This window comes from Spermophilus citellus (assembly GCF_964194105.1).
Source record: "Spermophilus citellus genome assembly, chromosome: 11".
In the NCBI taxonomy this organism is placed as follows: domain Eukaryota; kingdom Metazoa; phylum Chordata; class Mammalia; order Rodentia; family Sciuridae; genus Spermophilus; species Spermophilus citellus.
Genome location: NC_138192.1, coordinates 106,943,474 through 107,083,465, shown reverse-complemented (window position 1 = coordinate 107,083,465; position 139,992 = coordinate 106,943,474). Strand labels below are relative to the sequence as shown.

General features: G+C 39.1%; 5 protein-coding genes and 1 pseudogene across 10 annotated transcripts in view; 4 read left to right on the top strand and 2 right to left on the bottom strand.

The window, feature by feature from the left end:
• Nucleotides 1-20,349: 20,349 nt before the first annotated feature.
• Nucleotides 20,350-60,841, top strand: CMKLR2 (chemerin chemokine-like receptor 2). Of its 3 annotated transcripts, none has more exons than XM_081261044.1 (5): nt 20,350-20,556; nt 22,366-22,444; nt 23,761-23,911; nt 58,784-58,934; nt 59,260-60,841. In XM_081261044.1, the coding sequence occupies exon 5, from the start codon at nt 59,289-59,291 to the stop codon at nt 60,354-60,356; it is 1,068 nt and encodes a 355-aa protein (XP_081117170.1). In that variant the 5' UTR covers nt 20,350-20,556; nt 22,366-22,444; nt 23,761-23,911; nt 58,784-58,934; nt 59,260-59,288; the 3' UTR covers nt 60,357-60,841. The 3 variants fall into 3 exon arrangements, with proteins under 3 accessions (XP_081117170.1, XP_081117168.1, XP_081117169.1); XM_081261042.1 differs by having other exon boundaries at nt 58,784-58,939; XM_081261043.1 differs by lacking the exon at nt 22,366-22,444 and having other exon boundaries at nt 58,784-58,939.
• A 2,534-nt stretch (nt 60,842-63,375) lies between these two features.
• EEF1B2 (eukaryotic translation elongation factor 1 beta 2) lies at nt 63,376-66,298 on the bottom strand. Its single transcript, XM_081262502.1, has 6 exons — nt 66,122-66,298; nt 65,527-65,649; nt 64,552-64,678; nt 64,202-64,268; nt 63,706-63,831; nt 63,376-63,575 (listed from the first exon to the last, which is right to left on the bottom strand). Exons 1-6 carry the CDS (start codon nt 66,199-66,201, stop codon nt 63,421-63,423), a joined length of 678 nt encoding a protein of 225 aa, XP_081118628.1. The 5' UTR covers nt 66,202-66,298; the 3' UTR covers nt 63,376-63,420.
• A 388-nt stretch (nt 66,299-66,686) lies between these two features.
• Nucleotides 66,687-103,599, top strand: NDUFS1 (NADH:ubiquinone oxidoreductase core subunit S1). 3 transcript variants are annotated; one of them, XM_081262499.1, is made up of 19 exons: nt 66,687-66,843; nt 70,990-71,054; nt 71,736-71,827; nt 74,381-74,488; nt 75,687-75,763; nt 76,412-76,493; nt 76,582-76,712; nt 77,595-77,780; nt 81,092-81,226; nt 82,212-82,326; nt 84,234-84,379; nt 84,704-84,832; nt 86,561-86,690; nt 90,199-90,359; nt 95,829-95,983; nt 99,324-99,499; nt 100,551-100,685; nt 100,803-100,875; nt 103,249-103,599. In XM_081262499.1, exons 2-19 carry the CDS (start codon nt 70,994-70,996, stop codon nt 103,338-103,340), a joined length of 2,184 nt encoding a protein of 727 aa, XP_081118625.1. In that variant the 5' UTR covers nt 66,687-66,843; nt 70,990-70,993; the 3' UTR covers nt 103,341-103,599. The 3 variants fall into 3 exon arrangements, with proteins under 3 accessions (XP_081118625.1, XP_081118626.1, XP_081118627.1); XM_081262500.1 differs by having other exon boundaries at nt 66,725-66,859; XM_081262501.1 differs by lacking the exon at nt 66,687-66,843 and adding an exon at nt 66,866-67,000.
• Nucleotides 103,600-120,939: 17,340 nt separating this feature from the next.
• On the top strand, nt 120,940-124,204 carry LOC308630535 (3-hydroxyacyl-CoA dehydrogenase type-2-like; annotated as a pseudogene). Its single transcript has one exon. The product of its transcript is annotated as a 3-hydroxyacyl-CoA dehydrogenase type-2-like (transcript).
• A 766-nt stretch (nt 124,205-124,970) lies between these two features.
• On the bottom strand, nt 124,971-128,323 carry LOC308631211 (signal peptidase complex subunit 2). Its single transcript, XM_081262196.1, has 2 exons — nt 126,415-128,323; nt 124,971-125,944 (listed from the first exon to the last, which is right to left on the bottom strand). The coding sequence occupies exons 1-2, from the start codon at nt 126,770-126,772 to the stop codon at nt 125,610-125,612; spliced, it is 693 nt and encodes a 230-aa protein (XP_081118322.1). The 5' UTR covers nt 126,773-128,323; the 3' UTR covers nt 124,971-125,609.
• A 6,844-nt stretch (nt 128,324-135,167) lies between these two features.
• The window catches only part of INO80D (INO80 complex subunit D), a 77,212-nt gene continuing 72,387 nt past the window's right edge, over nt 135,168-139,992 (top strand). The window contains exon 1 of the mRNA XM_081262099.1: nt 135,168-135,505. The gene's annotated coding sequence lies outside the window, so the exon portion shown is untranslated. The remainder of the gene's footprint in view (nt 135,506-139,992) is intronic.

Below are 139,992 nucleotides of genomic sequence, written 5' to 3'. Positions count from 1 at the left end.
AATTGTGATATATCCATACCATGGAATACTATCCAGTATTATTAGATCAAAGGTCAGCAAATTATGGTCCATAGGCTAAATCTGGCCTACAGCCTGGATTGTAAGACCCACAACTAAGAATATTTTTCACACTTTTAAATTATATATATGTATATAATATATATTATATATATATATATATAATTTTTTACAGCAAGCTTCCTGACTGTATTTTTGTTTTTTGTTTTTTTGTAAAATTATCTTTTGCCTTGCTCAGTTGCACTTTATTTGGTCTTACTGGGAGCAAATGTAAGCTGCAGCATTGCATTTATCCCAGTAACTTTCATTCTCACCACCTCTTTCATATGTACTCTTTTAAAGTAATTTTTTTTTAAAGAGGGAGGGAGAGAGAGAGAGAGAGAGAGAGGAGAGAGAGAGAGAGAGAGAGAGAGAGAGAATTTTAATATTTATTTTTTAGTATTTGGTGGACACAACATCTTTGTTGGTATGTGGTGCTGATGATCGAACCCGGGCCACACGCATGCCAGGCGAGCGCGCTACCGCTGAGCCACATCTCCAGCCCCTCATATGTACTCTTTTAGACTCAACTAATGTCTTACTACTTTTATTTTAGTATAAAATATTTTATCAACTTCATCGAAGAATATTTTATATATAATACCTACAGTAATTTATAAAGAATTTTGTGGCTCAGTGGCAGAATGCTTGCCTAGCATGTGTGAGGCCCTGGGTTTGATTCTCAGCACCACATAAAAATAAATAAATAAAATAAAGATATTATGTTCAACTAAGAAATAAATATTTTTTTTAAAAAAGAATTTTATATACAGATAAGTTTTGACACCAGGAATACCATTGTTAAATTATAGAACATTCCCACCACCCTGAAATGTTTCCCTCATGCCTTTCTGCAGTCCAGTTGTTGATGTGCCTTGGCTCCAAGTACCTGCTGATCTGTTTTTTTTTTGACACTGTAGATCAGTTTGCATTTTCTAGGGTTCTATATAAATAGAATCACCATGTGTACCCTTTGTGTGTACCTTTGCTCAATCACTGTTTGATCTTTATGTTCTAAGATGGAAAGATTTCTAAGCAAAGTTATATATTGGTATTGTTGTATTTATTTATTTTTAAAAATTCTTAGATGTGTGTGTGCGTGTATTCCTACACATGCACATTAGAAAGACTGGACAAATAGTAAAATAGTTGGTGATTTCCTCTGGGAAATAATGTGAGAACTGAGAGGGTTTAGGGGAACATTCTCTTTTTACTCTACAGACTTGTTTTGTTCTTATCTTCCACTGATGTATTACTTTTATAATTTAAAAAATCATAAAAACCAATAATAAGGGCCAGGTTGTAGCTCAGTGGTAGAGAGCTTGCCTAGCATGCATGAGGCACTGGGTTCAATCCCCATCACCACATACAAATAAACAAATAAAATAAAGGTATTGTGTCCCACTACAAATAAACAAACAAAAAATAATAACAATAATACTTAAGCAAGGTACTATAGTGCACATGGCAGATTAACCCTCAATACCATTGGAATCCTCTCTTTTCTCTTTTTCCAGTACTTGGGATTGCATCCAGGGCCACTTTTACCACTGAGCTACATCTGAGCCCTTTTTGTTTTATTCTTGAGACAGGGTCTTGCTAAATTGTCAAAAATTGCCTCGAACTTACATTTCTGTGTCAGTCTCCCCAATCACTGGGATTATGGGCATGTACCCTAGCCATTTTAATTTCTTTCTAGTGTGCTTTCTACTATTGGAGGGAGTGAAAGATTAAACACACACACACACACACACACACACACACACACACACACTTATATCAGACTACTTTGTAGCTAGAGTTCTAGATGTAATGTGGGTTCCTCAAATCAGATGATTAAGTGGGAGCCTCTCCCGCTCCCTCTCCCTCTCTCTTTCTCTCTCTCCCCTCCCTTTCCTCCTTCCCTCCTTCTCTCTCTCTCTCCTATTTCTATTTTTAAAAAGGTCAATAGAAAGAAGAGTCTTCCCCATGCAGGAGTGAGCAGCTCTTGGCACTCACTCCGCCACCTAGAGCGGGGTAGACTGCAGCAGCTGTGGCAGATTCTGAAGTGGTGGTGGAGGAGGCCAGTTTCTACTCGTGATGGCTCTTGACTGGATCAGTAGTGGGATGACCATGACCAACAACTGTTGTGGCAACTTCCCAACTCAACAAATGGCTTCCTGAAAATAGAATATGCAGCAGTGCCCTTGGTGGCTTGACTGCAGCGTAAGCACTCAGCCTAAGAATGTTTCTTTAGCCCTCCAAATTGTGACTCCTTTCCTTTCTAAACCAGCTTGAGTAGATTCAGTTCTTTAAAAATGAACCCCAGTCAAAACAGTAACCTACATAAGTCCTAAATCAGAGGGTCACAAGAATAAAGAGGGAATTCCAAAGAGGCCAGATACATTCTTTCTAATACAGCAACATATGAAGCAGGATTCTTATTTTAGAGAAGAGAAAATAGGCTGAACCAGGTGAAGTTCCTAGGTCATACAATGATTAAATAGTAGACCTGGAACTTGAACCCAAATCCTTCTGGGTGCAAAACCCATGTTTCCCACACATGTGAAAGCATGAATGTGAGTTTGGTGATCATGTTCCTCTGGTGAAATATGGAAGCAGTGGTGGCTGTGGTCTTTCTAATCATTGCTCTTCTCTCTGTCTCTCTCCCTCTCTCTCTCTCTCTCATCTTTTTAAGTAAAAATCCACACACAAATAATAACAAGACAGAGGTTACATGTTGGTAGCTTTACTTGACTCAGGGGCATTTCTCTTCTTAAAGTACACCATAGTCTTTAATTTAGGGGAGAAGTCCAAACCCTATTGAGAATTTGATAGAACTACAAATATATTCTCCAGAAAAAGTGCACATTCACTTTTAGGGAATTTATGTACCTAAGTTAAGAACATACTCATTAAGGAACTGGGGATATAGCTCAGTGGTATAGCACTTGCATCACATGTGCAGGGCCCTGTGATAACCATTATTTCTTTGAACTTCACTGTATCCTAAGGTTCTAAGAATCTATATGATCATAAAGCAGCTATCTCTGAACTCCATTCTGCCAAAGAACTGAGTCACATAATCTCTCTAGTGAACTGCTCTTAGTTAAGATTCATCTCTTCAGATTCTAGTCTTCCATCAATGTGTCAAGAAGCCCTTACTGGGCGCTGAGGTTGTATCTCAGTGGTAGAACATTTGCCTAACATGCATAAGGTCCTTGGTTCTGGGCTGGGGATGTGGCTCAAGCAGTAGCGCGCTCGCCTGGCATGCGTGCGGCCCGGGTTCGATCCTCAGCACCACATACCATCAAAGATGTTGTGTCCGCCGAGAACTGAAAATAAATATTAAAAATTCTCTCTCTCTCTCTCTCTCTCTCTCTCTCTCTCTCCTCTCTCACTCTCTCTTAAAAAAATAAAAAAGGTCCTTGGTTCTATCCTCAGTACTGGGGGAAAAAAAAGAAAGAAATAATATCCTTCACTCTACCCAAATTAAAAAAAAATAAATAAATAACAGACTCTCCAGTCTCACACAGTGTCCACCACCAGGCTTTCCCTTTATGGGCAAATATCCCTTTGTGCCTGGCTTATCTATGAAGATATTAATATGCCTCTACTTGGTTAAATCCAGCTTTAATGTAATCTTAATATAATGCACATTCTCCAGGCCACATTAAGCCTGGAGGTTACAAATCATCAAAATAGAAATCACCTAAAAGGAGAGCCTAGGGACTGAGGATGTAGCTCAGAGGTACAGTGCTTGCTTAGCATGCATGAGGCCCTGGGTTCCCTGCACTGCAAAAAATATATTAAAAAAAATTAAAGGAGAGCCTAGATTTATTCTCATGCTGTGGGACACCCAATCCTCCCTCAAATTTCTCCCAAATGGTGCTGCTTATCTCTGGCAGATACCTCGAATGCATCATTGAAGCATCTTCCATTTGCCACACTCCATGGCATCCAGTGCCAGAGCCTGCTAAGCAACCACACCGTCTCAAGGCCTCATGTCCTTTCTGCTTTATTCTATGAGTAAATTCATCGCATCACTGTGCCCACTTCCTGCTCAACAGCAGAGGAAAATATCCTTCTGGATGGAAGCAAATGTACTTAGAACCAGTCACTTCTGCCTTCCAGGGGGCCATAGCATATGTTCAATTCACATGAAGGGGCAATAAATTTCTTCACTCTCTCCATCTGTAAACAGACGCTGGTGGTGAAGAGAGGAAAAGGAAGATTGAAATCTCAAAGATACAGCTCTTTTGTATTGCTAAACCGTATGATATAGAGTAGGTGGTTCATTGTTTTTGCAATGACATTAATGAGACTTCACCTATAAGAAGAAAGACCTGACAAACTAAGAGAAGTAAATCAGTAGCAACGCAGGAAAAAAAGAGGGTAGGTATCTTAGTTTTCTCAAAAAGCAGCCCCCGAGGAAGGGCTTCAGTGTAGGCAGTTTGTTTGGGAGGCGTTGCTAGGAAACAGAAGCGAGGGGGTGGGGAAAGTGAAAGGTGGGGAAGGATATTAGTGAAGGATTACTGCTGTGAGCAACCATGGCTCCGTCTTGCTGGGGGACCCTCTGAGAAGCAGTGTCGCATGTTATAGAATTGTCCCACTAGGAGCCTGGGAGGTAGATTATTTAGCTACCTATTTGTGACCCTTCTCAGTAAGGCCTGGTATTGAGGCACTAAAACTCCCTGCCCTTGGCCTGGAGTTTCAGAAAACCCTTAATGAAGCACTTAGGGCCTTGAGGTAAGATATGGTCAGCGTGCCTGATAACTAGTCACCAAACTGGTAGGTGACCTTAAAGTGGACAGGTGGTTCTGTAGTGAGACAAAAAGACTCTTCAGTGGAGGCTGAGCAATATTGGTGCTATGATACAATTTCTGGGCTCTTTAATATTCACTCAAATCTGCCACATGTATAAACACCTTACATCGGGGGCATCACTGAAAGAAGGCAGAAAGCCCGGCATGGTGGTGCAACCCTGTAATCCAGCGACTCAGGAGCCTGAGGCAGTAGGACTGCAAGTTCAAGGCCAGCCTCTGCAACTTAGTGAGGCATGCAACTCAGTGAGATCCTGTCTCAAACTAAATAATAAAATGGATGGGGATGTAGCTCAGTGGCAAGAGGGAAAAAGGGGAAAAATCATTGTGCAAAAGTGAGTTCCCAAATGTAAGTCACTGAAAAAGAGAATAGCCAAGAAAGCTAAGAGAGATAAACAAGGGTCAGTGGGAACAGAACACAGTGGTGACAAGCTACTGAAAGATCAGGGTGCTTTCAGACGAGGCATCCAAGTAACGTCTTTTGGCCCTTTTCTTGACTCACAGAGGTTAATAGTGAACAACTCTTGCCATTTTTAGTTGATGTTTACTGCAGCTCATTCTCCTAGGACTCAGGAGTACAACCAGGAAACTGGCACAGAGGGCAGGCTGAATAACATACACTATGATTCTGTCCTCAAAATTTTGCCTCTCTTGTCTCCAATACTTGCTCACTCAATGTCTTTGAATCAAACCTATGAACTTCAATTCTTCCTCTCTTAAAATGATTTCTTGACAGCACAGTGGCTCACACCTGTAATCTCAGCAGCTCCAGAGGCTGAGGCAGGAGGACTGTGAGTTCAAAGCCAGCCTCGGCAACTTAGCGAAGCTAAGGTTCTCAGTGAGAGCCTCTCTCTGAATAAAATATAATAAAGGAGTTGGGGATGTGGCTCAGTAGTTTAAACGCCCCCCGGGTTCAAGTCCCAGTACAAAAAAAAAAATTATTTTCCATGAGGCTTCTAATGCAAAAAGATCAACCTCCTCATACACATCAGCCCTCCAGATCATGCCCAAGTAAGTCTGAATCATGGGATAAGCCAAGTTTAGGGCATGGAGCAGAGATGCCTACTATAAACTTGCTGGAAGAGTGGATGGCATCAGCCCTCAGGTGACTGACTGGCTAATTGCTGCCTCAGTGAAATACACCACTGTGTTAGCAGTTCCACCAGCACTCAGACACTACAGTGAGCCCGAAGAGCTGCTTTTCTGTGCAGTGGAAAACAGTTGTAAGACAAAGCCCAGTCCTCTATAGCACTGGCCAGGATTTTAGGCCATAGGCAAATTAATCACATTCCCACACAGTGAGGCTCCACAGAGGGAAATCTGGAGAACTGCTAAGTGGGAAACAAGAGAACAAACTCATCAAGGTTAAGGCAGGGAACAAATTCCCTGTCCCGCCTGAAGATGGGGAAGGAGTCCTTAGTATTCTATCATGCAAGCTTCTCAAGAGTTCCCAGGCTTGGGCTGAGTCAAAGTTTCCAGCCACTTAACTTTCCTTCATAGTATTCTTTGAGTGCTTAATCCTCTACAGACTTAGCCCTAAGTTTGGAGCATCTCATCATGCAGTTGTCACACTGGCCCCAGCCTTTCCTGCTCTAATTTTAGGGATGGAACCTGGACTACCTACTGCTAGGAAAATCATGTTGACTGGGAAGGAAGGGCCAGGCATCATGATCCTGCCTAAAGGGGAGCTATTTTTAACTTTCATTCCTATGAAAAGATAAGTAAAAACCTTTTTCTGGAAACCCAGAACAGAGGCCTAACCAGAAAGAACAGATGCAGGTACTCAAAGAACAAACACAGCCATTCCTGGTAAAAGCCCACTTTTCTGCATAGGAGGCACAAAGAACTGTGAGACACAGAAATGAACACACACACACACACACACTGGATGGCATTAACTTGGCCACATCGGTTATCACCAGTGTCTTGCTGATTGAAAGCTACTGTCAGAATCCATTACATATATATCTTTTACATTTTCTTATATTAAAAAGTATCCCTAGTAGAACATGGTGGTGCTTGCCTGTAATCTCAGCAACTCAGGGAACCAAGACAGAAGGATTGCTGATTTGAGGCCAGACTACACAATTTAACAAGACCCTGTTTAAAAAAAAAAAAAAAAAAAAAAAAAAAAGGTGGGGCTGGGGAGGCTGGGGATATAGTTTGGTGATCTATTGCCCCTAGTTTCAATCCCCAGTACAAAAATAAAATTTAAAAAGTAAAAATAAATGGGTATGGTGGTGCATGCCTATAATCCCAGTGACCAGGGAGGCTGAGGCAGGCAGATTGCAAGTTCAAGGTCAACCTCAGCAACTTAATGAGGCCCTCAGCAACTTAGTGAGATCCTTTCTCAAAAAATAAAAATAAAAAAGGACTGCAGGGCTGGGGCTGTAGCTCAGTGGCAGAGTGCTCACCTAGCATGTGTGAGGCACTGGGCTTGATCCTTAGCACCATATAAAAGTAAACAAATAAAATAATAACTAAAAAATAAATGACTAGGGCTATGGCTCAGTGGTTAAGCGGCACTGGGTTCAATCCTTGGCACCAAAAATAAATGAATAAATATTAAAAAGTCTCCCTAAATCAGATGGGTCAAGCTATGTTGCAATAACAATCCCAAAATGTCAGTTGCTGAAAACAACCAAGGGCTATTCTCACTTCCTTTTTTTTTAAATATTTGTTTATTTATTTTTTCATTGTAGATGGACACAATACCTTTACTTTATTTATTTATTTTTATGTGTTGCTGAGGATCGAACCCAGGGCCTCGCTCGTGCTAGGCGAATGCTCTATTGCCGATCCACAATCCCAGCCCGTATTCTCAATTTCACTCCACATTAATCTTACCTTGGATAGGGGATGTGCTCCCCCGTTTACTCACTTCAGGAGTCAGGGAGAGGGAACAGACACTCTCAGAATATTGCCTGTCTCTCTGACAAGGAGAAATGGCAAGGAGAAAGAATACAGTGTTATTGACTGAATTCTGAAAATTTAATAAAAGGAACAGGCATCTTCCTTCCCCATGGGATCTCTTTCCATTGGGTGGGGGGGGGGGAGTCAGCAAGCCAACCTCTTCCAAATCACTCTAGTTCCTATTACTATTTCTATTAGTATCTCTCTAGCTCTCTAAACATATTCAGTGTCTCCATTCGTCCACCGCTTTCCTCTAATGACTGCTCAAACCGTTTGTTCTGACTTCCTTCTTAACAATTCAACTGTAGATGCCCTTACTAAGGTCACCAATGACTTCCTTGTTGCTTAAACCAAGAAATACTTTTCCCTTTCTACCCTACTGGTCATCTCTGAAGGACTTCAGTCTGACAGCTGTACCATTCTTTAATACTTTTTTGTTTAGCATTAGGACACTCGATTATTTTTAAAACCAGGTATCATTATGATTAAAGCCATAAATACTTCTGTGTTTGTTAACAAGAATGTTTTTAAAAAACATAACCATCTTTCCATTATTACATCTGACAAAATGAATAAGGACTCCTTTATTTATGTCATTTAATATCCAGTACTAAAATCTCCCTGGGAGCTGAGGGTCAATGGTAGACATTTGCTCAGCATGAACAAGGTCCTGGGTTGGATCCCTGGCAACACACTTTCACAGGTTTAACCCACCTCCCTTTCTGCTGGCTCTGCTGCCACCATGGCACCTATGAAAAAGCTGTCGCAAAGGAGGACCAAAAAAAAAAAAAAAAAGTGCCAGGCACAGTGGCCCATACCTGTAATCCAGCATCTCAGGGGGCAGAGGCAGGAGGCAAGTTCAAAGCCAGCCTCAGCAATTTAGCAAGGTGCTAAGCAACTCAGTGAGACCCTGTCTCTAATAAAATACAAAATAGGGCTGGGGATGTGGCTCAGTGGTTGAGTGCCCCTGAGTTGAATCCCTGGTACCACCCCTTCCCCACAAAAAAGTGGGATCTGAAGTTCCACCTTGATTGGTACCACCCCATACAACAAGATATTGTGGATGCTGCCAATTTTGAGGAGTTTCTCCAAGAGAGAATCAAACAGAACAGAAAAGCTGGGAATCTTGGTGGAGGGGTTGTGACCATCCAAAGGAGAAAAAGCAAGATCACTATAACATCTGAGGTCATTTTTTCTAAAATATATTTGAAATATCTCAGCAAAAAAATATTTGAAGAATAATCTACGTGACTAGTTGCATGTAGTTGCCAGCAACAAAGAGAGTTACACATTATGTTACCTCCAGATTAACCAGGATGAAGAGGAGAAAGAGGAGGAAGATGAGGACTCAAACTCTTATCTGGAATATTTTGTATAAGTTCTTGAATAAAACTTGGGAACCAACCAAACAAACAAAGACAAAACAAAAAATCCTCCCCAAAATTTTCTTGGATTATCTCAAAGGCATTCAAGATTCAAACAAAATCTATACATCAGGGCTGGGGATATACTTCAGTTGGTAGAGTGCTTGCCTCACATGCACAAGGCCCTGGGTTCCAACCCCAGTACCACTACCAAACAACCAACAACAATACAACAAAATCTATACATTGTATCCAGTTATAATGTCCCTTAAATTTCTGTTATTTTATAACAGTCCCTCCCCTCTCCTTTCATTACCAGGGATCTTTTGAAGAAGGACTGATCATTTAGAATGTTCACATTTTGGACATGACTGGCCACTTTCTCTAAAATGTCATTTAACTTTTCCTCCATCCCCTGCATTTCTTGTAAAAGTGATAGTTAGATTTAGAGACTTGGTTAGGTTGGTTCAACTTATTTTAGGCAAAAATATTTTGCAGGCAATGCTGTACACTGTCTATTATATCAAATCAAAGAGGCATAGAATCTCTGGTCATCCACTTTCAATGATACTAAGATTGATCAGGGGGTTCAGGTAGTAACAACCTAATTCCTCAATGTCAAGTTCCCCCATCAACCTTTAATCTAATTATTTTTGCACCTACTGAACATCCATTATTATGTCCTAAAGGATTGCAATATGCTGATTTTCTAAGTTCATCATTTTCCCTATGATTATTAGGCAGACTTTTTATATAATAAAGAACTCTCCTTTCTAAATTATTTGGTTGTCCTGTAATACAGTGGTTCAGAAAATTCAGGGAAGATACTTAATTCTTTCCTTATTACCAGGGTAATGAGACTAAGTGAGCAATGATGCCCTAACAACTTCCAAATCGTGACCAATGAGTTTTTTCCTTAAACATCATTAGGAACTCAGAGCTTTTAAATATCTGATGGGTTACAGTAATTATTTATCTTGGTCTCTGTCCAAAATGTTCTTTTCAGACCAGAGGAAGACCCTTGGGGATAGCTCTTTTGCCCTTTTGATTAAACCTATAGCAGAAGAGTACTGACCTCATATAATAACTGGATACAATTGTATATTTGCTGTCATTTTCCCAAGGAGCTATGACAGCTTCTTGAAAAATATGGATATCTAGAGACTATAATATAGCCACTGTTGGTGTTCACTGATATTGGCTTTTTGTTTCTCCTTAGTGCCTTGAAGAACAGAGCTAGAATGTACTTTTTTTTTTCAGTTATAGATATTGAACCCAGGGGTGGGTCTACCTCTGAGCTACACTCCCAGCCCTTTTTAATTTTTTATTTTGAGACAGTGTTTCAGTAGGTTGCTGAGGCTGGCCTTAAATTTGTGATCCTCCTGCCTCAGTCTCCCAAGTCACTGGGATTACAGGCTGGAATGTTCATTTTAAAAAGAGAGGGCTGGGGATGTGGCTCAAGCGGTAGCGCGCTCGCCTGGCATGCGTGCGGCCTGGGTTCGATCCTCAGCACCACATACAAACAAAGATGTTGTGTCCGCCGAGAACTAAAATAAATAAATAAATAAATAAATAAAAAGAGAAAAATAATTTTGAACTCATTCTTATATTTCCAGTTCAAATTTAAAATTACAATGTGTTAGCTTAACCTCTTTGATTTTCATACATTATGCCTTTATTGTTACACTGAATATCTTCATTCTGAATGATTTTTAACATGAGCTTTAATTTCACTGTATTTTTCAATAAATCTGTTTCAAAATAATAATACCAATATTTCTACTAAAAACAACTACTAATTGAAGTTTTCAATTTCTTTGCCATTCTTTTGTTCCACAAGGATATATAGGATAAATTCTCTATTTTAAAGTCACTTGAAGCTGGGGATGTGGCTCAAGCGGTAGCGCGCTCGCCTGGCATGCGTGCAGCCCAGGTTCAATCCTCAGCACCACATACAAACAAAGATGTTGTGTCTGCCGAAAACTAATAAATAAATACATATTTAAAAAAAAAAAATAAAATAAAGTCACTTGAAGTAATTTTTTTCTCTCTATGGATCTGCTTCACACTTGATATGTATTTAGGTTCATTAGTTTCAGTTTATTTTCAATTTTTAAGGAATGTCATCTTCATTTGATGTTTGTTCTTTTAATTATATAGAACAAGTATAGCTATAAGGATAAAAATTATTTACCAGGACATAGTCACAAAGCCCGGCCTAGCCTCAAATTTCTGATCCTCCTGCCTCAGACTTGCAAGTAACTAAAAATACAGGAGTACAGTGCCATGCCCAGCTTTTAACTTATTTTTATATAAATACACACACATACATACATTCTATCTTACTAAAAAGTAACACATGTAACAATTCTGAACCCATCTCTTTTTTTGCTACAATATATCTTATTGAAAAGTGTACATAAATAGTATATAAAGATATTCTTTATTCCTTTTCATCTGCAAAGACTTCATTGCATAGATGTACCATAACCTCTTTGATTTAGGTGTGTCTCTTATATACAACATAGAGTTGATTGCCTCATTTTTTACTGTAACAAACATTTATAATTTCTGAATGTAGTTACCAAAAATATTTCCATTTCAAATTTAAATCATTGTTGGATAAGTGGGGTGGAATTACAGGAAAGTAGTAATTTTACCCTTTGTTGTTTTACACATCAGATAGGACAGTGTGGCTGTACAACAGGATGTCTGTGACACCAGCACATCCAGGACACTGCTAGCAATGTTCAGAGAAGCTTCTCCTAAATCCAGGGAGAATAAATGTTAGAAGAGACACATATACCTTATCTGGGAGCTGTTGACCATTTTATTGCTCTTTAACAGTTTAACTAAAACCAGTATGAGGCTAAAACAGATTAGACCAATAAAAGACCCTTCTTGGCATGTGAACAGTGACCTCACTCAGATGTCATGCTGGCAGTGATGCCCACCTGAAAGTTTCAAAGTGTTCTATTAATCACTAGTCACCTTCATATTACAAGTTGAGGGCAAGGTCCTTGCCATTGTTTTCACCATTCAAAAACTTCAGGTGGAGCTACTGAGCTCATTCCTGCTCTGCACTCTGATACACTGATTGTATCAATAGCAAATAGGGACAGAAAATCAGGAGATGGTGAGTCAAGCTGTGGGCACCAGTCACAGCCGCTTTGCCCTGTTCTACATTCTGCCAGAGCATTGGATGAGAACATATGCAGTTCAGAACTTGAGCACAGTGTACAAGTAACTTCTCTCAATTGCAGAAACATAATAACAAAAGATTACAAAGTACTACCTGGCACTGTCTTCACGTAGAAGCCTACGTCTTTTGTGCTTCCCAGTCCCAAAAAAGCGACGGATTTTCCCTTAGGCTTTGCTTTCTCCATCACTTTTTTTTTTAATGTCTTTAGATGTTGATGGACCTTTATTTTATTCATTTATTTATATACAGTGCTGAGAATCAAACCCAATGCCTCACACATGCTAGGCAAGTGCTCTACCACTGAGCCACACCCAGCCCCTCTCCGTTACTCTTGAGCTGAAATCCTCTTGAACACTGAATCTGTCAAACAAGTTCATTTTGATGAACTATAAAAATGACTGTCCCTGTTCTCTACTCCCTGCTTCCCTTGGCGGTAGACCTAAATTAACAGCTACGAAGTGAGTGATCACTTGTGTAAGGGCATGATTTAGGCAAACTGATTTATGTGCTTTCTTTTCATTCATTCATTACAGCACCTCTGTAAGGTAGAGGTTTCACTCAGTTAAGTTTCCATTGTTTAAAAAAAAAATACCCAGGTTACCTCACCCAACAAGACTTTTTTTTTTTTTTTTTTTTGGTAATAAAATCTTATATGATGAAGTTGTAATTATTTTTCAAGGGATTTAATATATTGTGGTGTAAATAAATTGTATTTTGGTTTTATGAGAAAGAATAAGGACATATATATCTCTCCAGAAACCAGATGGTTGGAATTAGAAGGTTGATGGCATTACACTTCAATGCCTCAAGAATTTCAAGGTTGAAATCTTTAGGATTATAGACTCCCCTCCCCCACCCCCACCCCCCCCCCCGCAACTATTCTGGGTATTGAGCCCAAGTGTGCCCTATCACTAAGCTACCTCCTCAGCCCTTTTTATTTCATTTTTTAAAATTTTGAGACAAGGTCATGCTAAATTGCAGTCTGGCCTCAAACTTGCAATTCTCCTGTCTCAGACTTCCAAGTAGCTGGATTACAGGTGTGCACCATCACACTCTACCCTAAGGAGAGGAGCTTTAAAAGCCCAAAGACAATCAATCGTAACCCATCCCCCAAAAAATATATATATGTGTGTGTGTGTGTATGTGTGTGTGTGTATGTGTGTGTGTGTGTGTGTGTGTGTGTATATATATTTCACTAACAGTCTTTTAAAACATCTTTTAAACTAATACACAAAAACATAAAAACAGTACATATTTATGTAGTATCATATGACATTTCAATACATATATATATTTTGAATTAAAAATATTTTTTGTAGTTGTAGAGGGACAGAATGCCTTTTCTTTTATTTGTTTATTTTTATGTGGTGCTAAGAATCAAACCCTGTGCCTCAATACATGCTAGGCAAGGCCTCTGTCACTGAGCTGCAGCCTCAGCCCTATTTGACAGTGTTTAAATCAGGTTAAATACATATCTTCTCAAACATTTATCATTTATGTTAAAAAAAATTCAAAATCCTTTCTTCTAGCTTTTTGAAACAGACGTATATTATCATTATCTATAATCATGTTAATAATTGGCACTAGCTCACCAGTGCTAGTCTATCTAACTATACCTTAGTATAAGCTGATAATTTGTCCCCCTCCCTCCCTCCTACTCTCCCCAACCTCTGTTAACCACCATCTGTTCTCAACTGCTATGAGATCTACTTTTTAGATTCTGCATAGAAGTGAGATCATGTAGTCAGTACTTGTCTTTCTGTGCCTGGTTTATTTCACCGTACATGATGATCTCCAGTTCCATCTATGTTGTCACAAATGAAAGAATTTCATCCTTTTTTAATGGCTGAATGGTATTCCACTGTGTATTGTACCTCATTTTCTTTATCCATTCATCAGTTGACGGCCACTCAGGTTGTTTCCATTTCTTGGCTATAGTGAACAGTGCTGCAGTAAACATGGGAGTGCAGATGTCTCTCTGACATACTGATTTCATTACCTTTGGATACATGCCTAAGAGTAGGACTGCTGGATCATATGGTAGTTCTATTTCAAATTTTTTGAGGAATCTCCACACCGTTTTCCATAATGGCTGTACTAATTTACATTCCCAACAGTGTGCAAGGGTTTCCTTTTCTTCACATCCTCATAGCTCATGTCCCCCCCAACCCTTTGTCTTTTTGAAAATAGCCATTTTTATCAGTTAAGATGATATCCCATTGTGGTTTTGATTTGCATTTCCCTGATGATTATTATTGCCACTTTTTGATAGCTAGGATGACAGGAAAGGAAATAAAATATCATGTATGCTCTTTTTATTATCCTGTAAGGTGTCATATATTTGTGTTCATTGGTGAGGACTTGTGGACTTCAACTGAAGCTATACACTTACAATTCTGCTGCTCACCTTCTCTAGAGGATACAAGAGAAGCTTTCATTTTTCCATTTCCATATGTCTTATAATTCAACAAAAATTCCTTCTCATCTTCCTTCCTGAATCTCATAAAACTTAAATGGAAAATATTAAATAACTCAGTAACAGGGCAAAACCAAGTAGCATGCTGACATGACAACATTTTTAAAAAATAGAGTCTTATTATATTAAATATGTCTCATTATTGTAATTACACTGCTACAAGTACACTGGATAACACACATCACGTCATTATTTAATTTTATGGAAAATCTTGCTAAATTGTTTGTTGACAGAAAATACCAGATTCTGTTTCTACTTTGCCTAAATCGCAGCCTGTGCTAGAATTTTGTATTTGACTTTAACATTTCTTAAAATGTGTTTATCCTTTAGGATACAACTTGATAGTACTTTATTTCAGTATAAGATGGATCAGTAATTGCTTAGAAGCCTAGTTTGATAGCACCAAACTTTTGTGTTCTTGGGGAGCAATAAATGTGCCTCTTTTTAAAATGCCTTGAAGAAAATCTGTTGAGAGTAATATTATGCAGTCATTAAAAGCATATTTTTGAGTATACTGACATGAAAAATACTCTAGGTGTAAGTAAAATTGGTAGGTTATAAAATTCCATGTTCAGGGGCTGGGGTTGTAGCTCAATGGTAGTGCGCTTACCTAGTATGCGTGAGGCACTGGGTTCGATTCTCAGCACAGCATATAAATAAATAAATAAATAAATAAATAAATAAAGGTTCATCAACATCTGAAAAATATATTAAAAATAAATAAATAAAATTCCATGTTCAGCTTAATCTCACTTAAATTTTTTTTTTTTCTTTTTGGCAGGGAAGGGGGGAGTACTGGGAATTGAATTCAGGGGCACTGGACCACTGAGCCACACCCACAGTCCTATTTTGTATTTTATTTAGAGAAAGGGTATAACTAACTGAGTTGCTTAGGGCCTTGCTAAATTGCTGAAGCTGATTTTGAATTCACAATCCTCCTGCCTCAGCCTTTCCAGATGCTGGGGTTACAGGTTACACCACCATGCTCAGCTAAATATTTTTAAAGTATAGAAATATACCAAAATGTCAAGACTGGTTTCTCTAAATGGTGGAGTTTAGAATGATTTTAACTGTTATTTTATGTTTGTTTTGAGATAGTGTCTCACTGTGTTGCTCAGGCTGATCTCAAATTCATGAGCTCAAGTGATCCTCCCACCTCAGTCTCCCAAGCAGCTCAGATAATAGACACACATCACCAGTCCTCCTGAAATCCATCCCTTTTTTGTTTCCTAAATGTTCTATGATAAATATGCAACTGTTATAATTAAAAAGGGTTATGATTTTCTTTTCTGTTTTTTTTTCCAGTGCTGGGGATTGAACCCAGGACCTTGGACATGTTAGGCAGATGCTCTACTGCACAGCTATACCCCCAGCTCTGAAAAAAAAAAAAGTTATTTTAAAAGCTACTTTCAGTATGTGGATGGACGAATGGGTAGTGGTGCTTTGATGGCATAACATTGATCGCAGAACAATAAGGCTAAAAACAGCTAATGTGTCTTTCCATGCACACTTTCAGTTTAAAGATACCCAGAATCTTCAAAGTCTGTGGTAAAAGTAATGTCCTGGGCCACAGGAACTGCACCTGAACCTCTGCCATTCCAGACAAATCAGACTACCCCATCAGGACCAGTTTGTATCCTCTATCTGCATTGCCACTGTGCCTTCAATCCCACACTCCCCTCCATTAGATGGCTGGCTAGCCCTGGGTCTTTCCACAGCCTAATGAATCAGTGGAAAGCTTTTAAATATTCAGGAAGTAGTTTAACAAGCACAGGGTATCAGATTGGCAAGGGAAAAAGTTGTAAAGATCTGTTTCATGATAATGTGAAGGCTGAATTACTGAACTGTACATTTAAAAATGGTTAAGATGGTAACATTTATGTCTTTTTTTTTTAACTATGGTGTTTAAAAAAAGTAAACTTGGGGCTGGGGCTGTGGCTTGGTGGTAAAGCGCTCCCCTAGCACATGGAAGGCACTGGGTTCAAACCTCAGCACTGCATAAAAATGAAATAAAGCTTTTGTGCCCACCTGCAACGAAAAAATAAAATATATATATTACCAAAAAAGTAAACTTAAAAATATTCAGTTCAGAGGGCTGCAACACATAGAAAAAATCCAGTGGACCTGAACATATCTTGCTGAGTTCATGAAGTGGGTCAGAATATACCACTCCCAAACATGAAACTTTTACGTAAGGATTATTTTGAATTGAAGGCAATTAAGAAATAGCAAGGATTGAGGATGTGATAGGCTCTTGCCTAACATGTGTGAGATATTGGGTACAATCCCCAGTACTACACACACAAAAAGATACTTTATTTTCCTGAATTTCAAATATATATAATGATTCCAGAAAATAAAAATAAATAAGTAATATATATCTCCAGCACAAAAAAAGTCAAAGTACAGTGGCACATGCCTGTAATCCCAGCTACTCAGGATGTTGAAGCAGGAGGACTGCAAGGTTGAGGTCAGGTTTAGGGGAGTGGTGGAAAAGATTATTTATTTCTCTAGCCAATTTTTATATCTAACAATTTTACTATAGACCACTTTGTTACACAATGCTATAATAATATTCTATGCAACTGCTTAGCAATTAATAATTGAATTTTTGAAAAGTGAATGAAATGTCTGCAGAGGGTACATTTTATCAAGTACTAATTACATCATTGCTATGTTTTTACTCCCTGATTCAATCTTCAGTTTTGAAACAGATCATTAACAAAAACGATTTTAAATCTTAAAAATATCACCCACATTCGGTAGAAAAAAAATTAAAAATGCATCTGTGGACTAAAATTTACATTTGTGAAATAAAAAATAGTACAACCTGCAGTACTCCCTGTTAAATTTTAGTACTCACTAAAATTTGCAGTACTCACTCTTAAATTTTAAAAACTAAAAACCCCAAGTGATAACATGGAATAAAGAGGAGGAAATCCCTGAAATCCTGTTTTTCATCTCTTTTGGAGGGGGTACTAGGGATTTAGGCACCAGGGGTACTTTACCACTGACCTACATTCCCAGTCCTTTTTATTTTTTTTATTTTGAGACTAGGTCTCACTAAGTTGCTGAGGGTCTCCCCGTTAAATTGCTCGGACTTGACATCCTCCTGCCTCTGCTCGGACTTGACATCCTCCTGCCTGGTCTTCCTGAGTCACTGGGATTATAGGCATGTACCTCCAATCCTGACTCTGTTTCTTCATCTTTATGGTGATTGTGCAATCACTTTGTATTTTAAATCTTTTTTTGTAAATGCAGGCATATGTAGCATCACAGTGGGAAGACAAACTACATCTAAGATCTGGAATGCTTATCAACTTGAATTTGAAGGAAACCTAGCTAAGTCAATGTAAGGCACAGGGGCAACTCTGTGACTGAGAGTATTGTCAATAATATTCAATGTAAAAGGCATTGTCTAGGAGCTGGGGTTGTAGCTCAATGGCAGGGCACTTGCCTAGCACATGTGAGACATTGGGTTCAATACTTAGCACCACATAAAAAAATAAAATAAAATAAAGGCATCTGTCCATCTACAACTACAGAAAAAAAAATTTTAAAGGCATTGTCTACCTACAAATAAGTAACAAAATAAGAAATATTTTTCAAAATATTTTCAAAATAAGAAAAATCAACTTTTTATAAAATGTCTATTAAAAATAAATTGCACAGGGCTGGGGATGTGGCTCAAGCGGTAGCGCGCTCGCCTGGCATGCGTGCGGCCCGGGTTCGATCCTCAGCACCACATACCAACAAAGATGTTGTGTCCGCCAAAAACTAAAAAATAAATCTCTCTCTCTCTCTCTCTCTCTCTCTCTCTCTCTCTCTCTCTCTCTCTCTCTAAAAAAAATAAATAAATAAATAAATAAATAAATTGCACATAAAATTAAAATTCCCAATAATCAAGAAATTGATCAGAATTTAAACCAACAAAATATCTTTGAAGGGAGGAGTTTTTCATCACATCATGTTCAGAAATGTTGAAACATGGTGATGATCAAAAGCAGAAGGACTTTAGCTGTTTTTATTATTGCTTTTAAATCCCCTACAAGCTGGGTGTGGTAGCACATGCCTCTAATCCCAACCTCTCAGGAGGCAGGCAGTTTGCAAATTCAAGGCCAGTCTGGGCAATCTAGTGAGACCCTATCTCAAAATACATGGGCTGGGGATGTGGCTCAGTGGGAGGGAGGGAGGGAGGGAGGGAGGGAAGGAAGGAAGGAAGGAAGGAAGGAAGGAAGGAAGGAAGGAAGGAGAAATAAATGAATTCCCTCCATCAAGTGGACATCCTTTTATCCTTTTATCTCCATATCTCCACCTGGATGGACTACTTACTTTCTTTGTTATACCACTGTTCCATAGTTTAACTTCTTAAAGTTGGTTTTGTTAATTTTGTCGTATTTTATAATGCATTTACGTTTTGTTAGGAAAACATTAAGGAATCATTTTTATTTTTCTTTTCTTTCTTTTTTTTTTTTTAATTGAACTCAGGGATACTCAGCCACTGAGCCATATCCCCAGCCCTATTTTTTATTTTATTTAGAGACTGGGTCTCACTGAGATGCTTAACACCTTGCAGTTGCTGAGGCTGGCTTTGAATTTGTGATCCTCCTGTCTCAGTCTCCCAAACCACTGGGATTATAAACCTGTGCTACCGCATCCGACAGGAATCATTTTCTTAAATGAACAAAGCTAAAACCTAAAAATTTTTAAGTAATAAAAATGAACACCTAATGACTTATCTGTGTACTTGAATTTCTTAAATGGAACAAATTCACTGGAAAAAAATTAGAAAGGGACACAAGTGTGGAAAATGTAAACTGTTAGAGGATCCAGATGATGGTCCATGAGTGAGCAGGGCAGGGAGAAAGACGTGGTGCTGGGAAACAATGCCCAGCCCAAAGTGGGCAGGTGACATGGGGAAGGGCCACTGTTCTTCTACTTCCAACCATATCCTTGCCAGGACAGGAGCCCAGTGTACCCAGACCTGCTAAATTTGTTGAGGAGTTGATAATCTAGATGGCAATTTAAGAGTGGATTTTGGGAATGGATGTGGCTCGGTTATACAGCACTTGCCTAACATGTGGGAGGCTCTAGGTTCAATTCCCTGAAACACAGAAAGAAGGGGGTGGGGAATCCTTGATTTTTAAATGTTGGAAGTTAATTCAAATTCTAGAAAACACTGCAGAACAAACAAAATACATCTACAGCTGCAGTTCGTCCCCAGGCTACCAATTCCCTAATAAAAAATGCAAAATTAGCAGCTGAACCAGTTTAAAGACGTTGAGAAAAATAAGCTTTCTTCTCGGATCTTTTTCCTTTCCTAAAATGTGATGTCTTAAAAAAATTCAGATAAATTTATATCGGACACAAAATTATGTGCAGTTTAACAAGAAAAGTAGCATAATTAGGGTAGGTAGCTGAGAATGGCCTGAACTCCCAGAGCAGTCCTTACTCTTGATTCAGGGCCAAGGATGGTGTCACCAAGATGCCTGCTGACTAACTGATGTACAACAGATTTATTTAACCACTGGCAAACCACATTTCCTTTTCCAGGGCAATAAGTTAAAAGAGTATTTACCTCCCTTGGTTAGAAAGGGAGGAAATACTTCTTCCTCCACTCAGGGCAGCTGCGACCAGTTCTCCCAGAGAAATCATTAAACCTCAAGGATTCGGAGCCCAGAGCCCCAGGACTAGGCTGCAAGCTGCCCTGCCCCCGAAGCAGGAACAGGCACGTTTGGAGAGGTGAGTGTTTGTTTGCCCCCCAAAGCTTCACCCTCCTACTCCACCACCCCCAGGCATGTGAGTCAGTAGACTGTAGGTAAGAAAGCCAAACTAAATCCTTTTATCTGAATCTCATTTGAATTGGCATTTGGCATATTAAAAGTGAAGGTTTATTCAAATTAGAGAGAAAAATAGAAGCTGTTCTCCACATTTCCGCAGGGAATCAGAGCTTCGTGTATCTTGGTGAAAAAGATGTAGAGGCTGTCTTCTAACAGACACCCCACCCTACCCCCGCCCCAATATCCTCAAGGCTCAATTGCTGCAGGGGGTAATACAGAATTAAAAGCAGGAATTAGGATAAGGCTTTGTCCTCAGCGGCCTTTAAGAATTTTCTGCTTTAAGTGAAACGCCCCTTTATGGCTGGGTTGCCATGGCTTCTCACTGTGAACCCCCAGGGCCACTGAGTCTGCAACTGTGAATCCATTTCCATCCCTGGGAAAAGCTTTACAAGGTTCCAGCCTCTCTGTGCAACCAAATAAAGGCCCCCAAAGCTAATCTCTCACCCTGCCCACCTTGAAGAATCAGGCCCAAGAAGGGCTCTTATACAATAAGATAGTTATCTCCCCTTATGACAAGAGGGAAGAATTTGAAAGTGACTTTCCATTCTTCACAAATCAACTTCTTTGAGAGAAAAATGTCCCTTTGTATATCTCTTTTCCAGCGCTTATGTTCTGGTCTGATTTTTTTTTTCAAACAACAATAGCAAGATTAGACATGACCATTAACAAAAACTAACATGACCAAGTGTATTCTCCCAAATGTCTATTTCTGAAATTCCTATCAGAGTGTTTGGGGCAAGTATGCTATTTTAACATCAAATGTGAGAAAGAACAGTGATCTCCTTTGTCATATCAAAAGCCAAGTTGCAGACCCTGTTTTTTTCCTGGTGGAGTTGAGATGGGGGGAGGGGATAATCCATTTAAAAATAGTCCATCTTGTTCTAACTTTTAAAGCTTCACAGGTTAATACAAATCTTGCAGTGTATAATACAAATTTTGCAGTGTATTCTAAAGAATAATTCTCCAATAGTGAGATTTCAAACATCAGTGGAGAAAAACTATCTTTATGGAATGGGAGATCCTGTTCCCCAAAATATTATGATAGAATTTCCCTGAGCACAGTTGGTCCTACGGATCTGCACATGCACACATGCTTTCAAATAACTTGCAATACTAACCATAACAGGCTTCAGAACTCAAATGATTTAAAAAGAGGTGAAGCTATCATAAAATCCTTTATCCTGTAGAAGTTACTGCTATCCCTTCCTTCTATTCGTTCAGTTTTGTAAACATCTCTTCTAGCAAGGAGATGGAGAACTCAATGGGTAAGCCTCTTAAGAGAACAGTCTCTGGAGTCAGAATGCCTGACATTAAACTCCAACTCTACCACTTAGAGTAGAGGTTCTCTTAACAGAGTTCCATTTAACTTGAGTTACCAGATAACCAATGTCCCAAACAACTTGGCTCATGATTATTGCATCCTTAATATTTGGGGTGGCAGATAGGTTATCTCTAGTACACCTGAGGCCTTGGTTACTTTTGCACAACTGATCAACTGCAAATCATGCTTAATGACTGTTCAGGAGAGCTCTTCAAACTTACAGCAAACTGGAGTGCACACCAGCAGAGAGATTTTTATGTGCTGTTCCATTTATTTATTTTTTCACAGGCTAATTTCTTTTCTTTCTCCCCCATCCCCAGTATCAGCAGTTGAACCCAGGGATTACTGAGACACATCCCAGTCCTTTTAATTTTTTTTATTTTGAGACAGGGTTTCTTTTTAAATTGCTGAGGCTGACCTGGAGCGTGCAATCCTCCTACCTCAGGCTCCTGAGCTCTTGGGATTACAGGTGTGTGCATCACAGTGCCTAATTTGTGGGCTAATTTCAAAACTAAAAAAGCACTTTTCAACTCTGTTGTTTTGGGTAGTGGCTACACATCAAAATAAGAATGAATGCAAATTCTTGGGTTTCCACATGTACTATGCTTAAACTATGCTTCACAATCCATGTCATTTCTTTTATGCTTTCTCTGTTCTTTGTTACTTGGTGCTTCCTGCACTATCACCAAAAAGGAGAAAAAAAGAAAAAAGAAAAAACCCCTCAAACCATGTTAAATAACCAAACATTTTGAAATCCTCTTTAAAATTGCCTTTTGTGGATGAAATTGTGCTTTTGTGTAGTTACAAAACATAGAACTATTAATAAATATTAATAATGCTGATGCAAAGGAGTGGAACCAGCAGAGAGACCTAACTACCCCCTTCACTGACCACATCGATCCTCAGAGACTATTAATAGTGTTTATCTCTGTTGAACCAAGGAACTCCCCAGGGGCAAGAGTGAGAGCGCATATATCCTGCAGGGCAATGGGATACTTTTAGTTTGAAAAAGTACATTCACCCCCTACCTCCCAACCCCCACCATGAGAATTACTGCTGTAGAATTTTTAGGCAAAAACAAAATCCTGTGCTTCTCTGGCAGCTGACCTTTTTATGGCCTAACAATGTTCAGTTTCAAATATCACATCGTGAAGCTGATATTAACCTTACAAAAATCAAGATAGTTCTGCAGGCTCGCTAAGTACCCAAACTTCTCATCCCTCAACTTTCAGAATTCTGAGTCTTGCCTCAAGTACATAGATGTGTCAACATTTGCCAGGGCCACAGAACGTGAGTGACATGGGATAAAAATCAAACTTTAATTTCCTCAGTGTTAGTAAAGTTCTCTCTCAATGTATCTGTGTAAAGAAATAAAAAATTAAAATGTCCAATTAACTAATATGTGATTTCATTTTTTCACTGTCGGAGCACCTAAAACCCAGCGCACTGAACAACTCTCCTTTGACAATTTAAGGCTTCTTTTCATTCCATTGCTGCTAATGTAACTTGACTTTTCATAAGCAAAAGCCTACCCAGACAAAGGAGGGAAGGGGGAGGGGGGAGGCTTCAAATCCCTGCTTTTCCAGCCTGCAGCAGGGCAGCTAATAGCGATGGTTTCCAATCATGAAACAAACCTGTTACACAAACATGCTAAGCAAAATAATTAATTTGTACAGTATGTCCACTGCTTACTTTTTTTCCTGGAATACATGATGAATTTTTTATGAAGGGCGGTGGAAGAAGGGAAGAACCACATTCAAAACCCAACATCATTCTTTTCTACAGTGTCATTTGAAAAGCCAGATAAAAGCGGCATGAGGAGGCTGGAAAAAGAGTGTACGACTTAGCGGTTCAGAAAACCACCCTCCATTTCATTCTGGAGCCCGGAGGTTACACCCAGGCATCACAAAAGCTTCTTTCCTCACAACATTAACTGGTAAGTGCTTTCGTGTTTGTTTTCCCAAACTGACACAAATGTAGCTGACCTGATGAGGATTCCTGCAAATGATTTATTTACAAAACAGCATTCAGACTCACTATCAAATGACAAAAAAAGGAAAGGACTCCTGATAGTTTACAAAATGCTCTGTCTGCAAATTTGTATTTTTGGTCTTGCCAAAAAGTGTTGAGGACGGATCATACAGGACTGACTATAGTGCTGATGAATCCTAAAACATTAAAAGACAGAAAAAAGAAAAAAAAAAAGATGATTGCTGGGGTGGGGGTGGCAGTACAAAGAATGTTCAGTAATTTTCTCAGCTCTTACTGAGATAATAACAACTCACAACTCATAAACTTGGGTTTTAAGTAGTTGTAATCCTTAGTCAAACATCAGTTGTGGAAAGCTCACTATAGAACAACTAGGAGAAACGGAAGTCAGAGATGGAAACTTGCATTACCTTTTTTAGGTTACATGGTAGAAAAAACTTTTTACACTGACTTTGTGTGCTTTCCACACCCACCCGCCGCCTACCCCTTTAGAAAGATTAACAGCTTCTGGTTGATTTACTCTCCCATTTCTTTGTTCTTCCTGCAAATTTTGACATTTCATTATCAATTACCCTTTAGAATTGATACCTGGGTTTTACTCACCACTCTTCTGACTTGGAACTCTTTGGGGAACCTTATGTCCCTGTCTCCTCCTACTCTAAGCCCCTGTCTTCTCATCTTGTAACTCTGGGTGGGTACTGTGTACCCCATTACTCTTGTGTTAAAACACTTTGTGACACCATGTGCACCGTGTGAGTGTGATGGAGCTTCACATTGCAGGAGGGCTCTACACAAATGGGACCTGTGCCTGGTCCCATACACAGCACTCTATGCAGCTGGGACTGTGCCATGTCCCATATGGAGCCTGCCACTCTGTAGCTAACGGAGGGCTCAGCTCTTCCAGCTCCCCAGTTGAAGGCTGAGAAAGCAGGGCAGAACCCGACAAAAAAAAAACAAAACAAAACAAAAAAAACCCACAAGCAGGTAGTGGCCACTATCAGTGGAGGCTTACTAAGCCCAGCGCCACTGGAGGATAATCATCTCTGTGCTCGCTGCTCAGAGCTGTTCTGATCACATCCCCTGGGATTGATCTGACCAGGTATGGTAGGACACATACGCAAAAACAATTGCCAGGAAGAAGAAAGTGTTTCATTATATGCAGGGTCCCCAAGACACAGGAGGCACGGCACCACACAGGCCACTCAGGGAAGTGTGATAGTGAGCCGGCAGCAGAAGGAAACACAGTGGGTGGGAGACTTGACTGTGGTTTTCTAGGGAATGAATGGGCAAAGAAAAGTAAGCAAGCAGTATAAATCTAGGAATGTTCTCGGTCCCTAATTTTTTTTTCATGTTTTTGAAAATTGTAGTAAATAACCCTTAGTGCTGGGGTTGTGGTTCAGAGTAGCATGTGATAGGCCCTGAGTTCAATCCCCAGCACCACCAAAAACAAACAAAAAAAAATTTAAAAGAAAGAAAAGGAGAAAGAAAAAAAACACTTTATAGTTACCATATTAACCTTTTTTTTTTTTTAAGTATCTAGGGTCATTTTACCACTGAGCTACATTCCCAGCCCTGTTTATTTCTTTTTAGTTGACAGGATCTCACTAAGTTGCTCCTGCTTGCCTCAAACTTGTGATCCTCTTGCCTCAGCCTCCAGAGTTGCTGGGATTGCAGGCGTGTGCCACCGCACCTGGCAACCATACTAACCGTTTTTAAATGCACAGTTCAGTAGAATTAAGCAAATTTACATTGCTATGCAATCAGTCCCCAGAACGTTTCCAGCTTACAAATTTGACCTTTATAACTAGTCAACCCGGATTCTCCTGCCCTCCCTCCACTTTCTTTAAAAAATATTTCTTTAGTTATAGATGGACACATGCCTTTATTTACTTATTTTTATGTGGTGCTGAGGAGTGATCTGCCTCTAAGCCACAACCCTAGCCTTTTTTCTGCACCTCTGATTCTGTCTACTTTCCATCTTTCAGGAATAGGAGCGGGAGGGAGGTATTTGTCCTGATCTCGCTGGTTCTTTGTGTTGAGGGCCCTCCACGTTGTTTTTCACAGAGGCTGCCTGGTTTTACATGCCCACCCGGAGTCCTCTTGGGCAACAGCTTCTTCATGTTCTCACCACCTTCCTGTTCTTGTTTTCTTGTATAGTTGGGGTGTTACGGTTGTGCTGGGGATCAGTACACATGAATTTCGATTTGTCCACAATTTTTAACATACCACACTGAATATTAAGCAGTCATGCAGTTGTGATTCTTTTCTAAATAGTTCCCTATTATTTTCCTCGCCTAAAAGTTGGAGGCATATTTTCCTTAAGATTGGGATACTGATATCAATATCTTCAAATGTTGATCAGCTGTTAATTCAGAATTTAATATCATACAGGTTCAAATTTTCAGTTGTCCACAGCGTGCTAATGTGTATTAGGAAAATAGGATTCGAATGATCAAAGATGTAACGGAGCACACACAGCTGTGACAGGCGAGCCAAGAGCAAGCAGAGGTTTTCTTTAGGAAACAATTCTATTAAAAACAATGTGGGGATGCAAGTAATTTAAAATGTTCATGACACATTAATCGCAGGATTGTGGCTCTGAACTGCCATTTTGTATACTTTTGTTTTATTTTATTTATTTTTTTATTTTTTTTAAAGAGAGAGTGAGAGAGGAGAGAGAGAGAGAATTTTTAATATTTATTTCTTAGTTCTCAGCGGACACAACATCTTTGTTTGTATGTGGTGCTGAGGATCGAACCCGGGCCGCACGCATGCCAGACAAGCGCGCTACCGCCTGAGCCACATTCCCAGCCCATATACTTTTGTTTTATAAATATAAATTTCTTCAAATTTGGTTTTGAGGTTACCTGACCAACATTGTCCTCCCCACACCCCTCTTTTTTTTTTTCCTTTTTTCTTCCTGTCTTGTTTTAGGCTTTTAGCCACTTGAGGCTATGGTTCTTATATTCTGTTTCTGGTCAGAAGGAGGAAATGGGGAGTGGGGAGCAGCAGTGGAACTGGCGTCCCTGGGCAATGGCTTCTTCTTCCACCCTTTTATTTCCTTTTGAGTAAAATCTTTAGAATGGTCTAGGCAGCTAAAATACATTTTCCCTGTCTCACTGGATGATTGCCTGTCATGCTCACGGTAATACCAAGCAGCTCCTATGTGAGCAGAAACCTCCATTTTCAGCTGCCACTGGCCCCATTTGTAGTCAGCTGCTGCCCTCTCTAGAGTGTACTCACTGGATTTAGAGGGACAAAGAACTATAGAAGCAAAGCAAAGGCCCCAAATGGAGACTGCGGGTTTCAGCCTTATCTCCCCTTTGCTGGTGCCACTGGTTTGCTGTTTTGAGATCATTCTTATCTAGGTTAGAACACATACTCCTGCTATGACTTCCTGCTCCGTGGTTCCCTTGATATGGGAATTAATTTCCTGCACACTTTCAGTCCTCAGCCTCCCTTTGGGTGGAGGTAATAACCTTGCAAGCTGATCCAGGCTCAAGGGTCCTCCTTCTGGCGAAAGGTGGAAGAGGACACTCTGTTTTTAAAAGTCCTGTCTTGTCAATCATGCCTGGGTGGTACATTCTCCTTGTTAGGCCAGAGGTGTGGGTCACTTTGCTCTCTTTGGGAGGACTTGGCAACAGTAACTGAAAACTGAAACTGGCAACAGTAACTCTTTAGGGTGGACGCAGCAGGCAACAGGGAAGAGGTGCAGGGCAAGTGTTTGATTGACAGAACTTCAGCACTCAGAGCTGCTTCCTAGCACAGTTAGGACTCCTGGGAGAGCCATACAGGAGGTCAGGGTATTTTGTTGTGCCCCTCATGGCCATAACCACATACCCTGCTGGCTACGCCATTTTATCTCCTCTGATTTGGTTCTGAAAGTGAGAGAATAAGACCTAGCTTTGCCCCTACCAGGGATCCAGGAAGGTGGTCATGGGTGTTACAGTGCTTCACACAATATTTCTTTAGATTGACCTAATGTCTGAGTGTCCAAACTGTGACCAGGTGTCCTTCACAGAGGAAGCTTCTTTGTAAAGATGTTCCTCAAATTATGATGGGGTTACATCCAGATAAACCTATTGTAAGCTGAAAATATCTCATGTTGAAAACAGATTGAATTACACCTCGCCTGCAGAGCATCGTAGCCTAGCAACAGAGCGCACTGCAGAGTATTGATTGTTTCCCCTCGTGATCGCAGGGCTGATTGAGAGCACTGGCTCCTTGCCCTGCCAAGCATCTCAAGAGTGCGAACTGCTGCATATTGCTCATCCAGGAAAAGATCAAAATTAAAAAGACGAAGTAAGGTTTAGATTAAATGCATATCACCCACCATCTTAAAATCGAAATTCTTAAGCGGACATATAAGTTTGGGTCCATAGGTACTGGCAGATATCTTTGCGGCTCTGGTGTGTCTTTTGTCCAGTTTATTCCTATAAAGACATCCCTCTCTAAGACAGCCTTGACCCAGAGGACAGTGTGTCAGGTGGACTGGTCAGGTGAGACACAAAGGAGGCAGCACAACAGTGCATATGAAATAATAGGAGCACTGTATTAATTACAGATCCCAGAGAGAAGAGGCCAGTGAGGGGAGCAAGCCTCGAAGAGCCAACAAGGGGAGGCTGGTAGAATACACATGCTCCACCAGTGGGTGAGGAATAAGAAAGACAGCATGAGGGACCCAAAGATTGTTAGGGCCAGGATTAACTCAAGCAGGTTACCTATGTTGTTGTTGTTGTTTTTTTTTGTTGTTGTTGTTGTTTTGTTTTTTTGTTTTTGGTGTTAGAGATTGAACCCAGGAGTGCTTCACCACTGAGCCACATCCCAGTCCTTTTTATTTTTTGAGACAGAGTCTTGCTAAGTTGCTGAGGCTGGCCACAAACTTGCAATCTTCCTGCCTCTACCTCCCTAGTCAAAGAATTATAGGTATGGCTACCACATTTGGCTCCCATAGGGAGTTCTAATCAATGGGTTTGGAGCAAGCAGGCATGAGGTCTGTGGAGGCGTCACTATGACTCACAGGTGTTCACTGTGGCACACTATGACTCACAGGTGCTCACTGTGGCATATCTGCACTGCCTGTGGGGTCTTGGGGGTTAGTGTGGAGAATTAAGAAGGTTGTAACTACATATTCCATAGGGAGGTGGTATCCAGGAGATGGCTGTATAAGGCACATATGTAAATTGCACATGTTGAGGAACTGAGAGGAGGTTGAGAAGACAGTCATAGCCTCCAGAACTCAGTGTCACATAGTTTCTGATTTTAAACAAACAACAAAAAACTACAACCAAGAAATGATTTCATTTCTTGTACCTCAAAAATGGGATGAGATGGGAATTTTTCAGTCTTAAAAAGATTACTAGACTTAGTAAGACTCCGTCTCCAAAAAAATAAATAAATAAATAAATAATGATAATAATAAAGGGTTAGGGATGTGGCTCAGTGCACCCCTGGGTTCAATCCCAGCACAAAGCAAACAAATAAACAAAACAGTTTTCAAAGCTACTTGTTTTGTATTTACAAATATTCCTCTGGACTGTACCAGAAGGAAAACAGGGACTACGAGTATATAGTTTTAATCAGACTTAGCTTCCATTGCTTTATCAGAAGCCAGACTCCCCTCGTTTTCAGTTTCTCCGTTTTCTGCAGGTAATTTTCCAGTTCCTTGGTTTGTCATTTCAGCCTATTTGCCTTTGCCACCCTTTTCCCTTCTGCTTGCACTTTGCTGTTTGAAGATTTATCTTTTCCTGCTGCCATTTTTGGCTTCATTTTCACCCTTGTAGCTGACAACTTCGCAGTTCTCTTAGATTCTCTTAGGACTTCCCCTTCAGGTACTGTCCTCTTGAGCACTGATAGCAGGAGGGCTATTGAGTGCCTGCAGGCGCCATTTTATATCAGGGACTTGCACATCCAGAGATTTCAATATCCAAGTAGTCCTAGAATCCATCTCCCTCAGACACCAGAATAACCACCTTCCTAGAGAACTCTTCTGGGCAATCACAGTGACCAATGTACCAACCTATATACACTAATGAATCCCAAGTTAAAACCACAAGTGCTATTCCATTTGTACTTACAGTCAACTAAAAAAAATTTCAGGTTACAACAAAAAATATACTTACATAGGACTTAACATTTTTCACTACCCCCCCTTCTCTCTCTCTCTCTCTCTCTCTCTCTCTCTCTCTCTCTCTCTCTGTCTCTGTCTCTCTGTAGTACAGAGGATTTAACCCAGCCCCTCATACATGTTAGGCAGGTATTTTTTGCTGAGACTGTCCTTGAACTTGGGATCCTCTTGCCTCAGTCCCTTGGTGTGCCGCCCCTGCCAGCCCATAATATACTTTTGATGACTGGGAAAGCACATGCTGCTTCATCCACTCAGCATTGACTGGGCACCTGTTAGTGTCTGGCGCTCTACTCCAGTTTGAGGTACAAAGATAAGTGGAATGTACTCCTTGTCCATGAGCCTCTCACAGTTCACTAATGCAGATAGCATTGTAATAGTTGATTACCACAGAGACCATGTGGAGGGGTGAAGAAGGCAGGCCCTGGAGGCACACATACCCTGGGCTTTGCCACTTTTCCAGTTGTCCAACCTCGTAGCCTCTTAGAAATAATAATAGTACCTCACAGTATTGTGGGAATTAACTGTGGAAATGCATGAGAAGTTGCTTAGCATTGCACTGTATTTAACAAGTATTCAGGAAATGTTAGGTATTACCTAATGTGTTAAATACAACTTATGTAATTAGGCATGGTTGTTACTTGCTTCATTTTGAATACAGTTAAGTAAACTGGTTTTAATTATAAGCAACTCATGATTGGACAACAATAAGAGTTTAATAGTGAACTTGTTTGTTCGTTTGTTTTGGGTGGGGTACCAGGGATTGAACCCAGAGGTGCATAACCACTGATCCACACCCCCAGCCCTTTTTATATTTTACTTTGAGACAGGGGTCTTGCTAATTTGCTTAGAGCCTCACTAAATTGCTGCAACTGGCTTGGAATTTGCAGTCCTCCTGCCTCGGCCTCTCGGGCTGTTAGAATTACAGGCATGCACCAAAGCACCCGACTTGTTTACTCTTTTAAAATTTATTTTTGCATACCAAGGGTAGAACCTAGGACTTTGTACATGCTAGGCAAGTATTCTACCACTGAGCCACATCTGGGACTTGTTTGCTCTTGATAATAATTTTGGGGAAAATCTAACCATCTTTCTCTGGAAATGGGACTTACTGTCAATTGAAACTCTTAGTTTGCTGGGTGGGATAGCACACATCTGTCATCCAGTGATTCAGAAGACTGAGGCAGGAGCATCACAAGTTAGAAGTCAGCTTGGGCAAGTTAGCAAGAACTTGTCCCAAAATAAAAATAAAGAAGAGCTGGGTACAGTGGTACACGCCTGTAATCCCAGCACTCTGGGAGGCTGAGGCAGGAGGATTGCAAGTTTGAGGCTGGCCTCAGCAATTTAGCTAGGTGCTAAGAAACTTAGTGAGACCCTGTCTCAAAAGAAAGAAACAAAAAGGGTCTGGAATGTAGCTCAGTGATAGAGTGGTCCTATTCAATCCCTAGTACCATGGGGGATGGGAAGATGAGGTGGTCCTGGTCTAAAAATGGCTGAAAAGATCTAATTTATCTATCAGGAGATGGGCTGGGTTCCTGGCTCAGGGTACAGTGCTTACCTAGCATATGTGAGGCACTGGGTTCGATTCTCAGCACCATATATAAATAAGTAAAATAAACATCCACTGACAACTCCAATATTTAAAAAAATATTTAACTGCTCTCTCAGGAGTGAGACTAACTTTCCTAAGTACTCAACATACTTTTAACCCCTTTTATAAAAAAGAGGAAATGAACTCAGAAACTAATTGATTTAATGATATTTAATGACTTCAGCCTGCATGGTGGCACAAACCTGTAATCCTAGCTATTCAGCAGAATTCCAAGTCAAGGCCAGCCTGGAAAAATTAGTGAGATCTTGTCAATAAATAAATAAAGACTGTAATGTAGCTTAGTGGTAGAGTACTTGCCTAGCCTTGGGTTCAATCCTCAGTACTACAAAGGATATATACACATACACACACACAAACTTCAATGCCCTTCATAATCCACGTTTGCCTCTCAGACAAAAATAAATGTTGGCCAGATGCTCAGGGCCATAAATCTTTTTTTAAAAAATCCACCGAGTAGTCTTTCAATCAATCTGTACATATTATTGAGCACTACTATTTTACAGGCACTGTGCTGGTTCTAGGGTTACAAAGAAGGGCAAAAAATCACTGACTGGCAGAGGAGACAGACATTCATCAAATATGCATTCAAATATATTAGTGAAGAGTTTAGAGCAGGACCCTGATTTAGACTGCAACATAGGTTGGTATAGGTCAGAGAAATAACACCTAAAAATACAACTTACCCTTTAGAAAAACTGGCATTTTTATCCTTGATTTTAATACCACCAGCAAGTTCAGGATATAGAAATTTAGTCAAATCGGTTATATGGTTAACTTATGGAAGATGATATATATATATATATATATATATATATATATATATATATATATATACACACACACATACATATATATATATATATATAGATAGATAGATAGATAGATAGATAGATATATACATACTTTTTTTTAATCACCCAATCCTATTTTTAACATTACACATGACCTTTCCATTAGTCATTCTGCCCAATATGAGCTTTCATTTCATTAACTGTATTCAAAATGTAATCATTATTAACATACATATACACGTACACAAATGAATACTTAATTATAATTCCTTATCTTCACTAATGTAGAAGTCAGGAAAATTTCAGAAGACCTAGATAAGTTCTTTATTTCTTTTTTTTTTTTTTAAAGAGAGAGTGAGAGAGGAGAGAGAGAGAGAGAGAGAGAGAGAGAGAGAGAGAGAGAGAGAATTTTTAATATTTATTTTTTAGTTCTCGGCGGACACAACATCTTTGTTGGTATGTGGTGCTGAGGATCGAACCCGGGCCACACGCATGCCAGGTGAGCGCGCTACCGCTTGAGCCACATCCCCAGCCCCAGTTCTTTATTTCTTGACCAGGAGGGATGCCTTGCTCTTCCAAGCTATTTCACATATAAACATGGAGCGTCTCCCTCCTTTGCCTTTTGTTTTCAGGGAGGAATGAATCAGTGCACACTTAAAACTGCTTGTCTTGTAGGAAGGATTACAATACACCAAAAAGCATTTAAAATGGTGTTTTCATATTTCCTCGGAAATGTATAATTTCTTGCAAAACAGAGGGAGGGAAGAAAATAATTATAGAAAAATATCTTGCCATTTTAATTTTCACTAGAAAATTTACGAAATTATTCACTCATAACTTTCAGACTTAATAAATTTGAATTTTTTAAAGGGCAGTTTTCTAGCTATTATAAGTGGAATCTGCTCAAACTGTTTAGATGATTTTCAGTGATTTCCTACAGAATGACCATTTGTTTCCTTTTACATTCTTCTCAGGCAACCAGTGAATAACGTATTTATCAAAATTTAAGCAAGGCCCCAGACAGCACTTCTTTCTTGCTGAGGCAGATAATTGATCAGTTCTCAAGCCAGCTGGACTGCAGAGGGTCAGGGAAACCATAGCAAGCTTGGCTATGTTGTACTGATATTTGTCACAAGAAAAGAACTCATCTACGGAATCATTTGATACAAAATAAATAAACTGCTTTACTAGAACATTATCACAGGATCAGAATGTCCTCCTTTGGTAAAAAAAGGAATGAGCCCAGTGTAGCTTTACTGTAACAGCAGGAAACCATTATCTTGTTGTTTTTATCTTAAGGTTAAACATAGATCCAAATGTTACCAAAACTAACCACAAATATTATCATCAAATAAGCTCTCTGATCAAAGTCATTGATCATTAAATTAGCTGAAAGCCCAAGAATTTGCTGTCTTTCAACAAAATTATAAGTTAGTCATGTGGATGATTTCACAATCCACCCAATGAACGAATTGAATGAGGCCAGATGAATATAAAATCACATTTATCGAACTCTTACTGTGGCACTATTCTAGGCCGCTTAAGTATACTATTTAAATAGGCAATTTTTTTTTTTTTTTTTTTTTTTTTTTTTTTTGTAATGGGGAGTGAACTCGTGGGCTCTTAACCCCTGAGTCACATCTTCAGCTCCTTTCTGGATTTTATTTAGAGAGAGAGTCTCCTTGAGTTGCTTAGGGCCTTGCTAAATTGCTGAGGCTGGCTTTGAACTTGCGATCCTCCAGCCTCAGTCTCCTAAGCCGCTGCGATTCCAGGCTCAGGTGAGCCACCTTGCCCGGCTAACTTTAAATTAGGGTTCAGTCCCACAAGACTGACCATCCTGTCGCCCCACTTCCGCTGCCGGCCAAGGTTATGACCCGGTTATTATTTACTTTTTATCGTTATCATCGTTTTTCAATTTGATCGTAATTATTGTTTTATTTATTTACTTATTTATTGGTATGGTACTAAGGGATTCAACCCAGGGGTGCTCTACCTCTGAGCTACCCCTCCCGGGCTATTGAAAATGTTTATCTGGAGACCGGGTCTCACCAAGTTGCGGAGGCTGGCCTGGACCTTCCGAGTCGCTGGGCCTACGCGCCCTGGTACCTCGCTATGTCCGGGTATGAACCCGGGCCTCTCCACGGCTTCCGTGGCTGACTAGGAAAGCTGGGAGTAATCAGGAAGACAGTTTACTTACAAGATGACTGGTTTGCCACAGAGGACACAACTCAGGACCACAACGGGAAGAGATGTCCACGATAAGATCGTGGAGGTGGCGCGCGGCCTGCCTGGCGCCACCACCACCACCGCAGGACCTGTTCACCAACCCGGAAGTCTTGGATATTTATGGCTGCATGAAGCTGAACACGGGTCTTTGGAGTTCAAGTCACTCTCGGGTCAAGCCCTCCCCCCCGAGGTGGGGGTTGGTGCGCTCTGTACGCCGTGTTCATGATTTATAATTTATGCAAATTAGCGCCGGACAGGTGCGTTTGACTTTGGGCAGCGAGGACAAGGTGGTGCCTAGAAAGGGGCCTGTGAGGTAGGGGAAAGGAGATGGGCTTAGTAGATGGAAAGAACCCATGTGGGGGTGAGTTTTGGCAGCAGCAGCGATGGCACACCCCGTGATGGGACTAGGTGACATGGCGCCATGGAACTTGGCGCGCTGGGCCGTGCGCAGCGGTGGGGCGGGGCAGGGTGCCGTCTGCGGCTTCGGTGGGCGCGTGTGCAGCATGGGCCAAGGTACCGCAGAGCGCAGGGTTCTAGCAAGGTGAGCTGGACGCGGCATCCCAGACCTGGGAGAGGGGAGCCCTCCATAGGAGGAGGAGGTGGCGCGTAGGCCCCTAAAAAAACTGCACATCTCGTCGGGCTTTATCAAAGCATGGTCTCCTGATCTCTCTCCTCTCTGAAACATGTATTTTCAAAGAGATTAAAGTCTAGAAATGGGTTGGTAAAGGGAGAATTTCCATTCTCTGACTGCTAATGGCAGGCTTGAATAAGCCATTAGCCAATATTACAGCCTTCTTTAATGTAGGCTTACCAAATCCATCTTAGGGAAATAATTCAGGACCCGTAATTGCTGCATAAGCACATTATCAGCTAGGAAAACCTGTTGGAGAAGATGATTTGCTTTGTACTGACATAGAGTTCAATGCTGATGTTGCTCAATAAGAGAATTCTGAAATGAAAAACAGGTAATTCAGCAGAACCTCACGGACGCAACTGCCTCTCAGTCCCATTTTCCAGGTTAGTATGATAGAATTACGTTTTTTAAAAAAGAAATAATTGAATAGTAGTCATAGTTTTCTCTTCAGATTCTTCCAAACTTTATCTTGAATATAAACAAAATAAAAATGACTTCAACTCAAGATACCTATGACTACTACTAATATGAGTATTCTCCAGTGAATTTAAGTGTGAACTTAGCTTGTTATTGTTTTTTGCTTTGAATAAACACTCAAGAGTTATTCAGTCTAGTTGCAGGGAATTATTCTTTGGGCTTAAAATGATTTGTTCGATTTTTCCTTGTCAGAGATAAATGTATGATGAACAGAAAAAATATAGGAAACTATACTAAAAGTAAAATCTTCAAAAATAAATTATATTGTATCAAGTGGTTTGTTATTGAACTCGGAGTTCCTTGCAAGTTCCTGGTCAGGAAATAAATCACTTGCGTTATACTTCAGTGAAGGTACATTATATTACCGGTATAGCTGCTAAGATATTTTCTGACTAGTTTCTTGAACTTGAGTGCCTGGTGACATCTTTTTTTACTTTTGAGTTACCTAAAATATTGGAACTGTAAGGAGAGTGTTGACATATTCCTATACCCATCCTTTCTATGAACCAACATACTTAACTTTAAAAAATCACTTAGGCTGGGCGCCAGCCTGTAATCCCAGTGGCTTGGGAGGCTGAGGCAGGAGGATAAGGAGTTCAAAGCTAGCCTCAGCAATTTAGCAAGACCCTGTCTGTAAATAAAATATAAAAAAGACTGGGGATGCGGCTCAGTGGTTGAATGCCCCTGGGTCCAATCCCCAGTACCAAAAAGAAAAAAAAATTACTTTTACTTTCCTCAAATATTAGACCTTTATTTCTAGAACAAAATTAATATCAAATATGAAAGAAAGAAATTTAAAATTGTTTATTACATAATTACTGCTGTATGCCATTTGTGTCCAGAAACAATTTATAAAACAATATGGTCACTGCTTGCAGTGGTGCAGTCCTGTGATCCCAGTAGTCTGGTGGCTGAAGCAGGAGGATCATAAATTGGAGGCCAGACTGGACAACTATCTTTTTTTTTTTTTAAACATATTTATTTATTTTAGTTTTCAGCGGACACAACATCTTTGTTTGTATGTGGTGCTGAGGATCGAACCCGGGCAGCAGGCATGCCAGGCGAGTGCGCTACCACTTGAGCCACATCCCCAGCCCCTGGACAACTATCTTAAAATAAAAAATAAAAGGGTTAAGGATGTAGTACCCCTGCATTCAATCCCCAGTACTACCAAAAAAAAAATGTATTTTGATACATGTATACACACACACACACACACACAGTGTGTGTGTGTGTGTGTGTGTGTGTGTGTGTTTATATATTGTCAGGGTCTCAGAAGTGTTTCTCGCCCTCTCAGTTCCACCACTGGTTAAATAATAAGTAAATGGAAAAGATGCCATAATATAAAATAAGCTTAGAACAGACCAATATTTTACAATTGAAAGAGGATCTTTTCCTTCTTCACTCCCTTCCTCTTTCTCAAGGACAAAGAAGAGGAGAAAAGAACAAGAATGTGGACTATATGTCCAAGTATGTGTTTTCTCTTCTTTATAATTATGCAAACTGAAATATGAAGAACTTGTTGGGAAGTGAAAGTTCTGTTTCTTCTAAAATTGGACAGCTGTTGGGCATTGCAGTGTTTATAACTTTCTCTCACAGATGTTACATTTTATGAAATGTGACTCATAAGGGTGTTACTTGTATCTTTAGATGGGAAGAAATCCCTGAGGGCTCGATAATTACGTAAGTCAGCTACACTCACAACCTGAAATACTTGAAGCGAATATTTCTTGGAAAAAGAAAAGAAAAAAGAAGGGGGGGATAACAAGACTTTGCCATGCTTAAATGAAACAGAAAGACTACTAATTTCAGATTTTTTCCCCCCTATGGTAGGAATAAGGGAAAGAGTATATATTTTTGTTTGGGAGGTTTCGTTTTCATTTGAAAAATGTTTTTAATTTGTGTAAGCTTTTTGTTTTGAATTTCTGTCCCTATTCTTGTTCCAAATGTGCCAAAATTTTGAAAAACCTTATTTAAGGACATTTCAAAAGAAGGCTTTGCGGGGCTGGGGATGTGGCTCAAGCGGTAGCGCGCTCGCCTGGCATGCATGCGGCCCGGGTTCGATCCTCAGCACCACATACAAACAAAGATGTTGTGTCCGCCAATAACTAAAAAATAAATATTAAAAAAAATTCTCTCTCTCTCTTTCTTTCTCTCCCTCTCTCGCTCTCTCTTTAAAAAAAAAAAAAAAAGAAGGCTTTGCATTTCATGTTTATTATCAGTGCTTTAATATAGGCATTTCATTAATCACCAATACTTTAAGTATATACATACACATATATATTACACAAACATATGTGTATGTAAATATGTACATAGTATATATATAAATAATATATAAATGCAAACATATTACATGTGTATATATGTATATGTACACACATTCGGAACATTTCATAATGATTAGTCAGTTTTTTTATTGATATTTATTTTTTAGTTGTAGTTGGATACAATACTTTATTTAATTAGTTTATTTATTTTTATGTGGTGCTGAGGATCGAACCCAGGCCTTGCACGTGGTAGGTGAGCACTTTACTCCTGAGCCACAGTCCCAGCCCCCATACTCAGAGTTTTTGCAGATACTAAGTACCAATGTTTTCTAGTGAGTATTGATTTACTCCAGACAAAATAACCAAATATGACTCCATTTTCAGAGATGTTGATACCATCAGAATAATTCACCCAAATTACAAAAAATGGTAATACTTAAAATTGTGCACATTATTTTACCATTTCATGAAACTTCTTAAACTTATTCAAACTTTCCCTGTGTAAAAAGACTCCTCCAAAACTGCATGATAACATTAAATTACAAAATTGAATTTGGAAAAATAGGGAGTTATTTTTCTGATTTTGGTATTAAGGTTTTTAAAAATCTGTTTTAAAATATAGTGAGGAGTATATTGAGACAGGTGATGAAAAGGAGCTGCCAGTTGATGGATTCAACATTTCTGAGAATATTAAGTTACATAAAGGGAAGACTTCAAGAGCAAGGATATATTATAAATAAGAGTTCTTCTGCAAGATGAGCAGATGGGCAGTTCTTACGTCAGTTGTATACACGAGAGAGGTCTTTTTGAAGAATGCTTGTTTATAGAATTTTCTGCAGAATAGAATCAGTGACCCCCGATGATTCATTTATTTTTTTACTAAAACTATATTAGAGTATCTGTGCTTTTCTAAAAGCTCATCCACACTGTAATTTAGACATCTAATTTTCAAAATGTATTCAACATTGACTACTCTATCTGCATCCTTAAGTCCCTTTACAAGTCTCTCAGTAGAATTATGTTATTATTGTTGTTTAGTTGGCTGAGATATTCTATATTCTTCAAGACACCATTATGTTAGTTAAATATACAAATTAGTTCTCCTTCAAGTCTACTGAGTACCCCGTTTTCATCAAAATTTGTGAAATTGGACACTACTTTAACATCTGGATGATAAATAGAAACTCAATGCATAACTTCCTCTAGTAAATCACTAATACCAGCCACAAATGTGCACACTTTATGTTTTTGGAGCTTATCCTAGAAATTATCATACCCTTCTTTGAGTAAAACATCAGATTTTTTTGTAATTTATAAAGTTCAGCTTTTTGGTATAGCTTGTTCAACATGAAAACTATGTGATTTAGTGTACCATTATAACACCCAAGCATTCTTCTTTTCTACAGTAAGCATACAATCAACTTCAAAAACATGTTGTTGTTTCTTTACTGGTAATAACCATTTCAACACTCATCTGTAACTGGCTTACAGTTGTCAATGATATTATAACATGTTATGCATCTTTTTTCTTTTATATCCTGTCAAAGTCCACTGTTTAAAGTTTGGCAGCTTCTCCTCTGATAAGATCATAGATGATTTCTTCTACTCTTGTTGGTTTTTCTTGCAATCTGAACTTTTCTGAAATTTTGGCACCATTTTCACATGTACAGTAGAATTTTGATTATTCGCTTCTTGGTTATCCAATATTCATCTCCATCATTTTTTTTCTGGCCCATCTTTCTCTTTAAAATATATATTAGACCAGCACCACCCCCAAACATACCTAGAATGTACATGCTGTCCTCACTATGACTGTCCTATTAACAAGGCTGTCTTATGCCTTCTGGTCAGAAAACAAGAGGACACTATTTGTGGCTGCAAGCCTCCAGAGCATGTGATCCATGCATGTACTTTGGAGCTTGAAGACATTTTCTGAATGTCTACTCAGTGCAAAACATTGGACTGGTGCTACTTAGAGGCATAGAAAGTAATAAAAGAGCTGGGATACATTTTCTTGTCATCTTTGAGTTTCTCAGTTAGCTTAGGAAAGCCTAAGAACAGAATCTAAAAATTTAGAACTAGGGCTGGGGGCATAGATCAGAGGTAGGGTGCTTGCTTGGCATATGTACAACCCTGGGTTCAATCCCCGGCATTGAGAGGGGAAAAAAACAAAAACAAAAAAACAGGCATAGTGGCACCCTTATGTAATTCCAGCAACTAGGGAGGCTGAGGCAGAAGGATTTTAAGTTCAAGGCTAGCCTCAGCAACTTAGTGAGGTCCTAAGCAACTTAGCAAGACCCTGTGTCAAAATAAAAAATGAAAGAAGAGTTGGGGATATGGCTCACTGATAAAGCACCCCTGGGTTCAATTCCAAGAAAGGAAGGAAGAAAGGGAGGGAGGGAGGAAGGAAGGAAGAGAAATCTCACAACTTCAAGGCTAATCTGGCAATTTAGTGAGACCTATCACAAAATAAAAAGGGCTGATGATGTAGCTCAATTGTAGAGTAGTACCACCCCACCCCCTCCAAAAAAGTTTGAAACTTAATGTCTTTTACATGTATTTTTTTATGAGCCACCTGGTTCTCAAAGTGGGGAGGTGAGTTATCCAAGTTACACAGCTAGTGACATTCAGAACCGAGTCCTGTAGTTCAGTGCTTTTTCAACACACTAGATTACTTAATATTCGTGGATTTCCATGGGTTCAAGTGTCATGGCAAGTTAAAACTAAGGTAGAGCAGTTTGAATACACTGCACTTAACCACCCAACCTCTCTTGTCTCACCCCAGTCTGCCATGGTTAGACAGTCTGAACTTTTGGGAGGACCCAAGGGGAAAACAAACATGGAAAGTATTCTCTTGGCTGGGTTAATTGTAAGCAAGTCCCTGAATGTGTAGAGAGAGAGAGGTGCAGATGTTTAGAGATGGATCACAGGCCTTTGTCCAGAATAGTGTGCTGAGATAAACTAGTTTTGATTTGTTTTAGTAAGAATCTGAGTCTGAAGAATGTTGGTGGAAACTTGAGATGTGATATTGGGTCATACTACTCTCCAGAGAGTGCTATTCTGGTAATGAAACTGGTTCCTTTTAAGGACTTTGTTAGGTAGAGGACAAAATGGATTCCTCTGAACCCCACAGTGGGTTTTGATTAGTGGGCTTTGATCAGAACAAGAAACAGTTAAAAGTTTTTCCCCTCTTTGATTTTCTTCTCTCTTATTATGTCATGTGTCTCAAGTATTAACCCAGATGGATATGCAACACTTGAAACTACCCTTGACATTAGAAAGCTAAGGAGAACTGGTAATGGTGGTGGCACATGCCTGTAATCCCAACGATTGAGGAAGCTGAGGCAGGAAGATCACAAGTTAGAGGCAGCTTAGTGAGACCCTGTCTTAAATTAAAAAATAAAAAGGCCCAGGGACTTAGGTCAGTGGCAAAGTGCACCTGAGTTCAATTTCCAGTTGGGAAGGGAGACACCAAGAAGAAATCTCATTGGGGTCCTGCTGAGGGCCATTGCCAAGTAGGAATGACGCATCAAAATTTACTTGCCAGCGTACCCCATATTGCTTAGAGGACATTCGCTGTGACATTGCATGTATGCTTTAGTAAGGTGACCTTGCTCAAGGACCAGGGCGGATCCGGGTTTAGAGCTGATCAGGTTTTAGGGAGTATCCCGTCCTTGGGTTTAGGGAAGTTCCAGGTTTAAGGTGTACACTGGAGGGGGGGGGGGGATAGGGCGTATCCTGCTGCCTCAGGCATGCCCGATCCTTGAGTTCCCGTTGAGTTCTTCTGGAATTGAGAAAGTATTTGGGACGTGAATTGTGGGGCAGAACTTGGATTTCCCCAGAACGTGTGTAGAGGCCGGTGTGAGTTCGGGAATAAAGAATTGCTGTTTGAATCTACAAGGTGTGTGGTGGCTCGTGATTCTGTGCCCAGCCAAGACTGCGGCAGGGTCCCAGAGGAAAGGACAAGTCCTTAGGCAAGTACAATCCAATGGGTTCATATGAGATTTGGGTTACTAAAAAAGAACCAAAGGGCATTTGGAATTTAACCCTCTGAGGAGTAGTAGTAACGCGCAGTTGCCTGAATATCTTCACTTATTTCTCAGAATCCAGTTGCCAAGGGCTGGAAGGGAATTGGGTTAGGTTCCTGGCCTAGAAATTTGGTTCTTCTAAAGTCATTGAAGATGACTTTAACAACAGAGTCAGAAGCAGCCCCAGGAATAGAACAGATCCTGGACAATTCAGGACCTCTGACACAGTACTAACAGAGTTGTGAGAGGAGGGTCAAGTTGAAAACTGTTTTTTAAGCTAGCTCTACTGGGCCTGGAGGTAGAGGTGGGAAGTAGGGAGTAATGAAAAAGAATCTAAGAAGAACCAGTCAGTTTCGGTTCCTTGTATCATCCTGAGCTTCCTCCTGCTAGTCATTCTCATTTGCACTGAAGAGTTGTGTTTTGTTTTGTTTCTTCATTCAGTCACAGGTGCAGTTCTAGAAAAGGAAAGTATATTTGTTTTCTAAATCCAGCATCATTCTCAGAAACTCTACTGCTTAAGCACCCTTGAAGAAGGATTCTCATGTCTCAGATGCCTAGTGGTTAAGAATATAGGCATTTACCAGTTTGGATAAGAATTCTAACCATGCCAATTTACCAGCTGAATGGTTTTTGTAAGCACTTTAATTTTGATAATCTTCAATTTTCTAATCTGTAAACAGAATGAAGACTCAAAAATTATATTATCATAGATTCTTGCCCTTGGAGGAGGATGTTAAAAGCCCCCTTAGTGTGTGCATTAGTGCCTTCTAGCATATCCCCGCCCAGCAGCTCTCAGGCTGGGTCTGTATTTCCATGGTGCCTACCCAGCACAATGGGTTCTGTTTGGTTTATTGGTGGGTTGGTAGGCCCTTAACTTTCAATTTTGAACAAAGTAAAGTCTTGCGTTATCTTTCTTTCTCTAAAGTTTCTTTAGGTACTAAGGATTGAACACAGGGTCATGCACATGCTAGGCAAGCCCTTTCCCCTGAGCCACACCCTCAGCCCCTAAATTCTTGCTTCTCTAAGCCAAATTTTTTCTACTGTACTAACGTTTTCTGCCTTAAAAAAATCAGAATAAATGTATTATCTTTTCAAGTATCTGAAGAAAGCTATCAAGCCTCTTAGGTCTTTCTCACTGGTTGTTTCTACCATTCCAACCAAGTCGCAATATCAAGGCCCTTCCTTCACTTTCCTGAGTCTGTCCTTTTGCACTGCTTCAGTTTTCCATTGGTCTGAAAGTCTGTTTTGCAGAATTCAGCAAAACACTCCTGATATAGCATAGTCATGAGTAAATGGAATGCCACAGTGGCTAGATTTGTTTTCATTACCATAAAATAAAATAATTAAAGATGTTTATGATAAATGTCCTTAAGCCCATCACGATAATGAATCTGACTGCAAAATTGGTTATGAACAATAGGCATGTTTTTACAACTTGTGCTTTAGTTTATCTTTCAGTTCTATATTTTATCCCATACACCCTCCTATCCTAGGAGAAAAAAGGCCAAAATATGTTCAAGAATAATCATGTATGAATGCAAGGAAGTTCTAGAATTGTCCTTTCTCTTCCCCCTATATTTTTGCTGCTGTGTTGAAGCTGCATTCCTCTTGCCAAAAAAACAAATTTCCTTTCCACCCCCTTCATCAAGCTCACTTTTTATTGCCCTGGATGATGCACAGTATTGTTTTTGAAGGGACTTCAACCTTGATATATTCTGCAGGTTCTTTAACTATTGTTCCTTTTCCTTTAGGAGAATAGCCTTCTCTTTATTTAAGACAGGAAATATCTTGATGTAAATTAAAATAAGAATATAAGATTGCCAATTCAGTTTCCACCCTAAATTCAGTATTCCCTTTGGATTTCTATAAATGTCATTAACAATATGTGATTGAGAACCAAAACATCTTTAGTGCCAAGTAATGATGAAATAGAAATATAGTGGCACAAACCTCCACAACGTGCCCCTGCCTTCTCTGGCACATTATTTTTGTGAAAGAACTTCAGATCATGGTTAAAGATTCTAGTCTCAGACAAGTGTAGTCATTGTTGAGACTTTTTAATTTTTTTAAAACCATGAGAGGTAGCTATTTGTGAGAAGTTATATAATCTGTTAGGTACCCTTCTGCGATCCTTGCTTCCAAAATTAATTCTTCATTGACATAACATTGCCCAGAAGAGACTATGTAAAATAAAGACATTGTGACCACCTAAAACAGAATAAATATTTTTAAAAAAGAGAGATGAAAAAGGATGTTCATATGGATGAACATACCCAACAACAGAAATTAAACAATTCAGATCTCCACTACACATGCCCTACAAAAATAAAATTACAGAAGTCTAGTACATCAAAGTTTTGAAATTCAGTGCTGACTTCTTATAAAAATTATTTGCGGGCTGGGGATGTGGCTCAAGCAGTAGCGCGCTCGCCTGGCATGTGTGTGGCCCGGGTTGGATCCTCAGCACCACATACAAACAAAGATGTTGTGTCCGCCAAAAACTAAAAAATAAATATTAAAATTCTCTCTCTCTCTCTCTCTCAAAAAAAAAATATATTTGCATGCATAGAAATCCCTCTCCAAGAGAAATGCTGGTTTGGAGAAACTTCTCTCTACAATGACCACGGCTTTGAAACATTACATTATTGATGGCTGTGATTCTTTCCCAGACTCTAGATAAAATTTGCAGAGAAATGAGATGAAGATGTAGACTTTATTTCTTAGTCAAAGGTGAATAAATAGCATTTTGAAAAGTGGGGAGAAGGAGCTGGGAGTATAGCTCAGTTGGTAAAGTGCTTGTCTTGTAAGCCCAAGGCCCTGGGTTCAATCCTCAGCACCAAAAGAAAGAAAAGTGGGGAGAAAAATATAGAGTTCTACCTTATCCTATTTTCTCACTTCTCTTAGCCAGATATGGTGATGGATAAACATGGTATTTTCGGGATAGATGCAGAGGTCCCCAAATCAGATGGTAGGCATATAACAAATGTGTGAACTCCATCCAGATTTTATATTTTTAAAAATGTGAATGAAACCCACAAAAATATATTTCAAAATCTCTACTTAAAATCTCATCATTTTCCTGGAAGTAACTCAATGAAATGCCACTCACTTTCTACCTTCTCCTCTGTCTTCTGCTTTGACTCCTGAACTGGTAACAATCAGGCAGGCACTGAGTTGACCACCTTTTTTTTTTTTTTTTTTTTGGTACCAGGGATGTGCTTAATCACTGAGCCACATCCCCAGCCCTTTTCATTTTTTTTTATTTTGAGACAGGTCTCACTAAGTTTCTTAGGACCTCACTGAGTTGCTGAGATTGGCTTCAAAATTGCAATACTCCTGCTTCAACCTCTTGAGCCACCAGGATTACAGGGATGTGCCACCAAACTGATCACTTTTTGAGGACATCCTTCTGGGATGATTGTAGTAGTTCTGAGTTAGGCTCTATTACTATTCCTCTTTCACAATGAGAAAAGTAAGGATTCAAAGTAGCAGGTAGTTTGTCCAAGATCCCCCAGGCTGGAAGATGCAAGATTAGGATTTGTTGGAACACTAATTTCTAGCTGGTACATTCATACAACTGGTACATAAGTAGACAATGAATTTCCAAACATGTGCTGCCATCTTTTTTTTTTAATAATAGGGATTGAAATCAGGGGTACCTAACCACTGAGCCACATCTCCACTTCTTTTTTATATTTTATTTAGAGACAGGGTCTCACTGAGTTGCTTAGGGCCTCAGTAGTTTTCTGAGGCTGGCTTTGAATTTACGATTCTCAAGCCTCAGCCTCCCAAATTGCTGGGATTACAGGTGTTCATCACCGTGCCCAGCATGTGCTGCCATCTTTTACTCAAATTGTCCAAGCATGGGAGTTAGACTTTCAGATCATCTGGCAATTTCCTTTTATGAAGAGAACCTGATCCCATCATAATGAAAATAGATGTCATTTCATTTCCACTTGATTCAGTTGTATTTTTTTTATTATTATAAAGGAAAAACTTTCTCTCAATTTCACTGCCTTTAAAAATGGAATAAAACATTTGCGTACTTAAAATGCAAGCTTTCTGTCCCAGGTAGATTTTCAGTGCCAGCTCAATAAAAATGTTATTAGGGAGGTTATACTCAGTTCAGCTAAGCTTCCCGACTCTATTCATTTACTAAATCGATTTCTTTCAAATATGTCTCCCTCTGCCGGGTGGGTGGATCATGTCTGTAATTGCAGCCACTCAGGAGACTGGGGCAAGAGGATCACAAGCTCAAGGTCAATCTGGGCAACTTAGTGAGACAATGTCTCAAAATAAAATAAAAAGAATTGGGGCCAAGCTACAATAATTGTACTCTCTTGGTTAACCAGTTTTTCTAATCTCATGTCAACTAAAAGTTTTTGTAATTAATATTTTCAGCATTTTATTTGTTTTACCATGTCTTTGAAAGAACAAAAGATGCTGCTATTTAAAAGAAATGAATATAGGGCTGGGGCTGTAGCTCAGTGGTAGAGCGCTTGCCTAGCATGTGTGAGGCACTGAGTTGGATCCTCAGCTCCACGTGTAAATAAACAAATAAAATAAAGGCATGCTGTCCGACCACAACTACCAAAAATAAAAATTTAAAAAAAAGAAAGAAATGAATGCAAATTGTTGACTGCTTATTCTAAAAATAAATAAATTAATTAATTAAATAAAGAGGGCTAGGATGTAGCTCAATGGTAGAGCATACCTGGGTTCCAATCCCCAGTACTACAAAAAATAAAAAGCATCCAAAATAATAAAATATGTATTCCAACTCTTTACTGTAGTAAGTCCTTCCATTTTTATATTTCAGTTGTGGAAATTGTCACCTACCTGATCACCTTACTTCTAATCAAGTTCTTTTCTAGTCTGTCTCCCAAACTACAACCAGATGATTGTTACAAAAACAGATTCAGCCATGTCACTCCCTGCTACAGATATTTTTGTTTACTTCCAACTGGCAGTGGAATCAAATACAAACCCTTAACCATGACAATCAAAGGCCTGCATCATCAAGAACACTCCCTTTTATGTTGTCTCTTTTCCAATGAAACCAAAATAATTTTTTTTTTTTTTTTTTTTTGTACTGGGGATTGAACTCAGAGGTGATTTACCCCTCAGCTACATCCTAATACCTTTTTGTTTTTTATTATTTTTTACCAGGGATTTCAACCAGGGGCACTTTAACCACTGAACCTCATCCCCAGCCCTTTTTATTTTGAGATAGAGTCTCACTAAGTTGCTTAAGGCTTCACTAAATTGCTGAGGCTAGCTTTGAACTTATGATCCTCTTGCCTTAGCCTCCCAGATCACTGGATTTACAGGCATGCACCGCTGCACCTGGCTATCTTTTATTTTGGACAAGGCCTCACTGTGTTGCTTAGGTCCTTGCTGAGTTGCTGAGGCTGCCCTTGAAACTTGTGATCCTCTTGTCTCAACCTCCTGAGCTGCTGGGATTACAGGCATGCACCATTATACCCAGCTTCATTCTTCATAATACAGCAAACAGTATTTTTTCCTTTGTCTTAATGCCTGGCATTAAGCAGTAAATGATATTGGAACTGCAAATAGAGAAAATGCTTCTCTGCTAAAGGATAGGCTGTGCCAGGGCTTGAGGCAGGAGGGTACAATCAGATAGTCACTGTCCTACCACCTCCCAAACAGCAGGAAGGGTATTACCATCTCATGTTCAGTTTCAAATTAAACCCCACTTTGCTCCCCTTGTAAAATATTGCTGTGCCTCAACACCTTCTAAGCAGGGATCATTCATTCAGAATGCAGCAAAATACTGTACTGGTGCCAGACATCTCGAGTACATTCTGGGGTGTGGTATGTAGTTTATTTCTAATTGTTGGCAGAAAACACTGAACAATATTCCAAAAATCCCTATCCACCCCCATCACAGCACACATACAAACACACATGCTTTTCAAAATATCTTTCTTCCTTCAGAAGATAGCCCTTGAAAAATAGGTTGCAGACCAAATATGTTTGCTGGATCATGGATCTGTGGTTTTCGCCAGTTTCTCTCACATGTCAATAGATTCTTTCTATTCATTCTTGTTATCCACTAAAAGGCAAAATACATGTTCCTCCAAGGACTTCTATGGTTTTAACAGGAGATACATTCTTGAGTTTTTCCCAGGGTGTGTGGGGAGCCCTGCACAGAAAATTTACATAGGCAAAGGTCAGCAGCATTTAATATTTCTCTGTCAAAGTAGGTTAAAGCCAAAGTTTCCCTAAGATTCTGTTAGGTACACATTTTTGCAATGATCCATGAAAATTCATCTAATTCAACACTATGGAACTAAATTAAACCTCTCTGCATTCACCAAACATTCTGCCAGAAGGAATTTTGCATTTTGTCAAGGTAGATGAACAAAATGTTTCCCTCTGTAGCTGAGCCTCATCTAAAGCCACATTTAAAAGTGTGATGATGCACATTTCTACCAGATGTCTTTCCCCAAAATCATCTGGATTTTATAGACTGTCACTACACTTTGTGCCAGAACACTTGCAGTATAATTTATTTGTTCAGGAAAATGTTTTCAGATTTACCACCTACTAAATCTGAATAAATCAGAAACCAATTTGTTTAATTCAATAAATACTGTTACACTCCAGAACTGGACAATTTGAGTATCTGGATCAACATAACCCAGGAATGTGATAATTTGGGTCCTCATACCAGCTGAATCCCTGAAGTAAACATGTCGCTTCTCATCACAGGAGTCTAAGCACTGACTTTTCAGATTCCTAAACTTGGCTCCACACCAAGCCTTTTCCACACATTTCTAATAGGCTTGGGTGGACCCACTTATATACATGTCCACAGTGCAGTTTGGCCATTATTTAAGTGACTCCTTGGAGATTTTTATGATCATGAATATATTAGCCTTTATTTCAGTCAAAATTATTTGTTTGCTTTTCAGCAGCACATATGGTTTAAGACAACTACAGTAGCTATTTCCTATTTTCAGTCAGTCAGGTCTAAAAGCTTCATCCTGGCATTGTTATTATGCTCTTCCAATGAGAAAACTGATGTCTCAATAGAAAGTCACTGCCCGTCAAGACCACTTGACCTTTCCTGTTTAATGAACGACAGTGTTTACTTGAAACCCACATTCAATAACCACAGGTGGTGGCACACACTTGTAATCCCAGCTACTCAGGAGGCTGAGGCAGGAGGATCACAAGTTGGAGGCCAACCTTAGCAACTTAGAGAGACTCTATCTCAAAAAATAAAATAAAAAGGACTGGGAATGTAGCACAGAGATCAAGCACTCTTGGGTTCAATCCTGGGTACTACAAAACAAGTAAACAAAGAACAAAAATCTAAGTCTAAAGATACATATCCATTTACTACCCACTTTCATTTCTGATTACTGCCTAACACAGCTTCTTTCTATAGCCCAGACATCTCTCTAGTCTACCTCTGAGACTGCATTCATAGTTCCTATCACCACTCAAAAAATATATGTATGTGTATATATCTTTCTGTATCTCCACTTGATTAAATTGAAGAAAATTTTCCCATTTTCTTTCTGTGTATCTTTTATCCTTCTTCTCTTATTCCATCAATAATAAGCAGATATATATAACACAATGTGGTTGATTATAAGATAATAACAATTTATGTTATTCTATTTTATTTTCTTGAGATGGAGGTCCCCAAACCTGGCCTGGAACTCTTGGGCTCAAGTGATGCTCCTGCTTCAGCCTACTGAGCAGCTGAGACTATGGGCCTATACTACTGTGCATGGCCCAATACCAATTTTTTCTTTTTGGTGCCAATGTTGAATCCAGGGGTGCTTAACCACCAAGCCACATTCCCAGCTCCTTTTTTTGGGTCCTGGAGATTGAACTCAGGAGCATTCGACCACTGAGCCACATCCCCAGCCCTGTTTTGTATTTTATTTAGAGATAGGGTCTCGCTGAGTTGCTTAGCGCCTTGCTTTTGCTGAGGTTGGCTTTAAATTCGCTATCCTCCTTCCTCAGCCTCCCCGGCCACTGGCATTACAGGCATACACCACTGCACCCGGCACATTCCCAGCTCTTCTAAATTTTTATTTTTAGTCAGATCTCACTAAGTTGCTTTGGTTGGCCTCAAACTTGTGATCCTTCTGCATCAGCCTTCCAAGCCACTGGTATTACGGGTGTGCACCAACATGCCCTGCTTGATACCAGTTTTTTTGAGGGGGAGTTACCAGGGATTGAACTCAATGGCACTTGACCACTAAGCCACATTCTCAGCCCAATGTTGGATTTTATTTAGAGAGAGAGTCTCACTGAGTTGCTTAGTGTGTTGTAGTTGCTGAGGCTGGCTTTGAACTCTCTATCCTCCTGCCTCAACCTCCCAAACTGCTGGGATTACAGGCTTGCACCACCACGCCCACTGTGCCTGGTCCCAATACCATCACCAATTTTTTGTTTTGATTTTAGTTCATTTGAGTTCTTCCTTTTTTGGGAAGTGGAGGGTGCTTAAGATTAAATCCAGGGCTGGAGATGTGGCTCAAGCGGTAGCGCACTCGCCTGGCATGCGCAGAGAGCTGGGTTCGATCCTCAACACCACATAAAAATAAAAAATAAAAAGATATTGTGTCCACCTAACAAAAACTAAAAAATAAGTATAAAAAAAAAGATTGAATCCAGGGGCCTTATACATGCTAGGTGAGCACTTTGCCACTGAGCTATACCCACAGTTCCTAGTTTGTTTGTTTGTTTTTTGGAACTAGGGATCAAACCCAGGGCCTCACACATGCTAGGCAAGTGCTCTACTACTGAACTATACATCCAGTTCCCTAGTTTTAATAGTTTAATAAATATCTCCATAGGCCCTTAAATTTGGCAGAAATGCACAAGGTAAGTCTTTCTTTGTGAACCACATTTTTTACTTTAAGGTTGCAAATATTATTTTGAGATTGCATTATCACACACTTCATTTGCATTCCCTCATATATACAAGGTCTTAAATATTTTTTTTAATGGTACTGAGGATGGAACCCAAAGCCTCAGACATGCTAGTCAAGTGCTCTACCATTGAGCTACCTCCACAACCCTCTTAGTTTTTAAAATTTTATCTATCTATCTATCTATCTATTTATTTAGTGATTCTGGGGATTAAACCCAGAGCCTTGTGCATGCAAAGCAGGCACTCTATTAATTGAGCTATATCCCCAGTCCCCTCTTAGTTTTGTTTTTGTTTTTGTTTTTTTTAAGAGTGAGAGAGAGAGGGAGAGAGAGAGAGAGAGAGAGAGAGAGAGAATTTTTAATATTTATTTTTTAGTTTTCGGCGGACACAACATCTTTGTTTTGTAGGTGGTGCTGAGGATTGAACCCGGGCCGCATGCACATCAGGCGAGCGTGCTACCATTTGAGCCACATCCCCAGCCCAGTTTTTTTTTTTTTTTTTAAACAGTTTTTTTTTTCCCTTAATGTTTATGAAGTACAGTGTTAAAGATTATAAATTCAATTGTTGGGCTGGGGATGTGGCTCAAGCGGTAGCGCACACCTGGCATGCGTGTGGCCCAGGTTCGATCCTCAGCACCACATACCAACAAAGATGTTGTGTCTGCCGAGAACTGAAAAATAAATATTGAAATTCTCTCTCTCTCTCTCTCTCTCTCTCTCTCTCTCTCTCTCTCTCTCTCGCCCCCCCCCCTTCCTCTCTCTCTCTCTGTTTAAAAAAATAAATAAATAAATTCAATTGTTGACAGTATCCTGGAAAGTGTATCAAATGAGAGATTTAGAACTGATGGTGGTAACTATAGCAAAAGAGGGACCCTATACCTTGTTTAAAGAGGAATTCAAATTCTGCCAAGGGAAATGCAGGCCCATTATTAAGAGATAACATAGGGGCTGGGGCTGGGGCTGGGGCTCAAGCGGTAGCACGCTCGCCTGGCATGCATGAGGCCCGGTTTAGATCCTCAGCACCACATACCAACAAAGATGTTGTGTCTGCCGAAAACTAAAAAGTAAATATTAAAAATTCTCTCACTCTAAGAGATAACATAAATTATCAAAAGAAGCTAAAATTGGAATCTTTTTTGTGAAATTTACCAATGTTTAAATCAGAGCACCTTTTTAGCCAAATTAAATACACAGACCACGAGTTTGCAATCTCTATAAAGCACAGTTGCTTGGTAGTCAGTCGGATGAATCATAATAGGCTGAGCCAGGACTCCAAGATGAGAGTACCCACTTGGAAAGAGCAGATACAGCTGCAAGAAATAGAAGAAAGAAGTTCAGGCTGAGATTAATATAATAAGGGTTTCTTAACCTTGGTTCATTGACATTTGCGTCAGATAATTATTTGTCGTCACTAGCTGCCCGTTATAGGATATTTTGGAGCACCCCCGCCCTTACCCACTCGTTGACAGTAGCATATCCCCACCCATTCTCCCTTGTGGCAATCAACAGTGTTTCTAGACATTACCAGATATCCCCCTGCAAAGCAAAATTGCCCTGGATTGAGAACCACAGGTGCAGATTTGGAAGCCATAAAGCATGAAAATTAGTATCTAGGAAATAGGGTAGCATGTGAATGTTCTAACGGGGTGCGGGGGGCACAGAAGCTTGGAGCCTGGGAGACAGCAAACTAGCAGAGGCAAGAAATGTGATAACAGAGGTCAAGGTTCTCCAGAGGACTGGCAGTCCAAAACTGAAACCTAGGAATAAGGAGTAGCAATAAGACAATAACCCAGTTGCCAAATTAGAGGATGAAGAAGTGGGAGCATGGGTCAAGATGTCTGCCAAGTTAGTTACACTCTGAACAGGGAACATGGCTGAGTTCAAGTCTGGGACAAAGCACAGCTTATAGGTAGGAACTGGAAGACCCAAGCTGTGGGAATCTGAGCAATACAATGAGGCAGGGACAGTCATCTAACCAGTGATGACAGGAAGCAGGATGACGGATATGCATGGGGGCTTGTTATTCCCTCTCAAGGACCAGGAAGGTTGTCACAGCTGCAGAGAACAATTCTGGTCCTGGATGCTGGTTCATTATTATATTTCTACATTATTATATATTTAATTAATGTCCTTTATATGTTATTGTAGTAATAGAAACCCAGGAAAGTGAGGGATTTGTCCATGACATTTTTCCCTGAGGCAGGAGTAAGAATTGTCCCATTTCTTATAGCTAGTCTGCACTACCAATTGAGAAAAGGTTGAAGTGAGAATCTCTGGAGAGACCTCTGAGTAGCACCAAGTCTTGCAATTACCTCCTGGGAGCAAGGACTGAGCATTTATTGTTCTGTATGGGAAAAGTCCAATTTGAGAGTTTTAATGTATATAGTTTTCTTCATCACTGTTGAAAATCTCAAAGTCTGCCCTTTGTGTCTCAAATTGGCAGCTGGGATGAATGTGGCCCAGAGCTGTTTTGTTTTAAATCCATAGTTTAAAAGTTAGAAACCTTTCACATTAAAAAACATAAGCCAGGCATTGTGGTGCATACCTATAATCCCGAGACTCCTGAGGGATTAGGCAGGAGGATTGTAAATTTGGGCTGTGTAGTGAGTCCTTGTCTCAAAATCAAAAAATAAAAAGGGGCTGGGGATGTAGCTCAGTGGTAAAATGCTTGCCTAGCATTTGAGAAAGCTCTGGATTAACCCCCAGTTCCAGGAAAAAAAAAATGTAACCTATTGTTTCTATCTATCTTCAAAATAAATGTAGACTCCAATAATTTCTTACCACCCTTACTGTTACCACTCTAATCTAAGTCACTGTTATCTCTAGCCAGGATTCTACAATAATTTTCTAACTGATCTCCTGATTTCTATGCTTTCTACACCACACATAATAGTCTCTTGTTTTTGTTTTTTGTTTTTGTTTTAGTTGTAAATGGACACAATACCTTTGTTTTATTTACTGAGAACCAAACCCAGTGACTCACACGTGTTAGGCAAGTGCTCTAACACTGAATCCCATAAAAGTCTCTTCTAAACATAGCAGAAGCAGGCATCTTTCTATAATACAAATCAGATTTATCTTTCTGCTCAAAATCCTCCAACAAACTACAAGTATTTACATGATCTCACCTCTCACATCCTGTTGAACTGCTTTCCTTCTGTTTGTCCTTTGCTCATTTTTTCTCACCTCATTCTAGATGTACTGACATCCTTCTGTTTCTGGAACACATTAGATACCCTTCTGTTGGAGGGATGGTGGTTCCCTATGCCCGGAACACTGTTCAAGCCTTTGCACTTCTCTTTTCAACAGTCCTATTCAGTCTACCTTATTGAAAATTAAAACCACTCCCATCTCCTTCATCCTGTCCTGTCTTTCATCTTTCTAGATTACTTACACTTTTAACACAGATACAATTTACTTTTTTTAAGACCTATATGTGAAACAGTATTACAATAATTTACTTTTTTATTTGATTGATTGATTGATTGATTGATTGATCGTAGTACTGGGGATTGAACCCAGTGGTGCTCAGCTATCACTGAGCTACATCCTCAGTTCTTTTTCTTTTGAGACAGAGTCTCACTAAATTGCCAAGCCTGGTCTTGAACTTGGAGATCCTCCTACCTTGGCCTCTCGAGTAGCTGGGATTTCAGATATGCACCACTGCACCTGGCTTATGATTTTTATTTTTATTTTTAATTTCTGGGGATTGAACATAGGGACACTTGACCACTGAGCCACATACCTAGCTCTATTTTGTATTTTATTTGGAGACAGGATCTCACTGAGTTGCTTAGCACCTCACTTTCGCTGAGGCTGGCTTTGAACTGGCGATCCTTGTGCCCCAGCCTCTCCAAACTGCTGGGATTACAGGCGTGCACCCCCGTGCCCAGATAATTTTTATTTTTTTACTATCTATCTCTGCCTGCTAGAATCTAAAATTTGAAAAAAAAAATCTTATTTAATGAAGAATCCTAACCAGCTAGAATAAGGCCTGAAAAATGTAGGCACTTAGTAAGAATTTGTTGAATGAATGAGTGATCAGGATTCAGAAATGGTGGTTGCTATTTCTGGATTCTGTGATGGGCTGGATCATGACTCCCCCAAAAACAATTTGATAAAGTCCTAACCTCCTAATGTACATACATGTCAAGGAATGCCAGTTTGCCATTTACCCACCAGAAGAGGCATGAAATAGATTTTCCCTCACAACCTTCATAAGGGAACAACCTTGATTTCACATTTCTAGCCTCCAGGCTGCAAGATAATACATTTCTGATATTTTATGCCATCTGGGAACATATTTTATGATGCTCTGTTAAGGTAGTCCCAGGAAACAAATAGTCTTCAGACTAACTGAGGTGTAAGGGAGGTTTGGAAACTTAATCAGATCTGGAGGTGCTGTAAAGGAACATACAAACAAGGAGTAATAATTAAACAAGAATATGCCCTTAAGGGTTAACTAAATCTGCTCAAGAACCCCATAAGATAGTTGAATTCTACCTTCTTTTCTTCTGCTCTAAGTCAGAGGGAAAATTCTAGCATGTATTTTCCATGAAGAATTCAGCTGGCCCAGAGGCTCAGGAGACTGAGACAGGAGGATTGTGAGTTCAAAGCCAGCCTCAGCAAAAGTGAGGCCCTAAGCAACTCAGTGACACTCTGTCTCTAAATAAAATACAAAATAGGGCTGGGTATGTGGCTCAGTGGCTGAGGCTCCTGAGTTCAACGAGGATAGCCAAAATAATAATAATAATTGTTGGGAAAACATATAACGGCAGCAGCACCCCAGAGAAAAACCCCAACATGGTGCCTAACGACCCTTTTTCTCCTCTTTAAACCCTGCTGGTGGGAAGCCTTAGCCCCAATAAGAATTAACTTCTTGGGCTCCAGAACTGACATATGGAAGAGCTTGCCAATAAACGGGTGACCTGTTATCTACCTCAGCCCTGCTACCTCTCCTTAGACCTATATAAACCCACAGCCTTTTGTAATAAATCGGAACCTCTCCGGTGATCTGTGTCGTGTGGTGTCTCCCATTCATAGTGCGGTTTGGTGTCTTCCAGTCTTACAATAATTCAGCTGGGCAGCATTCAGCTCCTCTTGAGGCTTTGTCTCCAAGCCTAAACTGATCCTTGAATTAATTTATTCATCTGCTTTCTAGAAGATTAGGATCTTCTCTGGTACAAGGCTTTGTTTGAAGGGATTCTGTTCATCCTCAAGATATTGCACCCCCATACCCCCAGGAGAATTGGAGCCGTGTGTTCTAGTTCTACCCAAGCCCTGTGATGATCATGTTCTCCAAGCAGGGTCAGTAATGATACTGGAAGAGGGAGACTCCTGGCTTTGGTGAGGATAGTCGTTGTGAGCTATTGGGGATTTTCCATGGGCTTTTCTTGAAGGAAGGAGGTTCCTTCTACTTGCCATTTTGTTTTATAAGGTAGTTCAAACCACCACCTGGGCTGTTTGGCTGCAAAATTCCTAATAGCCTAAAAGAACAGGTCATAGACACCAGGAAGGTAGCCATGTTCTAGTATGCAGTGAACTGGAAGAATTTGTCACTGGGGAGGATCAGCTACCAGAAGGAATGAGAGGGCAGAGTAAGATCTCAGGTCTGAAAGAACAGAGCAGCAAAGACAGAAGTCAATTCTTGTTCAGTGGAGTAGGAAACTTGAAGGAAATGATTTGGTGTCAAGGAATAAGTCAGGATCCTGGGGATAGAACTGTGAGTAAAGGTTCCAAAGATTCTGGCAATGACATTGATTTAAAGGTAAACTCAAAATGCTCTCCTAAGGCTTTAAAATCATCTTGGTTCTGAACAGGATTTGTAGCAGAGCCAAACACTTATTAAGCATATATTAAATACCTCTGATATATTAGAACTTGTGCTAGGCACTATGGAGTACAGAGATGATAGACATTATTTCCAAGGAGATTCCAGTTGGTAGTGGAAAATTTAAAAATAAATGAATGACAAATATAGTGTGTTAAGTGTGATAAAAGAAGCATGACAAAAGAGGGGAATGATGTAGTGGTTAAGAGTTCAGGCTCTCGGCCCAACAAATCTAAGTTTAGATCCTGCCTCTACAATCGCAGTTTGCATGATCTTGAGAAAGCGTGTCTGTTGATATTCTTTCTTATAATTGAGAATAATAATAGTTCTTACCTATTGTATAAGATTCTTATGAGGATCAAATTAGATCATACATGCCTGGCAGCTAGTAAATTTCCAATAACATTGATTATTATTTACAATAATAATAATAATTATAATTTTCTGTAGGAAAATAATGTCAGGAAATGGTTCCAAGGCAAGGTGGCATTTGAGTTGAATATTGAAGAACAAAAGGAAGTTGGCTGGGCCTAGGAGGAAGCTATTGAATTGCTTTTGTTTTTAAATTATGCCCTGCCAGATTCCTCAAAAGATTTTAGGTAAGATAATGAATTCAATGATAGTCAACTGAATTCAAGATGCCTGTGAGTAACAAGGGATTTTTTTTTTTTCTTCTCAGCACTGGGGATTGAACCCAGGGTTGCTCTACCACTGAGCTACATCCTCAGTCTTTTTTGAGACAGGTTTTTGCTAAGTTGCTCAAGGCTGACTTGGAACTTGCAAGCCTCCTGCCTCAGCCTCCCTTAGAAGCTGGAATTACAGGTGTTCCCAGTGACACAGGATGTTTTGATCTCTTCATTTTAACCCCTTCTACAATCCCAGGTCTTACATAGTTGCTGATTTTTAATTGTAGCTCCATACATGAATACAACTGTTAATATATCTTTCACTTGATTTTTAACACTGCAGATAAAAATAACATAAAATTGAAGATGCCAGTCCAGTATTTTATTTTGATTAAGAAACTGACATTTGGGCTTGCCCAGCATGTGTGAAGCATTGGGTTTGATCCTCAGCTCCACATAAAAATAAATAAATAAAATAAGGGTATTGTGTCAAAAAAAAAAGAAACTGACATTCAAGACTTCTTAACCCAGGAAAACTGACTTTGTTTACAAAAGAAAAGGGGCAGCAAAATGAGAACACTTTGGTAGACGTATTAGATTAATTTGGTATGGGCCAAAAAAAGAAAAAGTAAAACTGATAAAGAAATCTTTGTGTCAATAACTATAGAAAATAATTCAAATTAATACAAAACAAAGGAATATCAGTAAAAATATTTAGCTGAGTGCCAGTAGCATTTGCCTGTAGACCCAGCTCCTCAGGAAGCTGATGCAGCTGTATCACAACTTCAAAGCCACCCTGGGCAAATTAGCAAGAGCTTGTCTCAATAAAAATGGGTTGGAAATATAGCTCAGTGGTAGAGTGCTTGCCTATCATTCACAAGACCCTCATTTCAATCCCCCATACAACAAAAAAGAAAAAAAATTCATAACTTAATTGCATTCTACAGGAAGTTAATATAGAAATTAAGTGGTCAAAATTAAGTTTATTCCAAAAGATACACTTTGGCTGGGCGTGGTAGTGCATGCCTGTAATCCCAGCAGCTTGGGAGGCTAATGCAGGAGGATCATGAGTTCAAAGTTAGCCTCAGGAACTTGGTGAGGCTCTAAGCAACTTAGTGAGACCCTGTCTCTAAATAAAATATTTTAAAAAAGGGGTGGGGATGTTGCTCAGTAGTTAAGTCACCCTGGGTTCAATCCGTGGTACAAAAAAAAAAAAAAAAAAAAAACTTTGGCTGAAAAGTCATCTATATTAATATAATTCTAACATGTTTGCATTCATAAACAGAATCAGAACATCCTTGAATGCAAAAAAGTGGATCAGAATCTTCAGGGCTTACCTGACATTCCAAGTGGATGAGCCTCGAAAGCAGTTGGAGTTCTCTGTCTACAGTTTAAGAAATCAGAGATACAAATCCAGATTTGGAACTCATCACTGTGTAAAGTATTAATCTGTTTTATAAGTGTTTGTTGAATGTTAAGATTCTCTTTAGTCAGATCTATAAGCATTATGTATAGAGGAATTGCACCTGTAGAATCAACCATTTTAATTTAACTCTCACTGAATACGCAAATGAACTCAAACAGCTTAGAGAATGATAATTGGAGAAACTGAGGCCTACCAATGCTTGAACATTGCAAAGTCGTCCCCCCAAATAGAATATGTTTGGTTATAAGATGAAATATTTTTATCTTTATGTTTCTAATAATTCACTGAACTTTTCTCATAAATATTTTTTTTTCCTTTTAAATTTGTTCCCATAGATTTCCTCATTCTCCACCCTACCAAGATCATGGAAGATTTAGAGGAACCATTATTTGAAGAATTTGATAATTATTCCTATGCCTTGGAATATTACTCTCCAGAGTCTGGTATGGAGGAAAAAGTCCACCTGGGAATTGTTCACTGGGTCTCCCTGGTATTATGTGGTTTAGCATTTGTCCTGGGAATTCCAGGAAATGCCATTGTCATTTGGTTCACAGGATTCAAATGGAAGAAGACAGTCACTACTCTCTGGTTTCTTAATCTAGCTATTGCGGATTTCATTTTTGTTCTCTTCCTGCCCCTGTACATCTCCTATGTGGCCATGAATTTCCACTGGCCCTTTGGCATCTGGTTGTGCAAGGCTAATTCCTTTATTGCCCAGTTGAACATGTTTTCCAGTGTGTTTTTCCTAACAGTGATCAGCCTGGACCGCTATATCCACCTGATTCATCCAGTTTTGTCTCATCGGCACCGAACACTGAAGAACTCTCTGATTGTTATTATATTGGTCTGGCTTTTGGCTTCTCTAATTGGCGGTCCTGCACTGTACTTCCGGGATACTCTGGAGCTCAATAACCACACTCTTTGCTATAACAATTTCCATGAGCATGATCCTGACCTCACCCTGATGAGGCACCACATTCTGACTTGGGTGAAATTTATTGTTGGCTACCTCTTCCCTTTACTAACAATGAGTATTTGTTACTTGTGTCTCATCTTCAAGGTCAAGAAGCGAAGCATCCTCAGCTCCAGTAAGCATTTCTGGACAATCCTGGCTGTGGTCATGGCCTTTTTGATTTGCTGGACTCCCTATCACCTGTTCAGTATTTGGGAGCTCACTATTCACCACAGTAGCTATTTCCACCAGGTGTTGCAGGCTGGAATCCCCCTCTCCACTGGTTTGGCATTCCTCAATAGTTGCTTGAATCCCATCCTTTATGTCCTAATTAGTAAAAAGTTCCAAGCTCGCTTCAGGGCCTCAGTTGCTGAGATACTGAAGTACACGCTATGGGAAGTCAGCTGTTCTGGCACAGTGAGTGAGCAGCTCAGGAACTCTGAAACCAAGAATTTGTCTCTCCTGGAAACAGCCCAATAAGTTTACTTTTCCACAAATCAGTACCAGGTTTTTGTGTTGGTCCCTTGACAAATGCTTCCAGTTTAAATTTGGTTCCAAGATTTAGCACTGACCATGTTTTGTTTTGTTCATTTTGTTGACATCATATTTTTTGTGTGGATATAAAACTTAGAAAGGATCTGTACAATATTTTTTCTGCACTTAATGATCTGTGTCATTCTTGCTAATTATATCACAGTGAATTAATCATCACTGTTGAAGCAGTATTGTTTTTATCTTAACTTTTTAAAGACCATAATTGTTAATATTAAGTGACTAATTAAAAAACGTTAAAATGTTTGCTTAAATCCATTTTAATTTTTACAAGTAACCTATTAGACATATTCTTAAAATACATGTATACTTCTTTATGTAATCTATTCACATTTGTGAATTAAAGTGACAGTTAATTTTAAATTTTTTTTCCAATTAACTACCATTACTCAATAAACTGCTCCAAAATGTAGTTGCTTAAACAGGAATTATCGTCTCACAAACATAAGCATCAGGAATTCAAAGGCACAGAAGAGAGGTTTGTCAGTGCTTTGCGGTCTGGTGCCTCAGCTGGACTTGGTTGTGCAAAAGGCTGAGGCTTGGAACAGTTGAGGTCTGGCTGAGCAGCTTCTGTCTCATCCTTTCACTCCCCATACAGGTACCCCACCATGGCTCTTCAGAGTGGCCAGAGCTCCAAAAGCCAATGTGGAACTTCTAGTCCTTTTAAAGGCTATGAATGGAACTAATACAGTATTACTTCCATTGTACTTGATTGGTCAAAGCTTGAGGATTGTGTAAGTGCACAAAAAATGGAAGGCTGACCTAAAGGTATATTATATTAATCTCATATTGGTGTCTATACCTGTAGGAGCAGAATGTAGAAATATCTACATCCTCAAGCATTCTCTAATTACAGTGGAACTGGGCTGGCCTATCCACCATCTGGATGTCAGTGTTTTTAATCTACACACTTGCACATATCCAGAATTTTTCAAAAACAATTTTATCAGGAGATAAGACTTAGGCACACGTTTTTTGACACTTGCCATCAAGAGATGGGGGAAGGGGATGCTCTGTGTTTCCACACCTTTAAACTGAGCCAGTCTAGTCCTGCCCTCTGGTGGCTCTTTTGTTACTAATAATCTGAAAATTTCTCCCTTGATTTTAGGTTTAGATATATTATCTGATTAAATCCTCTTCATAATGAAAATTTTTTCACACTTTGGTACTCACAACATAAAATCAGACTGAAAGGAAAGAGCACTGAGGATTTTTTGAAGAAACTGACCTAAACAAATCATTTTAATTTATTTGGTTCCTGTCTAAAAAATGAGACATTCAAAGATAATTTCCACTGGGTACACACCTATAATCTCAGTGATTTGGGAGGCTGAGGCAGGAGGAAAGTTTGAAACCAACCTCAGCAAGTTAGTGAGACCTGTTTCAAAACAAAAAAAAAAGGGGGGGGAGGGGTAGGGATATGGCTTAGTGCTTAAGTAATCGTGGGTTCATTCTCTGGTACCAAAAAGGGGAAAAATCCATTTTCCAAGCTGTACTTTTATAAAAATTAGTTAAAAAAAATACAAATACCCACATATACGAATATATAAATCTAAGAATTTGTGTCAATTAAATGTTACACATATCCCAAACTCAGCTGTAGGGGCTGAGGATGTAGCACAGTGGTAGAAAGCATTTACTTAGCATGCACAAGGCACTGTATTCAATACCCAGCACCACTGAAAAACCAACAAAAAAACACCTATTGGGCTAGGGTTGTGGCTCTCCTCTCACATGTGAGACCTGGGTTCCATCCCCAGCACCACATAAAAATAAACAAAATAAAAATATTTAAAAACAAAAAACACCTATTTTCAGTACTTGACTAGCACGGATTAGCACTTAATATATAGCACTATTTACTAGAAGCAAAAGGTTGATTTCCAATCCCTAGTAAAACACACCACTCCCATATTCAAGCACCTTATGAAACTTCCCAAGAAAATAAAGCTTATCTAGTTCAATTAGCAATCATTTACCTATATATAAATGTTCCTCCCAGGGCACAGGACACATTTCAGATCACATGACAGGTAATAAGTTCTGTGAGGGGCTGGGGTTGTGGCTCTGGTAGAGCACTTGCCTAGCACATGAGGCACTGGGTTCAATCCTCAGCACATTAGTATCGACAACTAAAAATATCTTAAAAAAAGGTTCTGTGAGGTGTGGTATTACATATCACATGCCTGCAATCCATCTTCCAGGAGGGTAAAATAGGTTTTCAAATCAGAAACAGCCTGGGCAATTTAAGACTGCGTCTCAAAAAATAGAAATGGCCAATAGGACCATACCAGTTCAATACCCAGTACTGTTCCAAAAAAGGTTTACTTCATAGACATCATTTTAAATCTGTAACATATTTACAAGTGCTTTTATGACAATTTTGGCACTTTTCCTAACCCAACTTCCCTCCTCTAACACTGTAACATCTTTTAATACTCAATGTTATTTTTGAGTGAGATTTGTCATCAAATCAATTTGAAGATGTTGGCTTATGGCAGGGCATGGCGGCACATACCTACTTTGTTGGCTGAGGCAGAACTAAGAGTTCAAAGCCTGATGCAGCAAAAGCAATGTGCTTAGAAACTCAGTGAGTCCCCATCTCCAAATCAAATGCAAAATAAGGCTGGCATGAGACCCAGTTTAGGATGTGCGTGAGTTCAATCCCCTACACCCAAAAAATGGTCTGGGAATGTAACTCAGTAGCAGAGTGCTTGCCTAACACCTATAAGGTCCCAAGTTGGATTTCCAGTAACACAAATAAGGGCACGGCAGAGTTAAACAGACTGTCATCAGCATGATACACTGCTGACGACTTCACTAACAGGTACAAAGCTACATCAGAATTGATAAATATTTAATAAGAATGTTAAATTTTATTACCTATTAATTACATAGCATTGAATTCCTTCCCTCAAAATGAAAAGGAATGCTCAAGAGCCAAGGGTAATCTTTCAAGCTTTTATTTCAGTGCAACAATCCAGGATGGATTTTAGATCTTGTTAAAAGCAGCCACGTCCATGGACTGCACATAGTCCTCAAATGCAGTGATCCGTTCCTCCAGCATATCTGTTCCAACTTTATCATCTTCAACTACACACTGTATTTGAAGTTTTTTAATACCATATCCCACTGGAACTAGTTTAGCTAAAAAAAAAAAAAAAAAAAAAAAAAAAATAAGAAAAATCTGAAGTTAGAAAAGTCTTGTTAATGGGCATAGGTTGAAAATATATGCAAATTCCAGATTTCAACTTCAAAACCCAAAAATTAAACTCACAGGAACCCCAGACCAAGCCATCCGCTTGAATGCTCCTGACACACTCCTCTAATTTTGCCATATCTGTCTCATCATCCCAAGGTTTCACATCTAGTAAGATGGAAGACTTGGCGACAAGTGCAGGTTCTAAAAAACAAGAAACAGCATTATTTAAAGTAATCATGTTTTCACCATAATCCAAATATCAATTGGTTTTGGAAGCATGAGGTCCTTAGCCAAACATAACTAAACAATACATCATGTGTCTGTCACACACATGTGCCCACTTTCTCTTTGGCTAAGAAAGAGGCATATAATTGTATAACAGTTTATTTCCCACAGAGGAATGCCACAACTGCTACTATTAGAACAGCTGCAGACCAGTAGCTGTGGAAGTTTTATGAAAGGTTTTGAAACACTGACCTATTCAACAAAAGTGGAGGAAATTACTTTGAGGTCAAGTTTTGAAAAAGATCATTCATATTACTATGAAATGAATGAAAACAAAATGACCTACTTTTGGCTTTCTTTGATTCATACTGTGCAAGGCGTTCTTCCCTTAGCCTCTTTGCTTCTTCACTTTCCTGTAAAGAAAAAAATATATTTCACAAAGCTGGTTATTCCTCTGCTGAAAGCTGGAGGTGGTGATATCATCACAAGACCAGCTTTATCAGAAAAAAGCAAATCCATCACGAACTCAGCCGAAAGATGGTGATTTGATTTTATTCATCATGTAACCAGTGTGAATCAATGTTTTAAAGGCAGATAATAAAAGCCAGGATTCAAATCCAGGTAATCTGGCAATAACATTCATACTTATACACAAAGATACACTGCCTATATATTTTACATAAAAAGCTGTCATACCTCTTCATCATCAGATCCAAAGAGATCAATGTCATCATCATCTTTGCTATCTGTAGCTCCACTCCCTGTGGTGTCTTCCACATTGGCAGGGCCATACTTTCCCAAAGCTTTCTTCACTCCTGGAAGGCTTGAAAAAAAAAATTCAATTCAATTGCTATTAGGTTGGTATAATGTCTTTTCCTGGACAATGTGAGATTTTATATTTATAATTGTATATAGTTAGGTCCCTTTTGTATTAAGAATTCACTCTTTACACATTTAGCACTACTGGAAAATTGAACCCAGGCCATTAAGCATAGTAAGCAAGTCTCTGAGCTACAATTGCAGGGTGCCCTTTTAAATTTTGAGACAGGGTCTTGCAAAGTTGCTGGGGCTGGCCTCCACCTGCAAACCTCCTGCCTCAGCCTCCTGAGTAGCTGGGATTACAGACTTGTGCCCCTGAGCCAGGTTAGAATTTACACTTTAACACACTCCCAGGTAAACACTTTAGTAAGTCCAACTCCTCACCCAAAAAACATTAGTACCATGTGAGATGTTATATTCAATACTCACTATGATTTACTCTTTCAGTATCAACATTTCTGTTTGAGATTTCAGTAAGTATGCTCAGTTCCATTCTTAGTGAACTGGAATCCACTTCCCCAAACTTCCACCCTTGTTGGTAGTTTCAGAAGAATGGCCAAGGACTGAATGATTGAGCCACCCTCTCACCCCATCGGTGGCCCCCCCAGGTCAAGGTCGTAGCACATTGGCAGGGCAGTGTGGGGAAAAGTTGAATTGCTGCTGTCCATGTTCTACCTGTTCTGTGAAAAAATGCAGGACTTCAGTCTCTTGGCCTTCTAAGATTACAAAGAAATTTAGCTTACAATATACCAACAGGACTAAAGTAGCCTGGGTCCACTTTTGTCATGTGAAAATCCTGATTAAGCTTATAAAGCAGTCTTATTCTTCAGATAGATACAAAGATACTTTTACCTGGCCTTTTCCTTTTCATAAGACTTGATGTGATTATACCAACGTAGGGCATGGCACAAGTCCGCAGGCGGGGGGCCAGAGACGGCTTCAAATACTGCCACATCTGCTTGTGATGGCACATACCTGCCAAAGATAAACAATTATACATTTTTAAACGACACAAACATCAGAAAATAAATTACATAGCTAATCAGTCAAAGTAATTAATGGGATATCGCCCACTTATTACCGAGATGAGTTGCTTAAGTTTTTAAATTATAAGCTGCTTAAGATCAGAGACCATCTGTTTGGTTAAACCACGCTATCCGGAGAAATACCTGCCACTTCGGTAGATCTCAAAGTCTGTGCTCTATCTACAGGCTAACACTTCCTAACTTAGAAAAGAGGTAGAAATACAAACTTGGTTGAATCATGTAAGTGGAAATAAAGCACATTTTGACCTTTACTCTATAACATCGCCTTCCCTGGAGGCGGTGCTCGAGCCGTCCCGGGGTCTAGCCTCCTTCCCCCCTGCTCCTGGGGTGGCTGCGCCACGTGGCCCCGGACGCCCGGCACCAGAAGCTCCCTAGCCGCCCGCCTCGGCCGGTCCGCTCACCCCTCGATGTAGCTCTTGTCCGCCAAGTAATCATTGAGCACCTGGAGGCCGGCCGGGGTTTTCAGGTCTCCGAAACCCATGGCCTTGTCTGTTACCGGTAGCTGGATAGCAGCGGAGGAAAAGAGCGCGAGAGGTCGGCGCCCAGCGCTAAAAGAGAGAAAAGGGCCCCAGCCGGCCGGAAATTTCCTTATATAGAGATGGAGGCGTTTCCCTCCGCTGCACCCGGCTAAAGGTTAAAGGTCAAATTACGTTACTATTCACACTCTTCCACGTAAAAATTGGGGAGTTCTGAAGTTCTGAATTAAATGGCCCACAAGTGGTCCGCGCACATTTCGGTGTCTTTGAAAATAAATTAACAGAAGGGGCATTTCTTAAATTCGTACCTCCGCGGCTTCCAAAAACTACAGGAACCGCCCCTTGAAATGCCGGAGATGACCGAAGGCGCTAGGTCTCAAGGTTCCGGCTACTTCCGGCGGAACTGCAGGTCCAAGTTGTCTGCCCCGCCTCTTCCGAGCCCTTCGTCAGGTTGACGGGAATTGCCGAATTTAACCGAAATGTGAAATTATCGAATCAGGGTTTCTGGTCCCTCTTGACTTTCCGTTCACCAGGCCCGGCTGACAGAATTAGCCGAGACCGCCATATTGGATAAGTTGCCGGGTCTCCGAGGGGTCAGTGTGGGCCGGACACTCCAGCTGAGTAGCTGCAGCGGCTCCGGGCAGAAGGTGAGGTAGTGTTTAGGTGAGAAGGCTGAGTGATCTCGGCCAAAGTTTTATTTTTTGACGGGACTGCCTTATGTGGCCCAGGCGACTTGTTCTCCTTTGCCCTTGACTGGGCACCGCCTCCCGCCCTGCCGCCTTGGGAACCCCTGAGTTCCGGCAGGTGAGAATGTTAGTCTTGGTTTCTGGTCCGATGGAGCAGAAAGGAGGAGGAGGGTCGGGAGACCCTCTGAAACGCTTGCCTGAATGCGGGCTTGTGAGCGACCTCTCCACTGCAAGGAAAATCAGGAGTAGGCCGTTTTGTTCCTCGGAAAAGCACCTGGGTCACAGTGATTTGGGCCTAAAGGCTTAAACATTTCCCGCAAATTTCCATATGCTGCACCTGGAAGAGTACGTTATTACTTAGTCGCTGTTGCTTAGGCAACTGTTAATGCCTGTGATGGTTGTTTTGTTTTGTCTACTAATCACTTTGGGTAGCACTTTTTATTCCTTTTCCTGACGCGGAAACTGACAAAGGACTTTAAAAAGAGTTAGCGTAAGGTCGCATTTATAAACACAGTTACGTTATTTACAAGTTCTTGGGTTCTAAACCCATTTCCTGTAAGATATGGGTCAGACACAACTCTCTTCACCCGTGAACTGAGAATATAGAAAATGTAACGGGAATTGTTTTTGATGAATAAACATCAAGTTCCTTTTTGTTTTTGAAAAATGTTTCTTTTCGTTGAGTTGTGAATCATTACATTTAGTGTTATAAGCCTGCAAGAGCACCTGCACTTTTTAATTCCAGACAGGTGGTCTCTAAATTACAGCCAGAGATTGGAGACGTAGTTCACTTAATAAATAGTTCCTGAACATGTACAGTAAACCAGAAGTTAGTCCATAAAGAAGAACAAAATGGGTTATATGGGTGGGAATTTATCAGGAAATTTTAAAATAGGCTGATGAGGAAAGCCTAAGACCTTTAAGCCAAAATCCGAAGGATGGGGAGGGACCAGAAAGATCTGAGGGAAGAGCCTTTCAGGATGAGGACAGGTATAGAAAAATGTGGAAGCTAGGAAACCTGCGAAGAGGCTATTGAAATGGTGCAGGCAAGAGGGGGATGGTGACTTGGAATAGGGTAATATTTTGGAGGGAGAGAACTGAATGGGTGCAGAATATGTGGTGGAGAAGGTGGAGTATTATAGTCCCTATGTGGAAAAATGTCGGTTCTAGTTTTAGAGGTGATTGGTCATTAACATTTTCCCAACAAAAGTACAGTTTTCCTCTGTATCTGCAGAGTCCACATTTGCAGATTCCCCATCTTCAGATTCAGCCAACTTTGGATCAGAAGTATTCAGGAAAAAGTTTTGGAAAATTTGAAAAAACAAATCTTGAATTTGCTGTACACAGAGCACTAAGTTGCATCCAGGAGAATGAAGTGATGTGTAGGCATACCCTGCTATATATAGTCTTCTGCTGTTTAACAGATCTTTAGTCTGTCTCCATAACTTATTTGTTTGAGCATTTTCCACCTCAAAGTGAATTGATCTTGTCCATGAACTCTAGTTAGGCCTCTAAAAGGATAACTGTCATTATTTCCATTCCTATCCATAGATAAATATGTTTAAAGCATATTTGCAACAGAAGTGTTGCAAATCTGTATTTCTTATGTTGGAGCAATGCAGTGTTCCATTCGTTGCTGAATGTTCAACAGATAGGCTAATTCACACTACTTTTATATTGTGTTACTCTGATTCAGCAAATTCAGGTTTACTTTTATATGCCATCAGTAGTTTTTATTAGGACAGATGCTACTCATTTTGGAACTTGGTGATAAGACCATTTGGTCACTGTTTTTGTAAGGGCACTGTGCTAGGGCTTCAGAAAAGGGAAAGATCAAATTCCTTGCCCTCATAGAGCTTATACTCTAATGGATACTAAAATTGATACCTAACCTGCAGTTAAATAAATGGAATAATAAATACACACAAACACAATGGGTATTGGTAGAAAAGGAGCACAAAGGAAGAGTACTTCAGAACTGATTGTCAGTGCCCAATACAGCCTTAATTCAGCTTTCACTGGCAGTTATTGAACTCCTAGTAAGAGCATATTGCTTAGGAAGTATTATTATTCTTCTTTGGCTCTGTACATAAGGAACTAGAAACTGAGGGGCTGGGTTGTGGCTCAGTGGTAGAGTGCTCGCCTAGCATGCACGAGGCACTGGGTTTGATCCTCACATACATGTAAAATAAAGATGTTCACCTAAAACTTAGGGAGAATAAATACTTAAAAAAAAATAGAAACCGAGTTGCCCAAAATTACTGGAATGTAACAGATGTGCAAATTTATTATGGAATTTATGAATTATTGTAATTGATAAATTAGTGAAATTAAACGAAATCTGAATGAAATTTCCTATTACATATCATCTATGATAAATTTGCAAAATTTTTGCTTAAAATGTATATATGTTCTATTTTCTAATAGTATTACTGCAACTATTGAAAGTGTTTCACTGTTCAGATATTTTTGTGATTTTTATTTTAATACCTTTAAAAGTTCCAATGAAAAATGATGGGTTTAGAGTCTTAGCCTTTATTTTACACATAACTTTATTTTACACATAAATGATAATGTGAGTAAAGAGAAAGTTCATTGCATAGTACAAAAAAGAACTAAAAAGAGTGCAGGTACCTTTTCTGTTCGCCCATGTGTGTCTTTATTCAAGTGGTAATGTTTATATAATCCATCCCCATTCATTTTGGTAATTCAGCAAAACGCAGGGCAGCATGTCAATTTAGCACTATTTATTTTATTTTATTTTGTTTTAGTATTGAAGATTTAACCCGGGGCACTTTACCACCAAGTTACATCCCCAATACTTTTAATTGTTTTTTAATTTTGAGACAGGGTCTTGCTGAGTTTCTAGGGTCTTGTTCAGTTGCTAAGGCCAGCCTTGAACTTGCAGTCCTCCTGTCTTAGTCTCCTTAGTCATTGGGATCACAAGCATGCACCATTACACCCAACATCTTATGCACTGTTGACATTTGGTAACTATTTTCAAGGATTGTCCTGTGCATTGTAGGATGCTTAGCAGCATTATGCCCTCTCCCCACTAGATGTCAGTAGCTCCTTCCCAGTTGTGAAAATAAATGTCTCCAGACCAAATTGCCAAATACTCTCTAGGAAGCAAAATTGTCCCTAGTTGAGAACCACTGTTTTAAAGCTTACTTTAAGCCTTGAGGATAGGTACTGAAGATAGAGTTCATCGTATAATGAGAGTATGTAAACATATAATTGCAAATCTAATAAGGTAAATGTACTACTTAGCACTGAAAACAGATCTTAAGACACAGAGAAGACTTTCTTGCAAACTATCTCAGTATATTTCAGGAGCATTTAGGAGGTGACTACACTTAGAACACACCCAATGATAGAATGGATGCTTGTAGAAAAGACAGAAAAGCTTTATTTTACACAGTGTTAATGATAAATTCAGTCATTCTTGTTTATTTTTCTATACTGTAGTGATTTAAATTTTATCTTTTCTTTGTGGTTATAAAATAGCAAAACTGCCTTTTCCATAGTATTAGAAAGTCCAAATTTAGAGCTAAGCACGGTGGCACAAACCTGTAATCCAAGCAACTCAAGAAAAATAAAAGGGACTAGGAATGTAGCTCAGTAGTAAAACACCCCTGGGTTTAATCCCTGCTACCAATAAATAAATAAATAAATGAAATAAAAAACAAATTTATACACTAGCTACTCCTTCTGAGCTGATTGGCATTGTACAAATCCCTTAAAGTTTCTGAGATTATTATCTGTAGAATTTGAGGGAAGGCAGGAGTGGCTGAGGCAGGAGGATCACAAGTTCAGAGCCAGCCTAGCAACTTGGTGAAACCCTAAGCAACTCAGCAAGATCCTGTCTCTAAATAAAATATAAAAAGGGGCTGGGGATGTGGCCCAGTGGTTAAGCACCCCTTGGTTTAATCCCCGGTACCAAAAAAAAAAAAAAAAAAAAAAGAACTTGAGGGAAAAATTTAATATCAGAACTTGTAAATGCTTAATGGCATATTATATATGAAGTGCTACAAAACAGAACTAAAAAGTTTGTAATTATGTGGGGTTTTTTCCCTATAATAATATAACTCTTTGTTTTATTTTTAGCAATATGTTAAGGATACCTGTTAGAAGGGCCTTAGTGGGCCTTTCTAAGTCTCCTAAAGGATATGGTAAGTTGTGTTTTGTTTTTACATTTGTGTATATGAGACTTTATCTTTGTAAAAATTGGTCTAAACCTTATACCCGTAACATGTTTTAAATAAAAATACAGTGTTCACTTCAGTAGCATGTATACTAAAATTGGAACGAGTCAGAGAAGATTAGCATGACCCCTGTGCAAGGATGACATATAAATTTGTGAAGTATTCCATATTTTCATGTATGTACAATATGTCCAAATATACTCTACTGTAATATATATCTAAAAAGAAAAAAATTTAAAAATAGAGACAAATTATTTAAGTTGACAGAATAATTTTCAGAATAAAACTGTGGGGGGGGGAGCATAGTGGTGCAAGCCTATAATTCCAACAGCTTGGGAGGCTGAGGCAGGAGGATTACAAGTTCAAAGCCAGCCTCAGCAACTTAGCGAGGCCCTAAGCAACTCAGCAAGACTTTGTCTCTAAATAAGATATTAAAAAGGGCTGGAGATGTGGCTCAGTGGTTAAGAGCCCCTGGGTTCAATACTTGGTACCAAAAATAAATGAATAAATAAAAGTAGACAATCGTACTTTGATATTCAGGCTTGAGTTTATATCTAGAGAAATAAGAAATAAGTATGAAATGAAGAAACATTTTGAATGCAGTGTTTATGTGATGTTAATTTTTCACCTCATTGTTTTGATGGTCAGTTCGAACTACTGCCACAGCAGCAAGCAACTTGATTGAAGTATTCGTTGATGGTCAGTCTGTCATGGTGGAACCAGGGACTACTGTCCTCCAAGTAAGCATATATTCTAATTCTTTATTTTTGTGAGTGTGTTCTTCGATTAAAAAAAAAAAAGTAATTCCTTTATATTGTTTATTCTAAAAAAAACCCCACTACATATAACAACATTATATGACACTAGTTGGATTTTCAGTTGTGATATTTCAAAGTAAACTATCATTTATATGTGTTTTACAGTCTTAGTGAACTATGGTGGTAGTTCTTTTGTTTCACTTCTGCCTTCCAAATGATACCCATTAAGAAATTTGAAGTTCTCTAAAATAAATTTTTGGTTACTATAGGTAAGTGGGAAAATATAACCTTATTTTGTTGTGGGCCTGCTTGATGCTTTTAACTTTCATGTAACTTGAATTTTAATAATTTCTAGGAATGTGTCCTATAATGCAGGTATGTAGATGGTGGAATATTTTGAATTCATGCCTTAAATACTCAATGTTCCAACTTCCCCCAGAAATATAACAGATTTGGTCATGAGAAGTGATGCTTCATTCCATCTGCAGATCAGCACAGAACTAAATGTTCATTGTTTATTTCAACAGTCATTTCTAGATTATCTGTGAGGCATTGATACAAAGCACTAAATATGTAACAGAAATATGTTCAAGGTGCAATGGAAAGTATTTTGGCATAGAATAGGTGGTAGCAGAAAGAGATGTCAGGGGCATCTCATACAATCCCTGAGGAAGTTTTAAAGGATGAGTAGGTATGTTTATATGTGAATAAGGACAATGTGCATTTTCTGTGGAAAAATAATTAAGGCAGATAACTTGTATTTAGGAAGCCTCAAATAGTTTGGTATTGATAAAACATGAGGTATATGTAGGAGATGAGATAGCAGAAAATCAAGGTATGAGGAGGGGTAGGGCTAGTCATGAAATAAAATATTTGCCAATTAAAGAGCTTGTTGTTGGACCTTTGGAAAATTTGAAAGCTAGTAAACACTTGACAATGACTGTAGAGGATGATAGTTTGGAGAACAGCAAAACCAGTGTGGGAAAAGGAAAAAAATATCTTGTATTTATGAAACACTAAATTTTAAAAAGCCTAAAATAGATAGTAGTAGTGGAATTGAAAACAAGAAGGATGTATTCAAGGGATAATAAGACTCAGATAAACAGGCCTTTAGACCTGATAGAGAACAGGAGTTTTTTTTTTGTTTGTTTGTTTAAATGGGTTTTTGTTTTTTAGCTTATTTGTATGTAGGGGATAGAAACAGGTTAAATTTAAGCTGTCTATAGAACTACATATTCAAATGCCTATTTAAGTCTGAAGTTTAGAGAAGTGAAATATCTGGACTATGGCTAAAGGTTTAAGTTTAGTCATCATGTAGAATGTGACCTAGTATGAAGGCTATGACAGTGTTTCATTTTTATACCTGCTGCATCTAGCACATTTTTGTGGACTAAATGGTTAAACACATTTTCCCTAACTAAACAGTTAAAAAATTGAAAGTTGATAAGATTAGAGTGAGAGCAGAGGATTGAAGAACTAGTGTAGAGGAAATTTGAACATGTTTATAGACTAATAGAAGAAGGAACTTGCAGAGAAGGAGGGTAGTAATTGGTAGAGTGAGGCTAATTCTTCTCTCTTGGCAAAAAGAAACTGGGAAGAGCTTCAGCTAGTGTAAGAATGTGAGTCCTGGGCTGGGTGTATGGAGCCAAAGACAGAACTAGATAATAGCCAGCTAGATGATGTGAGAGGTATCTCTAATCCAAAGGAAGGAAGGAAGGAAGTCCATATATGAAACCACTGGAACAAAGTTTAAGGGGGAGCCTTTGTAGACAGTGCTTTAGAACAGATGTGGGAAGTCAGTCTGAGAATACTTTATCCAGTTTCTCTTTCACATAAGATCAAGGCATGATGATGGGTCTTAGATCTCTTGGGGCAGCTTCAGCGCCAACAGGGGTGCAAATCAAGAATCAAAAAAGGAGGTTATCAGAAATGAAATAAGAATGGGTGAAAATACAGATATTTATGGACAGGAAAAATAAAGTGGCCTCCCCACCCCCTTCTATTTTGACAAGAACAGCAATGAAGTCAGATTATTCCAATGCTGATTTTGGCGGGGGTAGGGGGAATACTGGGGATTGAACCCAGGGATGCTTAACCACTGAGCCACATCCCTGGCCCTTTTTATTTTATTTTATTTTATTTTTTTGAGACATGGTCTTGCTAAGTCGCTAAGCCTGCCTTTGAACTTGTGATCCCCCTTCTTCAGCTTCCCAAGTCATTGAGCTTACAGGTGTACATCAAGACATCTGGCTCTAATGCAAATTTTTTTTTTTAATACTTTATTTTATTTATTTTTATGCAGTGTTGAGGATTTTTTTTTTTTTGCATTTTTTTTTAAAGAGAGAGTGAGAGAGGAGAGAGAGAGAGAGAATTTTTAATATTTATTTTTTAGTTCTCGGTGGACACAACATCTTTGTTGGTATGTGGTGCTGAGGATCGAACCTGGGCCGCACGCATGCCAGGCGAGCGCGCTACCACTTGAGCCACATCCCCAGCCCCCTCTAATGCACATTTTTAAAAAATTTTGTCTTATAGGCTTGTGAGAAGGTTGGCATGCAGATCCCTCGATTTTGTTATCACGAAAGGTTATCTGTTGCTGGAAACTGCAGGATGTGCCTTGTTGAAATTGAGAAAGCTCCTAAGGTACTTAATTCCTATAATTCCACACCATGCTGTAGAAGGCAGAAAACAGTAAATCTTGCCACAAACTTTATTTAAAGTCAGTACTGTCGTAGAGGAGAACTTAGCCCTGTTTACTTATTATCTGCAAATTCAATGTTTTTTTGGGGGAGGCACAGTTGACTTATTTGTTTCAAAACTAGAAATACATTGATAGAAGTGCCTTATGAATCTAAGTGCCATATAATTGTAATGGGTCTAGAAATTAAATATGATTTGCCAAGTAGCACATTTAAAGTGGTTATGTGGTACCATTTTCACTCGAGAGAAGGGTTGTAGTGAAGAAGTTCACTTTGAGTAGTTTAATTGCATTTTGGTGGTTAGTAGCACCTACAAATGAAAGTATAGTTTTATGATGTTCTGTTTCACAGCAGAATAAAAAAAAAAATGCATCAGCTATTAGAATATATTTAAGAAATAGAGTGTCTTAGTTTGTTTTGTTTTGCTATTTAAAAAATATATCTGAGACTAGGTACTTTATGATCTTTATAAAGAGATTATTTAGCTCACAGTTGAGATGCTAAAAGTCCCAAAATGAGGCATTCCTGTCTGGCTGGCCTTTGCTGAGAGGATCTCTGGTAGCTTCATAACGTGGCAAAAGAGGAAGCAAGAGACCAGGGTGGGGTCTCACCTTGCTTTTTATAATAACACACTAACTGGAACTAATCTACTCCTCTGAGACCTAACCTCAGAGACCAGCATTAATCTGTTGGAATTCTATAACCTTCCATTAGGCTCTACCTCTTAAGAGGTCCCTCCACCTTTCAATACCATTAGTCTGGGGACCATGCTTCCAGCACCTAAACCTTTGGAGGATAAATCATGTCCAAATCATAGCAATATCTTAATTGTTTATAGGAAGAATGTGAAATACCAGATTATCCATATTATAACAATGAAAAGTTGGAAAATTCTATCTGGAAAAATATTGTTTTTTGCTTGTTTATTTTTTAGTTTTTAGTTTTAGGTGGACACAATATGTTCATTTTACATTTATGTGGTGCTGAGGATCGAACCCAGCGCCTCGTGCATGCTAGGCGAGCACTCTACCGCTGAGCAGTGGTACTACCCCAGCCCCATGTTTGTTTTTGAATATATAACTTAATGCTGTTATGTAATTTAATGTTAAATATAGATATGAATTTTTCTGTTGAAATTCCAGGTTGTAGCTGCTTGTGCTATGCCAGTAATGAAGGGTTGGAATATCCTGACAAACTCAGAAAAATCTAAGAAAGCCAGGTACTTTGTTGTTACTAATGTAGTAGACTTTCTTAACATGATATTTAGACCTCCCATTGACTAGAAATTTAGTATCTAACTCTGAAGAAGTTGGTGTGCTTGGCTTATAAAAGTAATGGAGATAAGTACACGTATAAGGAAGTCAAGTCAGGGATTTATGGAATTAACTTTAAAATGGAATCATCATTTAAGACCCTTGTTTAGTAACTTGCTCAAGTTGTGATGAAAAAGAATTTAGATTTAATTTAGTACAATTATTATTAGTAATCGTACTAAATTAAATCTAATTTAATTTTCAGAAGCCCTTTCAACAACTTTTAACAATATATACTTATATATACTTAAATATTGTTAAAAGTTATAATTTCCTAGATTCTCTAGTGATATTTTATCCAAGACTCTTAAACAGTTTTCAAATTTTGTTTAGTACTTCCAGAATGATAGTTACATTTGCATTTCTTATAATGCATGTAAAATCATTACTCCCTGTATAAGAAAAAATTTATCTGTGAAGATAAGTAGCCTATAGGTAAACCATTCGGAGTGCTAGTTTATTTATGACATTTTAAAAAATTTATTCTTTTTTAGATATACATGACAGTAGAGTGTATTTTGATGTTATTTTATGTATTTCAATTTTTCATACAGAGAAGGGGTGATGGAGTTCTTACTAGCCAATCACCCATTGGACTGTCCCATTTGTGACCAGGGAGGCGAATGTGATCTGCAGGTATTTAGTATAGTTTTTTAAATCTTTTTGATTCTCTCAAGTTTTAATTTCATTGGTAGCCTTAGATTGACTCTTTTGTCTGCTTAAGGATCAGTCCATGATGTTTGGAAGTGATAGGAGCCGATTTTTAGAGGGTAAACGGGCTGTGGAAGACAAGAACATCGGGCCATTGGTAAAGACCATCATGACTAGATGCATACAGTGTACTCGATGCATCAGGTAATTTTTTTCTCTCTTCTGTAATATTATTGTAAATGTTCACAGAAGTTAGTGGAATAACAATGGAAAGGAGGGCAATTTTTGTTTAGTGGGGGAAGAAGGCTTCTGGTTTTAGTATGCCAATAAGTGGGCCGGACACGTTGACACACTCCTGTAATCCCGGTGGCTTGGGAGTCTGAGGCAGGAGGATTGAGATTTCAAACCCAGCCTCAGCAATGGTGACACTCTAAGCAACTCAGTGAGACCCTGTCTAGAAATAAAATACAAAATAGGGCTAGGGATGGATCTCAGTGATTGAGTGCCCCTGAGTTTAATCCCTGGTACCAAAAAAAAAAAAGGCCAATAAATGAGTAAATTGTTCACTTTCAATTAATATCAACTTAAGGTGAATTTAAAAAGTAAAATTGAACTGGGTATGTGGTGTATGCCTGTAACTCCAGCCACTTGAAAGACTGAGGCAGGAGGATCACAAATTTGAGGCCAGCATGAGAAACTTAGCAAAACCCTGTCTCAAAAAGTTAAAAAAAAAAAAAAAAAAAAAAAAGACTCGGGATATAACTCAGTGTAGAGTGCCCCTGAGTTCAATCCCTAGTACTACAAGAAAAACAAACTAAAAAAGTTAAATAAAAATTAAACCCTACAAGTATTCATCCTAAGATAACTTGTTGAGCTGTCTGCCTAGGATTTGTACAGTTTTCTGTTTGCATATTGTATCTCAATTAAATGCAAATATTTATTGAATTGTCTTTATTCAAGGACTGTGCTCACCACTGAAAATATACTCATGGCTTTTTAGTGTTTTGAATATCATATTCTTTGTGACCATTAACAGGAAAAAATTTTCTGGACTCAACCATTTGACAGCATATTTTTATCTTACAGGTTTGCAAGTGAGATTGCAGGAGTAGATGATCTGGGAACAACAGGCAGAGGAAATGATATGCAAGTTGGCACATATGTTGAAAAAATGTTCATGTCTGAATTATCTGGGAATATCATTGATATCTGCCCTGTAGGTGCCCTAACCTCTAAGCCCTATGCCTTTACTGCACGGCCTTGGGAAACAAGGTATTGATCTTCTTTGACAATTTGTTTTTTAATATAATTTATTACTGTTCAAAGAATGTTCAGTGTCATTTTCTTTCTGAGTGATTCTTTTTTTTTTTTTTTTTTTAGTTGAACATAATATCTTTATTTTTATATGGTGCTGAGAATCAAACTCAGAGCCTCACCCATGTTAGGGGAGCACTCTGCAGCTGAGCCACAACTGTAGCCCCTCTTCCTGAGTTTTAATTATTTTGTTTGCTAAGTTTTTATTTGTTATTTTGTTTGTAAAATCATTTTATTGGAATATAAGTAGTTATATTGAAGGATAGGATGAATCTTGTGTAAATTAATTGTCACTTTCTTGAAAATTAATTCTAAAGTACTTATTTACAAAATTATTCTTTTCACACGTTCTTTCAAGGTGTAAAATAGTCTTGATACTTTAAATTTATAGTCTCTTATTGTACATTGTTTTCAACCATGTGGAAATGTCATATTTTATTTAACCATCTCCTGTTAGTATATGTTTATTTATTTTTTAATTTTTTTTCTTTTTTGTAGATGTAGATGGACAGAATGCCTTTATTTTATTTATTTTTATGTGGTGCTGAGGATCGAACCTAGTGCCTCATGCATGCTAGGCAGGTGCTCTGCCACTGAGCTACAGCCCCAGCCCCTAGTATATGTTTAGCTCGTTTGTAACTCTATAATTGTAAATCTGTAAAAAACATTGCTATTCTGATTCTTTTGATAAAACCAAGAAATGGAGTAGGTAGATAGAACAGGTGAGAATATTTTTAAGGTTCTTGAAATGTATTAAAAAAATTTCTCTCCAGTTTTTATTGTTGTTTGTGAAGAGGGATTGAACCTATGGACATTTACCACTAAGCTCCATCTCCCATCCTTTTTATTTTGATTTTGATGTAGGGCCTTGCAAGTTGCCAAGGCTGCCCTCAAAGCTGTGATCCTCATGCCTCAGCCTCCCAAGTCACTGGGATTATAGATGTGTACCACTGTGCCTGGCTTATTTTAAAGTTTATATTTTTCAACTCCAGCTTTTTAATTTCTGAGTTTGTTTGTTGTTGCTTAAAAAAATAGTTTCTGGCTGGACAGAAATCACAAATTCACAAGTTTAAGGCCAGCCCAGGCAAGTTAGTGAGAACTTGCCTCAAAATTTTAAAAATGGGCTGGGTATATAGCTCAGTGTAGAATGTTTGTCTAGCATACATAAAGCTCTAGATTCATTCCCCAGTTCCACAAAATAATAATGATAATAATAATTTCTCTTCTTACTGAGAATCTCTTGACTCATAGTTGTCATACTTCTCCTTTAATTTAATGGTTTTCCTTGAATGTATTTTTTTTAATTTTTTTTAGTTATAGATGGACACAATATCTGTGTTTTGTTTATTTATTTTTATGTGGTGCTGAGGATCGAGCCCAAGGCCTCATCCTTGCTAGGCAAGTGCTCTGCCACTAAGCCACAGCCCCAGCCCCTCCTTGAATGTATTTTAATATTTATTTTTATGTGCAATTTCTTAGAAATTGCCTGTGTCAGCATAGCTTAGTAGTCAGATGATTGTGCTCAAATAATGAGCCAGTACGACTTCCATCCTCTGCCAATGGGTAGATAGAGGAGCATATTCAAAGTTCAGGCCATTTTTCAACTCAGACCAGCTATGATAGTCAGCTTTTGTTTCTGTAACAATCTGAGCTAATCAACTTAAAAATTTTATTTGCCTCACAGTTTTGTAGGTTTCAGCCCACATTTGGCTGGCCACATTGCTTCTGGGCCTGTGGTGGAGCAACACATCTTGTCAGGATGTGTTCCCATTAGATATCACCTCTTAAAAGTTACATTACCTTCCAATAGCACCAAGGACTGGGAACCAAGCTTTTAACACATGGGTCTTTGTGGGAAACTTTCCAGATCCAAACTACAGCACCAGCTTTTACTTTGTCTTGAGTCTTCTGAGTCTCGGTGTTGTCCAACAGTGTTTGAATAGTAAGGCCCTCTCTCGTGTCAGAATGGTTGCCCCAGATGACTACAACCTCACCCTAGTGCACTCTTGATGCTCATGAGCTATAAGGACCTCCAAGATACCATGTTTACAGGCAAGTTTGCCCCTTGCTCCAAATTGTGTAATCACATATTCTCCCTGTCCCACCCTGGAAGAAATTCCAGATGGTGAAGAGGGGGATAGGTGTTGCACCAAATTAGACCACTACAGATTTTTACTGTTCTTACTCAAAGCAAAGCAAAGCATGAAAAACAGATATGGCACGGTGGCGCATACCTGTAACACCTTGTAATCCCAGCGTTTTGGGAGGCATAGAAGGATCGAAAGTTCACAGCCAGCCTCAGCAATGGTAAGGCTCTAAGCAACTCAGTGAGACCCTGTCTGTAAATAAAATACAAAAAAAAAATAAATAGGGCTAGGGATGTGGCCCAGTGGTTGAGTGCCCCTAAGTTCAATCTCTGGTCATCCCTTCCCCCCGCCCCCCAAAAAAGCTTCTCACTCTGTTGTATGCTTTTGGTAGATGCCTTTAAATTGTATGCCTTTTCTGAAATGGTGTGTTGTGTTTTTTTTGTCAATTTTTTTCTAGCTTTGGTTTTGCTTTTTGGAAGGAGAAATATATTGAGCTCTTTAATTAGCTATAGCCAAAAATTCTGCCCTTGCTATTTATTTTGATGCTCAAATTGCCCCAGATTTAGCTAGTTGTAGCCCTTTTAAATTGACTTGTGTGGGGGCTGGGATTGTGGCTCAGTGGTAGAGTGCTCACCTGGCATGCACAAGGCACTGAGTTCGATCCTCAGCACCACATGAATGTAAAATAAAGATATTGTGTCCACCTAAAACTTAAGAATAAATATTTTTTTAAAAATTGACTTCTGTGTCAGACAATAGGTTTAAAGGCTTCATTATTACATTAGGAATTTATATGATGTGTTCAAATATGGGCATACTTTATTATTGTAATTCCTCTGAGTTTCATTTTTTTTTTTTTAATAAGCACTCTACTGACTAAGCTATATTCTCAGCCCTGATCTGTAATCTTTTTTTTTTTAATTTTTTATTTTTTAGTTTTCAACAGACACAACCTCTTTGTTTGTATGTGGTGCTGAGGATCGAACCCGGGCCGCACACATGCCAGTTGAGCGTGCTACTGCTTGAGCCACATTCCCAGCCCCCTGAGTTTCATTTTCTAAAAACTTAGATGGAATTGTACAAAAAAAAAATAATAATAATTTTTTTTTTTTTGTAAAACCAGGTAACAAAAATTGTTCTTATTCTCAAAATGAACATAGTAAATATATGTTATTTTCTCAGAAAGACAGAATCCATTGATGTAATGGATGCAGTTGGAAGTAATATTGTGGTTAGCACAAGAACTGGAGAGGTAATGAGAATTTTGCCACGAATGCATGAGGACATCAATGAAGAATGGATCTCTGATAAAACCAGGTATATGCCATTTGGTTTTCCTTAACTTTTACAATTGATTTAGAATAAATTTTATGATAATTTTTTATGAAAAATATTTGTAGCCAGGCGTGGTGGTGCATGCCTGTAATCTCAGCCACTCGGGAGGCTGAGACAGGAGGATCATAAGTTCAAAGCCAGCCTCAGCAATGGCGAGGCACTAAGCAACTCAGTGAGACCCTATCTCTAAATAAAACACAAAATAGGGCTGGGGATGTGGCTCAGTGGTTGAGTGCCCCTGAGTTCAGTCCCCAGTACCTCCCCCACAAAAAAAGAAAATATTTATATTTGTAAATTAGATAATGAATATATACTATTGAAATCTGAGCTTTTATGTAGAGAATGGGACAAAACTGGCATTAATGGTCCTAGGTTTATTGCTGGCTTTTGTGTTAACCTGGAGAAAAAAATTTTTCCGTCCCACATGGAGAAAGTGAAGTAAACTAAGATAGTTTTTCAAGGTATTATTGTTCATCGGAAAAAAGAAGCTAAATATAGGAGTTTGCACAGTATGGTTTTGAAAAAATATCTAGAGGTACTCAAGTTTTGTAAGTAATGGTTTAGGGGCTGGGTCTGTAGCTCAGTGGCAGAGCACTTGCCTTGTATGTGTGAGGCACTGGGTTTGATCCTCAGCATCACATAAAAATAAACAAATAAAAATAAACATGCTGTCCATCTACAACTACAAAAAAATAGATTTGGCTTTTCAGCTATTGTATTTTGTTGTGTTGTAAGTTTAAAAAATTGTTCAGCTAGTTGAAAAGGTTTAAGTGATGTTCATAAAATTATCTGCTAATTCCTCTCCAAAAAAATGTAGAATAGTTATTTGTTTCTAGGTACTTATTCTGTTTGATAGTTAACCTATCTTGTATTTAAATAACATTTCTTGTAGATTTTAAACTTGAAAATTATATTTGCCTCTTCAGCAAGATTCTACAAACGAAATGGTGTGATTTCTGTTGTCTAGATTTGCCTATGATGGGCTAAAACGTCAAAGACTTACCGAGCCGATGGTCAGAAACGAAAAGGGACTTTTAAGCTATACTTCCTGGGAAGATGCACTGTCTCGTGTAGCTGGAATGGTAAAATAGAAATGTAGAATAAATACAGTGTGATTTTTCAAGAAACATTTTTACCAGAGGGTCTTCCTTTCATTCCTGTTACCAAGATTATAATTGATCGCTTTTCATTTTATATTTTTTAAAAGCCATGTGCTAGATGTAATGCTAGATATGGTATACAGACCACTGACACATGATCCCTACCTTCCCACAATGTTATAGTAAAGAAATATGCATAATTAGGCAATTATCTTACACTGCTTTACGTAGTTGTACCTGGACTAATATGAGAAAGACATGGAGAGGGAGGCCTAACAAATAGCATATCAAGATGCTTTCTTTTTATTTATTTATTTATTTATTTATTTATTAGTTAGTTATTGGCGGACACAACATCTTTGTTTGTATGCAGTGCTGGAGGATCGAACCCGGGCCGCACGCATTCCAGGCGGGCGCGCTACCGCTTGAGCCACATCCCCAGCCCCTCAAGATGCTTTCTTAAAAAATGATGTCATGTGCAGTAAAATAGATGGAACCTGAGAACATTATGTTAAGCGAAAATTAGCCAAACTCAGAAGGTCAGGGGTCATATGTTTTCTCTCATATGTGGAAGCTAGAGAGGAAAAAGGAAAAGAAGGTGGTAGGGGGAAATCTCATAAAAATTGAAGGGAGACACATTTTCAAAAGCTAATATCTGAAAGATATTTCATTTTTTTCACATATTCAGACCCATGACTTTATGAGTTACCCTCTCTTGGCTTCACTTATAAATAGGAATAAAATAGTACCTATTTCAAAAAAAAAAATTGAAGGGAGATCAGTAGAGTAGAGGAGTGAGACCAGGAGGAAGGCATGGGGAAGAGAAAGGGAAAATAGTGGGGAATAATATTGACTATAGTTACATTATGTATATGTACAGATATGACAGCAAATCCCATTGTGTACATCTATAATGCACCAATTAAAAATAAGGGGAAGGGCTGGGGATGTGGCTTAAGCGGTAGAGCGCTCGCCTGGCATGCATGCGGCCCGGGTTCGATCCTCAGCACCACATACCAGCAAAGATGTTGTGTCCGCCGAGAACTAAGAAATAAATATTTAAAAAATTCTCTCTCTCTCTCTCTCTCTCTCTCTCTCTCTCTCTCTCTCTCACACTCTCTCTTTAAAAGAAAAAAAAAATAAGGGGAAAGGGCTGGGGATGTGGCTCAAGCGGTAGCGTGCTCGCCTGATGTGCGTGCGGCCCGGATTCGATCCTCAGCACCACATACAAACAAAGATGTAGTGTCCGCCGAGAACTAAGAAAAAATAAATAAAATATTAAAATTCTCTCTCACTCTCTCTTTAAAAAAAATAAATAAAAATAAGGGGAAAAAAGATACCTTCTTAGAGAAGGTGATTTTTTATGTAAAGTCAAAGAATGAATATGAATCTAAGAATAAATACAGAGCAAAAATGGAAGGGCTAGGGTGTTACTCAGTGGTATTGAACATGCTTGTTGTACATAAAACCCTAAATTTTAATTCCAACAACAAAGTTTAAAAAAAAAAAAAAGTGGGGGGGAAATGATTATCTGGCCCGAAAAAGCAACATAGACAAAGGCCTAGAAGGAATGGTAGATAAGAAAATGTTGCATTTAAAGTATCCCTAACTCCACAGTCTTCATTCTCCAGATCTCATTTTTAAGCCCCTTTATTCCTACATATAAGATAAACAGTGTCCATTCAAGCGGAGTTCTTAGGCTTGGCCCCACATACACCTCTGTTGCTTCTCATATTTAAATAAATTACTAATCAGTGCAGAACTTTTTAGTTAGAAGTTTGTTACTTTTTTTGTATTTGAAAATGATTGTTGTTTTATTCTCTGAATAATTTATTGTGGTCTCCGCTGACTGTAGGTTTCCTGGTGATATCCTTTTCATCCATCTCTAGTTGCAGAGTTTTCAAGGCAAGGATGTGGCAGCAGTTGCAGGTGGCTTGGTAGATGCTGAAGCCCTAGTAGCTCTGAAAGATTTGCTTAATAGAGTGGACTCTGAAACCTTATGCACTGAAGAGGTCTTCCCCACTGCAGGAGCTGGGTGAGGATTATGAAGCTATGTCCAGGCTCTCATTTTCCATGTTAGTTAATGTTATGTAAACAAAGTTTTTTTATGGTATCAATGACTTAATAATGGATTCTCCACAAGATCCACAAATTTATTTTCATATATAGACCAAAGTCAGACCAAGAACTATAGGAGATAGCAGGTTCCACTGATTAATAAACATTAGAAATTTTAATTTAGAAATACTTCTTAAATTTTTTATCTGAGAGTGCCATGAGACTGATGATGTGGGACTATTCCATGGTCTTTCAGCATGTATTAGCTTTAAAGTAAACTTGTACTTTATTGTATTTCTAGCACAGATTTGCGTTCCAATTATCTTCTTAATACTACAATTGCTGGTGTAGAAGAGGCAGATGTTGTCCTTCTGGTTGGTACAAATCCACGTTTTGAGGCACCACTATTTAATGCTAGAATTCGAAAGAGGTGAGTAATAATATTTATTCATGATTTTAAAAATATGACATTTTGGGCTGGGGTTAGGCCTTGCAGTAGAGCCCTTGTCTAACACGTGTGGGGCTCTGGGTTCGATCCTCAGCACCACGTATAAATAAAAATAAAATAAAGGCATTGTGTCCACCTATAACTAAAAAAAATTAATAATGACATTTTTCTGGTTTTTATATGAAAAATGATATTTTAGTTGATTCCTACTAAGTGTTAGTTGTAGAGAGACTCCAAAAGATAATTGAAGACTATTTTCTAACAGGTTCATCTTTCCTATGATCACCAGCACCACTGATCTTTTTATTTATTTTGTTAGCTTTCTATTTTGAAATAATTTCAAGATGCTTAAAGTGGTCTTAAGTGAAGTTAACAATTTGCCATATTTGTTTTATGGTACTCTTTCTCTGTATGTATATATGAATGTAATTTCTAAATCATCCAGAGTTAAGTTGTAAACATGATGTGCTGAATACCTCAGTTTACATTCCTTAAATACAAGGGGCAGTCTCTCTCTTTTTTTTTTTTTAAGATATTTATTTTTTAGTTTTGGGTGGACACAACATTTTTATTTTTACTTTTTTATGTGGTGCTAAGGATTGAACCCAGTGCCCCACAAATGCTAGGCGAGCACTGTACCACTTCAGTCACAACCCCAGCCCAAGGGGCATTCTCTTAATCAAAAATTTAGTATCAATATAAAATTGTTACTTAATCCACTGTTTACATTCAAATCTCACAAAATTTTCCTTAATCACTTTTTTAAAAAAATATTTATTTATTAGTTTTAGGTGGACACAATATCCTTACTTTACATTTACATGGTGCTAAGGATTGAACCCATTGCCTCTTGCATTCTAGGCGAGCATTCTACCACTGAGCCACAATCCTAGCCCTCCTTAATCACTTTTATAGCAATTTTATTTTTCCTGTCAAGCATCCACTCAGTAGTGGTGAAACACTGCAGTTAGTGTCATTACTGTCAGGACCCCCTCACCCCCCCACCCCTTGTCCCTTGCAAGAATGTAGGCCATGGACTGGGGATGTTGATCAGTGGTAACAGCATGCATGAAACCATAGACTCAATTCCCCAGCACCATAAGGAAAAAATAATAAAGGCCAGTTATTTTGTAGAATACTTTCTCATCCTCATCTTTTTAACTTATATCTTAAAGATGTATAAATAAGGAACCATATTGTTTAAACTGGGAAACTGTTAAAAGTGGGAGTGCTAACAGGATAACAGGTAAAAATTATCTTAAATAATATGTGGTCAATAGTATGTGGTCACTGCACTTATAATTCTCTTTGATGCAAGTAGCTGCATAATTCCCTGCTATAAGGAATAACTAAAATGACTTAGTTTATTTTCATAAAGTATATTTAAATGTCCTTAATGAGCAATTAAGAAATAGTTGACCATGTCATGTAAATATTGCCAAATAAAAACCTTAGATCAGTTATTCTAAAATTAGTCTTTGTTCATAGCTGACATAGTTAGCATTCTTGTATACCATATTAATGTATTGAATTGTCTTGGCATGTGTTTTTATAGCATTCTTTTTTGAAAGGTATATCTGTTAAGTTTAAATGTTCTGTGAGTTTGTGCTTTTAACGTCTTCTTTGTAAATAGAGGTAGGACTTGGTATTGATGAGGTCAAAGGCTTTGCTTCACTTATCTCTCTAAAAATAGTATTATTTTTATTTCAGCTGGCTTCATAATGACTTGAAAGTAGCGCTTATAGGTAGTCCAGTGGACCTCACTTACCGATATGACCACCTGGGAGACTCCCCTAAAATTCTGCAAGACATTGCTTCCGGTAGCCATTCATTCAGCCAGGTGCTTATTTATCTACTATTGTTTGTTTTTAATTGTTACTGTTTTTTAAGTTTATTGTTTTTGTAATAACAACATGTGATTATGATTAAAATTATTAGCAATACAGAGAAGAATATGGAAGGAAGTAAAGCACTGGGGATATAACTCAGTGGTAGAGCACTTGCCTACCATGTGTGAGGCCTTGGGTTTGATCCCCAGCACTACCAAAAAGAAAGAAAAGCATTATCCAGTGTCCTCCTCCCCACCCCCAAACAGTTATTGATGAAACATAATCATTGCTCTGAGAGAGCTAGATGGATGAATAGATAAGCAAACAAAAAGGAGATCAGAGTGTACATGCTGTCTTTATTTACTAGGGTTTAATGTCTTTGAAATTATTTGGAGAGAATTGAAGTAAAATTGTATCAAATTTGAAGCTTCAAATCACTCTACCACAAGAATGGGTGTGATCGTGTGCATATGGAGGCTGCCTTGCATCCTGGGAACACTCCTGTCTTGGCCTCCTGAGCCACTGGGATTATAGGCGTGCACCACCATGCCCAGCTGTCATTGTTTTATAGGACATAGTATGCCTTCAGTCTGAAGATCCATGGTTTTCTTTATCTTAGGATTTTTGTGAATGTATGTGTAGTGGTGGTTTGAAAAGTAAGGCGTTTTTGTTTGTCATATAACCAGAGATCTGGAGGTAAGAACTTGAATGGTTATGCAAGGATATCATCAAGAAGGAGCCTTCCTGATTTGCTCTAAGCATTATATTTGCTCACTTGAGTGTTTGTGTGCGTGAGTCTCACTCATGCATGGTTTAAAGATGGTTGCTTCATTTACTTTTGCTTACAAAATTGTGAAATGAAGGACAAAACAGCCACACCCAAAGATTTGTTTTGAATAGGAAAAAATACGATTAAAAGACCAAGAATATTAAAAAGTATTCAGTTAAAAATTTTCCTCTTGTGGCACATGTCTTCAGTCCCAGTGGCTGAGAAGCTGAGACAGGAGGATCGCAAGTTCAAAGCCAGCCTTAGCAAAACCAAGGTGCTAAGCAACTCAGTGAGATCCTGTCTCTAAACAAAATACAAAATAGGTCTGGTGATGCGACTCAGTGGGCAAGTGCCCCTCAGTTGTTCAATCCTCAGTACACAAAAAAAAAGTTTTCCTCTCTTGTTCTCATTTCCATGTGGTACTTGACTAGTGTTTTTAGGATAAATTTCTTTTTCTTCTATAGATTTCGGTATATTTTCCATTATTAGGAACTTTTTCTTTCTTTCTTTTGTTTTTTTTTTTTTTGGTATTGATGCGTGAACCCAGGAGTGCTTTACCACTGAGCTACAACCCCAGTCCTTTTAATTATTATTATTTTATCTTGAAACAGAGTCTCATTAAGTTGCTGAAGGTCTCGATAAATTGCTGAGTCTGGCCTTGAACTTGGCAATCCTCCTGCCTCAACCCCCTGAGTCACTGGTGCATTGGCATGCACCACCATGCTCAGCTGAGCTCTGTGTTTTTAAACTGAGGAATAGTTGGTTTTCATTTTCTTGGAGGTATTAAAAACTATTTCTTTCAGCAAAGCAAGGTAGTGCTCATCTGTAATCCCAGCCTCTCAGGAAGTTAAGGGCATCCTGGGCAATTTAGTGAGACCGTATCTCAAAATAAAATTAAAAGGGCCAAGTTCGATCCCAGTACCAAAATGAAACAAAACAAGAACAATGAAAAACAACTACTTTGGGGTTGGGAGTTGTAGCTCAGTGGTAGAGTGCTTGCCTAGCACACATGAGGCACTGGGTTCAATCTTCAGCACATAAAAAAGATATTGTGTCCATATACAATTAATATATGTTTGGGTTTTTTTTCTTCTTTTTTTTTTTTTTTTAAGAGAGAGTGATACAGGGAGAGAGAGAGAGAGAGAGAATTTTTTAATATTTATTTTTTAGTTATCGGCGGACACAACATCGTTGTTTGTATGTGGTGCTGAGGATTGAACCCGGGCCGCACGCATGCCAGACGAGCGCGCTACCGCTTGAGCCACATCCCCAACCCTATATAATATGTTTTTAAAAAGCACTTCTGAATTCTTAATGTTTCCTTGGGAAATTCATTTGAAAATGTAAGTGCTCCTCTTTAAAAGTCTCATACTGATTCTTTTCTTTTTTTTTTTTTTTTTTTTTTTTTTCTGTACCGGGGATTGAATTCAGGGGCACTGTGTCACTGAGCCACATCCCCAGTCCTATTTTGTATATTATTGAGAGCCAGGGTCTCACTGAGTTGCTTAGTGCCTCACCATTGCTGAGGGTGGCTTTGAACTCACAATCCTCCTGCCTCAGCCTCCCAAGCTGCTAGGATTACAGGCATGTGCCATCATACCCAGCTCATACTGATTCTTTGATTGCAACCAGCTATTTGTTTAAGAAGGACTCAGAGGGCTGGCATTGTGGCTCAGTGGTAGCGCGCTCACCTAGCAAGCATGAGGCCCTGGGTTCGATCCTCAGCACCACATAAAAACAAATAAAGGTATTGTGTCCAACTACAACTAAAAAAAAAAGAAGAACACAGAAAGCCAGGATAGAACATGCCTATAATTCTTAACTCAGAAGGCTGAGTTAGGAAGGTGGAAGATTTGAGGTCACTCTGGGCAATTTAGCAAGACCCTGGGTCAAAATAAAAAAAACTAAAAGGCTCAGTGAGTGGTAAAGAATCCTTGGAAATCGGTCCCTATACCTCAAAAAGAAAGAAAGAAAAAAGGATGGGGATCAGAGTGAACTGCATATTCTTTACATATCATTTGTCCTGTATTCTTGGGATACCCTATGTTCTTAGGTTTTTGGCATTCAGAGTTACTCTGGTATAAAGCAAAATCCTTGAAATTTTAGGTATCCTGCATTGTGATCTATTGATCATTGGGTTCCCTACCTCCTCCTTTCTGTCTGGGATATAAGACACAATAGGTATGGTACTTTAGTATGGTTTCTCCTGTTCTTTAGTACTATCTCAATCTGTATAGGGATATTTCCCAGTTTTTCCTGGGACCTGCCCATGCTCGTTCTGACCAAAGGAATTTAGCTAGGATTTTCATTCCTAGTGCTACTTGTATAAAATCTGTTTTATCTGATATTTATTCAGCTGTTTCACAGTAGCATTGGCTCTTGATGAAACTAAATATGTTTTTGTTTTGTTTTGTACTGAAGATTAAACCCAGGGATATTTAACCACTGAGCCACATCTCCAGCCCATTTTATATTTTATTCAGAGAAGGGTGTTGCCGGAGTGCTTAGGGCCTCGATAAGTTGCTGAGGCTGGCTTTAAATTTATGATCCTCCTGCTCAGCTTCCTGAGCTGCTGAGATTACAGGTGTTTGCCACCGTGCCTGGCTAAGTGTGGTTCTTATTTATGTCTGTATATTGACTAGCAAATCGAAGACATTCTTCATGTTAAAACTAAACTTTGAACAACGTATTTTCAATGTGCATGTGATTAGTAGTAGTTTAAAATCTTAAGTTGTTCTTTTTTTTAATAGGTCTTAAAGGATGCTAAAAAACCAATGGTGATTTTAGGCAGTTCTGCACTCCAAAGAAATGATGGGGCAGCAATTCTTGCAGCTGTTTCTAGCATCGCACAAACGATTCGGGTGACTGGTGGTGTTGCTGATGATTGGAAAGTTATGAATATTCTTCATAGGTTTGTTGAGTAATTATTTTACATACTATAAAATCCAAGTAAATTTGTGTATATGTACTCCTGATACCGTCAACATTGAACAACCTCATCCCCATTACAGATGTGAAATATGAACCATTATTGTCTGTGTAAGGAGAACCCAAGATAATAACTAATGTATGGTGGTGCATATCTTTAATCCCAGCTACTTGGGAGGCTGAGGCAGGAGGACTGACAAGTTCAAGGCTACCTTCTGTAACTTAGTGAGACCCTGTATCAAATTTTTAAAAAATAACAAAAAGGGGCTGGAGGGTAGCTCAGTGTTTGTCTAGTATGCTCAAGGCCTGGGGTTCAATACCTAGTACTGCAAAAAAGAAAAAAAGAAATAGCAGTGAGTGTGGAAAAATGAGAATATTTTAAAATATGTATCATATTTGCTACACCTTGGTTCAAAAACTGCAACAAATCTTCTGGCTTTGATGAAAATGTAAGCTAACATGAGAATTACTAAAAAGTTTTTTTCTTACTGTCCATAATACAGGTTTTAGAAAAGTTGCAAAGAGAAGAAATTGTGCAAAACTGGAAGTGACCCTTATTACACAATCTAGAAAATTACAATTGTTATTTCAGTGCCTTTTCTTTGGGTCTTTTTTGTGTGTGTGTAAGTTTTATAGTTGAACTCATACCATGAGTACAGTTTTATGTTCTGATTTTAACTGATTTTCATTATCAAATAAGAATTTCCTCCTACGATTAGAAGTTCTTAATACTTATTTAATATCAGGAATTACTATAAAATTTTTAGCTGTTTCCTTCTTTTTAACATGTACTGTTAAAAATACTGAATTTTAATAAATAATGCAATGGGGCTGTAGCTCAGTGGCAGAGCATTTGCCTGGCACATGTGAGACACATATGAGACACTGGGTTCAATTCTGAGGGGCTGAGGGCTTATGTTTAGTGGTGGCTACTTGCCTAGCATTTGTGAAGCCCTTGGGTTCAATCCCCAGCAACAGTGATACAATAAAGTTAAATGCATAATAATTCAGAACTAACACAGATACTTCTGAACTTTATAGATTATTTTCTTATTGGAGTGTTTTTTTTTTTTTTTTTTTTTGTATGTTCGTTTGTTTCTTTATCAGTGCTGGGGATTAAACTCAGGGATGCCCTAACATCAAGCTATATCCCTAGCCTATTTATTTATTCATTCGTTCATTCATTCATTCATTCATCATTGTTTTTGCAATGCTGAGAATTTTTTAAATTTCTTTTCATTTTTTAAATTTTAATTAGTTATACATGACAGTAGAATGCATTTTGAACAAATGCAGCACAATTTCTCATTTCTCTGGCCGTATATGGTGCAGAGTCACTCCAGTAGTGTTATCATGTCATATATATAGGGTAATAATGTCTGTCACATTCTACCATCCTTCCTAACCCCACAGCCCCACCTCTCCCTTCTCTCCCCTCTACACAAACTAAAGTACTTGCATTTTTCCTTACCTCCCTGCCCGAATAAGGATCAACATCTGCTTATCACAGAAAACATTCAGCTTTTATTTTTGGGGGATTGGCTTATTTCACTTAGCATGATATTCTCTAGTTTCATTCATTTACCTGTAAATGCCATATTTTCATTCTTTAAGGCTGAGTAATATTCCACTGTATATATGTACCACATTTTCTTTATCCATTCATCTGTTGAAGGGCATCTAAATTGGTTCCATAGTTTAGCTATTCTGAAGTTAGCTGCTACAATCATTGATATGGCTGCATCACTGTAGTATGCTGATTTTATACCTTTGAGTATAAACCCAAGGTGTAGGATAACTGGGTTAAATGGTGGTTCCATTTCAAGTTTTCTAAGGTATCTCCATACTGCTTTCTATAGTAGTTGCACCAATTTGCAGTCCAACCAGCAATGTACAAGTGTACCTTTTTGCCCACATCCTTGCTAACAATTATTATTGCTTGTATTCTTTTTTTTTTTTTTTAACATTTATTTTTTAGGTGTAGATGGACACAACACAATGCCTTTATTTTTACATGGTGGTGAGGATTGAATCCAGGTCCCACTCGTGCTAGGCGAGCACTCTACCCCTGAGCCACAATCCCAGCCCTTGCTTGTATTCTTGATTATTGCCATTCTGACTGGAATGAGATGAAATCTTAGAGTAGTTTTGATTTTCATTTCTCTAATTGTTAGAGATGATGAAAATTTTTTCATGTTTGTTGATTAGTTGTATTTCTTCTTCTGTGAAGTATCTGTTCAGTTCCTTTGCCCATTTATTGATTGGGTTATTTGTGGGGTTTTGGGGGGTTTTTTTGGTGTTAAGTTTTTTTAGTTCTTTATATATCCTCAGATAGATTAGTGCTCTATCTGAGGTGCGTGTGGTAAAGATTTTTTCCCATTCTATAGGCTTGCTAATCACATTATTGATTGTTTCCTTTGCTGAGAAGAAGCTTTTTAGTTTGAATCCATCCCATTCGTTGATTCTTGATTTTACTTCTTGTGCTTTAGGAGTCTTGTTAAGGAAGTCAAGTTCTTGGCCAACATGAAGATTTGGGCCTACTCTTTCCTTCTGTTAGGCATAGAATCTCTGTTCTAGTGCCTAAGTCTTTGATCCACTTTGAGTTGATTTTTGTTCAGGAAAAGAGAGATTTAATTTCATATTGTTACATATGGATTTCCAGTTTTTCTAGCACCATTTGTTGAATAGGCTATCTTTTCTCCAATGTATGTTTTTGGCGCCTTTGTCTAGTATGAAATAACCATATTTATGTGGGTTTGTCTGTGTGTCTTCTATTTTGTACCATTAGTCTACATGTCTGTTTTAGCACCAATACCCTTTTTGTTACTATTGCTCTGTAGAATATAGTTTAGGGTCTGGTATTCGTCTGGTATCTCCTGCTTCATTTCTTCTTACTGAGGATTGCTTTAGATATTCTGGGTCTCTTATTTTTCCAAATGAATTTCATGATTGCTTTTTTCTAGTTCTATGAAGAATGTCATTAGGATTTTAGTTGGAATTGCATTAAATCTATGTAACAGTTTTGGTAGTAAGGCTATTTGTGCGTGTGCGTGCATGCATGTGTGTGCATGTGTTTGTGGTGTTGGGGATCTAACCCAGGGCCTTGTGCATGCGAAGCAAACACTCTACCTACCAACTGAGCTATATCCCCAGCCCCAGGATGGCCATTTTGACTATATTAATTCTGCCTATCCAAGAGGCAATGCTAGGAATTGATCCTAAAGGTTCTTTATCACTTAGCTACATCTCTAATCATTTTTATTTTCTGAGATAGGGTCTCCCTAAATTTCTTAGACTGCCCTCAAACTTGCTTTTATCCTCCTGCTTCAGCCTCCTGAGTAACTAGCTGAGTAGGTATGTGCCACTGCTCCTGGCAACCCCTATTTCTTTTTTATTTTGAAGCAGACTTTTGCAAAGTTGCTGAGTAACACCTTTCAACTTGTGATCCTCCTGCCTCAGCCTTCTAAATGGCTGGGATTACAGGTGTACAATAACTTGCCTGGCTCTTTAGGGTAAATTTCTAAAAACTAAATTAGGGCAAACCAGATAAACACTTCTGAGGCTATTGATATATGCTTCTAACTTATTTTTTAAAAGATTATACCAATTTATAGGTTCTTAGAATATCTATTTTTTCAAGAAAGTTAGCAATAACAACTAGATAAAAACAACCATACTATTCAAAATAGTTATTCTAGCCAGGCCCAGTGGCACATTCCTGTAATTCCAGCGACTTGGGAGGCTGAGGCAGGAGGATCACAGGTTTGAGGACAGCATCAGCAATTTTGTGACACCCTGTCTCAAAAGAAAAAGGGCTTGGTGATAAAGTGCTCTTGGATTCAATCCCTAGTACCAAAAATAAATAAATAAATAAATAAATAAATAAAGTTATTCTAAGCATCTTCCTTAAAAATATATTTTCTGCTTTTAAGAGTGTATTGTAGGGCTGGGTTGTAGCTCAGTGGTAGTGTACTCACCTAGCATGCGTGAGGCACTGGGTTCGATCCTCAGCACCACATAAAAATAAAATAAAGATATTATGCCCACCTAAAACTAAAAAAAAAAAAAAAAAAATTAAAGTGTATTGTAGGGGCTGGGGATGTGGCTCAAGCAGTAGCGTGCTCGCCTGGCATTCGTGCGGCCCGGCTTCGATCCTCAGCACCACATACAAACCAAGATGTTGTGTCTGCCGATAACTAAAAAATAAATATTAAAATTCTCTCTCTCTCACTCTCTCTCTTTAAAAAAACAAAACAATAAAACAACAACAAAAAAAAGTGTATTGTAGCTGACTATGGTGGTACACACCTATAGTGTCAGTGGCTCAGGAGGGTGAGACAGGAGATTTGCAAGTTCAACACCAGCCTCAGCAACAGCGAGGCTCTAAGCAACTCAGTGAGACCCTGTCTCTAAATAAAATCCAAAATAGGAATGGGGAGGTGACTCAGTGGTCAAGTGCCCCTGAGTTCAGTCTTCAATCCTCAGTACACCCCACCCCCCCAAAAAGAGTATATTGTAGCCAGATACGGAATCACACACCTATAATCTCAGCAGCTCAGGAGGCTGAGGCAAAAGGATTATAATTTCAAAGGCAGCCTCAGCAACTTAGTGAGACCCTGTCTCAAAATAAAATATAAAAAGGGATGGGGATATGGCTCAGTGGTTAAGCACCCTTGAGTTTAATCTCTGGTATCAAAAAAGAAAAGTGTAGGGGCTGGGGATGTGGCTCAAGCAGTAGCGCGCTCGCCTGGCATTCGTGCGGCCCGGCTTCGATCCTCAGCACCACATACAAACAACGATGTTGTGTCTGCCGATAACTAAAAAATAAATATTGAAAAATTTTCTCTCTCTCTCTCTCTCTCTCTCTCCATCACTCTCTTTAAAAACAAAAAAAGAAAAGTGTATATTGTATATTCATAGGAAAAGAATTCCATAAGGAGATACATTTATGTACTAGTGACTTTTTAAAATTATAGTTTTACCAGTGGTGGCCTCTCAATGTCTCCTGTTTTCAAAATCATCTGATTTTTCTGTAATGAATACGTTTGGCTTAATGTATTTTTTCTGTTGTACTGAATAGGATTCAAACTTAATGCATTTGTGGTTGGCATAAACATTTCCAAGGTTATTCCATTAAATATTCATGCCAGGCACAGTGGTGCATGCATGTAATCCCAGGAAGTCTAAGGCAGGAAGATTGCAACTTAGTGAGAACCTGTCTCAAAATAAAAAATAAAAAGGGCTGGGGATGTGGCCCTGGGTTCAATCCCTAGCACACACAGAAAAATATTTCATGAAGAGGTGGTGTCCTAAGCATCTTATATTTAAGTGGGTAGGGAAGGGTTTTTGACAGCATTGAATATAATTAAGCTAAGTATCATCCTAAAAATGATATTTAATTTTTTATACTGAAAACCCTCAAGTATGCTAAAATTTCATAATTGTCTTTAAGGGTTGCAAGCCAAGTAGCTGCTTTGGACCTAGGGTATAAACCTGGGGTAGAAGCAATTCGGAAGAACCCTCCCAAAGTGTTGTTTCTCCTGGGAGCTGATGGAGGTTGTATCACACGACAGGATTTGCCAAAGGATTGTTTCATTGTATATCAAGGTAAGTGGTACCTGTGACACTAGAAACAGAAGATAATTATACATTGTGTATATTAAAAACTATTTAGCAATGTAGTTAGTAGATAGAACATTTTCTATTTTAGAATTCTGCATTGCCCCCCATTTTTTAAAAAAAAACATTATGTATTATTATTACATGGTTGATATTTCTACCAAGAATTATTACTTGTTGATACTTAATAACTAAGAATTAGAAGCAACATAAATGTCCAGTGACAGGAATGGCAAAATTATGACATTCTCGTCCAGTGATTTTAAACATTAAAAGTCAACTTTGCAGACGGGTGCAATGGTGCATGCCTGTAAACTCAGTCACTTGGGAGGCTGAGGCAGGAGGATTGTAAGTTCAAAGCCAGCCTCAGAAATGGCAAGGCACTAAGCAACTCAGTTAGCCTGTGTCTCTAAATAAAATATCAAAAAAAAGGGCTGGGGATGTGGCTTAATGGTTGAGTACCCCTGAGTTCAATTCCCAGTACCCCCCTGCCAAAAAAATGTAGTTAATTTCAAAGGGAAAACATTTTTATATAAACAGTATAAAAACTTAAACATATCACTTGAGTTCCATGTTACTGGACTTTTTTTTTTTGTAGTACTGGGGATTGAACCCAGGGCCTTGCACGTGCTAGACAAGCATTCTACCACTGAGTTATATCTCCAGCCCAAGCTTTTCCTTTATTTTGTATATAAATAGCATAAATTTGTAATGGACTTTTTAGTGCCAAAAAAGCATTATATGATATTTTATATTGTATAATTCGTTTTATATAGTTATACCAAAATGCACAAACTAAAGTCTTGTTTCTAGTTCTTTCCAGACATAGGCATTGATGATGGGTTTTGGTTTTTGGTACTGGGATTGAACTCAGGGGCACTTGACCACTGAGCCACATCGCCAACGCTGTTTTGTTTTTTATTTAGAGACAGGGTCTCACTGATTTGCTTAGCGCCTCACTTTTGCTGAGGTTGGCTCTGAACTCACAATCCTCCTGTCTTAGCCTCCCGAGCTGCTGGGATTATAGTTGTGCACCAACACACCTAGTTTGATGATGGTTTCTACATGCATACATACTGTGTATCTTTCCTGTGTGTATATAAACATGCACATAGCTAGTGTGGTGGCACACACCTGTAATCCCAGCAGTTCAGGAGGCTGAGGCAGGAGAATGGCAAGTTCAAAGATAGCTTTAGCAACTTGGGAAGACCCTGTCTTAAAATTTTAAAAAAAGGGCCAGGAACTTAGCTCAGTGGTTACATGTCCCTAGGTTCAATCACCAGTACCAAAAAAAAAAAAAAAAAATGTGGACACAAATAAGTTCAAACTTTAGGTAATGTAAAACTTTTCTTTTGTGTGTGTGTTAATGTGAACTGAACCCAGTCGTGTTCTGCCAATGAGTACCTCCCCAGAGTTTTGTTTTGTTTTGGGTTTTTGTTTTGTTTTGTTTTTTTGTACTAGGAATTGAACCCAGGGGTGCTTAACCACTGAGCCAGATGCCCAACATCCCCAGCCCTTTTTTATACTTTTTTTTTAGAGATGGGGGTCTCACTAAGTTGCTTAGGTCCTCGCTAAGTTGCTGAGGTTGGCTTTGAACTCGCAATCCTCCTGCCTCGATCTCCCAAGCCACTGGGATTACAGGTATGCACCACCACACCTGGCTTCCCCAGCCCTCTTAACTTGTTATTTTGAGACAGGGTCTGGCTAAATTGCTCAGGCTGGTCTCAAATTTTCAATCCTCCTGCATTCACCTCCTGGGCTACAGATGTATACTACCATGCCAGTTTCCTGTTTCCAGTTTCTTTTTTGAATATATTTTTACTTTGGGCTGGGGCTGTAGTTCAGTGGCAGAGCACTTGCCTAGCATGTGTGAAGCATTGTGTTCAATCCTCAGCACCACATAAAAAAATGATAAAATAAAAACATGCTGTCCATCTACAACTATTAAAAAAAAATACTTCTACCAGTTTTATGGAATTGTTAATAGTTGATAGCGTTTCAGAATACTATTTTCTTCATTTTCTACTTACGTCTTTTTCAGCATTAGAATATGGGTCAGTAGGTAGAATGCTTCCCTCACATGCATAAAGCCCTGGGTTCAATCCCCAAGTATTTCTATTCAATACTTTGCATTCCTCCACAGTTTCAGTCCAGCTTACTGATTTTCACTAAGTGGTACATCTGATCATTTCCACCTTGTAAGCATGAACATACCCAGTTGTCCATTATATGTATGTGTAATATGTATATTTTTGTATTTACATAAAATAGTCTGGGAAGATACATACCAAAAACTTTACAGTAATTTTCATAGGGAAGGGAGTTGGACTATGGATAACTTGGACTTGATTATACTATATTGTTTTCATATTAGAAACACGTGTAATTTTAGCCTAGTGTAATGGCACATTCCAGCTATTAGGGAGGATACGGCAGAAGGACCACAAGTTCAAGACCTGTCTTGCCTGTTTAGCAAGACCCTGTCTCAAAATATAAAGGGCTGGGGATGTAGCTCAGTAGAACATTCCTGGGTTCCATCCCCAGAACCACTATAGAAAAAACAAAAAAAAAAGAGAAACACTTATAATCTTAAAAATGGAAATTAATGGATGGATTTATAATTCAATAGCAAATGTTTTGCCTAGCACATATGAGACCCTGGGTTCAATCCCCAGCACTGCAAAAAAGTAAAATTAAAAACTAAAAATGGGGGCTGGGGATGTGGCTCAGCGGTAGCGCGCTTGCCTGGCATGTGTGCGGCCTGGGTTCGATCCTCAGCACCACATACAAAGAAAGATGTTGTGTCTGCCGAAAACTAAAAAATAAATATTAAAAAATTCTCAAAAAAAAAAAAACTAAAAATGGGAATTACAAAGGATTTACATTGTCGGGCTGGGGATGTGGCTCAAGCGGTAGCGTGCTCGCCTGGCATGCGTGCGGCCCGGGTTTGATCCTCAGCACCACATACAAACAAAAATGTTGTGTCCGCCGATAACTAAAAAAAAATAAATATTAAAAAAATTCTCTCTTTCTCTCTCTTTAAAAAAAAAAAAAGGATTTACATTGTCTTTATTTTTTTTTGTTTTGTTTTTTTAAAGAGAGAGAGAGAGAGAGAATTTTTTTTTTAATATTTATTTTTTAGTTTTCAGCAGACACAACATCTTTGTTGTTTGTATGTGGTGCTGAGGATCGAACCCGGGCCACACGCATGCCAGGTGAGCACGCTACCACTTGAGCCACATCCTCAGTCCCCCTACATTGTCTTTATATATAGAAGTGAACCTGATTTTTACTAAATTGTGGTTTGCTATTTTCCTTCTTATCACAGGACATCATGGTGATGTTGGAGCACCCATAGCTGATGTTATTCTCCCAGGAGCTGCTTACACAGAAAAGTCTGCTACTTATGTAAATACTGAGGGTAGAGCTCAGCAAACAAAAGTAGCAGTGACACCTCCTGGCTTGGCACGAGAGGACTGGAAAATTATCAGAGCCCTTTCTGAGGTACTGTTTTTGAGGCATTTCTTAGTGATGCTACTTAAGAATACTGTACATGTCGGTTTGTTAGAAGATTTTCTTTATGTTTTGTTTGCTGTTTTTTGTTGTTGTTTGGTTATTTTTTTGTATTGGGGGTTGAACCCATGGGCAATTTATCACTAAGCTACCTTCCTAGCCTTTTTTAAAATTTTGAGACAGTTTTGCTTTGCTGATTTGCTGAGCCTGCCCTCAAAATTGTGATACTTCTGCCTCCCCCTCTCAAGTTGTAGAATAATTTTCAAAGTCAATGATAATATCAATCTCAAATGCAAAGAGGATTTCAATACTATGCAGTATAAATATGGTCAGAAAATGGAGATTTGAATTTGGTGTTTTTATTATTTCATATTTCACCTAAAAACATTTGTTTAGCTCCTTTTACTGTAAAAAAAAAATCACATTTTAAAATAACACACTATTGTCTATAAATTTTTTTCTTTGTTTTTAGTTATACATGGACATAATACCTTTGTTTAATTTATTTATTTTTATGTCGTCTTAAGGATCAAACCCAGTGCCTTACATGTGCCAGGCTAGCACTCTACCACTGAGCTACAACCACAGCCCCTGTAAATTTTGTATGTGGTTAATAACAAGTAAACAGAAACATGTAGCTTTAGCATAGCATTGTCTTTTTAATCATTTATAATGATTCTGTTTTCTTGTGTGTGCCCATGCATATGGGAATGTGCTGAAGATTGAACTTAGAACATTGCACATGTTAAGTATTTACTCTACCACTAGCCTATATGCCCAACCCTTTTGTTTTGCCTTATTGGAGCTTGAATCCAGGGTCTTGTTACATGCACACTACCATTGAGCTGTATTCCCAGCTCATTTTATTTTATTTTGAGAGAGGATCTGGCTAAGTTGCCCAGGGTGGCCTTGAATTTGAAATCCTGCCTCCTCAACTTCCCAAGTAGCTGGGATACAGGCATGTACCACCACACCTAGCCCAACCCTGAACTTTTTAATTAGTAAAGCTTTATGTCATTTTTGGCGATCTGATCTGTTGTAGATTGCAGGCATTACTCTTCCATATGATACTCTGGATCAAGTGAGGAACAGATTGGAAGAAGTCTCTCCTAATCTTGTTCGATATGATGATGTGGAAGGAGCTAATTACTTTCAGCAAGCAAATGAGCTCTCCAAGGTAAAAGTTTGCCAGGTGCCATTTTCATAATAGTGTAACTACATGTGTAATTGTACTAGTTTTCAATACTATTGTTGATTTCTTACTCAACACCCCCCCACACTTTTTTTTTTGCAGCTTGTGAACCAGCAGCTTCTTGCTGATCCCCTTGTTCCACCTCAACTAACTATAAAAGACTTCTATATGACAGGCAAGTAACTATCAACATGATTCTGCCAAATATGAAAGGCAAGAAGGAAAAAGAATCTCATTTAGCATTATAATTATTTGTTATTGGTAGTATATGTAGAGGTTTTCAAATACCAGAACTAATACAATCATGTTTTCTTATTGTATTATAATATTTGTTGTTTCTGAAATGTAAGCAAAAGTTTGAAAATTCCAAAAGTTAACAGATTTTAAGTGTAAAGTTTTGTTGTTATAAGAAGAAATCATTGTGTAGCAGTTTAGGGAGAATATTTCAAAGTGATAAACAGCTGTAAAAATTTTTCTGATAATTTTAGTGAAGAATCAAAACATTTAAACATGAAATATGTTAAACAGTGCTTCTTTAAAAAAAAAAAAAAAGCCTGGAGTGGTGGTTCAGGCCTGTAATGCCATAGACTCAGGAGGCTTGGGGGCTGATGCAGGAGGATGGCAAGTTCTGGACCAACCAGGACAACTTAGCAAGACCCTGTCTCAAACTAAAAAATAAAAATGTCTGGAGATATAGGTCAGTGGTAAAGGGTCACTGGGTTCAATCACCAATACTGTTAAAAAAAAAAAAAAATCAATGCTTCTGATGTAAATTGTTGGGAATGTATTTAAGGGATGCACACTAAAACAAAATTTGTTTTTTGTATCTCTGACAATAGTTGATATAACATCTAAGTTTTTGGGTAGTTAATATATGACTTTATTTTTTATTTTTCTGAGGCAGGATCACACTAAAGTTTCCCAGACTGGCCGTGAACTCATTCTTCCCACATCAGCCTGGCGAGTAGCTAGGATCACAGGCACAAGCCACTACATCCAGCTTGATTTTAAATAATTTTTTATCTAGGCTAGGGCATGGTGGTGCATGCCTATAATCCCAGTGACTCAGGAAGCTGAGGCAGGAAGATTGAAAACTCCAGGCCAGCCTCACCAATTTAAGAAGTTCCTAAGCAACTTTAGTGAGACCCTGTCTCAAAACAAAAAATAAAAAGGACTGGGGATACAGCTCAGTGGTAAAGTTCTCCTGGGTTCAGTTCCCAGTACCAAAATAATAATAATAATAATAATGACAATAATAATTTTCTACCTAAAAGCATAGGTTTTATTTATTTATATAATTTTAAAATTTTTGGTGGTGTTGGGATCGAACCCAGGGCACCCTCTTGTATATGCTAGGCAAGCGCTCTTCATTTAGCTACAACCCCAACCCCAGGAGTGCATTTTTCTTTCTTCCCCCTCTTTTTAAAATATTTTTAGTTGTAAATGGACACAATGCCTTTATTTTGTTTATTTAGTTTTTTTTTTTTTTTATGTGTTACTGAGGATCAAACCCAGTGTCTCATGCATGCTAGGCAAGCACTCTATCACTGAGCCACAACCGCAGCCCCAACATTTTTCATTTTTGATATAATTTGTACCTAAGATTCTTTTTTCGTGTGCGTGTGGGGGGGGGTGTGAATTTCTTTTAACATTTTGATCAGTCTTTAGGGATGTATACCTTTTTTTTTTCCTTTCCTGCAATGTTGGGGATGAAACCCAAGACCTCAAGTGTTCTGCCGTTGAGCTACATCTCCAGCCCTCCTCCCCAGCACCTTTTTTTTTTGTACTAGGGATTGTATTGAGGGGTGCCCTAGGCTATACCTCTAGCCCTATTTATTTTGAGGCAGGGTTTTGCTACATCGCCTGGGCTGACCTCAAATTTCTGATCCTCCTGCTTTAGCCTCTCAAGTTAATGGATTATAGCCATGTGCCACCATGCCCAGGTCCTTATTTATCTTTCTCTGTGTGTGTGTGTGTGTGTGTATGTGTGTGTGTGTATCGAGGATTGAACCAGGGGTGTTTTAATTATTCTATATTCCCATCCCTTTTTATTGTGAGAAAGAGTCTCATTCAGTTGCTTAGAGCCTTGCTAAATTGCTGAGGCTGGCTTTGAACTTGCAAATCTCCTGCCTCAGCCTCCCAAGTTGCTGGGATTACAGGCATGCACCACTGTGCCCAGCAAGATTCATCTATATTTTTTAAAAACTTTTTTATTTTTTTTTTTTTATTTTTGTGGTGCTGAGGATTGAACCCAGAGACTCATGCATGCGAGTCAAGCACTCTACCAACGGAGCTATATCCCCAGTCCTTATCTATAATTTTTTAATGGCTGCATATTGATATGTCTTCTAGCTTTTATATATGTATTTAATTATTCCTGTGGTAGTTATTAAAAACTTTTAGCCAATAAATTGGTTACATATAATTGCATAGAGCCTCATAATAGTCTTTTTTTGGGGGGGAGGTTCCTGAATATGCATAATACAAAGTTTTACTGTGTGCTAAAAAGTTGTATTAACTAAATGCTCATTTCCCTGATATCTTTCAGATTCAATTAGCAGAGCCTCACAGACAATGGCTAAATGTGTCAAAGCTGTTACAGAGGGTGCTCAAGCAGTAGAGGAACCATCCATATGCTGAAATATCTATTACCAATCCAAATTTGCAACAAGTAGTAAATGGACAATTACATTAGTAATGCCTCTCTTTCAAAAAGAAATCAAATGATGTAATATTTAAGGTTATACCATGCTTATTTGAAAATGATACTGCAATTATAAGATAATGTAGCAGTTTAAACTTTATATATTCTGTGTAAACATTATATGCGTTTTTTTCTTTCATGTAAAAGCATTGATAATATTTGTGAAAAATACAAAGAAAATCCTTAAAATTTGAATTTTTTTGTTTTTTTTTTAATTTAATTTTTATTTGTTCTTTTTAGATATACATAACAGAATTATTTTGACATCATACATACATGGAGTATAAACTTATTCTAATTAGGAATCCATTCTTGTGGTTGAACATGATGTGGAGTTACACATGTCGTTTATTCATACATGAACATATGAATATGTCCAATTCATTCTACTGTCTTTTCCATTCCCATCCCCACTCCCTTCTCTTCATTCCCCTTTATTTAATCCAATAAACTTTTATCTACCCCTTGCCCCCTCTCCCCCCACCCCCACATCCCCCACACCCCCGTCCCTGGTTTATTTTCATAGATCATTTATGTTGTAAAGTGGGTAAAATGGAGACCTTCTGTTAAGTTCCATGTTTTTTTTTTTGTTTATGGTACTGAGGACTGAACGCACTACCATTGAGCTATATCCACGGTCCTGAGCCCCATGTTTTTCTACTGCTACAGAAAAGATATAAGCATTCTTTCAAGCTGGATAAATGTGTGTGTGGGGGGGGGGAGTAATCATATACTAGATCTGTATCTTGAACTAATAGTCATAATAATAACTGGTAATAATTATTCAGCTTTTTCTGGGTGACAAACACTCTTGTTTTACATGTATATTCTTTTTGCCTTGCTACAACCCTAGGAGATAGCATTGTTCTCTCTTTTACAGATGAAGAAATTGAAACCCAGGGATAATAATAGTTTGCCCAAAGCCACACAGCAAAAAAATGTTATAGACACCAGTTCTCTTTCACTCCCGAATCCATTATTGTTAACTGCTGTGTATAATTCCCTCCCATTGATAATCTGTTGTTACTCTGTGTGTATGTGGGGCAGGGTGGGTGGGTTACAGGGCATTGAACCATGGCCTCATACATGCTAGGTGAACGCTCAACCACTGAGCTATATCCCTATCCCAATAGGTGATTACAGAATACATGTGGTTTATTATTTTTTTGTTTGTTATTGGGGATTGAACCCAGGAACACTTAACCCACTTATCCACATCCCTAGCCCTTTTTATTTTTTATTTTGAGACAGGAAATCTCTGATTTGCTTAGGGCCTTGCTAAATTGCTGAGGCTGGCTTTGAACAACTCAGAATCCTCCTGCCTCAGCCTCCCAAATCACTGGGATTATAGGCATATGCCACCACACCCAGGCTTAGTTTTTAAAATGGTAGTATATCATTGATACTTTATCTTTAAAAATTACACAAGGTTAGGGATATATTTTTTTAAAAAAATTAGGAGGAGTATTGGGGATTGAACCTATAGGCACTTAACCACTGAGCCACATCCCTAGCCCTTTTTAATTTTTTTGAGGTAGGATCTCACCAAGTTACTTAGAGGCTCACTAAATTGCTGAGGCTGGCTTTTTTTTTTTTTTTTTTTTTTTTTGGTACCAATATTGAACCCAGGAGTTCAATCACTTAACCACTGAGCCACATCTCCAGCCCTTTTTATATTTTATTTAGAGACATAGTCTCACTAAGTTGCTTAGCAAGTAACTAAATTGCTGAGGCTGACTTTGAACTTGCAATCTTCCTGCCTTGGCCTCCCCAGTCACTGAAATAGGTGCCACAGTCTGGCTGGGCACAAATAACCAAGCCTCCACGAAGCACTTGTATGTTCAAACAGCAACTTTATTGCTCGAACTCCACGCACACTCCCGGGGAACTGAACTCTCCCAGCTCTCCACCGGCTCTGTGCCTCCTCTCTCAGACCCCGTGAGAACTCAACGGGAACTCCACAAAGTAGCAGGCGCCCTATTGCCAGACAGTAAAGGTCTATATACAATTGAATACCCAGCTTAATATAACCATCATCATCTCAATGGTTCGCTGTCATGACCTCTCAACCACTCCCTTTTGGCAAAATGCCATGCCATGCGTCATCCTGACTCTTGGCTGTGGCCCTCAACAAGTAGGTCAACAGCTTTTTCAGAATTTTTCATCCTCAACCAGGCATGATGGTGCATGCCTGTAATCCCAGCCACTCTGGAGGCTGAGCAGGAGGATTTGGAGTTCAAAGCCAGCTTCAGCAGTGAGACCCTATCTCTAAATAAAATACAAAATAGGGCTGGGGATGTGGCTTGGTGGTTACCTCTGGGTTTAATCCCCAGTACGGGAGAAAAAAAAAATGTACTTTGTTTGAAATTCCCTGTTGCATGAAATTGTACAAATTCTTGCCAAAAGTATTTGAATTTAATATATATTTCCTTTACCTCTTTGTTTTCAATCCCTTAGAACTGTGCTGATCTCCAGGGGACATACTCCCTTTTGTATTTTATACTGTATTCTTCGGTGAATGTGTGTAGACTTTATGGGGTTGTTGGTAAGAAGGTCTGAAATGAAAAAGGCGTTATATATGGTAAAGTCCATTTGGGAACCTTGGATTACCATCTAGGCATGTGTTAAGTAACTTTTCTGGGTTAAGTGTCACTCAATAAAATTAATTGCTTTTTACAGCATGAAAATCTTCCATGGGTACATATTAGTCCTATAATGCTAAATATTAATGTTATTGTGAGCATAAACATTGAAGATGCTTGCTAGGGAAAAAAAAAAAGGTAAGAGAGCCTGTATAGAAAAAAAATATTAGGGACAATAACTTGGCTGATAGAATCATGACTTGAGGCAGTTACCAATTAGAACATCTACAAAGGCTTAGGGCTAATTCCCCTTAGGTGAAAAAGCCAATATGAACAGACCCTGAAGTTTACATACGGGATGACTCCAGAGGTGCTCTACCACTGAGATATAACCTCAACATTTTTTTATGTTTCAGTTTTAAATAGGGTCTTGTTAAGCTGCCAAGTTGGACTTGAACTTGCAAGTTCTTACCTCATCCCCCCCCCCAAGTCTCTGGAATTACAAGCACGTGCCACCATACCAGGCTGAGAGTATCATACTTCTTGACAACAACCAGTACATAATCATTTATTATTGGTTGTTGCTAACTTACTGTATAACATTTCTTGTGAGATCAGATCTTACTCAACTTTGGTAAAGTTACTTCAAAAAAAAAAATTTTTTTTTTTGGTTGGGGATTGAACCCAGCCAGAGGTAATTTACCACTGTGCTATGTCCCCAGCCCTTTTTATTTTTAATTTTGAGACAGCATCTTGCCAATTGCTTAGTACCTCTCTAACTTTCTAACTTTCTTAGGCTGGCCTTGAACCTTCGATCCTCTTGATTTAGCCTCTCAGGTTGCTGGGATTATAGATGTGCACCACTGTACCCAGCTGGTTCAAAAAACTGGAAGACTGTTTCTTATCTGTAAGATGAGGATAAAATTTGTAATCATTGTACTATTTCCAACCTCATAGGGTTATTATAGGATTAAATCAGATAAAAATCATAGCCTATTTCCTGAGATAGCAAATCTCAGTGGACAATCATGGGAAAATGTATATTCAAAATGTTGCTGACAGTAAGGAGGTTGCAGTGATCAGCCATGGAAATTCTATATCCTATATCTATATCATTTTAATCAAATCAAATGAAAAATTCAATTCCATAGATTGAGGTAAAACCATCCTTTAGATAACCTCCAGCTCATACTTTCCTAAATGCATTGCTTTCTTAGGCTCAGGGGAATTTAATGAATTGTCCAAGGTCAACCTAATCAATAAAATGCTACTATTACAGACTACCAAGATTGTGCAAGTAAATTTATTATGTAGAACTCTGTATTTTGATGGGATTTTTAACCAGTTATAGTAAGATTTACTGTGTCTGTTGTATTCTTTAATCTTTAGAAGAGATTTGCTTCTTAGAGCAAAAACATAACAGGGACATCAGAAGAGGAAATACCAGTGATAGAAGGGGTACTTAAAGAGGGTTAGATGTGTATAAATGGGGTCTAGTGGATTCTTTTGCCAACATGAATCATTAGCTAATATAAACAGCTTATTTTTACCAAAATTACCTCATCACTAGTCAAGCTACCAAAGAGAGAACTGTCAAAGTAGTGGTACCAATGTGCTTTTTAAAGGTTAACTTCAGGGTTTGACTGTGTTCCTATTGGTAGGATGACCTTGCCCCATTATTCTAAATCAGAAGCATCTACTTTCTAGGATTTTCTGGGATAGTATTGAAATCTAAAAGGGACAGTAAATAGGGTACATTCCTATTGTAAGGGTCCGGCGAAGCGTCGGAGAAAGAGACCCCACAAGACTAACTTCATGCAAAGGCAAGGGGGATTTTATTAGGGGGATCCGTTCCAACGCGTTGGGGCTCTGTGCTCACTCAAGAAGGGAGAGCAGCCCAGAGCCCAGAGCAGAGGTCAAGCAGAGCTTAAGTACACTTTTTAGAGAGGGTGGGGGGCTTTACATACATCAGAACAAATCATCATGAGGCGCGGGGAAATTGAACAACAATTCTAATACATGATTAGTCCATTCATTGGCGGGAACAGTTTGGGCAGGGGTGATTGGTCACTTCTAAGTGGGGTACACATTCAAACTGATTGGTTCTGGGGCCTAGATGCTTACGTGCCATGCTACCTGGAACCCTTAGCTATTAAACAACCAGGGAATCAATGGAGATATTTACTGGGCAGCTCTCGCATTGTTCTAACAACTTCACAAAGATTACAGGTTCCGGGGATGGCAGGAAGATGGTAACAATAGACTATTTAAATTCTAACAATGGTCTTTTACTTTTTAGCCCAGGCCTTGTAATCTAAAAGCTTTACATTGCCCTAGTCTTTTACACTTTAACTTTAACTCAAGATTTTGCAGCTTAGAAATTTTACCTTTACACTATAATCCCACCTACTCAGGAGGCAGGAGGATTGCAAGTTCAAGGCCACACTGGACAATTTAGCCAGACCCTGTCTCAAAAAATAAAATGAGGGGCTGGGGATGTGGCTCAAGCGGTAGCACGCTTGTCTGGCTTGTGTGTGGCCCGGGTTCGATCCTCAGCACCACATACAAAGATGTTGTGCCCGCCGAAAATTAAAAAATAAATATTAAAAAATTCTCTCTCTCTCCCACTCTCTCTTTTAAAAAATAAATAAATAAATAAATAAAATAAAATGAGGTGGAGCTACAGTTCAGTAAAGTATGGCTTAATTTCAATCTCTTTTCCCTGTCAAGAAGAATAAAAGCTGGGGCTGGAGATGTGGCTCAAGCGGTAACGCTCTTGCCTGGCATGGGCCCCGGGGTGCTGGGTTCAATCCTCAGCACCACATAAAATAAAATAAAGATGTTGTGTCCACCGAAAACTGAAAAATAAATATTAAAAAATATTCTCTCTCTCTCTCTCTCTCTCTCTCTCTCTCTCTTTAAAAATAAAGAAGAAGAATAAAAGCCACAGCTGGGGATATAGCTCAGTTGGTAGAGTGCTTGCCTTGCATGCACAAGGCCCTGAGTTCAATCCCCAACACCACAAAAAAAAAAAAAAAAAAGAGGAAAGCCAAAAAAAACTGCTGGATGCCATGGCACAGGCCTCTAATCTCAGGATGCTGAATCAGGACAGCCTCAGCAAATTAGTGAAGCCCTAAACAACTTAGGGAGAACCTGTCTAAAAAAAAAAGAAAGAAAAAAGTATTGAGAAAAGCCAAAAAATAAAAAATACTTGTCTTTGTTCTTTTAGTACTAGAAGTAGCGTTGGGGTTAGGGTTAGTGCTCAATGGAAAAGCACTTGCCAAGCATGCTTGAGGTTCTAAGTTCAATATCCAGGACTGAGAAAAAAAAATATGGGAGGTATATCATTACATGGTGCTGAGTGTTGGGAAAAGTATAAACGGCAGCCGTACCCCAGAGAAAAAAACCCAACATGGCGCCTAAGGACTACTTCTTCCTACCTTCTTCTTCTCTGCAGTGGCGCGAAAAGTTCCCGCCCTTGTGAAATTTCAAATCTCACTGGCGGGGAACCTTAGCCCCAATGAGAACTAATTCCTGGGCGCGGGAGCTGATATCTGGAAGAACTTGCCAATAAACGGGTGGCCTGCCACTTATCTAAGCCCTACCATCTCCCCCTTAGTTCTATATAAGCACACAGATTTTTGCAATAAAATTGGAATTCTCCCGGCGAAGTGTCTTTGCGTGGGGAATTCTTTCACTGAGAGCCATTGCCAAGTAGGAATGACGCATCGAAATTTCCTTGCCAGCATACCCCAAGTTGCTTAGAGGAAGGAAATGGACTTGCCTTGGACATTCGCTGTGACATTGCATATATGCTTTAGTAAGGTGACCTTGCTCAAGGACCAGGGCGGATCCGGGTTTAGAGCTGATCAGGTTTTAGGGAGTATCCCGTCCTTGGGTTTAGGGTGGTTCCAGGTTTAAGGTGTACCCTGCCTGGAATAGGGCGTATCCTGCTGCCTCAGGCACGCCCGATCCTTGAGTTCCCGTGGGATTGAGAAAGTATTTGGGATTCTAAGCCTGGTGGAGTACGTGAATTTTTCCCCAGAACGTGTTTGTAAAGTGCTGGTGTGAGTTCGGGAATAAAGAATTGCTGTTTGAATCTACAAAGCTGTGAGTGGCTTGTGATTCTGTGCCCAGCCAGACTGCGGCAACATGGATAAAGTTAAATAATAATAGAATAAGTGCATTCCTGTAGCTTCCCAAATGACAATACACATAAAGTGGAATCATTTGTTTACTTACCGAGAACTAGAGTCACACATCTTCATGAAATGGAGCTTGTTTTTTTTTTAATCTGCAAGCCCAGAGGGAATGGACAAGGGGAAAGCATATCCCTGGGCACCATGTTCCCTTGGGAAATTGAGGTTACTCCTCAGTAACTTACACATGTCCTTGTTAGGGTCCGGCGGAGCGTCGGAGAAAGAGACCACACAAGAGACTGGCTCCATGCAATTGGCAAAAGGGGATTTATTGGGGATCCATTCCAGCGCGCTGGGGCTCCATGCTCACTCAAGAAGGGAGAGCAGCCCAGAGCCCAGAGCAGTGGTCAAGCAGAGCTTAAGTACACTTTCTGGAGAGGGTGGTGGGCTTTGCATACACCAGAACAAATCATCATGAGGTGCGGGAAAATTGAACAACAACTCTGAGACACGATTAGTCCATTCATTGGCGGGAACAATCTGGGCAGGGGTGATTGGTCATTTCTAAGCGGGGTACACATTTAAACTGATTGGTTTTGGAGCCTAGATGCTTACGTGCCATGCTACCTGGAGCCCTTAGCTATTAAACAACCAGGGAATCAATGGAGATATTTACTGGGCAGTTCCAGCATTGTCCTAACAACTACAGAGATTACAGGTTCCGGGGGTAGCAGAGGAGTTGTAACAATGCCTTGTCTTTTACTTTTTAGCCCAGGCCTCGCCATTTAGAGACTTTACAATGCCCGGTCTTTTACACTTTAACTCAGACTTTTGCAGCTTAGAATCAGCTTAGAAATTTTACCTTTACATCCTCTGTGACCTATACCTTCTATATCCTTCTCTTTCCTAGCCAATTGTATGTATCCATCTCTTTCAAATCTTTTGTTCTGTAAGAGATGGGATGGGCTTCTTAATTGTTTTCAAACACCTATGTCTCTAGTGGTTTGCCTCTAATGTTCTTACCTAGTATTTTCCTCTCACATCATTCCCAATCATACATGAAGTGTTTTCTACAGGTTCAAGTCTGTCATTATCTCATGTATTATAAAAATGACTGGGGCTGGGGATGTGGCTCAAGCGGTAGCGCGCTCGCCTGGCATGCGTGCGGCCCGGGTTCGATCCTCAGCACCACATACCAACAAAGATGTTGTGTCCGCCGAGAACTAAAAAATAGATATTAAAAATTTTCTCTCTCTCTCTCACTCTCTCTCCTCTCTCACCCTCTCTTAAAAAAAATTTTAAAAAAATGACTAAACATCTTTCCAAAATTTACTTTTTCTGCACATGTCCCTCATTTGGACATGGCTGTCAAAACACATTGCACTTTAATAAAACTGGAATGATTCTCATCCAAAAATAGGACAAATATCTTGCAGTGATTTCAGAAATATATCTAATCATTTTGTTGTTGTTGTTTTGTTTATCTTTTTTGTTTTTTTTGGCACCAGGGATTGAACCCAGAGGTGCTTACCCACTGACCCACATCCCCAGCCCTTTTTATATTTTATATAGAGACAGGTTCTTGCTGAATTGCTTAGGGACTGCGAAGTTGCTGAGGCTGGCTTTGAACTCGTGATCCCCCTGCCTCAGCCTTCTGAGATGCTGGGATCACAGGGATACCCTGCCTAATACATTTGGTTTTTGATAATCCATATTTTATTCCACTGTGAAGTTTTTGATTGGAGTCATTTCTTCAAGTTTGTGTTTTCATCCAATAAGTACTGTACAAGAGAAGCAATTTTCAAAGAAAATGAAAAGTGCCCTAAAAGAGGGAAGAAACCTTTCTGCTAAATGAAATAGCAAAGAGGCCATTAGGAACGTTTATGCAACCTGCTATTAACCTTAACAGCTTTACAATTAAGACTACTAGGGGGCTGGGGATGTGGCTCAAGCGGTAGCGCGCTCGCCTGGCATGCGTGCAGCCCGGGTTAGATCCTCAGCACCACATACCAACAAAGATGTTGTGTCCACCAAGAACTAAAAAATAAATATTAAAAAATTCTCTCTCTCTCCCTCTCTCACTCTCTCTTTAAAAAAAAAAAAAAGACTACTAGGTAAGGACTATACCTACTCAGTGTTGTACCTTGGGGAGTCTCCAACATGGTTTTAAATGTAAACATTCTGATGTTAACTCTAATTATTGTGCCCAATCCCATTGTTGAATAGAACAAGTGAACAAGTGAACTGACTTCTGGGGATAACAGGTGAATTTTCCCAGGCCCAAAGATATTAATTGAGGCACTGAACAAGAAATTTTACTAAATAGCCCTTTGGTCCAGGAATAAGTCATTCCTTTCTCCTGAGCATTTTCCTCCCAGAATGGAGTTGTTTACCAGTTTACCATGGTGAATCAGTTTACCCTCTGATTCAGCATGGTCACACACAATAAATGGTTAAGAAGTTACTGTTTCTGCAAGTCTCTGATGCAGTATAACATGTACATATTATTGACCAAAAAGATGATAGATGCTGCAGTCTGGCTGGGCACAATTCACCAGCCACTTATCAAGCAGAAACGGACTTTATTTTTAGAACACTCACACCACACCACAGGAGTTCTTCAGGAATTCCCTCAGAGCCCAACTGCCACCACTGGCTTCCCACAAGCCTCTCAACTGCCCCCCCCCCACTCCTCCTGCTCTTGAGGCCAATTGGCTGGGTCGTGTGGGCGGAGCCAAAAGAGTCCCCCAATGAGCAGCTCTGTGGTCTTAAAGGGCGGGGAAACAGCCCAATGAGCATCACCACAGAGGAGCCAATCAGCTAGCAGCTGGAAGTTTACTGGGGCCCCTTTGGCTGTGGTTCATAGATATTAATTTCCTATCTTTCCCATAAGGTCCATAGTTTCTTTCCCTAATCCTTTTTCTCCCCTGTTGCTGGTTACCTTTTTCTCCTCTCCAATTGGTAAGTTCTTTAATCAATTAGAATATCTTTAATTACTGAGATTTGATTAGTAATCAGCTATATTCTTAAATTCTATTAACTGTATCATGCCTTGTATACATTGATTTGTGTATTAAGGGAGAAAGCTATGGAATCAATGCCCCAGATTTAAATTCTGGCTTTACCACCTACCAGCTATATCTCTATTACTATTATCTATGAAATGGGAATGTTAGTGCTATAACACTTACCTTAGAGAGGGTTTGGAAGACTAAATAATGTAACATGTGCAAAGTATTGGGTAGAAGCAAGTGCTTAGTAAGTTTTAGTTGTTGCTTTCATTATACTAAACATTAAAAAATTGGGGCTGGGGTTGTGGCTCAGTGGTAGAGTGCTTGCCTAGCATGTGTGAGGCATCCTCAGCATTACATAAAAATAAATAAATAAAGGTACTGTGTCTATATACAACTAAAAATATTTTAAAAAACATTAAAAAATTCTCTAGCAATTTCATCTTTATCAAGGAAGAATGAATGTGGATACCAAGAATTATGACTTAATATGCAACCAATGTACACAGTTCAATAGTAGAAAAGAAAGTATTATATAACTTTTTGCACACAATACTTTCTACCAAACATTTTACTTCTGGCCATTTAAAAATAATAAGAATGGGAAACCCTTTACTTCCCACACAGAAAATATGTAAATTTTTAGATACTTGCAAATGCCTTGCAGTCAAGTATTCATTAAATATTTATTCATTGAATAAATGAATAAATAAATAAATGCATAGTTATAGCCAAGACTACAAAGAGAATTTGTTTATTTATATATTATTTAGAGAGGTTAAGTTGGCCTCGAACTCCTGGACTCAAGTGATTCTCCTACCTCAGCCTCCAGAGGCTTAGGATGGCTCTGACAATATAATTTTCAACCAACAATGTATGAATTATATAAACTGAGCATTTTAGAGAGCATGTAATCATAATCATTGCTTTTACAACTGGATAAAAATCATCTGTGCAATTGGTGACTACAGATTACTCAACAGGAGTTCTTCATTGTTTCTGGAGGACAAATCAAAATCAGTGTCTTACCAATGGAGGATTAATAACATTTGCTTTTATGAAGGATTTAGACAAATGTGCAAATATAATTAAAAAAAATTAACTCACTAGGCTAAGAAGAAAAATTTAAAAAGGGTCATTACTAAAGGACTGTTTTTCTTTGGCCTGATTTATGAGAACTAATTGTCCCAATAGTCCAAGATATGTTCATGTGGAAGGCAGAAAACTGGCTCCCAAAGATGTTATGTCTTAATCCCCTGAACTTGATGTTCTACATGGCAAGGGGGATTTTGTAGATATGAGTAAATTAAGGATCTTTGAATAGGGAGATGAGCCTGGATTATCCAGCTGGGCTGTAAATAATCAGAAGGATCCTTATAAGTCGAAGCAGGAAGATCAGAGTCAAATGGAGATTGGAAGATTCTATACTGCTGGCTTTGAAGATGGAGAAAAGGACCATAAGCCAAGGAATATGGGTAACTTCTAGAAGCTGGAAAAAACCAAGGGCAGGAGGACTGCAAGTTCAAGACCAGCCTCAGCAACTTAAAGCAAGACTCTGTCTCAAAAAATAAAAAGGCTGGTAATATAGTACAAAAAAAAAAAAAAAGAAAGAAAGAAAGAAAAAGTGTAATGTGCCTTGAGATTCTTAGCTGAAATACCAAGCTATGTTGCTTACTCTTTGCATTTTAATAATTCTATTTTCCTTAATTTTGGAAGAGTGAGTATGCTTCAAAAGACAATGTGTTGGGCATGGTGGCACATACCTGTAATTTGACAATTCAGGAGACTGAGGCAGGCAGATCACAGGTTCAAGGTCAGTCTACTAATTTAGTGAGACCATAAGGAACATAATAAGACCCTATCTCAAAATAAAAAATAAAAAGGTCTGGAGACTTAGTTCAGTGATAAAATCATTTGGAACTGGGTTCAGTCCCCAGTACCAAATATTCCCTACCCCCCCCAAAAAAAAAACCCTAAAACAAAACCCCTAGCATGCTTCAACACTATAATGATTTTGATACAATAATATGTATTTTAATGAGAATAGTTGTATTAATGGATGCAATCCAGAAATTAAATATGGACAACTTAGTATATTATGGAAGCTTTTTGCTTTTGTTGTGTTGACATCTGCATTTATTTCAAAATAAGAAGTTAGTATATATGGTATAATAATTTTGTCTCTGTCCCTGTTTCCTGATACAAGCTCCTAAAACCCTTAAAATTCCCTGAATGTTGAGCTGATATGGGTATCATTTGTTCTAATATTTGGTCTTTGTCCTCATAGTTCCTGACACAGAACTCCTAAATCCCTTGAAATATCCTAGGTGGTGGGAGCATCTTTTTTCCTAATGAAGCAACTCTTCACAGGTCCCTAGAAGCTTCAGGGTGGAGACTGGTCACCAGAAAGACTAAGTCTGGATTAGAAACTAAAACTATAAGTTGCAGATCCCCAACCTCCAGGGAGAGGAAGGGGGCTGGAAATTGAGTTAAAAATCAATCATTTATATTGACTAAACTATCAAAAAAACTTCCGTTGGGGTTCAGAGAGCTTTCAGGGTAGGGTGGTAGGAGGGTGGTGTGTCCACAGAGGGCATGGAAGCTTTGTGTCCCACATTCCCAAGCCCTCCACCAATGCTTTGCTCTTTTTTTCTTATTTAGCTGTTCCTGTCATAACCCTTATAGTAAACTAGTGAATATAAGTAAAAAGTTCTCCTGAGTTCTGTGCACTATTTTAGCAAATTGTCAAACTGGAAGTTGTGAGAACATATCCTGGCTTTGTAATCAAGTCAGACAGAAATGTGGGTAACCTGGGGACCTTATACTTGTGACTGGCCTCTTAAGTGAAAGCAGTCTTGTGGGGCTGAGCCCTTAAACCCACAGAGTCTGATGGTGACTCTGGATGGTTAATGTCAGAATTGGACTGAATTGTAGGACACTCAGTATGTCCAGGGAGTTGGGAGAATTGGTTAATGTGAGAAAAAATACTCCACACCGTTTAGGGTCAGAAATTATTGTTATCATCTTTTAATTTTTGATTTATTTGTATTTTTTGGTACTGAGAATTGAACCCAGGGGCACTTTACTACTGTGCTTCATCCCCAGTCTATTTTATTTATTTAAGGTACCAAGGATTGAACTCAGGGGCACTCGACCACTAAGTCACATTCCCAGCCCAATTTTGTATTTTATTAGAGACAGGGTCTCACTGAGTTGATTAGTGCCTCGTCATTGCTGAGGCTGGCTTTGAACTCTCAGTTCTCCTGTTTCAGCCTCCCCATCTGCTGGGATTATAGGCATGTGTCATCATGCCCGGCCCCAGACAGGGTCTCGATAAATTCCTTAGGGCCTTGCTAAGTTACTGAGGCTAGCCCCAAACTTGTGATTCTCCTACCTCAGTCTCCCCAGTCACTGAGATTACAGGTATGTGCTATCACACCTGGCTATTTTTGTTATTATTAATTATTATTATCTGTGATGTGGTGATTGAACTCAGGGGCACTTTACCACTGAGCTATATCCCCAGCCCCTTTTATATTTTATTTATTTATTTTAGTTGTAGATGTACACAATACTTTTATTTATTTTTATGTGGTGCTAAGGATTGAACCCAGTGCCTCACACATGCCAGGCAAGCACTCTACTAATGAGCTACAAACCCAGTCCCTTATATTTTATTTTGACACACGGTCTTGCTGTGTTGAGTCACTGGGATTATAGGTGTATGCCATCTCACCAGGCAGTGTCAGAAGTTTTATGAGGAAAAGCAGCTCAGCATGTAAAACCATAAATACATAAAATCCTTTCACAGTGCTTAAATGAATTAACGTTTTTTAAGTTTTGTGAATTTAAAAAGAGAAGCAAAAAGAACCCAGTGAAAATCATATTATTACAACAGTTTGATTCAGAGAAAACAGAAAACTTTCTCCATTTATTTATTTGCAGCTTGAACACTACCACTGATCTACAGCTCTTTTTTTTTTTTAATATTTATTTTTTTAGTTCTCGGCGGACACAACATCTTTGTTTGTATGTGGTGCTGAGGATCAAACCCAGGCCCCTCGCATGCCAGGCGAGCATGCTACCGCTTGAGCCACATCCCCAGGCCCTGATCTACAGCTCTTTTATTTTTTATTTTGACAAAGTATAGCTACATTCCCCAGGCTGATCTTAAACTTGCGATCCTCCTGCCTTAACCTCTCAAGTAGCTGGGATTACAGGACTGCATCACCACCCTGGGCTAGAAACTCCCTTTTAATGGTGGGGGCGGGGAGACAAATGGTTTGCATAGAGTATTTACATGGGCTTTCTAAGAATGTTATTGTGAGTCTGTATTTCCCCACAATTTAATTTAATTTACTTATTTATTTTTAAGATGGGATCTCACTGTTTTCCAGGCTATTCTTGAATTCCTGGACTACGTGCATGTGCCATCATGCCTGGCTCTGCAATTTTTTCTTTAGATACATTTCAGATAGAGACACATGATATAGGGACTGAATGATAATTTATGCCATCATTAATGACTACTACATGAAGTACAAACAGTTTACTATGATAAAATTTAATTAACATAATTCTTTTCTTGTTCCTCAATAGAGACAAAATGGTTACCATCTAGTTCAAGTTTAGCCTAATGGTCTCCTGAGGTTGATGTTAACATCATTCTGGACAGGGCAACAGGAAGCATCTGTGTATCCTACTATGAATGGAAATGATTCATTCTTTCCCCATTCAAGTATAAATTCTATTGGTATTAAATTACCTAATTGCTATTTATATATTTAAATGTTTAGACATACTGTAATAACTTCTCAGTAAACTTAAATGACTTAAACCATGGAAATACTTAATTATTCCCAATTGGTCAACATCGATTCTTTTCTTTTTTTTTTCCTCCATGGTTTAAAGGATACTTGTCATATGAAAGCTATTCTTACAAAATCTTTTGTTCTCATGTTCTACAACCATCTATGGTGACAGCAAAACTCAGGGAACAATGTCAGTCAATTAACAGTTCCCAAAGAGCAGATGGCATAAATGATCATGCCCTACAAAATGGAGAAGGGAAATACACAAAAGATATTTGCTCAAAGATGCTAAAGTTTCCATACAAAAGGCTATAATGGTAACCATTTTTAAATCTCTTGTATATTTGCAGGTGATTCTCTTACATCCTATCTTTTATTTTTGATCTGAGAGAGACTCATGTAAAAATAACTTAAGAGGGGCTGGGATTGTGGCTCAGTGGTAGAGCGCTCCCCTAGCACATGGGAGACCCTGGGTTTGATCCTCAGCACCACATAAAAATATATGAATAAAATAAAGGTATTGTGTCCAACTACAGCTAAAAAATAAATATTTAAAAAATAACTTAAGAGTATGTATTTATGTAAGGTATTTTTAGCAATGAGGAGTATACAAATAAATATGCTAATAGAAAAGTAGAATACTTAACACTGCTTTCAGATTTTTAAACTGTACTATAAAATGACCAATTGGAAAATAATGTTTAAACGTTACTAAAATGATTAGAATTGCACACATATTTTGTTAGCCATTATGGACTTTTATTTATTTACACATCATATATGAACCTTGTATATGCCAGGTAAGTCTTTTGCCACTGAGCTATAGATTAACTTTTTTAGTGAAATTAATAGAAAGTCTACACTTACTCTCTCAGAGATCTTCTCATTTAACCTATCTTTAAAAAGGGATTATACTTCTTAAGAATTCAAAATCTCAAATACTCATTAATTCAAAAAAACTTCTCATGAATACTTTGTGCTCAACCTGTAAAACCATAAATACATAAAATCCTGTTTCTGATGCTAAGTGAATAAAATAGACAAAAACAAAAGTTCTAGTCCTCCTGGAACATCTATATCTTTAAGAAGTATTTTTTTGTGTGGTACTGGGGATTGAACCCAGGGATGCTCTACCACTGAGCTACAAGTTGCTCAGTTGGCCTGGAACTTGCAATCCTCTAGCCTCAGCTTTCCAAGTCACTGGGATTATAGGTATGCACCACAGCACCCAGTAGAAGCTTGTATTTTTAAAGCAGGTCATGAGACTAGGGTTGTAGCTCAGTGGTAGGGCATATGGTTGGCATGTGTGAGGCCCCTGGGTTTAATCTCTGGCACCAAAATAACAACAAATAAATAAATAAATATAAAATTAGGATCTATATAAGAATAAAACAACCCTAAAACAATAATTGTTTCCTTTCTTGTCTGACTTCATCCATGTGAGGGCAGGAGCTGTATTTTTTACCAATATCCTACTACTTGTACACTGTAGATGATTTATAGGTACTTCTTGAATATTTGAACAGCAGAAAATCCTTAAAGTAAGTAAAAATAATGGTTCTTTGTTGCATGTTATATCTGTTTGAACTTTTCTGCTTGGCTTTCAAAGTTCTCTTTTTTTAATATTTATTTTTTAGGTGTAGTTGGACACAATGCCTTTATTTATTTATTTTTATGTGGTGCTGAGGATGGAACCCAGGGCCCCACACATGCTAGGCGAGTGCTCTACCGCTGAGCTACAACCCCAGCCCCTATTTATTTATTTTTATGTGGTGCTGAGGATCAAATCCAGGGCCTCACACGTGCTAGGTGAGTGCTCTACTGATGAGGCACAACCTCAGCCCCTCAAAATCCTCTTAACTGGGCCCTACCCTACTTTGTCTACTACATTTCCTAGTACACACCTATTCCACTGTGGAGAAGACCTGCTCACTCCTGCTAGGGATCATGCCATTTCCTCTATCCAATATCAATAAAAATTCTATTTTAACAAACTGATCTCTCTGGGGCTGGGGATGTGGCTCAAGCGGTAGCGCGATCGCCTGGCATGCGTGCGGCCTGGGTTAGATCCTCAGCACCACGTACAAAGATGTTGTCCGACGAAAAACTAAAAAAATAAATAAATAAATTCTCTCTCTCCCTCTCCTCTCTCTTAAAAAAATAAAAAAATAAAATAAAAATATTAAAAAAAACTGATCTCTGGTCTTCCATGTATCTGGACTGTGTTAGGGATTTTGGGGTATCTGATTTAATACATACAGGAGTGAATGAGGCCCAGAGTTCTGGGAGCACCCCACTGCACTCAGTTCCTGAATTGGGCCTAAAGCCCAGTTTAGTAGCGCCTAGCCTTCTCCAGCAGTCCAAGGAGCCCTGCTCTCCTCACCCTCGCTGTGGCCAGAAACCCTTGCTTATTTTTGTTTACTCTTCCTGGTTCTTCTCTTTGCAACTAGATTATAAATTCCCTGAGCACAACTGTGTAGTACCCAATAAATATTTCACCACTGAAGACTGCATGCACTGGGCCTATAATCTCAGTGGCAGGATTAGGAGTTCAAAGCCAACCTCAGCAAAGCCATAAACATCTCAGTGATACCCTGTGTCTAAATAAAATACAAAAAAGGACAAGGGTTATGCTTCAGTGGTTAAGTGGCCCTGAGTTCAATCTCCAGTACCAAAAAAAAACAAAAAAACAAAAAACCCAACAACAACAACAACAAAACGCATGGTTTGATGTGAGCCTTTCATTTATTTATTTATTTAGATACTGTGGATTTAATCCAGGTACACTGTGCCACTAAGTCATTTTAAAAATTTTAAATATTACCAGTCATTTTTTATTTTGAAATAGTTCTCCTGAAGTTGCTCAGACTGGCCTCAAACTTGTGATCCTCCTGCCTTAGCCTCCAGGGTCCCTGGGATAACAGGTGTATACCACCAAGTCAACTGTTAAAAAGTTAACCTTTGAGTCCTTCAATAGTGAGGCTGGTGCAACATGGCTGTGGCATGTTGGAACATGAAGGGCCTGGTAGCAGTAATAACTGGAGTAGCCTCCAGTCTTGGTCTGGTCATTGCAGAATGACTGGTGAAGCACGGGACTACTGCTGTGCTTCTGGACATGCCTGACACAGGTGGTGAGGCCCAGACCAAGAAGTTAGGAAAGAGACGCATGTGTGCCCCAATCGATGTGACCTCTAAGAAGGATGTGCAGTCAGCCCTGACTCTAGCAAAGGAGAAGTTTGGCTGTGTGGATGTGGCTGTCCACTGTGCAGGTATTTCAATGGCCATTATTAAGACATACAACTTAAAGAAGAACCAGGCCCATTCCTTGGAGGAGTTCCAGTAGGTTTTCAATGTGAAGCTTACGGGTACCTTCAATGATCCACCTGGTTGCTGGTGAGATGAGCGAGAATGAACCAGACCAGGGAGATCAATGTGGGGTTATCATCAACACTGCCAATGTGGCTGCCTTTGAGGGCCAGGCAGGACAAGCTACATATTTTGCTTCCAAAGGGGGCATAGTTGGCATGACATTGCTCATTGCTTGGGATCTGGCTCCAATAGGCATCTGGGTTATGGCCATTGCTCCAGGTTGGGTCTGTTTGGCACCCCATTGCTGACTAGGCTTCCAGAGAAGGTGTCCAACTTCCTGGCCAGTCAGGTACCCTTCCCCAGCCAACTGGGTGACCCTGCTGAGTACGCTCACCTGGTCCAGACCATAATCAAGAACCCGTTCCTCAAAGGAGAGGTCATCTGGATGGATGGGGCTGTGCATGCAGCCTTGAAGGGTGACGGCAGGGAAAACGAAGGCTCCTGTGCCTCACCTCCCCCTGGGGTACTACTAACTTTGCCTACCAGTCACCCTCTGTGCCTAATAAACTATTTCATTATAAAATTTATTTATTTATTTATGCCTTACAGATTTATTTATTTTTATTATTAGTTGTTCAAAACATTACAAAGCTCTTGACATATCATATTTCATACATTTGATTCAAGTGGGTTATGAACTCCCATTTTTACCCCGTATACAGATTGTAGAATCACACTGGTTACACATCCACGTTTTTACATACTGCCATACTAGTGTCTGTTGTATTCTGCTGCCTTTCTTATCCTCTACTATACCCCCATATTGTAAAAATTAAAAAAAAATTAACCTTTGAAACAAATTCCATCTTTGACAATTTAAAAAATAAGCTCTATATGGTCAGAATTTGCTATGTGAAAACTCTTTTAAAAGAAATACTTCTCTTGAGATTCAAAAGTTGTCTTTCACTTATAGGTAAACAATTTAATGTTCAGTTGGTCTACGTCCTTCGCTGACTTTAATCACAACCCCCTTCAGTTTCTTTTTTCATGCACAGAAGTCCTAGTATTTCCAGATTTTCTTTCATTCTTTTGACCACATAATGGTTCTATATACATCTTCTCTGGCTCCTTTGTGTCTTTGAGGTAGAGTGACCTAAATTGCATAGACAAGCTTTATTTTGATGAGCTACCCTAGCCAGGGTCACATATTCTAGCCAGCTAATTTCCCACAGACATGTTTAGCTTGGCTAGTAGTTGTTAAAAAATAAAGAAGAAAACAATTTAAATTTTATTTTGGTACGAGGACTTAACCAAGGAGTGCTTTACCACTGAGCCACATTCCTCGGCCCTATTTATTATTATTATTTTGAGACAGGGTCTTCCTAAGTTGCTGGTGCTGACCGGAACTTGCAATCCTCCTGTCTTAAGCTTCCTCAGTCACTGGAATTATAGGCACATATCACTGCACCCAGCTAAGAAACAATATTTTTAACCCAGTGGTCACAAGTTCTTCTCAGGTTCTACCATTCCTTTAGACTTACACCAGGCCAGTTTCCTAGACTGTAAAGTCAAGGAGCCCAGAGACTGCCTGTATTGTTCACTATTAAATACTGAAGCTTCTACAAATTTCATCCTTATGTAGAAGCAGCTTTTCAACTTTTTGTCCCAACCCTGAATGAAAATATACCTGGGCCTGATGGTGCACATTTTTTATGCCAGCAACTCAAGAAACTGAGGCAGGAGGGTCACAAGTTCAAGGGTTGTCTGAAAATAAAAAATAAAAAGGGCTGGGCATATGGCTCAGATAAGCACCCCTGGGTTCCACCTCAGTATCTGTGTATACACAAAGGCACATATTCTGTGTTAACACTTCAATTACAATGACTTTGGATATTTTCTATCATTCTCCTTTTCTTTCTTGTGGAGGTATGTGTATGTGGTACAAGAGATTGAACCCAGGGCACTCTACCACCACGCTACATACCCAGCCTTTTTTATGTTGAGATAGGGTCTGGCTAAGTTGCCCAGGATGGCCTCAAACTTTTGATCTTTCTGCTTCAACCTCCAGAGTAGTTGGAATTACAGTGATGCACCACTATATCCGACTCTCCCAACTTGTCTTTTTTTTTTTTTTTTTTTTAATACCAGGGATTGAACCCAAGGGTGCTTAACCACTGAGCCATATCCCCAGCCCTTTTTTATATTTTTATTTAGAGAACGGGTCTTGCTGAGTTGCTAAGTGCCTGGTTAACTTGTTGAGGCTGGCTTTGAACTCGTGATCCTCCTACCTCAGCCTCCAGAGTTGTTAGGATTACAGGCATTCACCACTGAGCTGGCTATCATTCTTCTTCATAATCTGCTAAGCTGATGCTTAAATTCCCACATTTTCTAACATCTATGGCAGAAATAAGGTAAGATCTCTTGCCACCGTATTACCTAGTACCCCTGAATAAGAACTTTGTTTGTTTGGTTGGTTGGTTACAGCCAGGTGCTAGGAAAATGCCTAGCAGTGTCTGGTACCTGGAAGAATGAACAAATGCTTGTAGTTTTTGTTGACTGAGTCTGTTCCTATGTGAAAATAAAAGTTTAATTACATATATCCATATATTTTTAATTTCTATTTTTTTAAGTGCTGGGAAACACTCAGAGCCTGGACTTCATGCATGCTAGGCAAGTACCTGAATTACTTCCCCAGCCCTCAATCGTATTTAAAATTATTCTTAAAAACTAAACTTTAATTTACTGAAGAGCATTAACTTTAAGCAAAAGGAAAAAATCACACAAGGAGTAAATATGTAATAGGATTCTAATTAACTATATAATTCCTTTTAAATACTTTAGAAACTGATCCAAGACCCAGGTGAGGCAGTGGATGCCTGCAATCCCATTACCTGGGAGGCTGAAGCAGAAGGATCACAAGTTTGAGGCCAGACTCAGCAATTAACTGAGACTCATTTGTAGAAGCTTCAGTATTTAATAGTGAACAATACAGGCAGTCTCTGGGCTCCTTGACTTTACAGTCTAGGAAACTGGCCTGGTGTAAGTCTAAAGGAATGGTAGAACCTGAGAAGAACTTGTGACCACTGGGTTAAAAATATTGTTTCTTAACTGAGACTCAGTCTCAAAATAAAAAAATAAAAAGGGCTGGGGATGATGTAGTTCAGTGGTAGAGCACTCCAGGAGTTCAATTTCAAGTACTTAAAATTTTTTTTTGATTTTACAGTTAGCTACCTGACTTTTCTCAGTTTTCCAATTAAAATCTACTTTGATCTACTTTCTATGAATTCAGTGGAGAGACAATAAATAGAAATAGACAGTTATGGAGCAGCTGTCATGAATGAGCTAGTATATCATATAGGGTCCTATAAATCACCTTATTCAAACAGTCTGTATTAAGAATGAGGGCATTGAGGTTTGAGAGGGCATTGAGGTTTGAGAGGCCAGGGAGCCTGCCCCAGTTTTCAAGTAAATATTAGCCCTGGGATTCACATGGTTTCTGATTTACACCTCACACTAATACTGAATGTGCATTTTAAAACAATAAATGAATAGCTGCCCTATAACACAACTGAAAATATTAGACATGTGTCAAACTTTTACTGTTCCCTTTGTGGTACCACTTTTTTTAAAAGATATTTCATAATTCTTTTTTTTTTCATTTTTTCACATCTTCTTTCCTTTTATTGAAAAAAATTTTAGAAAATGGCAATTAATAAAGGTTGCAAACAAATCAACAGGGATATACTATGGAAAACAGACAATATAAAATTAAAAATGCCACTGGCTTCTTCAGTTGATTAAGAACACAAAATGTTTAACAGGCAGGTCTTTTTAGACAAATTTAAAAGCTATATTTTGTGGGTTTTTTTGTAGTTTTCCCAAGTCAGATATATACACACCCACAAAAATGGTGTGTGAGGAAAGCTGTCATACACAAGAAGTTGTATCCTGAATTCTTCAGGAAACAGTTGTTGAAACAGAAATTAACATGAAGTCAGCAACAGGTTAACAATTTTTTAAAACTGAGTCTTCAAATGCTGCATGGCACAAAGCTATACTATAGAAAGTACTACTACGGACAAAAAAAAAAGTTTTATACAGAAGAATGCTTTTCCAAAGCAAGTCAAAACAACACAATCAGCAGACCAAGGAAGCTACAGCTAGAAATAAGAGCTACAACTTCTCGTATCTGTGCTAGAAAATCCTATTTTTCCAGAAGAGACTAAAATTTCAGGACAAAAAAAGGGACATTTTAAACATTTCTTACTTTACCCATTTTAAGTTCTGTTTCTTCCCCCACCCATCCAGTAATTCAGCATGATCCAGCAGAAAGAGGGCTGCTTTAAGAATTGGCTATTTTATTTTTCTTTCTGTGGCAAGACTGTCATGGAGCCTGGATATTTCAGGCTCGTATGCATCCATGACCAGTGTCCCGCTGTGGTCAAAAAACTTGGCGATAGACTTAGTGAATTTGGCTTCCCGCTGCTGCTTTGTTCTCCCACTGATGAAGGTCAGTTTCAGTGTATATTTATCATCAAACCTTTTGAGACTGGAGGACAGTTGCCAAATATCATCAGGATCCATCCCAGTAGGATCTTTCCTGTGAGCCACAAGAAAGATGCTCTTCTCCTTATATGAGGTATAAATGGTCAGAATCCCCATCATCACGAAATAGGATATTGTTACCGCTGTTGACCGGTGACGAGTCCTTGCTTCCCCATGTTGAAGAATAACACCAAAGAAGCACGCCGGGGCAAGGTCAGAGTAGAAATTAGAAGTTTATTAAAGGACAGCAGAAAAGACTTCTCCCGGAGGAAGAAGGGGACCCAAGAGGTGGAATCCGTGGAAGGGCTGTTGTCTCCCCTTTTTATAGTTCTTTCAGTGATGGAATGTAGGTGGAAAGGCCCGAGGGGTGGGACACAGGTGGGCCAAGCGGGCAGGAAGGACTTTTGGGATGGGCTTATCACTTCTCTGGGATGGGCTATCTCCAAATCTGTTGGGGGCTGTTTCTTTGAGGTGGACTTTGGCCTAGGGCCTTTTCAGGACTTCATTAACATTCCATGAGTTGTCCTGTGTTTTCCCTGAGTCATTCCCAGCATGGCCTCCATCTTAGATTTCACTCGATGTTAGACCCGATTTACCTAACTACACTGACTACCTAACTTTAAAATCTGGCACAGGGCTAAAACTGGCTTGGACTCTGGAAAGGGGTGCATATAATCCCAAATCAAAGCCACTATGGCAAAAAAACAGGAGATGGTACAGATGGTGAGGCGACCTTCAATTAGCCCAAAATTCTCCACATACTTGTACTTTTCCAGAAGTACCTTTTTGGCAGAATCATCCAAAGAGTTTTTCACAGCTGATCCATCCCATTTGTCAATTTTTACAGGCTTATCATCAATTTTCCACTTATCTAACAAGCCGCTGCGGCTGCTGCCTGTCTCGCAGCTAGGGCCACCACTAGCCCCACTACTCCCTGCGCCACCACTTCTCCCGCCCTGTGCCGCCGCCATCTTGTCTGCTTCTGCGTCTCCCTCGATATTTCATAATTCTTTTATGCTTTATTGTCAGATGTCTTTCATTTTCAATACTTAAGATATTGAGATTTAAATGCATTTCTCTGTATAGAATGGTTAATGAAAGGAGTTAAATGGTCATAATATTCTTCTTTTGTGTATTCTGTATGTACCCCTTATATTTTCAGACTTTGAATCTGAAGGGCACCAAAATCACAGCTAAACTTAAATTTTTTGTTGCAGACTATAAATTATCTGGATATTTGAAAAATATATGGAAAAAAATCAGTAAACAATTTCTGTTTCAATGCATATATTTGGTATGCTAGATCTTAGTTATCTCCCTTCATCTTTCCTTCTGTTGAATTTGGCTTATGACCATGGTAAGTCCACTGTCTAGGTAATGTTTAAAAACAAAACAAAACAAAAACAAAAGGATACCTCCTGACCTTGAGCAGTACTAACTATAGGTGTTTGCTGGCAAACAACCAAAAAGAACAGCTGCTCTTTCCTTAGTACTTGCTGTGTGCTGGAGACCCTGCCTAGTGCCTTATATCCATTATGCCATCTAGTCCTCAGAACACTCCAATGAGGTAGGTAGTACTATTATCTCCATTTTTACCAATCAGGAAAGTGAGAGGTTAAGAAGCTTACAAAGAGTCACACAGCACAAAAATGCTGGAGCTATATTTCTAAACTTGATGACCTTGACCTCAGAGATTTAGCTCCTAACCACCACAGCCCCTTACCTATGTGGAAAACAGAAACAAAAACAAACCAAAAAAAAAAAAATCTGAAAAACAATGTAGGACACTAAAGTAAGAATAAGGTCACTGTACACTTGGGATGGCATCAGAAGGCTTCAGGGACAAGGTTTTAAGCAAAGCATCAAAGCAGAATGGAATTTGAGTTGGCAGAGCCGAGAACAGAGAACATCAAAACAAGAAAAGAAGCATCAAAACAAAAGTGGCCATGGCTTCCTGTATGAGGCAAAAAGAACACCACCTAATAGAGGGATCAGGTTGAGTAGTTTCTTTTCTTTTTTTGGTACCAGGGATAGAGCCCAGGGGAGCTTAATCACTGAGCCACATTCAACTCCCTTTTCTCTTTTAAAATTTTATTTTGAAAGCTGGGCAGGGTGGTGCACGCCTATAATCTCAGTGGATCAGGAGGCTGAGACTGGAGAATCTCTTCAAAGCCAGTCTCAGCAAAAGCAAGGCACTAAGCAACTCAGTGAGACCCTGTCTCTAAATAAAATACAAAATAGGGCTGGGCATGTGGCTCAGTGTTTTTTTTTTTTTTTTAATTTTGAGAGACTGTTGCTTACAGGCTCCCTAATTTGCTGAGGCTGGCTTTGAACCCATGATCCTCCTGCCTCAGCCTCCTGTGCTGCTGGGATTATAGGTATGTGCTACCACACCCAGCTAGGTTGAGTAGTTTCTAGTGGAATCTTATCTGCTGTCATCACCACATTTCTTTCTCTTTCTGGTTTTAAGAATGAAACAGGGGTTGGAGTTGTGGCTCAGAGGTAGAGTGCTTGCCTGGCATGTGTGAGTCACTGGGTTTGATTCTTTTTTTTTTTTTTCTCTTAAAGAGAGAGTGAGAGAGGGGAGAGAGAGAGAGAGGAGAGAGAGAGAGAAAGAGAGAGAGAGAGAGAGAGAGAGAGAGAATTTTTAATATTTATTTTTCAGTTCTCGGCGGACACAACATCTTTGTTGGTATGTGGTGCTGAGGATCGAACCCGGGCCGCATGCCAGGTGAGCGCGCTACCGCTTGAGCCACATCCCCAGCCCTGGGTTTGATTCTTAACACCATTTATTTTATAAATAAAATAAAGGTCCATCAGCAACTAAGATTATATATATATTTTTTTTAAACAAAATGCAAATACCAATGTTATACGGCACCCAGTTATGCAAAAACCAGAAATTCCAATGTATACAAAAGTAAACAGTAAGATTTTCAATTACTACCACTGCCTTTAAAAACTTTATGTCTTTGATTATCTTCCCTGGGTTTAAATCAAGCTATTTGGACTACGTTGATAGTTACTCCTTATTTTATTGTAATGAGGAGTAACTTCCCCATTCTTACTAGTGAGTTCTGGTTGTCTTTAAAGACATGGGAAAGATGTTACAGCACAGGAAGTTCAAACTTATTAGTGGGCTTTGATCCAGAAAATCACTGTAAATTAGTTGTTTGGAACCTGGAATTTATTTTCCCATGGAAATAGTGGTTATATTCCCAGAGGGTCCACAAAAGCTTACTTAACTAAGAATGCAGTAGAAATGAACACTGTCACCTTTGTGCTAACCTCTGCCTATTATTCTGAAGTCTCTATGGATTTCTCTCCTTATTACAATGTTTAACCACCACTTTGGGAACAGCTTTTTTCATTACAAATTATAGAAAATGTTGACTGTCACTTGTAATTCTATCCTAATCCAATCTTTAATTATTCTTTGGGGGTGTTTCTTTTTACCACCCAATACTTAAAACAGAACTTCTGTTGGAGAGTTATTTTCCTTTTTTCTAATATCAAGGAGTCAGTAAAATGGCCAAAGAGTGCCTATAGCCTAGGCTATAGTGTCACGTTCTCTGCTATAGCTTGATAAGCACTGCCATCAGAGGCCTAGAAGATATATTCTTGACTTTGTGGAGTTTTAAAACAAACAACCTCCCTAACACTCTTCCCCAGCTTTCTTGGCTTTTGACATGTAATCATACGATAGTTTCTAGGTCTTATTCATCCTGAGTTTGGTGGTATAATTTAAGAGACTACCTGAATAACGTTCATGCACATTTTGATTATAGTTGAATTGTTACTACAGAAATTTCATTCTAAAATAATCTAAAGCTATGATCTAAATGTCTGCCAAATATATAACTTATCTCAGGAATACTTTCTTTCATGTTATAGTAACCACAATAAAACAAAAATATCTTTGTTTTAGATGGAAACATTACCAAGAAATGTTTCCAAAACAGAAATGCTTTAAAAAAAAATTGTGTATGGCCACAATAATAGTGTGGCATTGCAAATTTTTAGGCCATGTACACATCCCACTACTACCTCCTTACTTCTGGGGTATTGCCATGTTGCCCAGACTGAAGTGCAGTGGCTACTCACAGGCATAAGCCCACTAGTGCCCAGCACATGCTAACCTACTGGTGTCCCTGTTCCTAGGAGGTTACCATATTGATGCTGAACCTAGTAAGGACACCCAATTGGCTTTTGTATAGCACACTACATCCTTGAACCTCTGGGCTCAAGCGACCCTCAACTTCCCCAACAGCCACCACACCCAGATCCTTGGAATTTTACTTTCCAGGAATTCTTGGTATTATTTTAAAGTCTGCCTGTGTTGGGAAAAAAAAACACCTTTAACATTAGGGAAGATTCTTATCATCACAACTACCCTCCCAAAAAAACCCACCAAATTTACCTAACCATGTCATCAGTTGTGTTTTTTTTTTTTTAAGCCCATGTGATTCTGTCAGCAAACATTTGCCAACAAAATCATGGCTTTATTGTGTAAAGACAAATTCTACTATGTTAAACATGCATACATCTTTTGCTTTAAATCCTCACAGTCTATGAATGAAACCTTTTAAGGATATAGGTGGTATTTTTCTTAATAACTTCACTATAACAGCCATAATATGGTGGTCAATTTTTAAAAAACTAAAATCATTAATATAGAAGGTAGATTGATTAGATTCTGATAGTAAAAATATTAAGGTAAGACAGCCCACACCTGTACTAGCTAATCTCAGCAACTGGGAAGGTTGGGGCAGGAGGATAGCAAGTTCCAGGCCAGACTCAGCAATTTAGCAAAACCTTGTCTTGGACTGGGGATGTGGCTCAAGCTGTAGCGCGCTCGCCTGGCATGCGTGCGGCCCGGGTTCGATCCTCAGCACCACATACAAACAAAGATGTGTGTCCGCCGATAACTGAAAAATAAATATTAAAAAAAAAAAAACCTTGTCTTAAAAATAAAAATGGCTAGCATGGTAGAGCACACCTGGGTTCAATATCCAGTTTAAAAACAAAAACTGGGGCTGGGACTGTGGCTCAGTGGTAGAGTGCTTGCCTAGCATGGGCAGAACCTGGGTTCGGTCCTCAGCACCACTTAAAAAATAAAGGCATTGTGTTGTGTCCATCTACACCTAAAAAAATAAATATTTAAAAAAAACAAAAACTAAGGCAAGTGTAGTCCTGTTTCAACTAAAGACCAAACAGCTACTTATGAAATCAAGGCATGATAGAATAAATTACCTAGTGCTTTACACCAACTAATACATTTTCAGGATCTGGAAGGAATTTTTTCTTAATAACGATGCATTTCTTTTTGACAATAGGTATTGAACCCAGGAGTGCTTTACCACTGAGCTACATACATCCCCAGTTCATTTACTATTATTATTATTATTTAAGTTTTAAGACAGGATCTTGCTAAATTGCCCATGCTGGCTTAGAACTTGCCCTGCCTCAGCCTCCAGAGTTGCTGGGATTATAGGTGTGGTATATGCTACTGCACCTGGCTCACAGTGCATTTCACTGACAAATATTAACCTTTTTGCATTCTTCAAAACAATTGATAGGTTTAGGCACTACACTTCAGAAAGGTGAAATAAGCTACTAGTTAACTAATGAATGAAAGAGGGCTCCAGTAGCAGGTGACTAAAATTGTTTTTGGCAAAGCACAGTGGTCAGGAACCTAGGATTTCTAGACCCATGGCATTTTAGTAGGCACCTTGGAAACTACAGGGCAGAACCTAGAATTTTATTGAGCCAAGAAATTTCACACTCTGACAAATTAGACAACTATCCTGTCTTAAAAAAAATAAAAGGAAAAAAACAGCATAAAACTTTTTGGAGCTCCTATGGGAATTAAATGAGAATACATACATAAAGGTATCTAGCAGGGTTGGAATTGTAGCTCAGTTGAAGTAGAGCGCTCACCTAGCACAGAGCTTGATCCTCAGCACCACATAAAAATAAATAAATAAAATTAAGGTATCGTGTCCATCTACAATTAAAACTTTTTAAAAAAGTATCTAGCAAAGTTACCAATGTGAGTCAGCAGGGTGGTGACAGGCAGGTATTTGACTAATTCAAGCTACTAAGGAGGTTGAAGTGGGAGGATCACTTGAACCCAGGGGTTGGCAACAGAGCAAGACCCCTTTTCAAAAGTTAGCCAAATTTGAGTAGTGAGAATTTTGCTGGAGGAAAAAAAAGTGCTCCTAAATTATGACAGCATTTTTTTTTTAAGCACTTTTGCTTCTAAGAATTGAGGGTGCCTGAAATGAGTTAACAACGGAAACAAGTGACCAAATTCACCAATATTGCAAATTCAGTGGGATTCTTCTTAGTTGAGCAGCAATCCCCCAAATTTTGACTAGTTGGCTAGGATGATGAAAAAATAGTTTATACCCATGTACAAGTCAACCTTTATAAAGAGAAAGCACTGAAATCCTGTGATTATACAAGTACAGTATTAGCCTGATAGACATCATGCAAGCACATGTCTCTTGGGTGACAAAAGGGATTGCATAAAAAGATACAGCCAGCTTAAGGCAGCTTAAGGCAAACAAATCTTGAAACACTGAAAACATCATCTATAAAGTTATATCATATATAAGGAAAAACAAGCTTTTAGCAAACATGGTTTTCAAGTTCACTAGAGGTCTAAGTAAAGGGAAATAGTTTCCTTGCAATGACCACTGTGTTTATCTCCAAATGTTAAAAACAAATAAGTAAAGCAAAGTTCACAACTGAGGCTTCAAAGATGTTAAGAACCAGTTAAATTGGCAGCGACTCTGGAGGCAGAGGCAGGAGGACCTAAAGTTCCAAACCAGTCTCAGCAATTTAGCAAGGCCCTGTCTCAAAATAAAAAATAAAAAGGGCTGGGGATGTGGCTCAGTGGTAAAGCACCCTGGTTTCAATCCCCGGTACAATAAACAACTAAATAAATAAATAAACCAGTTAATTTTACTTTTTTTTCCCCTATTAAAGAGGGAGGCAAAAACCACAAAAATAATTCGGAATATTCAGGTATTATATTCAAATTTAGATGATAAAGATGGGGTTCAGCAAGGCAGAGTGAATACCTGATATGTGCATTAACTGAACTAACCTTAAAGTTATAACAATTTCTGAATTCGGGAGCTCAAAAAATACACATTTTTATATGGAGTCATAAGTTACTTTCTACTGATCCAAGGCACTAATACTACAAACTCATTCCCATGAGGTTAACCAACATGTGTTAGAAAAAATATCTTTTAGTACAAAACTCCATTCCTCATTCCTTGTAGAACATACATAAAGACAGTCTGGTCATTTTCTACCATTCTTCTCTCTCTCCACAAAAATGGAAAAAAATCTCCAGTAAGAGTTCTCTTGGAACAGATGCAAATAGGCAATGCCCTTCTATCACTTTTGCACTACCTCAATATTGTTTATTTTTGATCCTATTTACCTACCATGCTTTGTTCATTAAAAAAAAAAAAAAAAAACAACTTCATGACATTCCTTGTAATGTATGAAAACTCATTCATACAGACCGGCAACACAGTGAAAGTTCTGAACTAACATTTCAACTTTAACAAAAATAAACAGATTTCTCAATTCTGTGATACAGGATGCAGACAGCAACACATGTAATACAAAGACCTAAACTTTAAGGACTCTAGATAGATAAAAACGAAATGACCACCTATCATTCTTAATAATTTTCCTTAAGAAACCTAAAGCTGTGTTTAAAAATCTATTTCCAGGTTTACAGTATTCTTCCTTCATGGGCAGACCACAACAGAATTAGGATTATTTCCAGAGACATGGTCAGTTATACACTGGGGTTGGATTTAAACCTCCAGTGATGTCTGCTTTTATTTGCACTGTGAAAAATAAATATTATGCCTTTCTGGACAGTCAATAGGTTTTATTTACATTGCTTTGCGAGGAGGAGACAAAAGACATCTCTTTACAATTGTCTTACAGCAATCTCAGTTTAGAATACGTGACACAGACATATGGTATGTATATATATGAAAACACAAACATTTATATATAGAGTAACAAAAATAAATAGACAAAATAACTATGAAGTTTCTTGAAGTACAGATTTATAAACTGTCCACCAGACACAGAACTTAAACCTGTAATGGACAAAAATCATTACTGACTTAAAAAAAATACGACTTTCACTAACATGGAAAAAAATTAAGATAGAAAAGAGAAAACAATAATCACCGGAAAACCTGTGGTTGTAAAGATTTCTTCCCATCAGAAGATGCAGAAACATTTTCCCCCCTGGAGCAAATGCACACGTTTCTCATGAACCCTCAGTTTCTTCCCTGCTTTCTCCCCCAGGCGCTGGTGTCGACGGCCGGTGTGGACTTTTTTCCAGAGGTGAGAAGTAGAAATGTGTACTTTATCGGGGAGCGAGTGCACTTTTCCCCCTGGCCCCCCTTTGCTCTGCCTCCAAGATGGTAGGAAAGTTGTCGTTTCGGAGGGCAGAGGAGCCTCTCTGGTGTTATGTCCTCGCAGTGCCTGTAGTGGTGCTGTAGGAGGCTGCTGCCTCTTCTTGTGCAGCCCCGGCAGCCCTGCCTTCTTGGCTGGAGAGTATATTCAGGGATTTCCCCTTAATAATCACCGACCCTGGGAGCACTTTTTACTTTCCAAAATAAAAATATGATCCTCACCCCTCTTGCTTGACAGGGAAAGGCTCTCACTGAAGCCCAGGGGGGAGCAGTAGCAGCGGCAGCCGAGCTTCCTATTCCATTGCCAGCGCCTCTCACTCTGATCTGTCAGCCCAGCCGAGGGAAAAGGGGGGAAGGAGGAAAAAAAAAAAAAAAAAAAGCAGCTGAAAGGTAAGCAGAGGCGGCCCCAGGCCCGGCCCACATCCCCGGGCTCCCGTAGGGCGGCGGGCTGGGCCGCGCAGGCAGGGCGGGCGGCGAGCGCGCTTACGTGAGGCCGGGGATTTGCCGGCCCACGCCAGGCCCGGGGCGGAGAATGAAAGGGTGAGTAGGGCCGGCGCTGGGGTGGCGGGGGCCGGGGGCCTACGGGCCTCGGGGGCGCCCGCCGGCGGCGACCGAAGGCTGGCGGACGGGCGGGCGGGGGTCTGGCCGGGGCGGGAGCCGGCCGGGTGGCGAGGCCTGTGCGGGCCGGGGTGGGGGTGTGCGGCGGGAGGGGGGGGGAGCCGGGTAGGCCTCGGGCCGGCGGGCCCCGCGGCGGCCGCGCCCTGCCCCCGCACCCCGGGCCTGCACGCGCCCCCTCGGGTCCCCCGGGGCCTCCAGGCGGGACGGCGGCGCTGCGGGGCGAAATCCGGCGCCGGCCCCGAGGCTCTCCCGCGGGGCGGCAGGCCCGGACTGACGGGACAGGGGCGTCAAGGCCTGGGAGTGGAGAATGGGCGCCGGCCCCCCTTCCCCCTGGGTGTCTCACAGACGCCCCCCGGATTCCGGTAACAGTTGAATTTATTTATCCCCCTCCTTCGCGCTCCGGGCGGCAGGCCGGGGCGGGGCGGGCGGCCTGGCGGGCGTGGGGTGGGGTGGAGGGGCGGTGAGAAGTCAGGTGCAGCCGCGGCCCGGAAAGTTTCCTTTTAGGCCCGAATTGGGGTCTGCCCTCTCTTCGGGGAGCCCTGGACCTACCGCCCGGGACCCCCGGGGGCGTGGGGAGAGCACTCGGCTATTTTGAAACTCTTTGCCAGTTCCTGTCCATTGAAGGTACTCCGCCCCTGCACCCCTGGCCCGCGCCCCACCCCACTCCCAGCGAGCTGCGTCGGGTTGCAAACTCCAGCCTGTTCCCCAAGAGCCCTTAGGCTGGGGGAAAGGCCTTCTCTTCCGGTTTGGAAAAGTTTTCAAGGGATTTTTCTTAGCGTTATTAGTTAGTGACCGTGTTTTTTTAGGGGTGGGAAGGGAGGGAGATTCAGGTGGTGTTTCTTCTGGACAGTCTCTGCCCATCTCCGTATTTAGCCCTTACCCCCCGAACTGGGTTTATTATCAGGTTTACCACCCTTTTCCTTCGTCCCGGACTCCTTTGGGTCCAAAATCCCCTTTTCTGGTCAGCTCCGGCAGAGGGAAATGTGGGGAGCAGCGAGACAGGCAGCGTGAGGGGCAGGACCAGGCAGGATTTCTGGAGCAGCCCCCAGATGCAGGAGCAGCCCTATTTGGTCACTGTCCGGTAAACCAACCCCGGAATGGAACCAAGGGTCCCTGGTTCTCAGGACGCTTGGAAGCTTTCAAGACTGCGAGGAGGAGGAGGAGGAGGGGGAGGTGGGCAGAGCAGCTCCTGAAACAAGGTCTTCCTACAGTTTAAGATCAGTAGTTTATTTATTCTGATAACTGATTAATTTATGCACTATTCTTATGGCACTCTGGAATCAGAGAAATGGAAGTTTTAAGGAAAACTTGTTACTGCCACATCTTAGAAGGGTCTGTGGAAGAGCCCTCTGGAGTTTTTATTGTTGTTATTTTTTGTTTTTGTTTTTTTCTGTTTAAACGGATTCAATTTAGTTCTGTTTTGGCGTCGTGAGTTTCTGAGAGGTTTTTATTTTTGTTTTTTGAATGTAGTAAACTGAAGTTTCCAATTCTAGATTTCCCACTTTTCAGGGATAGGAAGTTTCCTGTGACTACTCTTAACCTCCTTCTGGTTGTTCTTTAGAGTTGATGTTGAAATGTTAATGGTTCCTGACACCCTCCTCCCCAGCCCCCAGTGTGGGCACGTTTGGAAACGTTATTTTTCCTTTCTGTTTGTACCCCCCTCCCCCTTCCCCCACCTTTTTTTTTTTTTTGTTTTTTTGTTTTTTTTGGTGAGCTTGGGGCAGTGTGTTTTTTGTGTGTGTCTTGCTTGGCAGCAGGTTGGAGATTGCTAGCAGAGGTATTCCACGTTCTGACCACTCAAACCCTACCAACAGTAAAAAGTAATTTGGAGAGCAATGGATATAACCCATGACTTGCTCAGAGCTGACTTCTGTCAGGCACCTGAGACTCCTTGTGATTCTTACCGAGTCTGTCTTTTCCTTTTGTCTGCCTGAAGTAAAACTCATTCTCCACAATGATAGATAACCAACCATTTAGCATTGTGCTTAAGAAAGTCTTGATATTGAAGACTGTATAGGTTTCATACCAAAATGTAAATTAGATTTAATGGTTGTTTTAACTCTGTTGATCAGTTGAAATTTCTTTTTAACTTGGACATTTTCATATAAATGTGTACCAAAAATCATTACTTTTATTATAGTTTGACTTTATTTTTAAAGCATACTGGTGGGGGGAAAAATCCTTCTGTGAATTCCTTTTCCCAGAACATTTTTAAAGTTTGAAAGAAATTTTCTTGTTGCCTCACAATTTGATGTTTTTTCATATTCCTAAGCTTTCAAAAACTGTTTGTACAAATACCAAAACTTTGGTACTTTTTCCCACTTGTCCCAAATGCATATTAATTCCCTAATCTAATCACCTCATGGGCTACTTTATTCCTGTAGGAATGGTAGGTTTGACATTTTTAAAAGTTACATTTTATTTGAAATTAATACAGACTTTCAGGGCAAATATTGGATTAGCTTTAAATTGCAAAGGGAATATACCTTTTCACTGTTAAATGTTTTGTTTTAAAAATTGGTGTTTGGGGCTGGGGATGTGGCTCAAGCGGTAGCGCGCTTGCCTGGCATGCGTGCAGCCCGGGTTCCATCCTCAGCACCACATACCAACAAAGATGTTGTGTCCGCCGAGAACTAAAAAAATAAATAAATAAATATTAAAAAAAATTGGTGTTTAATTTATAAGTATGAAGTAATCAAATTTTCTTTCCTCAGATTTTATAAACCCATTGTCTATTCCATCCCAAATGTTTTTTTCCCCAGCTAATCATGTTTGCTGCTATTTTTAGAAGAATGAAGATTTTAGTTTAGATGGATTTTGAAAGTTCTGAGTACTCAAAACTTAAAATGTCATTTCAGAAAATTGCTGATCCATTCATTTTTACCTGAGATGATCTCCCAGGGCCAGCAGCTCTCACTACCCAGGTTTGGACCAGTGGTTATAGATAACAAAAGGCTATTTATGGGCTGGGGATGTGGCTCAAGCGGTAGAGCGCTCGTCTGGCATGCGTGCAGCCCGGGTTCGATCCTCAGCACCACATACCAACAAAGATGTTGTGTCTGCCGAGAACTAAAAAATAGATATTAAAAATTCTCTCACTCTCCTCTCTTTCTCTCTCTTTAAAAAAAAAAAAGGCTATTTATATCTGAATACAGCTAAAGAGCAATATTCCCAGACATGAACCCCCCCAACCCCCATACCTGGTAACTTGTAAAAAGGTAGGATAATAGAGGAGGCTGTCTTGGAAACTAGAATTATCTCCAGAACAGATACTCCTGTGTAAATACAATGGAGTCACATTGAAGTCCACTTAACTTATGCTAATACAGTTGTGTTTGGCAAATAGTCTCCTTCCCACTATATCAGGTGTGAGTTTGTCTCAGAGGCCCTGACTATAAAAGTTGATTTTAGACAATGCTCTGGATCTTTTGAGAATCCTGGCTAAAAAAAAAAAAAAAAAAGTTAAAATTTTAGGTTTTTTTTTTTCCCCCTCCTTGCACTTAAGGTGATAAGACTACTTTTTTTTGGGGGGTGGTGCTGGGGATCGAACCCAGGGCCTTGTGCATACAAGGCAAGCACTCTACCAACTGAGCTAATATGCCCAGGCTGACTACTTGGTTTTTATTCCTTCAAAAAATATGATCTGTTGTTGTTGTTGTTGTTTTGGTACCAGGGATTGAACCCAGGAGTGCACAACCACTCAGCCATATGGGGCCTCACTAAGTTGCTGAGGTTGGCTTTGAACTTTTGATCCTCTTGTCACTGGGATTACAGGTGTGTGCCACTGCGCCCAGCTTGTGATTTGTTTTTAAGATTGGTTTTGGGGGAAATTTTATTGTATCATGGCATCTTGTAGTCTGACATGTTTGAACTGGGCTTTTGGGTTCTGATCCCAGGTCTTTCACTTGGCAGGTTACTTAATCTTTGGTTTCTTTATCTGGAAATGGAAATAAATTTATTTGACATAAGCAGTAAGTGAAATAGCCATGTGCTTGGCCCCAGAATAGTTACTGATGGAAGATTGATCCCCCTAGCCCACTTTACCTTTCTGGTAGCACCATCTAAATACTATTTATTTTATTTGTTTACTTATTTTCTGTAATTAAAAATAATACATTCTTATTCTGTGTTTGGAGAATTACTATTCATTCCACTCAGGGGATAACCATTGTTGTTATTATTTTTAAGTACTGGGATCACACTCAGGGACGTGTGTGGGCAAGTGCTCTTACCACTGAGCTACATCCGCAGCCCATCTACTGTTAACATTTTAAGTGTGTTTTCTTTGAGTATATGCATGTATATACATCCACGTAAGCATAGGCTGTTAAACGTAACAGTAATTGTGAGGTTTTGTGTTGGTTACAAGATTGGACTCCAGAGTCACATTGGTCTTGAATCCTAGCTGTGTGAAATTGGGTAATTAAAATTACTATCTCAGTTTCTTCATCCATGAAAGGGGGCAATATAGTGTTTACTTCATAGGGTTGCTGTAAAAAATGAGGATTTACACATTAGTCCTTTAAAATAGTTCCTAGTGGATAAACTTCATGTAATATTTTCCTCTAAAGATTTTTTATATTCTTGTGTGAATTTTTAATGAGTTTTGACTCAATATATGTTAATAATACTAATAAGTATTTGACTACAGAAAAAATATTATAGTTAATTTCTTGGGCCAAGTACATATTCTTGTGCCAGTAAAAAATTGTGCAGTATACACATGGACAGTTCCAGCAGCTTGCAGTCAGCCTAGCCTCTGCTACCCAATTCTTTCTAGTTGGCAAATGTAAAGGAGTGATAAATGTACCCACTGGCAAAGGAGGAGGTAGGTTTGTTTGACTCTTGGCCTCCTGGAAGATTTGAAGTGACCTGCATGGCCTTGAAGGCCTGAGTACTGTTTGGGGCCTTGGTGGGCTCACTTTAAAGAGTGTTGCCTGAAGAGATGACAGGAATTGGTGAAGTCACTGCTGGTTCATTCATCTACCAGATTAGCTTCCTTGTGGTAGCTCTGCCCTTGAGAAGTTTTTAGTCTACTCCGAAGAAAACTAAGCCAGTATTGAGGAAACTTATTTTTCTCCTCTGGCCTGGGGGCAGGCCTTAAAGTGAGG

Coding starts and splice junctions, on each gene's coding strand:
- CMKLR2 (XM_081261043.1), top strand. CDS start 59,289: ATGGAAGATTTAGAGGAACCATTATTTGAAGAATTTGATAATTATTCC.
- EEF1B2 (XM_081262502.1), bottom strand. CDS start 66,201: ATGGGTTTCGGAGACCTGAAAACCCCGGCCGGCCTCCAGGTGCTCAAT. Junction 64,679..65,526: donor TATGAAAAGGAAAAGGCCAG/GTAAAAGTATCT, acceptor TTTTTTTTCAAG/CCTTCCAGGAGTGAAGAAAG. Junction 64,269..64,551: donor TTGGATCTGATGATGAAGAG/GTATGACAGCTT, acceptor TTTTCTTTACAG/GAAAGTGAAGAAGCAAAGAG.
- NDUFS1 (XM_081262499.1), top strand. CDS start 70,994: ATGTTAAGGATACCTGTTAGAAGGGCCTTAGTGGGCCTTTCTAAGTCT. Junction 71,055..71,735: donor TAAGTCTCCTAAAGGATATG/GTAAGTTGTGTT, acceptor TTTGATGGTCAG/TTCGAACTACTGCCACAGCA. Junction 77,781..81,091: donor GCACGGCCTTGGGAAACAAG/GTATTGATCTTC, acceptor TTATTTTCTCAG/AAAGACAGAATCCATTGATG.
- LOC308631211 (XM_081262196.1), bottom strand. CDS start 126,772: ATGGCGGCGGCACAGGGCGGGAGAAGTGGTGGCGCAGGGAGTAGTGGG. Junction 125,945..126,414: donor GTGCCAGATTTTAAAGTTAG/GTAGTCAGTGTA, acceptor ACCGGTCAACAG/CGGTAACAATATCCTATTTC.